The sequence below is a fragment of the Stenella coeruleoalba genome (assembly GCF_951394435.1).
Source record: "Stenella coeruleoalba genome assembly, chromosome: 3".
Classification (NCBI taxonomy): domain Eukaryota; kingdom Metazoa; phylum Chordata; class Mammalia; order Artiodactyla; family Delphinidae; genus Stenella; species Stenella coeruleoalba.
Window position 1 is genome coordinate 171,457,184 of NC_137148.1, and position 115,226 is coordinate 171,572,409.

At 44.9% G+C, this 115,226-nt stretch overlaps 1 long non-coding RNA gene and 1 pseudogene across 2 annotated transcripts; one reads left to right on the plus strand and one right to left on the minus strand.

The window, feature by feature from the left end:
• Positions 1 to 9,263: 9,263 nt before the first annotated feature.
• On the minus strand, positions 9,264 to 67,641 carry LOC307184195. The gene is made up of 4 exons (XR_013827680.1): positions 67,356 to 67,641; positions 66,581 to 66,763; positions 44,038 to 44,163; positions 9,264 to 13,198 (listed from the first exon to the last, which is right to left on the minus strand). It is a non-coding gene; the product is annotated as an uncharacterized lncRNA (long non-coding RNA).
• LOC307184194 (protein KHNYN-like) lies at positions 13,190 to 28,521 on the plus strand (annotated as a pseudogene). The gene is made up of 2 exons (XR_013831741.1): positions 13,190 to 14,940; positions 14,997 to 28,521. The product of XR_013831741.1 is annotated as a protein KHNYN-like (transcript).
• Positions 67,642 to 115,226: the final 47,585 nt, after the last annotated feature.

The following is a 115,226-nucleotide window of genomic DNA, read 5'->3' on the forward strand; positions in this document are numbered from 1 at the left end:
CCTGGGGTAAATCCCACTTGATCATGGTGTGTGATCCTTTTCATGTATTGTTGGATTTGGTTTGCTAGTTATTTATTTATTTATTTATTGCAATGCTGCATGGCTTATGGGGTTTTAGTTCCCTGACCAGAGATTGAACCCAGATCTTCAGCAGTGAGAGCATGGAGTCCTAACCCCTGGACCGCCAGGGAATTCCCACGGTTTGCTAGTATTTTGTTGAGGATTTTTGCGTGTGTGTTCACCAGTGATATTGGACTACAGTTTTCTTTTTGTTGTGGTATCTTTGTCTGGTTTTGGTATCAGAGTGATGGTGGCCTCATAAAATGAGTTTGGGAGTGTTCCTTCCTTTGCAGTGTTTTGGAATAGTTTCAGAAGCATAGGCATTAACGCTTCTCTAAATGTTTGATAGAATTCACCTGTGAAACAGTCTTGTCCTGGACTTTTGTTTGTTGGGAGTTTTTAAATCACAGTTTCAATTTTAATACTTGTGATTTTTCTCTTCATATTTTCTGTTTCTTCCTAGTTCAGTCTTGGGAGATTGTACTTTTCTAAGAATTTGTCCATTTCTTCTAGGTTGTCCATTTTATTGGCATATAGTTGCTTGTAGTAGTCTCTTATGATCCTTGTATTTCTGTGGTGTCTGTTGTAACTTCTCCATTTTCATTTCTAATTTTTTTGATTTGAGCCCTTTCCATTTTTTCCTAGATGAGTCTGGCTAAAGGTTTATCAGTTTTGTTGTTTATCTTTTGAAAGAAGCAGCTTTTACTTTCATTGATCTTTTCTATTCCTTTGTCTTTAATTTTATTCATTTCTGCTCTGATCTTGATGACTTCTTTCCTTCTACTAACTTTGGGTTTTATTTATTCTTCTTTCTCTAGTTGCTTTAGGTGTAAAGTTAGGTTATTTATTTGATACTTGTTTCCTGAGGTACAACTGTATTGCTATAAACTGCCTTCTTAGAACTGTTTTTGCTGCGTCTTGTAGGTTTTGAATCGTGTTTTCGTTTTCATTTGTCTCTAGGTATTTTTGATTTCTGCTTTGATGTCTTCAGTGATCCATTGGTTGTTTAGTAGCATATTGTTTATTTAGCCTATATGTGTTTGTGTTTTTTACAGATTTTTCTTGTTGAATTATACTCTCATAGCATTGTGATCAGAAAAGATGCTTGATATGATTTCAGTTTTATAAATTTACCGAGGCTTGCTTTGTGGCTCAGTATGTGTTCTATTTTGGAGAATGTTCCATGTGCCCTTGAGAAGGATGTGTATTCTGCTGCTTCTGGTTGGAATGCTCTATAAATATCAATTAAGTCCATCTGATCTAGGGACTGCCATGGTGGCACCGTGGTTAAGAATCCGCCTGCCAATGCAGGGGACACAGGATAGAGCCCTGGTCTGGGAAGATCCCACATGCTGCGGAGCAGCTAAGCCCATGCGCCACAATTACTGAGCCTATGCTCTAGAGCCTGTGAGCCAAAACTACTGAGCCCGCGTGCCACAACTACTGAAGGCCCCGCGCCTAGAGCCTGTGCTCCACAACAAGAGAAGCCACTGAAATGAGAATCCTGTGCACCACAATCAACAGTAACCCCTGCTCACCGCAACTAAAGAAAGCCCATGCGCAGCAATAAAGACCCCTCGCAGCCAAAAATAAATAAATAAGTAAGTATTAAAAAGAGTCAATGTGGGGCTTCCCTGGTGGTGCAGTGTTTGGGAGTCCACCTGCCAGTGCAGGGGACACGGGTTCGATCCCTGGCCCTGGAGGATCCCACATGCCACGGAGCAGCTGAGCCCGTGCACCACGGCTGCTGGGCCTGTGCTCTGGAGCCCATGAGCCACAAGTACTGAAGCCAGTACACCACGGCTGCTGAATCCCGCGTGCCTGGAGCCTGTGCTGTGCGGCAGGAGGGGCCACGATAATGAGAAGCCCGCACACCACAGGGAGGAGTGGCCCCGGCTCACCACAGCTGGAGAGGGCCTGCTTCCGGGCTCTGTCCAGCTATTCCTGCCATGCTTTTGTGCAGCCTCGCCAGGGCTGTCTACCCACATGCAGTGAAAGGCCCCTTCAGGGAAACTGCCCCTGCCCTGGCTGGGCAACGAATAGTCCTCAGCCAGGCGGTCAGCAGCTCCACGGAAAGCATCTAAACACAAGGCGTCTGCTGCACGTGGCTCGAGTATTTGGGTATTTTCTGAGTGCCACCTGGGCTGTGGGCCCACGAGACCATCGTCACGTGGGAGGTGCCGGGGCACCGGTTCACCTCTGTCCTGCCAGCGCCAGTTCAGGAAGGAGGCCTCTGCAGGGGTGAGCCTGTGTGGTGCTGCAGGCACAGCCCAAGGCATCAGGGCAGCTGGGGGCCAGCAGCCCAGTCTCAGGACCTGGAGGGCCTCGGCTCCAGCAGGGCCCAGCGCGTGGTCATCGTGGTGCGCCACTGCTCTGTAGCGCTAGGAGGGCTACCAGATGCCTGAGCAGCTAACAGCACATAAATTGCCTGCCGTAAATTGGGCCTGTCGGCCTACAGACCCCTGAACGTATGAGATGGTGTGTTTGTTCCAGTGGATGAACCTACACTGACATGTCGTCATCACCCACAGTCCACAGCTGACTTTGCATGTATGTTCTGTGGGTTTAGACGAAGATGCGTCCACCTTTATAGTGTCCTGCGAAGCATGTTCGCTGCCCTAAAAAATGCCCTGTGCGCCTCCTAGTCACCCCTCCCCCAACCCCAATCGCCAGCAACCACTGATCCTTTTACTACCATCTCCATAGTCTTGCCTTTTCAAATAGATTTAGAAAAATCTTTTGATATGCTGTGATTTTTGTTTAGACTGTTGAAGTGATTTTTTAAAATTATTTTATTTATTTTTATTATTTTTGGCTGTGTTGGGTCTTAGTTGCCGTACGTGGGATCTTTGTTGTGGCATGTGGGATCTTTCGTTGCAGCGCATGGGCTTCTCTCTAGTTGTGGCCCGCGGGCTTTCTAGTTGTGGTGCACGGGCTCCAGAGCACATGGGCTCTGTAGTTTGCAGCATGCTGGCTCCCTAGTTGAGGCGCGCAGGCTCAGTATTTGTGGTGCGTGGGCTTAGTTGCCCTGTGGCATGTGGGATCTTAGTTCCCTCACCAGGGATCAAACCCACGTCCCCTGCATTGGAAGGTGAATTCTTAACTACTGGACCACCAAGGAAGTCCCCTGAAGTGAATTTTGAATGTTGAGCCAGCCTTGCATACCTGGGATAAATACCACTTGGTTATGGTGTATAATTCTTCTATATTATTTGATTCAGTTTGTTAATATTTTTAAAAAATATTTATTTTGACTGCACTGGGTCTTAGTTGTGGCTTGCGGGATCTTCCTTGAGGCATGCGGTCTTCTTAGTTGCGGCATGCAAACTCTTAGTTGCGGCATGTGGGATCTAGTTCCCCGACCAGGGATCAAACCTGGGCCCCCCATGGAGTCTTACCCACTGGACTACCAGGGAAATCCCCAGTTTGTTAATATTTTGTTTGGGATTTTTACATCACTGTTTATGAGAGAGACTGATCTATAGCTTCCTTGTAATGTCTGTCTGGTTTTGTTATTAGGGAAATGCTTACCTCATAGAATGAGTTAGTGCACATTCCCTCTGCTTCTGTCCTCTGAAACTAATTGTAGAGAATTAATTTCTTCCTTAAATGTTTAGTAGAATTCACCAGTGAACCCATCTGGATCTGGTGTTTTCTGTTTTGGAAGGTTAGTAATTATATTATTTTTTACTTTACTTTTTTACTGAAGTATAGTTGATTTACAATAGTGTGTTAGTTTCAGGTGTACAGCACAGCAATTCAGTTTTATACACACACATGCACACATATATTTTTCAGATTCTTTACTCTTACAGGTTGTTATAAAATATTGAGTATAGTTCCCTGTGCTATACTGTAGGTCCTTGTTAGTCATCTATTTTATATATAGTAGTGTGTATATGTTAATCCCAACTTCCTAATATATCCCTCTGTCCACGCCCCTTTCTCCTTTGGTAACCATAAGTTTGTTTCCTATGTCTGAGAGTCTCTTTCTATTTTGGAAATAAGTTCATTTGTATGTTTTATTTTCTTTTACTTATTTTATGTTTTAGGTTCTACATATAAGCGATATATGATATTTGTCTTTCTCTGGTTTACTTCATTTAGTATGACTATCTCTAGGTCCATCCATGTTGCTGCAAATGGCATTATTTCATTCTTTTTTATGGCTGAGTAATATTCCATTGTATGTGTACCACATCTTCTTTATCCAGTCATCTGTTGATAGAAATTTAGGTTGCTTCCATGTCTTGGCTATTGTAAATAGTGCTGCTGTGAACATTGGGATGTATGTATCTTTTTGAGTTACAGTTTTGTCCAGATATATGCCCAGTAGTGGGATTGCTGGATCATATGGTAATTCTGTTTTCAGTTTTTTAAGGACCCTCCGTACTGTTTTCCATAGTGGCTGCACCAATTTACATTGCCACCAACAGTGTAGCAAGGTTCCTGGAAGGTTACTGATTGTTCATTCAGTTTCTTTCATAGACACAGGGCTATTCAGATTATCTATTTCTTCTTCTGTGAGTTCTTGCAGGCTGTGTCTTTCAAGGAATAGGGCCATTCCATCGAGGTTATTAAATTTTGGGGTATAGTTATTCATAGTATTCCATTATTACCCTTTCAACGTCCATAAGACGTGTAATGATATCCCCTAGTTCTTTGCTGATAATAATAATTTCTGTCTTCTCTATTTTTTTCCTAGTTAGCATATGATTTTATTGATCTTTTCATAGAGCCAGCTTTTGGTTTAGTTGATGTTCTCTACCAATTTCCTGTTTTAAATTTTATTGATTTCTGCTCCAAATTTTAGTATTTTTTTCTTCTGATTTAGAATTGTTTTCTACTTTAGATTTAATTTGCCCTTTTTCTAGTTTCTTAAGGTAGAGGTTTAGATTATTGATTTTTGATCTTGCTTCTTTTTTAATATATCCTTTCAGTGCTTTCTCTAAGCATTGCTTTCACTGCATCCCTCGCATTTAAAAAAAATTTATTTTATTTTTGGCTGCATTGGGTATTCATTGCTTCGTGCGGGCTTTTCTCTAGTTGTGGCGAGCACGGGCTTCTCATTGCAGTGGCTTCTCTTGCTGCAGAGCATGGGCTCTAGGCACGCATGCTTCAGTAGTTGTGGCTCATTAGTTGTGGCACATGGGCTTAGTTGCTCCATGGCATCTTCCTGTACCAGGGCTTGAACCCGTGTCCCCTGCATTGCCAGGTGGTTCTTAACCACTGTACCACCAGGGAAGCCCGCCAGGCAGATTCTTTTTTTTTTTTTTTTTTTTTTCCGCCAGGCAGATTCTTAACCACTGGGCAGGTGGTTCTTAACCACTGTGCCGCCAGGGAAGCCCTGCATCCCTCAAATTTTGATAAGTGTTATTTTCGTTTTCATTAAGTTCAAAATATTTTTTATTTCTCCGGAGATTTCTTCTTTGATCCATTTGTTATTTGGAAGTTTGTTGTTTACGAGTACTTGGGGGACTTTCCAGCTACCTTTATGTTATTTCCAATTTAATTCCACTGTGGCCTAAGAGCATCCACTGTGATTTCTATTCTTTTAAGTTCATTAAGGTTTGTTTTATGGCCCAAGATATGGTGTTTGTTGGTGACGGTCCCATGTGCACTTGAGAGGATCTGTGTGCTGCTGTCTTTGGATGACGTCGTCCGTAGTTGTGAATTATATCCAGTTGTGGATGGTACTGTTGAGTTCATTTATCTTACTCACTTTTTGCCTCCAGGATCTGTCATTTCTGATAGAGATATACTGAAGTCTCTAACTTAAATAGTGGATTCATCCATTTTTCGATGCAGTCGTATCAGTTTTTGTCTCTAGCATGTGGACTCTGTTGTTAGGCGCACACGCACTAAGGGTTGTTATGTCTTTTTGGAGAATCGATGCCTTTATCATCATGTCGTGCCTCTCTTTATCTCTGAGAATTTTCCTTCCTCTGAAATCTGCTCTGTGTGAAATACAGCTACTAAGTTTTGTGGGTTTTTTGTTTTTCGGGGTTTTTTTTTGGGGGGGGGCTGCGTTGGGTCTTCGTTGCTGTGTGCAGGCTTTCTCTAGTTGTGGCGAGCGGGGGCTGCTCTTTGTTGTGGAGCACGGGCTCTAGGCGTGTGGGCTTCAGTAGTTGTGGCATGCGGGCTCAGTAGTTGTGGCTCGCGGGCTCTAGAGCACAGGCTCAGTAGTTGTGGTGCACGGGCTTAGCTGCTCCACGGCATGTGGGATCTTCCAGGGCCAGGGCTTGAACCCATGGCCCCTCCAAACACTGCATCACCAGGGAATTCCCTGCTGGGTGGCTTTTAATATTTGATGTTGCTCCTATGCCCCCCAGTCCATTGGTGATTGCCAGTCCCAACAGGACAGGGACAGGATGGCCCTTTCTGTGAGCAGGACAGCTCTAGTGGAAAAGTGTCAGAAGAGTGAAGGGTGCTGGGATCCTAAAAGGAAAAGTATTGTAACCATAGGGGTTATCTCCGTGGATATGCTGCAGACTGGGCAGGGTCCAGTGGGCTTGCTCCTGACTGCTCGAGGCAGGTTCAAAGCAGAATCTGAATGAGGTGTTAATTATCATTTGGGGGCCGTGAGTGTACAGGGTGAGGGGCAGGCTTTGTGCTTGCATACAGTTAGTAGCCTTTAGAAAGTACCACCACGACGGGGGGGGGGGGGGTGGTTATTCTGGTTATCCTGATGCTTACCCTCAGGGTGCCCCATACGGGGTCCTGATTAGGGGTTTGTTTAGCCTGAGTGAGGCTCAAGGTATTTTGGAGGGAATTAGCACACAGCTGATCACTGTGAGGAACTGCAGGTTAGTGACCTGGGGATGTAGGTCTGGCCCTGCGTAAAGACAGACAGCGTTGTTTTGCTTGTAAGGCCGAGGCTGCTGTCAGAGGTTTGCACAAATACATGTGTCCTGGCAGGTTGTGGCCTACTTGGTCGTGGTGTTGGAGGGGATTCTGGCGTATAGCGGGGAGTGGCTTGTGCCTACGATGTGGGTACAAAGGAGGGCAGCAGCTTTGAGTACGGAAGGTGGTGGTGGGAATAACGAGGGAGTCGGATCTGTTGTGGCTGCATCGGGTGGGGAGCAAACGCTGTCATCAGCGCATCAGCCGGCACACACGGTGGCAAGAGGTCCCTGATCACAGGCTCTAGGTAGGTCAAGGTAGGACCGTTGTGAGGAGGTGCCCCCGTGGCCGATGGGGCTTAGAACACACGGCTTGACTTGTCATGAAAGCCAAATGACGTTACTGGTGCCATGCAGTTGGCAGGGGACCTACTGTTTGTTTTTTTGCTTTTTTTTTATTGGGGTAGTTGTTTTACAGTGTTGTTAGTTTCTACTGTACAGCAAAGTGGAGTTCCCTGTGCTATACAGCAGGTTCTTATCAGTTCCCTATTTTATATATGGTAGTGCCTAGTAAGTATTGTGACAGCGGCAAGGAATTAGCCATTTCACAAAAACAGTCTTCTCGAGGGCCCCCAGCGTCCGTCACCTGGAGGCACTGGGGCAGCTCGACCTTGAGGTTGACTGTCACCAGTCTCTTCCCTGCTGATGTGAAGGTGTCCGGGAGGGGAAGGTCCCACCGTCCCACGAGCTTGGGGAGCATGATTTCCCTCGTAATTCTCTTGGGTTGAGACGTCACCCACTGAGACGTTGGTGTGCCTGGGGTGGCCTTCCCAGGTGGAGACCCGTGAAGGGCAGAGTGGCTGAGAGGTGTTAAGTTCCGGGCAGATCTGCTGGAGGCCTGTGCAGGGCACAGCTACAAGCACAGGCTCTGCCGGCGGTTGAGCGGATCAGCGCCATCAGAGCAGCAGGGGTGCATCTTGGGAAGGGCACGGCCGTGTCCAAGACCGAGCCTTGTGGGGACCCCGTCCATGATGCACACAGATTCCGGACACATTGGTGGGCTGATTGTAGGCACACGTTGCGGCCTACAGCTTCAGAATCCGGAGTTCACCCTATGAGACCATGGTAGGATCATGACAGCCCAAAACTGCCAGCCATCTGGGTCTGATTCGGTTAACACTGGGAAGGCCGTTTTTGCCTGGGATGTATAACTTGAGGTTTTGTAAAAGGAGGGAGCAACTTGTTTCAGCATCGTTTCTACCGGCACCATTTAATGTGGAGAGAGGTGAGCTCTGGTTAGAATCTACGCCCAGTCACGTGCCAGCCGAAGCTCTTCTCACAGGGCCTGCCTGCACTGGCACTCAGCCATCCCGTGGTGCAGTCACGCACTTGGCTGACGTGTTCCCGCACAGCTCCTGGGACGGCACTGGGCTCCAGGGGTCCACTAGCAACCCTGCTCTCCGGGCTGTACACACTAAGAGCCACAACCAAGGAGAGTCAGATGTGCACTTGGCTTGCTGGGGCCGCCTTCGAGTTGAGAAGTGTGGATACTGTGTGTAGCTGCTCTGGGGCAAGAGGCTGTTTGTCTCTTTCTCTAAAGTCGGGTAGGGACCTGGCCCATGTCTGCTGATAGTGACACTGGACTCCGGGCTTCCCCTGTGGATTTCATTTCCTAACGACACCAGCATCCACTAGGTGGGGAGCCTCTTGTCTTTTCTCTGAGATCCACGCAAGTTGCGCTAGTGGGTCCTGGAGCTGTAATTTCAATCTCCTGCAAAACTTTTGATGAATATGGTTTAATAAACCAGCTGTTCAAAAAGTGAGGCGAAGCCAGAGGCCTTAAGATTTGCGGCTAGTCCTGGGCCATCATGTGGGCCAATAAAATCTGTGTAATCATGATCTCTAAGCAGTTGGGCAGGGGCTTGTCCCCTTGGGGGCTCTCTGTCTATATCACGTTGCACAACCAGCCCTTGATCGACCTGATTAGGTGCGTGGAAGACGGTGAGATGGTGGGCAAGGGGGGCATTCCTCTGCTGAGCAGATGTGAACGATGCCTGACGTCAGAGGACTGAGGGTTCCCTTTACGTGCTCACAGAGGAGTCCGTGGAGAAGACTGGCAGCTGGTGTGTGTATGGTGGGGTGTGGAGATCTGAGGGCCGGGGGTTAGGCAGTGTTAGAGCTTGTGGTCATGTTTTTTTGTCCATTTTGGGGACCACCTTTGTTTAAAGGCTTTGGGGGCGGGGGCCTGCCTTTGAGTAGACCATGGTATATCTCTAAGTTTAGCCACTTGGGGCTGCTAAGTTAGTTGGAAATTTTACAAGAGTCCATGTGCCAGAGCCCATGACCGAACAGACTGGGCGGTGAAATGGGTACCTTGATCTGAATCCATGATGCCTGGTGGGCCGAAAGGGACGGGCACATACCTGGTCAAGAAGGAGATTACAGCATTTCTGGAGGGAGTGGCCAGCAGAAGTCCAGGGGAGGAATCAATGACAGTGGTTGAATACCCACTACCTCTAGCAGAGGGTGGCAGCAGCCTGATAAAATCTATTTCTCACCAGAAGGTAGGGTCTGTCACCCGGGGTGTATGCATGTGCCTACCTGGGAGGCTTCCAGAATTTTGTTTGAGAGCAGAGGGGGCAACTATCTACCACCACTTAGGCTTCCCCGTGGACCCACTGTGTTAGCAGGTGTGCATCTCTGGAGGAATAGCTGTGTCTGGACCTGTGTCACAGCTCACGTCGGGCTCTGGAACAGGTCTCCTTCTGGTGTTGGCATGTGTACGCAGAGCCACGAGTATCCATCATCAGTGTGTGTGTTGCCATCTCTTTCCAAGTGGAGGTGCCCCAAGGAGGCCATTGTCCAGACCAGACTGTGAGCCCATTGGCTGCTGCTCGGGAGTCAGTGAAAATCTGTGTCCTTGGGGGTCTCGTTTTGATGGCCAGTGGTAGAGCCAGGCACACCACCATCAACTCTGCCAGGCAAGCCCTCCTAGATGGGGGATATGCCACCAGCAGGAAAGCACGGCACAGCTGTCCAGCAGGCGGCCTTGTGTACAGGGGTGGTGCTTCTGTCAGTGAAGAACACCAGCTCTCTTTCCGTGTCAGACAGTTGGTCCCAAGGGGCTTCGCAACTGTTAGGCCGACACTAACTGTATCTTCATGTCAGAGGGCAAGGGGCTGAGCATGGGGGAAGCCACATCCTCCTGTATTCGGGAAAGGCCCTTGACATCAGGTATAGCCCTTTCCTTAAGGTGTAATTTCCATTTCAGCAGTGAGGCCTGCTGACGGAAAATCAAATAACAGTCAAGTTAAGAAAAAAGAAAAGAGAATTTTATTCGAGTCAAACTGAGGATTATAACCCAGGAAACATTCTCAGAAAGTCTGAAAACGGCTCCATTGATCAGGAGTCAGAGATGCAGTTTTATACATTTTTGAGACAAATTATGTCTCATATTGACAGGTTAGCACTGTGTACATAGCTCAATCCACAAGTTGGGGTTTTTTTCCCCTTAATATTGCATGTACAGACAAGCCTTTGGTCAGTGTGACCCCCTGTACCCTTGTATGAGATGAAAAAGAGATATATTAGTCATAGAATTACAATATTGAAATGCTGGCGTCTAAAGAAAGAGTCATGTTTTTCTCAAAGGTTGATTTCATCCTGCTGCTTTGAGGAGAGCCGGTTAATGTATCCTATAGATATGCACATTGAACACTGGGAAAAGCTTGTCACAAAGGGAGCATGTCATTTGTTTTCTTTCTTAGTTTGATTGTCCTGCCATAAAATATTTATGATTTCCCTCATCATCTTCCCCCTTTAGATCATAAATCTTTTGATAGAAAGCATTAGATGATCAACTGTTTGGTCCTTTGGTGCCGAGGTGGTTGCTTACCTGCCTCCGATTCATCATGTCCCTCCATGCTGGGTCTCGAGAGCCCGGTCCTGTTTTTTTCTTTTGGGGGGAGGGGGATGCGCTAGTAGGATGCTTGGCAAGGACTGGTAGCCAATTCTAGGGTGTCCAATAGGACTGAGGCCAGTTGTACTTTATGTGCACTGTGTATGTCCATTACCTTATACAGAATTATAGAAATGATCAGCAGTTTCAATTTGTTTAAGCATCATTATATATTTTATCATAGTAATTTAATGCAGTAATCATAGAAATACACTGATGAAGGCAAGTTTTATAGATTATACATTTGATCAGTCATCTCAGTTTGTTGTACAATCATTGTAGGTGTGCTTTTGGCCGTAGACTTAGAACAAGCAGGGATACATGTCGTGAGTAATTTGATAGCCAGGAAAAGAATGGCAGTGCATAGAATAACAATTGTCTGTAAAGCAAGAGGAAAATGTTGCCTAGTCCTGAGGGTAGCTGACTAAAAAGGTCACTTAAAGCAGGGGTCCCCAACCCTTGGGACGCGGACCACTACCAGTCCTCGGCCTGTTAGGAACCGGGCCGCACAGCAGGAGGTGAGTGGCACCTGCCACCCCCCATTACTTGCATCACTGCCTGAACCATACCTCCCTGCCCCCGCCCCGGTCCATGGAAAAACTGTCTTCCATGAAACCGGTCCCTGGTGCCAAAAAGACTGGGGACCGCTGACTTAAAGGATCACTCTTTCTTACATCTTGTAACCATTTTGCTCTTCGGAAAATTTTACCCGGGCATGTCTCAACCTCTGGAGGTGTTAACCTAAGTGCAACACGTGTGGCCAATAGCACAAACACCTCCCTGTTTGGGCAGTAGGAGATCTAGGGCAATTCCGTTATCTCACACAACTTGGGCTAAGGAATCTAAGCATTTCTGCTGTGCTGCAGTGCTTCTTGGGAGTTTCTTCAACCATCTGACCAATGGTGGATGATAGGTTTCTAAACGCATCCCTGTTCACATATACTCCTGCGCTAGGAACCAAGATTCCGAAAAGACTTTGCCACCAGGTTTCTTTGGTATCCTCCTCTCGTGGATCTCCTGACTCTGTAATGGGGAGAAAAAGGAGGTCCATCTCTCTTTTTGGATAGACAATGGGGTAACATAACGTCCCGCCTTCTACTTGCCAGCTCTTCACACATTTATGTGCATACCCTTGGGAAGGTGGGTCCGTTCCAATACCATATATGAAGACAAAACCTGGGGGAGCACAAGTGACTCCTCCCAGAGGGCTTTTGTTGATGGCTTCGTTAACTGGAAGTTCTCGTAACACAGTATTAAACCGTGGGCCATTTCTTTTGCAGACTTTCCAAAAGCTATCCGTATGATACTGGAGGTGGGGGAGTTGCTGGCATACGTGACTTGTATCTTTCTCTTTAAGACCTCTGTTAATTAAGTACGGGACACGGGGACTTCCCCGGCGGTCCAGTGGCTACGACTCCGTGCTTCCACTGCAGGGGGCTCGGGTCTGATCCCTGGTCGGGGAACTAAGATCCCGCAAGCTGTGCGGCACGGCCAAAAAAAAGTAAGCGACAGAGTGAGGAGGGCCTAGGGTGAGTTGTGTGCCATCTCTAAGAACCGAAGATAGTGTCAGTCAAGGGACGGACATATTAGCGTTTTGGAGAATTTGAACCTGAAAAGTTAGGCCAGAGGGAGGTGTGTCTGAGTAAGTGGTACCATTAGAAACATCTGAAAAGTCAGTGGCAGGAATTACAAGGGGTTTAATCGGCCTTGTACTGACAGATTAATGTGATGACAGCAATCAGTTAACCTCCCCCAGTACCTATACTTTGTGATAGTTTTACTAAAGAGTTTTCCTTCCACCCTAAACACTGGCCTAAGAACACAGCTAGAAACAGAACAGTAACTTTCCATTTCTTTTTCTATTTTTTGGCTGTGCCGCGCGGCATGCGGGATCTTAGTTCCCTGATCAGGGATGGAACCCGTGACCCCTGCAGGGAAGGCGGGGTGTCTTAACCACTGGGCCGCCAGGGAAGTCCCATAACTTTCCATTTTGATGGAGAGAGGCGGTTTCTTACAGGTCTGGTCTGGACTCTTGGGGTGGCTGTCTACCACTGCTGTCGTGTTCCTCTCATCCTGGTCTGATGGAGCCTCTCTTAGTGCAAGTGGGGTGTCACAAATAGGGGCTGCAGTCCATTCAGGAGGGGAGGCCCTTCTGAGGTGAGAGACGTGACTCCAAGAGATTAGTCCTTTAAGTTTTGCCCCCCCAGGGATTTGTTAAGAGTAGCTGGTATGGTCCTTTCCAACGTGGTTGTAGAGAGTCCCTTTTTTGACGTCTTTTCCAATATCTCCAGGCTGTAACCCGTGACCCTTAATAAGGTCGTCGTCTCCCAGGAGCTCACTGTGGAAGGAAATCAGTTACTAATTTTTCATTTTCTTTAAGCACTTTGATGAGTCCCTGACAGTAATGTAGAATGTGACCTTGAAGCAGCGCTGGTTCATACGTACCTTCATCTAAAGGCACAGGTCGCCGCCCAGTAATTATTTCAAAGAGAGACAACTGATGTTTACCAAAGCGGGTAGAGCTAAGGTTGAGGAGTTACCAAGGGAAGAGCTTTTGGCCGTGGAAGATGAAAAGCCTCTGAAAATTTAGCCAATTGTGTTTTAATAGTGCTCTTGGGTCCCTTCTACTACCACTGAGGATTGAGGTGATAGGTGCAGTGAAAATGTTGCATTAGCGGCCGAATCTTACCAGTGGAGTTAATAATCTGTCCAGTAAAATGGGTTCCCTGGTCGCTATGCAACTCAGAAGGAATGCCCCAAAGTGGAATTATTTTTTTCCCAACAGTAATTTGCCTACTGTGAAGGCTACCGGCCTACTGTGAAGGCTACCGGCCTTCTGCAAGGAAATGCCTCCACCCAGTGTGAAAACATGCAGACCGTGACCAGGATGCATTTATAGCCTTCAGAGGAAGGCACGTGGATGGAGTCCAGCTGCCAAACCTACAAGGGCTCCTCAGGGAGGGGGAAGTGGCCTTGCGAGCCATGAAGGGGTTTACCAGGATTACATGTAGGACAGATACAACATAGGTCATAAACCTTCGTAAGAGGCCAAGCGACTCACAGAATAGTGTTGAGTATGATGGGAACTTAAGAGAGAATGAACTGAGTGAGAAACACAGCCAGAGGAGACCCCATGAGAAGTCCTTCAGTAGCTTTGCATAAAGAGGGCAGTCGCCGAAATAGCTCTCATACAGGGTGGGAGCTCTTGGCGACTATAACATCCTGTGGTCACAGTGCCTCTGAGTTGAATACACCCAGGGCGTGTCCTCTGTCTTCAGGCGCAAAGAGGGAAAATGGTAGTTTATAGTTAGGATGGGCCAGAGCTGGAGCCCGGGCTAGTGTAGGTTCCAGGGCATTTATAGCTTTCTCTCCTTCTGTTCATTCATTCAATTGGGTCTGGCTGATCAGTTTTTTTTTTTTTTTTAAGTATTTTTAAAATTAATTGTTTTGGCCATGCCCCGCAGCATGTGGGATCTTAGTTCCCCGACTAGGGATCAAACCCGTGCCCCCTGCAGTGGAAGCGTGGAGTCTTAAGCACCGGACGGCCAGGGAAGTCCCTCTGGCTGATGAGACTTGAGTAACGCATAGAGGTTATTAGGCCACGAGGGAGAAACTCGGTACCCAATTCCTGCAATACCCAGTTAGACCTAGAAATCCTCTCCACTGTTTCTTTCTCTGGGGGAGTGAGAAAGCTAGGATTCCCTTAATCCTTTCAGAATCAATCAACAATCCTTCCTTAGATATTAAATGACCTAATTATCGCACAGTTGGTGAGCAGAATTGTAGTTTGTCTTTGGACACTTTATGCCTCTTGACACTAATTGTTGCAGCAAGTGGATAGTGTCTCTTGGCAATCCTGTCCAGTTCTAGAACACAAAAGTATACGTACTGAATCAGAGCAGAGTCATTAGGAAAGTGTACATCAGCCAAATCGGCCTGAAGTATTTGAGAAAAAGTAGGGCTTTCAGTATAGCCTTGTGGCATAACTGTCCAAGTAGGTTGGCCATCTTCCCATGTAAAGGTGAAGAGGTAGGTATTGACTTTCTTTTCTACTGGAATACTCAAGAATGCGCTCCGTAGGTCAACTACTGGGAAATAACAGGTGTCTGATGGGATGGCTGAGAGCAGTGTGGGAGGATTAGGGACGACAGGGTGGCAGGGAATCACAAGAGTACTTAGAGCTCTGGTCCTGAACCAACCTCCAGGCCTTTCCATTTGGTTTCTTACTGGTAAAATGGGAGTATCGCAGGGACTAGTGCAAGGAATTGTAAGTCTTTTCTTTAGGAATTCCTGAATAATAGGTCTCATTCCTTTTAATGCCTCTGGTCTGCGTGGCTATTGTCGGATATTAGGTAGAGGCTTGGAATTATCCGTAGTTACCTTAACAGGAGTAGCCATTTAAACTTTCCCAATATCTGAGGAAGAAGAGGACCATAATTCCTTAGGCACTTGTAATAGCAAATCATTTTACTTTTTTACTGAAGCATAGTGGATTTACAGTGTTGCGCCAGTCTCTGCTGCACAGCAAAGTGACTCAGTTTTACACGTACATCTTCTTGAAATATTCTTTTCCATTCTGGTTTATCCCAGGAGATTGGATATGGTTCCCTGTGCTCGGTTCCCTGAGCTCTACAGTAGAACCTTGTCGTTTATCCATTCTAAATGTAATAGTTTGCACCTACCAACCCTGAACTCCCGTCCCTCTCCCTTCTCCCCCCACCCTTGGCAACCACAAGTCTGTTCTCTATGTCTGTGAGTGTGTATCTGTTTTGTAGATACGTTCATTTTTGCCATATTTAATTTCCACACTTAAGTGATAGGGTATTTGTCTCTCTCTCTGACTTACTCCACTTAGCATGATAATCTCTAGTTGCATCCATGTTGCTGCAAATGGCATTAACTCGTTCTTTTTTATGGCTAATATTCCATTGTATAAATGTACCCCATCTTCTTTATCCATTCCTCTGTGGACATTTAGGTTGTTTCCATGTCTTGGCTGTTGTGAATAGTGCTGCTGTGAGCGTTAGGGTACATGTATCTTTTTGAATTATAATTTTGTCTGGATATATGCCCAGGACTGGGATTGCTGGATCATATGGTAACTCTAGTTTTCTGAGGAATCTCCATACTGTTCTCCATAGTGGCTGCACCAACTTACATTCCCACCAACAGTGTAGGAGGGTTCCCTCTTGTCCACACCCTCTCCAGCATTTGTTATCTGTAGACTTTAATGATGGCCATTCTGACCTGTGTGAGGTGGTAGCTCACTGTAGTTTTGATTTGCACTTTTCTAATAACTAGTGATGTTGAGCATCTTTTCTCAGGCCTATTGGCCATTTGTGTCTTCTTTGGAGAAACGTCTATTAAGGTCTTCTGCCCATTTTTCGATTGGGTTTTTTTGTTGTTGAGTTGTATGAGCTGTTTGTATTGGGTTGGCCAATAAGATATTATGGAAAAATCCAAACTTTGGCCCACCGAATATATTTTGGAAATTAAGCCCTTGTCAGTCACATCATTTGCAGATATTTTCTCCTATTCCGTAGGTTGTCTTTTAGGTTTTCTTTTGTTTATGGTTTCCTTTGCTGTGCAAAAGCTTGTAAGTTTTCGTTTCTATTGCCTTGGGAGACTGACTTAAGGGAACATTGGTACAGTTTATGTCAGAATGTTTTGCCTATGCTCTTCTAGGAGTTTCATGGTGTCATGTCTTATGTTTAAGTCTTTAAGCCATTGTGAGGTTATTTTTGTGCATGGTGTGAGGGTGTGTTCTAACTCCATTGATTTACATGCAGCTGTCCTGTAACAGCAAATCATTAATTTCCTCTTGATTTCTCTGAATTTTGATTTTCATAACCATTCACTTTTCAGTAATTATGTTCTCAGCATCTACAGCTTCTAAGTCTAAAAGCATTTCACCTACAGGTGAAAAGGCAATCTGGGCATTATATGCCTCTAAAAGGTCTCATCCCATCAGATGAATTGGAGTACATTCACCAAAAGGAATACATGTCCTCCTGTGACAGTTCCTAGCTGAACAATTATTGGTTCTGATTTAAAAACCTGCACAGGAAAGTTTGAAACCCCTACCATGAGAATCGATTGTTTACCCCGAGCGAGAGGGCAGTGAGTAAGGGTCGGGTTAAGGACAGAGAGTGGAGGAGCCCCCGTGTCCACAGGGCCTTAGAAGTTTCCCCTCTGATAGTTATTTCAGTCTCCCCTAAGGTATTTGTGAGGAGGAGGGGGAAAATGCCCTCTCGTAATCCTCAGAGCACCTCTCTTCCTTTTTAATTTTACCTTGTTCCAAGTCTCGCTTGAATTTGTGGCAATCCCTTTTAAAATGTACATGTTTTTTGCAATTTCCAAGCCTGGCTGGAATTTGGGCAGGTGAGTTTTGGACGGCCGCCAAACTGCTGTAGCTGCAGTCATAATCTTGGCTTTTTCCTTCTCTCCTCTCCATAAGGTTTTAGAAAGCTCATCAGCAGTAGTGACAAGGGCATTAGTACGCATAGTAGCCCAATCAAGTTCATGTCTTTTAACCAGGTGTACCTCATCTAATCCTTCTAGAAAACTACCTTCTAGAAAAATAGAATGTAATACTGAATCATTCTGATGGTTTACAAAACTCTCTGGATCCATGCCAGAGTGTTGTTTGAATGTTTTTTCAAATCTTTCAAAATAATCAAATAGTTTCTCTTGGCCTCTGTTTACACTGATGGATCTTTGCCCAATCTGTTTTCTTTTCTTTTTTATTTATTTGGCTGTGTTGGGTCTTCGTTGTGGCATGCAGGATCTTTCAGTTGCTGCACGTGGGATCTAGTTCCCTGACCAGGGGTCGAACCTGGGCCCCCTGCATTGGGAGCGTGGAGTCTTAGCCACTGGACCACCAGGGAAGTCCCATGCTCCATCTGTTTTCTGTGGGAAGATTTTTGGAATAGCCTGATATAAGTTGTGGGCAACTTCTCTACATTTCTGGCGATCTGTAGCCTCACACTTCTGAAAATCCTCCATAGGTGCTTTCCAAATTATGTCTTAGAGCCATTCTGTTGCTTTACTTTCAGAGACTAGTCAATGTACGAGCTGGTACAAGTGTGAATATCCAGGCTTGTAAGTTCTTACTGTAAGATCAAATTCCTTAGCAAAAGCTAAAGGGTCTTTGTAAGGGATCTGGAAAATCCTTAGTCAAGTTCCTAGGTTTTGTCCTAGTCCAGGGGCTGTAGATAGAGCAGGTTCCCCCTCTGCTCAGGGCTTCTCCTTAAACTTGGTGTTGCTTTCATTTTCTATCTCACATTCAATATATTTTTCTTTTGGTGTTGGAGGAGGGAGAACAGGAAGGGCAGGGCAGAGCAGGGCAACTCAGAAAGAAGAGAACATAAAGAAGCTGGAGACGGAGGTTGAGGCTTTCTCTAATTCAGCCACCACCGTTTCTAATCATTTTTGGTTTGTTTCTTACAATGAAGCCATTTTATTATTTCCTCACTTGTGAGGATTCCAGGTCCCAATTAGAATATGCCTCCCTATATACACTACCGAATGTAAAATAGATCGTTAGTGGGAAGCAGCCGCATAGCACAGGGAGATCTGCTTGGTGCAGCTCGGTGCTTTGTGACCACCTAGAGGGGTGGGGTAGGGAGGGTGGGACGGAGACGCAAGGGCGAGGGGATATGGGGACATGTGCATGCATATGGTGGATTCGCTTTGGTGTACAACAGAAACTAACACAGCATCGTGAAGCAATTATATACTCCAATAAAGATGTATGCTTTTTCTAATTAAACGTGCAAATAAACCAATGTAGGTAAATCAAAAGTACCCCATTTTGGCCATTTCAGGGACAAGTTATCTTTGGTCAGGTTTTCCCATTTGGTTAAATACTTGCAAGTATCAGTTCCATGGGCATCATACATAAACTCAGCTGGTGTTAGCACAGGTGGCTGTCTGTCCAGGAGCTATTCAGCTTTCAAGGCACGGTTTCCCACTGTTAATTTTGCTAGCCTGATTCAGATATGAGACATGATCTGAACAGTTTTCTAAGGGCAGTGCGATGGATCAGATGTGTGCGGCTTCTGAGTCTAGCTCGTCAGGGAGTAGCCCTTGGGTCGGTTTGACTCTGTTAAGTGCCTCGGTTTCTCCTCCTGACAGCCTAAAACTGCCGTGGGTGCTCGGGGCATCGGGGGATCAGCCTTTATTATGCCCCCCGTGGTGAGCAGAACTGACCTAATGGTTGCAGCGGGATCCCCTGTGGGACTGGTACACATCATGAGGCTCTATCCTCAGACAACAAAAAATAAAATTAAGAAAAGTGGAAGCAAGTTGAGGTTGTGAGTCTTCTTCAATTATTGGGGCCAAGTAAAACCTGTTGGCGGGATCCTGGACAGCTAAATAGGAGCCTTGAGATGTCAGTATCATGTCTGTAATACTGGGGATGGGAACCTTTGTGGCAGGAGCTGTGCGTCTGTTTCAACAGCACTGGCAGAGCGGGCTGTCACAGGATGACCCCTCTCTGATGATGGGCTGAAGGCCCCCTGCACATCACTCCAGGTGATACAGATACCAATTCATGTTGCTGGTGGCACTGCAGGTGGTGCTTGGCCTGGTTCCCAGTTCCTATTCCCTGAGGTCAGTTGCAAGCATGACTCCATCCATCCTGCAAGCATGACTCCATCCATCCTGTTTGTGATGCCAGTTTTTTCTTTGTTGTTTATTTACTTATTTAATTTTGTGCGTGGGCTTTCTCTAGTTGCGACGAGCGGGGGCCACGCCTCCTTGCGGTGCGCGGGCTTCCCATTGCAGTGGCTTCTCTTCATATTCATAACTTTGAATGTGTTATCCCATTACCTGTAACCTCCCTGATTTCAGCTGAAAAGCCAGCTCATGGTCTTACAGTGGTTCGCTTTTAGGGGACAAGGTGTTTTTCTTGCTGCTTTCAAGCTTTTCTCCTTGTCTTTGACTTTCACCATGTTCACTGTGACGTATCTGTGTGTGGAACACTTGCAGTTTATTCTTCAGAGTCCATTGGACACCTCTATATGTAGTTTGGTGATTTTCAATAACTTTAGCACGTTTTCAGCCAGCACGTCTTTGAGTATTTGTCCTCTTCTTTCTCTCCTGCTGCCATCACCCGGTATTGGTGCACTAAACGCTGCCCCACATTTCTCTGAGGCTCTTCCACCTTCATTCATATTATTCTCTCTGTTCTTCAGATTGTACCATCAGTCAGTGTTCAAGTTCACTAATTCTTTCCTCTGCCAGTTTCAATTGACTGTGAAGCTCCTCTAGTGAATTACTTCTTATCATATTGTGGGGTGTCAGGGGTGTCCAAGACCAGCCCCAGGTCTGGGGATTCACTACAGAGCTCACAGGAGCACCTGTTTCAGAAAAGCAGTTATACACAGTTTATATTACAGGGAAAGGACATGTATTTAAATTAGTGAATTAGTACTTAGGGCAGAATCCAGGAGAAACTAGGCTCAGAGTTTGTTATCCTCAGTGGAGTTGCATGGGCAGAGCTTAATTTGCGACAACAGGTATGAAATATTACTGCTAACAGGAGAGCTCACCCTAACCTTGGAGTTGCGAGCCTGGGTTGTTTTGTTTTCCTTTTTGTTTTTACTATTTTTGGCTGTGTTGGATCTTTGTTGCTGTTCACAGGCTTTCCCTAGTTGCGGTGAGCAGGAGCTACTCTTTGTTGTGCTGCACAGGCTTCTCATCACTGTGGCTTCTCTCGTTGCGGAGCACAGGCTCTAGGCACGCAAGCTTCAGTAGTTGTGGTGCTCAGGCTTAGTTGCTTCAAAGCATGTGGGATGTTCCTGGACCAGGGCTTGAACCCATGTCACCTGCATTGGCAGGCGGATTCTTAACCACTGTGCCAACAGAGAAGTCACCCACTCTCACCACTTTTATTCAACAGTTTTGGAAGTCCTAGCCATGGCAATCAGAGAATAAAAAGAAATAATAGGAATCCAACTTGGAAAAGAAGTAAAACTCACTGCAGATGAGATGATACTATATGTAGAAAATTGTAAAGATGCTACCAGAAAACTACTAGAGCTCATCAATGAATCTGGTAAAGTTGCAGGATACAAAAAATTGAGATACAAATTTGAGAGATCTGTTGCATTTCTGTATGCTAACAACGAAAGATCAGAAAGAGAAATTAAGGAATCTTTACTACCGCATCAAAAAGAATAAACTTACCTAAGGAGGCAAAAGACCCGTACTCCGAAAACTATAAGAAGTCAAAGATGACACAAACAGAAAGGTATACCATGTTTTTGGGTTGAAAGAATCAATATTTTCAAAATGACTATAACTACCCAAGGCAATCTATAGATTCAGTGCAATCCCTATCAAATCACCAATGTCATTCACAGAACTAGAACAAAAAAATTTTAAAATTCGGATGGAGACACAAAAGACCCCAAATAGACAAAGCAATCTTGAGAAAGAATATCAGAGCTGGAGGAATCGGGCTCCCTGACTTCATACTATACTACAAACATGATGAAAACAGTACGGAACTGGCACAAAAGAACAGAAATATAGATCAATGGAACAGGATAGAAAGCCCAGAAGTAAACCCATGCACTATGGCCAAGTAATCTAAGAAAAGGATGCAAGAATATACAATGGCCAGTCTCTTCAACAAGTGGTGCTGGGAAAACTGGACTTCTACACATAACACCATGTACAAAATAAACTCAAAATGGATTAAAGACCTAAACATAGGAAGAACACTCTTTCACATAAATTGCAGCAATATCTTTTTTGATCTGTCTCCTAGAGTAATGGAAATAAAAACAAAAATAAACAAATGGAACCTTAATTAAACTCAAAAGCTTTTGCACAGCAAAGGAAACCATAAAGAAATGAAAAGACAACCCACAGAAGGGGAGAAAATATTTGCAAATGATGCTAGAGACAAGGGATTAATCTCCAAAATCTACAAACAGCCCATGCAACTAAATATCAAAAAAAAAACAAACACCCAATCAAAAAATGGGCAGAAGACCTAAAAAGACATTTCTCCAAAGAAGACACAAATGGCCAACAGGCATATGAAAAGATGCTCAACATCACCAATTATTAGAGAAATGCAAATCAAAACTGCAAAGAGATACCACCTTACACCAGTCAGAATGGCCATCATCAAAAAGTCTACACGTAATGCTGGAGAGGGTGTGGAGAAAAGGGAACCCTCCTACACTGTTGGTGTCAATGTAAATTTGTACAGCCACTATGGAGAACAGTATGGAGGTTCCTTAAAAAACTTAAAATAGAGCTACCAGCAATCCCACTCCTGGGTATATATCTGGAGAAACATGGTTCGAAAGGATACATGCACCCCAATGTTCACTGCAGCACTGTTTCACTGTTTACAATAGCCAAGACATGAAAGGCAACCTAAATGTCTGTCAGAGGAATGGATAAAGAAGATGTGGTGCATATATACAATGGAGTATTACTCGGCCATTAAAAAGAAATAATGCCATTTGCAGCAACATGGATGGACCTGGAGATTATCATACTAAGTGATACTAAGTGAAGTAAGTCAGAGAAAGGCATATCATATGATATCACTTACATGAGGAATCTTTAAATAAAAAAATGATACAAGTGAACTTATTTACAAAACAAATACACAGACTTAGAAAACAAACGTATGGTTACCAAAGGGGAAAGATGTAGGGGGAGGGATATATTGGGAGTTTGGGATTGACATATACACACTACTATATTTAAAATAGGACCTACTGTACTACTGTATAGCACAGGACACTCTGCTCAATATTCTGTAATAACCTAAATGGGAAAATAATTTGAAAAATAGATACATGTATAAGTACACCTGAAAGTAACACAATATTGTTAACCAACTATATATACCCCAATATTTTTTGCAGAAGGAGAAACCCATCATAAAATTCAAATTAGAATCTCAAGGGGTCTTGAAAAGCCGAAACAATATTGATAAAGAAGAATAAAACTGGACAACTCCTATATCCTGATTTCAAAGCTACAGTACTCAAAACAGTGTGGTACTGGTATAAAGACAGATGTATAGACCAAGGGAATAGAGTGAAAAGACCATCCAATGGGGGAGAGGACAGCATTTTCAATTAACTCTGGGGGGCTTGGGCCTGGGCCAAGGCTCTGGCCGCAGGCAGGGAGAAGCCTGCAGCTGGCAGGGGCAGGCGTGCGCTGGGGCTCAGTGTGCAGGCCCAGCCCCGGGAGGGGCCCAGCTTACTCCACCCCTGGCCAGGAAATGACTCAAAAAACTGTTCGTGATGTGGGGAAGAGAGGTCCCCGTTGGGGCTGGGCGGCCAAGGAGCCATGCCTACCTGGGGGGCTGGCTCCCCATCCCATGACCGTTTTGCGGTGTCTGCAGAGGCCGAGGACAAGGTGCAAGAACAGCAACCCCATGTGGAGCGCATCTTCAGGGTGGGGATGAGCGTCCTCCCGAAGGACTGTCCTGAGAACCCTCACATCTGGCTGCAGCTGGAGGGCCCCAAGGAGAACGCCAGCAGAGCCAAGGAGTACCTGAAGGGTCTCTGCAGCCCAGAGCTACAGAATGCAATTCACTACTCACCCAAACTGCACTGCGTCTTTCTGGGAGCCCAGGGCTTCTTCCTTGATTGTCTGACTTGGAGCACATCAGCCCACCTGGTGCCAGGGGCGCCCGGCTCGCTGATGGTCAGCGGCCTGACCAAGGCCTTTGTCATGGTCCTGGAGGAGCTGGTGGAGCAGCTGAGCTGGGACTTTCGGCTGGGGCCATCCCCTGGAGCCTCTCAGTGCGCTGGAGAGCTGAGAGAATTCTCTTCTCTGCTGCAGTCCCGGGGGGATGCCCACACAGAGGCCCTGCTGCAGCTGCCCCTTGCTGTCCAGGAAGAACTGCTGAGCCTGGTTCAAGAGGCATCCCGGGGGCAGGGGCCCCAAGCATTCCCGTCCTAGGAGTGGGGAAGCCCAGGTCTGCTGGGTGCTCAGCACCAGGGAGTCAGGAGTCCCCTGAGTGATGGCAGGGGTGGCAGGAGTCGAGGGGAGAGAGACATGCTATGGGGAAGGAGGGGACAAGCACGGTGGTCCCAGGGAGATGGATTTGGGGTAGAAGGAGTGGCCCGGGGAAGAGGCCTGGGAGAGACAAGTGGCCTTCAGGCCACAGGAGGAGGAGGAGAGGCAGGGCAGGCAGTGCCTCTGAAAGGGAAGGCTCTGGGGAAGGAGGGGGTGCCTCAGGAGAGAGGAAGGTTCTGGGTCCAGGGCGAACCTCCTGGCACCCAGGGCCCCTTCAGAAGGCAGCCCAACCCCAGGGAGCCTCTCTCCTGCAGCAGCTCCATAATGGGGAAGCCTCACCTCCAAGAGTGTGCAGCCCCCCACCAGCGCCTGAACCCCCTTGGCACTGCGGAGATGGAGGGGACACAGGAGACTGGGCAGACAAGCGGCAGGTCGTGGCTCAAGGTAGGTCATGGTTCAAGGTCGGGGGTCTCCGTGGAAACGAGGCACCTGGGGGGGGTAATTTGGTGACTGGCACGCAGCGTTTCCAGGAGGCCCTCCAGGACCCTTTCACCCTGTGCCTTGCCAATGTGCCACACAAGCCAGACCTCCGCCATATTGTCATCGATGGCAGCGTGGCCATGGTGCATGGCCTCCAGCCGGGGCATTGCCATTGCTGTGCAGTACTTCTGGGACCGTGGCCACCGCGACATAACTGTCTTTGTGCCTCAGTGGCATTTCAGTAGGGACTCCAAGGTGTCAGAGAGGGTCACTTCCTGCACAAGCTGTATTCCCTCAGCCTGCTCTCCCTCACTCCCTCCTGGGTCTTGGATGGCAAGAGGATCTCTTCCTATGACGACAGGTTCATGGTGAAGCTGGCTGAAGAGACCAATGGGATCATCGGGACCTGGCAGAGGAGTCTGAGAAGTGGATGGCAATCATTAGAGCGCCTGCTGCCCCTCACCTTCGTGGGAAACCATGGTGCCTGATGACCCACTGAGGCGAAATGGCCCTACACTGGATGAGTTCCTGAAGAAGCCGGTCAGGGCACAGCGGTCTTCTAAGGCGCAGCATTCTGCCAGGGGCTTCACAGAACACAGTCAGCAGCAGCGGGGGAGAAAAGAAGAGGAAAAAGGCAGTGGTGGCATTCGGAAGATGCAGGAGCCAGAGCGGCTCCGGCACCAGCTGCTGGGTGTTTTGGACTTCATCCTGCGGCGGGAGCCGTACTGCCGGGACGTCAACCAGCTCTCTGAGGCCCTGCTCAGTCTCACCTGTCTGAGTGACTGCCACCCCGTCAGCCCCAGCCTCATCCAGCTCAGCTCATTCTGTGAGGGTCCCTCTGCTGCTCAGACCCTGACCCAGTCTCACCGAGTTGGTGCTTTGTGTCAGGGAAGCACCAAGGAAGCGCATTCGTGTGTGGGGAATGCTCTTGCCTGGGGCACTTTGGGGACAGGTCTGGAAGGTGACCTGATCTCATCTTGAGTCAGGACCTCAACCAGCTCTCAGGAGGTTCTGCTCAGCCTTAACTTCTTAACCTTGCTTTATGCAGGGTTTCTGTAGGGAATGAGGGCTGCTGGGAAGGGTGGGTCACGGAGATGGGGACTGTCGGCCTCTCCTCTATGCTGAGCTGGGGATGGAGGCTAGAGTGGGTGGGAGGGGAACGTAGAACCGGTGGCTAGGAAGCTAAGCCTTCCTCCTCCTGGCTGCTGCTCTGACGGCCAGAGGACAGGACGAGTCCCAGGCCTGGCTGGGCTCCTGGGAGCATCAAAGGGAATGCTGGGCCCTGGAAAGGCTAGTGTTATGGGGTCTGGGTCACAGTGGGGCAGCAGGGATCTGCTGGAGAAGGCAGAGGGAGACTGGGCTTCTGGTCTCAGCTATGCCTGCCTGTGACCTTACAAGTCAGGGGTAAAAAAGCCTGTTGGGAGGAGAGATGAGAACGTGGAGGAAAGCTCCTTGGAGGAAAGGTACTTGGACCAAGCCTCAGGTGTGTCTGTCTGTGGTTGCACAGGCTTCCTAACCAAAACCTCACTTTCAGAGAGCTGAGGGTCTTCTGGCCCCAGGACCTGTGTCCTAGATTTTTTAACACTGCATCCTCAGTATAATATGCCCTATAATGGCTGCGTCCCTTTTAGGCAACCCCCCTGCAAATCCACATACAAAACGGTTAATTAGGGTTTGCAGAAAACTCTCAGGGTTCCTTCCTATCAATGGCAGCTCTCCTGTTGCATTCAGGTGTTTGTTTACAGTTGAACGAATGTGTCAGAAAGTCCGAAGTCCCTGGTTAACGCACTTGCTTGAGCGCTGAGCAGTCAAATAGCTCAAGGACCTAAATGTAAGACCTACAACAATAAAACTCTTGGAAGAAGACAGGACAAAAGTTTTGCAACAATGGATTTGGCAATAATTTCCTGGATATGACACCTGGATATGATACCAAAAGCCCAGGTAACAGAACAAAACAGTAAGGATAAATTGGGCTGCCTGAGATTAAAGTTGTGAATCTAAAGACATTCTCATCAGAGTAAAAAGGCAACACATAGAATGTGAGAAAACATTTGCAAATCATGTATCTGATAAGGGATTAATATCCAGAATATATAAAGAACTCCTGGTGGCAGAAAAAAGGTAGACGGGAAATTGTTACGCTGGCTGTGCACACTTTCATACAAACGGGTCCTTCACAAGACCAAAGAGCAGAGGAAGCACCTGAGCGGTTGTTCCCGTGCCAGCCACCAGGAGAAGCAGCAAGAAAACACTTCCTACATCTGCAATTCAAAATGAAATCCTAAAGAAAAAATCCAGGCTTGAGTTGATCACAACCAATGGCGATAGCTCTGGACTCACCAGGCACTGACCACTCTGTCATCTTTGCCCAAAGTTGAAGGCTGATTCTCAATACCAAGCATCTCAGATGAGAGCCAAAATGAACCAGATGGAGAAAACCCACAAAGAAGTTACAGAACAATTGCAGGCCAAAAACCGAGAGCTCCTGAAGCCAAGCAGCTGCCTTGTCCAAGAACAAGAAGTCAGAGAAGTCAGCAGCTATAACCTCTCCATGAGAAACCACGAGAGACCACAAGAGACCACAAGGACGCTCCTGGCAATAGCAACGGATTCCTGGGTTAGGGTGGCAACCTGGCTGTTCTCTGGGAATTGCAAGCTTTCTTAAGAAATCTCTATTTTACTATAGTTACCCTTCTTTGTGCGATTGCAGTGGGCTGAATGGAAACACCTGCTTTGTGCTGTATTATGACTGCATGCTTGAATGATTTGGGGTTTCAGGCTCGCGCTCTCTCATACTCTCCCTCACTCCCCTCTCTCTATCCCGAACCCTTCTCTCAGTACTACTGTCTCTCTCGTTACTTGTGCGTGTGTGTGATGGTCACTGCAGAATGGTTTTTTGTTTTTGGTCCATCACTGCATCCTGCCACACCCGTGAGCAAACAGTTTGGCATTAATTACATCACTGCCACCCTCTGAACTTTGAAAACTGCCACCTTAAGACTTGGTACCGTGGAAGAGACTTTTTCTCTCCAATAAACCTTTTGCTTCAGGGTATATATACTCTTTGGTTTTTTTCCAGGTATATTATGTATGAACTTTATACTACGTATAGCCAGAGTTTTTAAAAAAACAAACTTTTTCTTGATAAAGGAATAATGATAGCCTAGCTCATTCTTCTTGTAAAAGTGATGCCTCTTAAAAAAAAGTCCTACTCTCTAGCGTTTAGTAAAAGAATCAGATCTTTTCTTTGTTACCTTGGAGTCTTAAAAACTGATGGCTAAGGTGAAACAATTCAATATGTAAGTATGGAGTTAAGTATCTTCTTACATGCTCTTCCAAGAAATCCTCCAAAAGGCACTTAAGGGCAGAAAGAAAGGTTGTCCAGGTTGTACTGGACACTTCTCTCCCCTACCGCTTTCTTGACTGTTTTATGTGACTGATTTTAAATTCTCACACTGCCACCTGTTTTTTAAAAAATACCCTTATATCCGTTGTCATACTGGGCCATTTTCAGGTACTTTTTTTTTTTTTTTTACCTGATTCAAAATGGGATAATATTTGGACTACAGAGCATTCTGGAGGTTAGTCTGAGCTGCTCTAGTAGGGACCATAAGTCTGACTGGGGCAGTGACATCACTCCACCTCTTCCCCACTCCTCCCTACCCAGCCCTGCTTTTAATGGAAATGTGTTGAAAACAGGTGCTTCTCTATCAAAAGCAGCTTGGCCCCAGCCTGAATTTTGTCCTGTTTTCCCTTCAGGCCTTTTCCAGGTGAGAGGATAGATTGGCATTTCTAGCCATTGTCTCAGGTCCTCTATATGATGTTTGTGAAAGGAACTAGAGATGTGTATGTAGTGTGCCATGAAACAGGAAAACCAGCTACCTTGGAATCATTAATGCAGGGGGCGGAACTAGAGTTAGAGGTAATCATAAGGGCAGACGACATTTGTACCTCAGTCTACCAAAAGTGTAGCAGTAAGTTTAACTTGCTAGGCGTTTCCGAGGAGCAAATGCTTCTAATCGGTGAGCATTCTCACAAGGCTCAGCTATGGCCTTAGAAAGGCCCTGTCACAGTCCGATAAATTGTAGCTGGGCCTGTGTGTATTTTTGATTGGACTAGCACAACCAACAGGTGTAATTTAATTAATGGTTACAGGACATGGTACTCCATTATTCCCCCCGGGCTCAAAAAACTATCTCATAGGGGTTTAAACCCCCTTACCCCTTACAAAACTGATCGTCTTTAATATTCACCACCCCCCTACAGTGCTTCGTCCCTAGATCTACGCGCACTTTTTTTTTTAATAAATCAATACTAAATCTGACACAAACCCCATAATGAAATTATACAAATAATTTTCTACTCCACGGGTTAATGTAGCTTAAATTTTTATAAAGCAAGACACTGAAAATGTCTAGATGGGCATTACTGCCCCATCAACACAAAGGTTTGGTCCTAGCCTTTCTATTAGTTCTTAGCAGACTTACACATGCAAGCATCCGCATCCCAGTGAGAACGCCCTTCAAATCATTAAGACTAAAAGGAGCGGGTATCAAGCACGCTACGCTAGTAGCTCATAACGCCTTGCTTAGCCACACCCCCACGGGATACAGCAGTGACAAGAATTAGGCTATGAACGGAAGTTTGACCTAGCCATGCTAACTAGGGTTGGTAAATTTCGTGCCAGCCACCGCGGTCATACGATTGGCCCAAATTAATAGACACCCGGCGTAAAGAGTGTCAAGGAGCAATACAAAAATAAAGTCAAGCCTTAATTAAGCTGTAAAAAGCCATAATCAAAATGAAGTTAAACTACGAAAGTAACTTTATCATAAACTGAGTACACGACAACTAAGACCCAAACTGGGATTAGATACCCCACTATGCTTAGTCGTAAACTTAAATAGTCCTAAAACAAGACTATTCGCCAGAGTACTATCGGCAACAGCCCACAACTCAAAGGACTTGGCGGTGCTTCACATCCTTCTAGAGGAGCCTGTTCTGTAAACGATAAACCCCGATCAACCTCACCAATCCTTGCTACTTCAGTCTATATACCGCCATCTTCAGCAAACCCTAAAAAAGGAACGAAAGCAAGCACAACTATTGCACATAAAAACGTCAGGTCAAGGCGTAACCTATGGATTGGGAAGAAATGGGCTACATTTTCTATAATAAGAACACCCCTTATAACCCACACGAAAGTTTTTATGAAACCCAAAAACTAAAGGAGGATTTAGCAGTAAATTAAGAATAGAATGCTTAATTGAATAAGGCCATGAAGCACGCACACACCGCCCGTCACCCTCCTCAAGTACCGTAGCAAAGCCCCAGATCGCTAACCCATGCTAAGCAAGCGTACAAGAGGAGACAAGTCGTAACAAGGTAAGCATACCGGAAGGTGTGCTTGGATAAACAAGATGTAGCTTAAATAAAGCATCTAGTTTACACCTAGAAGATTTCACAACTTGTGCACATCTTGAACTATATCTAGCCCATACCCCTCCCCATTACTACTACTATAAGTTAATCAAATAAAACATTTACCATACATTTAAAGTATAGGAGATAGAAATTTAAATATCAGTGGCGCTATAGAGAAAGTACTGTAAGGGAAAGATGAAAGAATTATTAAAAGTAGAAAAAAGCAAAGCTTACCCCTTGTACCTTTTGCATAATGACTTAACTAGTAATAATTTAGCAAAGAGATCTTAAGTTAAATTACCCAAAACCAGACGAGCTACTTATAAGCAGTAACTAGAACAAACTCATCTATGTGGCAAAATAGTGAGAAGACTTGTAAGTAGAGGTGAAAAGCCTAACGAGCCTGGTGATAGCTGGTCGTCCAAGAAAGGAATTTCAGTTCAACATTAAACAATACTAAAAACCACAGCAAGTTTCAACGTATGTTTAATTGTTAGTCTAAAAAGGTACAGCTTTTTAGAAATGGATACAACCTTTACTAGAGAGTAATATAAAACTTAAACCATAGTTGGCCTAAAAGCAGCCACCAATTAAGAAAGCGTTCAAGCTCAACAACAAAAATAAGTTTTAATTTCAACAATAAGTAAAATAACTCCTAGCCTGACTACTGGACTAATCTATTTAATTATAGAAGAAATACTGTTAACATGAGTAACAAGAAAAATTTTCTCCTCGAACAAGCTTATATCAGTGACTGATAATATACTGATAGTTAACAGCCAATAAATATAACCTAACACTAAACTATTTATTAAACATACTGTTAACCCAACACAGGTGTGCACCAAGGAAAGATTAAAAAAAGTAAAAGGAACTCGGCAAACACAAACCCCGCCTGTTTACCAAAAACATCACCTCTAGCATAACCAGTATTAGAGGCACTGCCTGCCCAGTGACAATCGTTAAACGGCCGCGGTATCCTGACCGTGCAAAGGCAGCATAATCACTTGTTCTCTAAATAAGGACTTGTATGAATGGCAACTGACCTCCCCGTGAAGAGGCGGGGATAACACAATAAGACGAGAAGACCCTATGGAGCTTTAATTAATCAACCCAAAAAGCACAAAATAATACCACCAAGGGATAACAAAGCTTTATATGAGTTGACAATTTCGGTTGGGGTGACCTCGGAGTATAAAAAGCCCTCCGAGTGATTAAAACCTAGGCCTACTAGCCAAAGTATAAATCACTTATTGATCCAAAATTTTGATCAACGGAACAAGTTACCCTAGGGATAACAGCGCAATCCTATTCTAGAGTCCATATCGACAATAGGGTTTACGACCTCGATGTTGGATCAGGACATCCTAATGGTGCAGCAGCTGTTAAGGGTTCGTTTGTTCAACGATTAAAGTCCTACGTGATCTGAGTTCAGACCGGAGTAATCCAGGTCGGTTTCTATCTATTACGCATTTCTCCCAGTACGAAAGGACAAGAGAAGTAAGGCCAACTTTAAAAAAGCGCCTTCAAACAATTAGTGACCCAGTCTCAACCTAATAAACTAGCGCAAACATACTCTGCCCAAGACCAGGGCTTTGTTGAAGTGGCAGAGTACGGCAATTGCATAAAACTTAAGCTTTTATACCCAGAGGTTCAAATCGTCTCTTCAACAAATGTTTATAATTAACATTTTAACACTCATCCTTCCCATTCTTTTAGCTGTAGCATTTCTAACATTAGTAGAACGCAAAATCCTAGGCTATATACAACTCCGACCCATTCTTTTAGCTGTAGCATTTCTAACATTAGTAGAACGCAAAATCCTAGGCTATATACAACTCCGAAAAGGACCCAACATCGTAGGTCCATATGGCTTATTACAACCCTTCGCCGATGCAATCAAACTATTCACCTAAGAACCCTTAGGACCAGCCACATCCTCCACCACCATATTCATCATCGCACCCGTATTCGCACTAACCCTGGCCCGCACAATATGAGCTCCCCTACCCATACCACACCCCCTCATCAACATAAACCTAGGAGTACTCTTCATATCAGCAATATCAAGCCTAGCGGTCTACTCTATTCTATGATCCGGATGAGCTTCTAATTCAAAATACGCCTTAATCGGAGCACTACGAGCAGTAGCACAAACAATCTCACATGAAGTAACATTAGCTATTATTCTTCTATCTGTACTTCTAATAAACGGCTCCTTCACTCTATCCACACTAAACGCTACACAAGAAAAACTATGACTGCTCTTCCCCTCATGACCATTAGCCATAATATGATTTATTTCCACCTCAGCAGAAACTAACCGAGCCCCTTTCGACCTCACAGAAGGAGAATCAGAACTCGTATCTGGCTTTAATGTAGAATAGGCAGCAGGCCCTTTCGCCCTGTGCTTCCCAGCAGAATAGGCTAACATTATCATAATAAACATATTCACAACTATCTTATTTCTAGGAGCATTCCATGACCCCTACACACCAGAACTATGCACAACAAACCTAATCATTAAATCGCTACTATTAACAATATCCTTCCTATGAATCCGAGCATCCTACCCCCGATTCCGATATGACCAATACACCTCCTCTGAAAAAACTTCCTCCCACTGACACTAGCTCTCTGCCTATGACACATCTCACTGCCCATTATAACAGCAGGCATCCCACCCCAAACATAAACTAAGAAATATGTCTTACAAAAGAATTACTTTGATAGAGTAAATAATAGAGGTTTGAGTCCTCTTATTTCTAGAATAATAGGAATCGAACCTACCCTTAAGAATTCAAAATTCTCCGTGCTACCACGCTACACCATAATCTATAGTAAGGTCAGCTAAATAAGCTACCGGGCCCGTACCCCGGAAATGTTGGTTCATATCCTTCCCATACTAATTAACCCATTCGTCTCCATCACCCTATTAACAACCCTCGTCCTAAGCACAATAATTGTAACCATTAGCTCCCATTGACTGTTCGCCTGAATTGGACTAGAAATAAACATGATAGCCATCATTCCTATCATAATAAAAAAACCTAACCCGCGAGCCACAGAGGCCTCAGCCAGATACTTTCTAACACAGGCCACAGCGTCCTCATTACTCATACTAGCCATTATTATTAACCTAATACACGCCAGCCAATGAACGATCATAAAATTATTCGACCCAACAGCATCCGTTCTAATAACAATAGCTTTAGCCATTAAACTAGGATTATCCCCTTTTCACTTCTGAGTACCAGAAGTTACACAAGGTGTTCCCCTAAGCACAGGACTAATTCTACTTACGTGACAAAAACTCGCACCCATCTCAATCCTTTATCAAATCTCACCATCAATCAATCTACACCTAATAATCACTATATCCTTTCTATCGATTCTAATCGGAGGCTGAGGTGGACTAAACCAAACGCAACTCCGAAAAATCATAGCCTATTCATCAATTGCTCACATAGGATGAATAACCGCTATTTTATTATACAATCCAGCCCTCACCCTACTAAATCTATTAATTTACATTGTAATAACCTTCACCATATTTATACTACTCATCCAAAACTCCACTACCACCACACTACTACTATCCCAAACATGAAATACAATACCTGTTATAACAACCTTTACTATGCTCACCCTACTCTCCATAGGAGGACTTCCTCCACTCACAGGCTTTATACCCAAATGAATGATTATTCAAGAACTAACAAAAAATGATACCCTCATCCTACCCACCCTCATAGCCATCACAGCTCTACTCAACCTATATTTCTATATACGCCTTACCTACTCCACAGCATTAACCCTATTCCAACAACATAAAAATAAAATGACAATTCCACTCCACAAAACAAATAACCCTTTTACCAACAGCAATCGTACTATCCACAATACTTCTACCTCTTACACCAGCACTCTTTGTCCTACTATAGGGGTTTAGGTTAAATAAGACCAAGAGCCTTCAAAGCCCTAAGCAAGTATAATTCTACTTAACCCCTGGCCAATAAGGATTGCAAGACCATATCTCACATCAATTGAATGCAAATCAAACACTTTAATTAAGCTAAATCCTCACTAGATTGGAGGGATACATCTCCCACGAACTTTTAGTTAACAGCTAAATACCCTAATAAACTGGCTTCAATCTACTTCTCCCGCCGCGAGAAAAAAAAGGTGCGAGAAGTCCCGGCAGGATTGAAGCTGCTTCTTTGAATTTGCAATTCAAAATGATTACTCACCACAGGACTTGGCAAAAAGAGGGCTTTACCCCTGTCTTTAGATTTACAGTCTAATGCCTACTCGGCCATTTTACCTATGTTCATAAACCGATGACTATTCTCTACCAATCACAAAGACATTGGTACCCTGTATTTACTATTTGGCGCCTGGGCAGGAATAGTGGGTACTGGTCTAAGCTTGCTGATTCGTGCTGAATTAGGCCAGCCTGGCACACTTATCGGAGACGACCAACTTTATAATGTTCTAGTAACAGCCCACGCCTTCGTAATAATTTTCTTTATGGTTATACCTATCATAATTGGGGGATTTGGAAACTGACTAGTTCCCTTGATAATTGGAGCCCCTGACATAGCATTCCCTCGTCTAAACAACATAAGCTTCTGACTACTTCCCCCCCTTCCTTTCTACTACTGACAGCATCTTCAATAACTGAAGCCGGCGCAGGCACAGGCTGAACTGTATATCCTCCTCTAGCCGGAAACCTAGCACACACAGGAGCCTCAGTAGACCTTACTATTTTCTCTCTACATTTAGCCAGTATATCTTCAATCCTGGGGGCTATTAACTTCATTACAACTATTATTAATATAAAACCGCCCGCTATAACCCAATACCAAACACCTCTCTTCGTGTGATCAGTCTTGGTCACAGCAGTTTTACTGTCGCTACCCGTCTTAGCAGCCGGAATTACCATACTATTAACTGATCGAAACCTAAACACAGCCTTTTTCGACCCGGCAGGAGGAGGCGACCCAATCCTGTATCAACACCTGTTCTGATTTTTTGGCCGTCCCGAAGTATATATTCTAGTTCTGCCCGGCTTCGGAGTAATTTCACATATCGTTACCTATTCATTCGGGGAAAAAAGAACCTTTCGGGTATATGGGAATAGTATGAGCTATAGTTTCTATTGGTTTCCTGGGTTTTACTGTATGAGCTCATCATATATTTACAGTTGGAACAGACGTAGATACACGAGCATACTTTACATCAGCCACTATAATTATTGCTATTCCTACAGGAGTAAAAGTCTTCAGCTGACTGGCAACACTTCACGGAAGAAATATTAAATGATCTCCCGCCCTAATATGAGCTTTAGGCTTTATTTTCTTATTCACAGTAGGAGGTCTAACTGGTATTATCCTGGCTAATTCATCCCTAGACATTATTCTCCACGACACCTATTATGTAGTTGCCCATTTTCACTATGTGCTTTCAACAGGAGCTGTCTTCGCCATCATAGGAGGTTTCGTCCACTGATTTCCACTATTTTCAGGCTATACACTTAACCCAACATGAACAAAAATCCAATTCATAATTATATTCGTAGGTGTAAATATGACATTCTTTCCACAGCACTTGCTAGGCCTATCTGGAATACCTCGGCGACACTCCGACTATCCAGATGCCTACACAACATGAAATACCATCTCGTCAATAGGCTCCTTTACCTCACTGACAGCAGTCATACTGATAACCTTCATTATCTGAGAAGCATTCGCATCTAAACGGGAAGTATTGGCAGTAGACCTCACCTCCACAAACCTTGAATGACTAAACGGATGTCCTCCACCATATCACACATTTGAGGAACCAGTATATGTTAACCTAAAATATTCAAGAAAGGAAGGAATCGAACCCCCTCTAATCGGTTTCAAGCCAACATCATAACCATTATGTCTTTCTTTATGAGTGAGATATTAGTAAAGTCTTACGTAACTTTGTCAAAGTTAAATCACAAGTGAAAATCCTGTATATCTCCATGGCATACCTTTTCCAACTAGGCTTACAAGACGCAGCATCACCTGTTATAGAAGAACTCCTACAGTTTCATGACCATGCATTACTGATTGTTTTCCTAATTAGCTCCCTAGTCCTCTATATTATTACCCTAATACTTACAACCAAATTAACACACACTAGTACAACAGACGCTCAAGAAGTAGAAACTATTTGAACTGTCCTCCCTGCCGTTATCTTAATTATAATCGCCTACCTTCTCTACGAATTCTCTACATAATAGACGAAATTAACAATCCCTCCCTTACCGTAAAAACAATAGGACATCAATGATATTGAAGCTATGAATATACTGACTACGAAGACCTAAATTTTGACTCCTACATGATTCCAACCTCGGACCTAAAACCAGGAGAACTATGATTGCTAGAAGTAGATAATCGAATGGTCCTACCCATACAAATAACAATCCGAATACTAGTTTCCTCAGAAGATGTATTACACTCATGAGCTGTTCCTTCCCTGGGTCTAAAAACAGATGCAATTCCTGGACGCCTAAACCAAACAACCCCAATATCAACACGACCTGGCCTGTTCTATGGACAATGTTCAGAAATCTGTGGCTCAAATCACAGCTTTATGCCAATCGTTCTCGAATTAGTACCCTTAGAGAACTTTGAAAAATGATCTGCATCCATATTATAACTTCATTAAGAAGCTGAACTAGCGTTAACCTTTTAAGTTAAAGATTGAGAGCTGTAAACTCCCCTTAATGATATGCCACAACTAGATACATCAACATGGCTCCTTACCATCTTCTCTATGACCTTTACCCTCTTCACATTACTTCAACTAAAAATCTCAAAGCATTTTTATTCTCCTTCCCCCAAACCAATGTGCACTAAATTACAAAAACAACAAACCCCTTGAAACCACACATGAACGAAAATCTATTTGCCCCTTTCATAATCCCGATTATACTAGGTATTCCTATTACTACTCTAATTATTATATTTCCCACCATACTATTCCCAACATCAAATCGATTAATCAACAATCGTATAATCGCTATCCAACAATGACTAACCAAACTCACATCAAAGCAACTGATAGTTACACATAACCACAAAGGACAAACCTGATCTCTAATACTTATCTCACTTTTCCTATTCATCGCTTCCACAAATCTTCTTGGAATACTACCCCACTCATTTACACCCACTACTCAACTCTCTATAAATTTAGGCATAGCTATTCCATTATGAGCTGGCACTGTCTTTATCGGTTTCTGTAACAAGACAAAAATATCCCTAGCCCACCTTCTACCACTAGGCACACCCACTTTCCTGATCCCTATATTAGTAATAATCGAAACTATCAGCCTATTTATTCAGCCTTTAGCTCTAGCAGTACGGCTAACAGCGAACATCACAGCAGGTCACCTATTACTACACCTAATCGGAAGTGCAACTCTTGCATTAATAGATATTAGTCTATTCACAGCCCTCATCACATTCACCATCCTCACCTTATTAATCATCCTCGAATTCGCCGTAGCCCTAATCCAAGCCTACGTATTCACCTTACTAGTGAGCCTATACTTGCAGGACAATACATAATGACCCACCAAACCCACTCATATCATATAGTAAACCCCAGTCCTTGACCACTTACAGGAGCTCTCTCAGCATTTCTTATAACATCAGGCCTAATCATATGATTCCACTTCAACTCAATAATCTTACTGACTTTAAGCTTTTTGACAAATACCCTAACAATATACCAATGATGACGAGATATCGTCCGAGAAAGCACTTTCCAAGGCCACCACACACCAACCGTTGAAAAAGGACTTCGATATGGTATAATCTTATTTATCTTATCAGAAGTCCTATTCTTTACAGGCTTCTTCTGAGCCTTTTACCATTCAAGTCTTGCCCCTACTCCTGAACTAGGAGGCTCCTGACCACCAACGGGTATCCACCCCCTAAATCCACTAGAAGTCCCACTCCTCAATACCTCCGTGCTATTAGCTTCCGGTGTATCTATCACTTGAGCCCATCACAGTCTCATGGAAGGCGACCGCAAACACATACTCCAAGCTCTTCTCATCACAATCACACTCGGCCTCTATTTCACCCTACTTCAAGCATCAGAATACTATGAAGCCCCATTTACGATCTCAGACGGAGTTTATGGATCTACCTTCTTCGTAGCCACAGGCTTCCACGGACTACACGTCATCATCGGATCCACTTTCCTCATCGTCTGCTTCATACGCCAATTAATGTTCCACTTTACATCAAACCACCACTTTGGCTTTGAAGCCGCTGCTTGATACTGACATTTCGTAGACGTTGTATGATTATTCCTCTATGTATTAATCTATTGATGAGGTTCGTAGTCCTTTTAGTATTAACAAGTACAACTGACTTCCAATCAGTTAGTTTCGGTACACCCCGAAAAAGAACAATAAACCTTCTATTAACGTTACTGACGAATACAACCCTAGCCTTACTGCTCATACTTATCGGTTTTTGACTCCCCCAACTAAACGTCTATGCAGAAAAAACCAGCCCTTACGAATGTGGCTTTGACCCAATAGGATCTGCTCGCCTACCTTTTTCCATAAAATTTTTCCTAGTAGCAATTACTTTCCTCCTTCTTCGACCTAGAAATTGCCCTCCTGCTCCCCTTACCTTGAGCAATCCAAACAAATAACTTAACAACAATACTCCTTATGGCCCTATTCCTAATCTCCCTACTAGCAGCTAGCCTAGCCTATGAATGAACCCAAAAAGGCCTAGAATGAGATAAATATGATACTTAGTTTAAAATAAAACAATGTTTTATGCACATAATTGGACAGAGCCATGTTACTTATCTATCACTCTAGTAGAGGATGTAATTTTCCCTTCTAAGCAAGGGAAATGGCAGTGCTAAATAGTTTTGTAACTTTTGAATGAGAAACGTTTAGGTAAAAAACTGTCAGATAATATTTTTCAGATGCATTTACATTGACTATGGGGAAAAGACTGAAAAAAGTCATTTTTTTTTTAATTTTAAAGACTTGAGAAATTCTGTTACATGAAGTGACAATGTAAAACCACATTTAGTTTTATACTAAATCTTTTTTTAAGGTCTTGGCATTTAATATAAAGCAAATCCACACATTTTCTAACTTTCCACAAGTTCTAAAAAGGGAAGGCAGAAACCTCAGTCTTGAAATTTTGGTTTTTAAAAATCATGACACTCTTTTACCATGAAATTGAGTAGCTAACTTTTGGTGACACCTTTTGTTTATTTGTATGTTTGTAATAATGGACCTTTTAAAACACAGGAATGTTTTGATTTGTACAGACTTTGAAAAATGTGTGTTAATAAAAATTCATATTGAATAAAAAAAGAAAAAAAAAGAAACATACGAGTGGCCAATAAGCACATGAAAAGATGCTCAGAATCACTAATCATTAGGGAAATGCAAACCCAAACTACAATAAGGTATCACCTCACACACATTAGGATGGCTATTATCAAAAAAAAAAAAAAAAAAAAAAAACCCAGAAAGCAAGTATGGACAAGGATGTGGAAAAACTGGAATCCTTGTGCACTGCTGGTAGGGATGTAAGATGGAAAGCAGTTGTGGAAACAGTATGGTAGTTCCTCAGAAAACTGAAAGAATTACCATATTCTCCCGCAATTCCACTTCTGGGTATATACCCTTAAAGAACTGAAAGCAGGGTCTCCAAGAGATGCTTGTTTACCCATGTTCATGGCAGCATGATTCACAATCGTTAAAATATGTAAAGCAATGTAAGTGTTCAAAGAGTGAATGGATACACAAAGTGTGGTCCATCCATACACTGGAATAAAAGGAAGGAACTTCTTTACTGCGCTACAACATGCATGAACCTTGAGGGCATTGTGTTCATTGGAATCAGCTAATCACGAGTGACAAATACTGTATGATTCTACTTATAGGAGGTATGGAGTCACATCTCATAAAGACAGTAGAATGGTGGTTGCAGGGGCTGGGGGGGAGGGAGTAGGAGTTACTGTTTCAGTTTTACAAGATGAAGAGTTATGGGCTTGGACTATGATGGTTGCACAACAATGTGAATGTATTTAATACCACTTAAAATGGTTAAGATGGTAAATTTTATGTGTATCTATGATTTTAAAAAATGATTTTTAGAAGGATGTGAAAAGACACAATAAAACTGTATATATCCATTACTTTCCTAAAACACTTTTCAATTTTTGTTTCTACTCCACTCATTTCTCCACATAATTTTGAAGAAACTCTCAGATATACCATTTAATCCATGAATATTTGGGAATATATGTTTTTTTAAAAACATAATCTAAAGTCCATTATCACACCTAAAAATAAACAACCTGCGTTTACCATATTCAAATAACCACGAGCAGCAGTCAGCTTCCCTAATGATCCCTACAGGGATATAACAAGATCCATACATTTCCTTTTGTTCAAATGTCCTTGACCTGATAAGGGTTTAGTACCCGGAATATAAAGAACTCTTTCAGCAAGGCAACCTAGTTTTCAAAAATGGGCAATAGACTTGAACAGACATTTGTCTAATGAAGATACACAGTCAGCAAATACACGAGTAGAAGTTCAACATCATTGGTCACTTAGGCTATCACGGCATACCCACTATGGGGATTATAATGCAAAAAAAAAAAACACAGGTTTTCCCAAAAGATGTGGAGAAATAGGAAACCTTGTACACTGCTGATGGGAATGTAAATGGTGCAGGTGCAGCCACTATGGAAAACAGTTTGGCAGTACCTCAAAAAGTCAAAGAATCACCACATGACCCAGCAACTCCACTCACAGGTATCCGCCTCACAGAGATGAATACTTAGGTGCACACGGAAACTTGTACACGGATGCTCAGAGCAGCAGGGGTTTTCTTCCACGACCAAAAGGTGGAAACAACCCCAATATCTATCAACGTACGAATGGATAGGCAAACTGTGGTGCACACAGACACAGTGGAATCACACGCTGCCATAAAAAGGAAAGAGGTGCTGACACAGGCTGCAACGTGCATGAGCCACAAAAACATTCTGAGTAAACACCAGACCCAAATGATCACATATTGTGTGACTGGGTTGTTTTTTTGGGGGGGTGGCCACACAGCATGGCATGTGGGAACTTGGTTCCCCAACCAGGGGTCCAACCTGCACCCCCTGCAGGGAGAGTCTTAACCACTGGACCCCCAGGGAAGTCCCTGTGTGACTGCTTTTATAAAAAATCACCAGAACGGGCAAATCCATACAGGCAGAGAGTAGACGAGCGCTTGCCGGGAAGGCTGCAGGGGAAATAGGGAGCCACTGCTTAAAGGGCACAGGGTGTCCTGGCGTGAGGAAGAGGCTTTCACATTAGAGATGGTGGTTGCACAACACAGTGAACGGACCAGATTGTATATTATTAAACGGTTAGCTGCAGGTTTGTGAATTTCATCTCGATTTTTTTACAAAGCCGTGCAGATCTTTGCAAAAGACCGTCTAGATTTGGGGATATTTCCATTGACTGTGTTCAGTAACCTAGGACCCTGTCTTCGGGGAAAAAACATTTTTATTTCTAGGAAATTTCTGTGTTACAGTTGCCCTCCTCTCTTTAGAGGTTTAAATGACACTGCAGGGACTTCCCTGGTGGTCCAGTGGTTAAGACTCCCAATGCAGGGGGCCCGAGTTCGATCCCTGGTCAGGGAACTAGATCCCGCATGTGACAACTAAGAGCCCACATGTCACAACTAAAGATCCCGTGTGCCGCAACTAAGACCCAGTGCACCCAAATAAATATTTAAAAAAAATAAATGCAGGGCTTCCCTGGTGGCGCAGTGGTTGAGAGTCCGCCTACCGATGCAGGGGACACGGGTTCGTGCCCCGGTCCGGGAAGATCCCACATGCCGCGGAGCGGCTGGGCCCGTGAGCCATGGCCGCTGAGCCTGCGCATCCGAAGCCTGTGCTCCGCAACGGGAGAGGCCACAACAGCGAGAGGTCCGCGTACCGCAAAACAAATAAATAAATAAATGCAACTGCACAGCCACTGTCGCATCAGAGGATTCATCTGATCATTTTGCATCAAAAAAAAAAAAAAAAAAAAGGCAGGCGAGACTAATCCTATTCCAAGTACAGACATTCTCTGGACAAAATCTGTAATAAAGTTCTACACAGTAGGGTCTTGAAGCTGGACTTCATCTGCTTGTGGACAAAAGAACAGGCTGCCTGACAGCCCAACGGTTGACCTGGCACATACTGCCGGCGCTCACAGAATGGTCGGCGGGTTCTGTTAAACAATCCGTGGGGCATAAAACCACACTACCGCTCTGATGGGGATGGAGAACACCCATAAGGCCACTGCACAGTCATGTCTAAAACCACAAAAAGTATTGCCCAAACCAAAAATAAGACCAGCTCTCAAACCTATTGTATCAATATTTGGAGGACCTTTCTCCACTTTCCCCAATTACAAGTTAGCTCCACGCCATTTTTCCAGCTCTGTAGGTAAGAATTCCTAAAATCCTTTCCATACGCTACCCCATGAGTACGTCCAATCCACAAATCCTGCTTCCTTGCTCCTTCCACAAACCTGGCGGACACGGGGCGAGATCCCCTGATCAGGTCTCTCACCCCGTCCTCCTGAGCGAACACACGGCTCCTCGTGGACTCACTGCAGTCAGTAAGCGGACGCTATTCCACCGTAACTGTGCTGCTGGGTGTGAGGAAGGAATAAAGGTTCTTCCACGTCTCACACTTACAAGGTGAGTGCTTTTATATATCGGGTAATGACGACGAGAGCCTTTCCCGCATTCCTTATATTCCCAAGACTTTATTCCATTATGAGTAGTCACGGGTCTTCTAAGGGCACAGCAATAAGTAAGAACCTTGCCATGTTCTTCCCCTTCATAGGTTTTCTGCTCACTTGTGACCACTGCCATGTCTGAAAAGATGAGTGACGGTAGAGTTCTGCCACATTCCTCACGTGGCATTTACCAGGGAGACGTGTTTCTGAAGAGGAGAGAAAAGGAAAGGCCGTCCCACGTTCCTGACGCGGATAGGTTTTGTCTACAGCGTGAGATCTCCCATCAGCGCTTAGATACGAGACCCGTCTGCCCAGCCTCACACTGAAGGCGGGGGTCTAGACTTGGGTATCCACTGCAGCCCCCCAGCACTCGGTACATTTGTAGGATTCGACTCCAGTAGGGTGTCCTTGCTTCACAGTAAGACTGTAGTCTCGCTTTGGTTTCTCCCCAATGATCATCTACAGCACTGTTGTCCCACATATGGACGAAGTACATTAAGAACTCATAATCGGGCTTCCCTGGTGGCGCAGGGTTTAAGCACCCGCCCGCCAGTGCAGGGGACACGGGTTCCAGCCCTGGTCTGGGAAGAACCCACATGCCGCGGAGCAACTGAGCCCACGTGCCACAACTACCGAGCCTGCGCTCTAGGGCCCACGTGCCACAACTACAGAGCCTGCGCTCTAGAGCCCGTGAGCCACAACTACTGAGCCCGCGAACCACAACTACTGAAGCCCGCGCACCTAGAGCCCACGCTCCGCCACAAAAGAAGCCACTGCAATGAGAAGCCCACGCACCGCAACGAAGATCCAACGCAGCCAAAAATAAATAAATATTTTTAAAAATTCATAATCATTAATGATGTAAGGACTGATAGTTTTTCACGATTATTATAACGACACATTTCCCAATATTTGTGACTATGTTTTTGATGCTGCAGTGTGTTTTAAGCATAGTAATCCTCGGATAAGGGTGCCCCAACCCAAAATTTGAAAACTATGCTCGCTTATCAGTTTAAGGAGCCTCAAGAGAGAAATAAAAAGTCAGCTTAGGGACTTCCTGGCGGTCCAGTGGTTAAGGCTCCACGCTCCCAATGCAGGGGGGGCCCGGGTTCGATCCCTGGTGGGGGAACTAGATAACCGCATGCTGCAAGGAAGATCTCGCACGTGGCAACGAAGATCCCGTGCGCCGCAACTAAGACCCAGGGCAGGCAAATAAATATTTTTTTAAAAAGTCAGCTTCAAACATCTTAAAAGATGTTGAAGCAGATCTTTGTTTTCACAGTAAAGCTGTTCATTAGTCTCAAGACTCCATGAGGCCTCTGACCACATCTGTGTGTCTGCTAACGTGTGCCCGCTTCTCAGCCCAAATCTCGGAACAAGGTCAACAGAGTAAGATAGGTTGTTCTCTAAAAGGACAAGTGAAGGAATGATGCCACCCCTACCTGCTGAGGCCGAGTTCCTGAAGGTTCGAAGCCTCACATCTCTGTGGAGTTCCTCTGAACAGGACTTAGCAAAGCCCACTCTGCCCAGGTGAAGTCCGCAGCCGCATCCTCAGAGAGCACTGAGTCCTGAAACAGAACACATGTGTTAGAGCAACAAACCCACGTCCTCCAGCACAAGCAGGAAGGCTGGTGCAGCTCACAGCCCAGGGGAACTGCACTCAATCATACTACGTTCACCCAAGGCTCTGTCGTCCTCCAGCTTCAAATCTAAGCCTTAGGGGTCAGACCTTTCCACTCTATCCAGAGTCCTCTTGTTCACTGATCTCATCACATCCCATAGATCTAACAGCACCTGTGACAGCTTTTTTTTTTTTTTTCTTTTTTTGCCAAGCCACGGCAGCATGCAAGGTCCTAGTTCCCCGACCACAGACTGAACCCACGCCCCCTCAAGTGGAAGCATGGAGTCTTAAGCACTGGACTGCCAGGGAATTCCCCAAGCACCTCTGACATCCTGAACTTATTTCCCCAGCAGTTACATTGTGATCATTCCTGGTTTATTTTGTCCCCATGTGCACTATGAAGAAATGACAGAAATGCGCTAGAAATGAACCATGTCTGCATCAAGATCACCCATTTCAAATGACAACAACTATTTTATCTCCCTTTTCTTTGCCCAACACAGCTATCGGCACATGAGACAAGCATCAGATCTACAGAGGTGGTTAACAATGAGAAAACACTGAAGGACTGGGGAGCTGGTATTCTTTTTAATGCACCTTCCAAACTGTCAGAAACCCAGACGGAAATTAGAACGGCCACCACCAGTCTTGACTGGCCATCTTTCTGGAAGAACACTAGGCCATTAAGAGAACACAGGCTTACCGTGCACCACAACAAAGAGTAGCCCCCGCTCCCCGCAACTAGAGAAAGCCTGCGCACAGCAACAAAGACTCAACGCAGCCAATAATAAATAAAATAAAAAATAATAAATTAAAAAATAAAAAAGAACACAGGCCTACTTTCCCAATCGGAATGTTATTTTGGAGAATTTTTAGTTTGGACTTAAGTGTGAAGTTTTGTGCAAATTAACTGTGAGGGAGAAGCGCAAAGCTCTTGACACTGAACCCAAGGCCCCAAAGAAGTAAACAGGATTCTCTGAATTCAGATCCATCAAATATTGACAGGAATATGAAAACACCAAACACCCGTCAAGGTAAAGTTCATAATGTCTGGCATCTGATCAAATATAAGGCATTCGAAAAAGTTGAAATGTAGGGACTTCCCTGGCGGTCCAGTGGTTAAGACTCCACGCTTCTACTGCAGGGGGCATGGTTTCCATCCCTGATCGGGGAACTAAGATCTCACGTGCCTCGAGGTGTGGCCAAAAAAGAAATAAAAATTTTTAAAAGGTTGAAATGCAAGACTGATGATGATGAGACACCCCAGCACGGACACCATGTTAAACTTAGAGAAGGAACTTTTATAATTGTCTTCTATATCAGTGATCCCCAACCTTTCTGGCACCAGGGACCGGTTTTGTGGAAGACAATTTTTCCACGGATGGGGGGAGGGGGGAGGGTTCAGGCGCTAATGTGAGCAATGGGGACCGGCAGACGACGCCTCGCTTGCTTGCCCACCACTCACCTCCTGCTGTGCGGCCTGGTTCCTAACAGGCCCAGGTGTTGGGGACCCCTGTTCTATATGACAAAAACCTTATATAGAGAAATGGAGATATTATTTTAAAAGACCCAAATCAAACATCAGGACACGGAAACTACGACATCTCCGATGAAAAATATACTGAATGGAGGGACTTGCCTGGTGGTGCAGTGGTTAAGAATCCGCCTACCAATGCAGGGGACCGGGTTCGAGCCCTGGTCCGGGAAGATCCCACATGCCACGGAGCAGCTAAGCCCGTGCGCCACAACTACTGAGCCTGCACTCTAGAGCCCGCGAGCCACAACTACTGAGCCCGCACGCCTACAGCCTGTGCTCTGCAACAAGAGAGGCCACCGCAATGAGAAGCCCGTGCACCGCAACGAGGAGTAGCCCCCGCTCGCCCGAAGTAGAGAAAGCCCGCATGCAACAACAAAGACCCAACACAGCCTAAAATAACGCAGCCTAAAATAACTAACTAAATTAACACACACACACACTGCATGGCATTAAAAGCAGATAAAATACTGCAGAAAAAAGAGAGGTGAACATAAAAGGATGGGTCTTTACTGCAAAGATGTGAACTCTGCAATAAAGTATCAAAAAACGTAGAGAGTATCTGTGAGCCGTGAAAGGACCCCTAACAACCAACTACACATGTAACTAGATTCCCAAATGAGAGAAGGAAGCTAGAAGAAAGTCTTCTAGCTATAATAATCAAAATTATTGCTGAGAATTTTTCAAAGTGAATGAAAAATATAAAGCCCGTATCTAAGAAGGCTGACAATCAGCAAGCACAGGAAACAAGGAAATCTCCACCACGGCTTGTCATAACTGTATTTCTCAAAGCCAGAGACGAGGGAATGCCCCAGCCGTACGGTGGTTAGCACTCCATGCTTTCACTGCCCAGGGCCTGGGTTCCAACCCTGGCCAGGGAACTAAGATCCCACAAGCCATGCAGTGAGGCAAAATAAAACAAAAACCAGAGATGAAGAGAATATCTTCAAAGCACCCAGAGAAAAACAACACACAATACACAGATGAACAAACATAAGGTTGACACGAGTTCTCACTGGAAATAATGCCAGTGCACATACATTGCTGTAACATACTTAAAATGCTCAGAGCAAAACTGTATGTCACAGAAAATGTCTATACTAAGAGGAAACACCTTTCTACACTACGGCAACTGAGTCAGACACACAAATGCTGAAAGAATCCATTCCCAGCAAACTGGCACTACCAGAAAAGGGAAAGGAAGTCTTTCAGGCAGAAGAGACAGGACGTCAGCTAGAATGGGAGATCTGTACAAAGCTTGGAAGGTTCCTGGATGTGTAGATATATGGACATAGATATAAGATGGAGGACTTCCCCGGTGGTGCACTAGTTAAGAATCTTCCTTCCAATGCAGGGGACACAGGTTTGATCCCTGGTCAGGGAACTAGGATCCTGGATGCCGCAGGGCAACTAAGCCCGTGCACCACAACTACTGAGCCTGAGCTCTAGAGCCCGCGACCCACAACTGCTGAAGCCTGTGCGCCTTGAGCCCATGCTCCGCAACAAGAAGCCACCACAGTGAGAAGCCTGCTCACCGCAACAAAGAGTAGCCCCCACTCGCCACAACTAAAGAAGGCCCACGCGCGGCAATGAAGACCCAACACAGCCAAAAAACAAACAAAAAAAAAGCTTAGATGGTTTTTCATTTTTTTGTCATTTTAGTCTGAGAAATACTTGATTATTTCAATAAAACGCCGATATACTGGAGGGCTAGTACATATGTAGAAGTAAAACACATGACGACAGTTGCAGGAAGACCAAGAGAGTGGAAATGATGTCTTTTCTGTAGCGTTAGGTTTTTTCACTTCCTTTCCCGTTGGCTTACTTCTTTTAAAGTAAGAACCGGTAATATCCTTTTTCCTCGTTTTCTCTACTGCTGTTCATTTGCTGTGAAGCCAGGGTAAGTGGCCCCTCATCTTGAAGAATGTCAACATGGGTGAGGGTCAGTCCTTTGACCCCTGGCTTCTGGCCCCATTCTCAAGGCCAACAGGTAGGAGCACCACATCTCTGCCATGAAGGTCAAGCTCAATTCGGGTGTCGACTCCCCAGGTGGCACTGCCACAGTGTGAAATCCTTGAGGGACCTGTAGATGCATAATCTACAATGCACCGATTTCTCCCCAACGTGAAGAAAATTTCTGATGTATTTGCAGTTAAGGATAAAAACAATTGGGACTTCCCTGGCGGTCCAGTGGTTAAGACTTCACGCTTCCACTGCAGGGGGCCCAGGTTTGATCCCTGATCGGGGGAGTAAGATCCCACAAGCTGCGCAGCACAGCCAAAAAAAAAAAAAGGATAAAAACAAGACTGCAATTGCACTGCTGAACACACACACGCACACACCCCTGAAACAACAGAGGCCCCAAGAGCAAATGGATGAGTTAATCAGATGACTCACAGGTTCAGATACCAGCTTGCGTGAAACAGACGGGGCAAAGACAGAAAACATTTTCAATATGATATCAGTAGTGTATTACTGGGAATACCCATTGATTAAAAGTTCGAAAGAAGCAAAATTACACCAAACACTCTTTGGTGATAAATAGGAGAGGGCAGGGGCTTCCCTGGTGGTGCAGTGGTTAAGAATCCCCCTGCCAATGCAGGGGCCATGGGTTCGCACCCTGGTCCTGGAAGATACCACATGCCGTGGAGCAGCTAAGCCTGTACACCACAACTACTGAGCCTGTGCTCTAGAGCCCGCAAGCCACAACTACTGAGCCTGCGTGCCACAACTACTGAAGCCCACATGCCTGAGTCCATGCTCCGCTACAAGAGAAGCCACCACAGTAAGAAGCCCGTGCACTGCAACGAAGAGCAACCCCCGCTCACCTCAACTAGAGAAAGCCTGCACACAGCAACTAAGACCCAACACAGCCGGAAAAAAAACAAAAAAAAAACGAAAAACGAAAAAAACACAAAACTTGAGTAGCTGTACTTCACATAGAGCAGATTTCAGAGGAAGGAAAATTCTCAGAGATAAAGAGAGGCATGACATGATGATAAAGGCATCGATTCTCCAAGAAGACATAACAACCCTTAGTGCGTGTGCACCTAACAACAGAGTCCACATGCTAGAGACAAAAACTGATATGACTGCATCGAGAAATGGATGAATCCACTATTTAAGTTAGAGACTTCAATATATCTCTATCAGAAATGACAGATCCTGGAGGCAAAAAGTGAGTAAGAAGATAAATGAACTCAACAGTACCATCCACAACTGGATATAATTCACAACTACGGACGACGTCATCCAAAGACAGCAGCACACAGATCCTCTCAAGTGCACACGGGACCATCACCAACAAACACCATATCTTGGGCCATGAAACAAACCTTAATGAATTTAAAAGAAGAAATCACACTGGATGCTCTTAGGCCACAGTGGAATTAAACTGGAAATAACATAAAGGTAGCTGGAAAGTCCTCCAAGTACTTGTAAACAACAAACTTCCAAATAACAAATGGATCAAAGAAGAAATCTCCAGAGAAATAAAAAATATTTTGAACTTAATGAAAACGAAAATAACACTTATCAGAATTTGAGGGATGCAGGGCTTCCCTGGTGGCTCAGTGGTTAAGAACCACCTGCCCAGTGGTTAAGAATCTGCCTGGCGGGCTTCCCTGGTGGCACAGTGGTTGAGAGTCCACCTGCCGACGCAGGGGACACGGGTTCGTGCCCCGGTCTGGGAAGATTCCATATGCCGCGGAGCGGCTGGGCCCGTGAGCCATGGCCGCTGAGCTTGCACGTTCGGAGCCTGTGCTCCGCAATGGGAGAGGCCACAACAGTGAGATGCCTGCATACCACAAAAAAAAATAATAAAAAAAATTTTTTTAAAAATCAATAATCTAAACCTCTACCTTAAGAAACTAGAAAAAGGGCAAATTAAATCTAAAGTAATCAGAAGAAAAAAATACTAAAATTTGGAGCAGAAATCAATAAAATTTAAAACAAGAAATTGGTAGAGAATATCAAGTAAACCAAAAGCTGGCTCTCTGAAAAGATCAATAAAATCATACACTAACTAGGAAAAAAATAGAGAAGACAGAAATTATTACTATCAGCAAAGAACTAGGTGATATCATTACATGTCTTATGGATGTTGAAAGGGTAATAATGGAATACTATTAATAACTATACCCACAAATTTAATAACCTCGATGGAATGGCCCTATTTCTTGAAAGACACAGCCTGCAAGAACTCACACAAGAAGAAACAGATAATCTGAATAGCCCTACATCTATGAAAGAAACTGAATGAACAATCAGTAACCTTCCAGGAACCTTGCTACACTGTTGGTGGCAATGTAAATTGGTGCAGCCACTATGGAAAATAGTACGGAGGGTCCTTAAAAAACTGAAAACAGAATTACCATATGATCCAGCAATCCCACTACTGGGCATATATCTGGACAAAACTGTAATTCAAAAAGATACATACATCCCAATGTTCACAGCAGCACTATTTACAATAGCCAAGACATGGAAGCAACCTAAATTTCTATCAACAGATGACTGGATAAAGAAGATGTGGTACACATACAATGGAATATTACTCAGCCATAAAAAAGAATGAAATAATGCCATTTGCAGCAACATGGATGGACCCAGAGATAGTCATACTAAGTGAAGTAAACCAGAGAAAGACAAATATCATATACCACTTATATGTAGAATCTAAAACAGTAAATAAATAAAAGAAAATAAAATATACAAATGAACTTATTTCCAAAATAGAAAGAGACTCACAGACATAGGAAACAAACTTATGGTTACCAAAGGAGAAAGGGGCATGGACAGAGGGATATATTAGGAAGTTGGGATTAACATATACACACTATTATATATAAAATAGATAACCAACAAGGACCTACTGTATAGCACAGGGAACTATACTCAATATTTTGTAACAACCTGTAAGAGTAAAGAATCTGAAAAAGATGTGTGCGTGTGTGTGTATAAAACTGAATCGCTGTGCTGTACACCTGAAACTAACACACTATTGTAAATCAACTATACTTCAGTAAAAAAGTAAAGTAAAAAATAATATAATTACTAACCTTCCAAAGCAGAAAACACCAGATCCAGATGGGTTCACTGGTGAATTCTACCTAACATTTAAGGACGAAATTAATTCTCTACAATTAGTTTCAGAGGACAGAAGCAGAGGGAATGTGTACTAACTCATTATATGAGGTAAGCATTTCCATAATAACAAAACCAGACAGGGACATGACAAGGAAACTACAGATCAGTCTCTCTCATAAACAGTGATGTAAAAGTCACAAACAAAGTATTAACAAACTGGGGACTTCCCTGGTAGTCCAGTGGGTAAGACTCCACGGGGGGCCCAGGTTTGATCCCTGGTCGAGGAACTAGATCCCACATGCCGCAACTAAGAGTTTGCCCGCCGCAACTAAGAAGACCGCATGCCTCATTGAAGATCCCACAAGCCACAGCTAAGACCCAGTGCAGTCAAAATAAATAAACATTTTTTTAAAATATTAACAAAATTGGGCTTCCCTGGTGGCGCAGTGGTTGAGAGTCTGCCTGCCAATGCAGGGGACACGGGTTCGTGCCCCAGTCCAGGAAGATGCCGCGGAGCAGCTGGGCCCGTGAGCTATGTCTGCTGAGCCTGTGCATCCGGAGCCTGTGCTATGCAACGGGAGAGGCCACAACAGTGAGAGGCCCGCGTACCGGGAAAAATAATAATAATAATAATATTAACAAACTGAAGCCAGTAATATAGAAGAATTATACACCATAAGCAAGTGGTATTTATCCCAGGTATGCAAGGTTGGCTCAACATTCAAGAATCACTTCAGGGGACTTCCTGGATGGACCAGTGGCTAAGAATCCACCTTCCAATGCAGGGGACATGGGTTTGATCCCTGGTGAGGGAACAAGATCCCACATGACACAGGGCAACTAAGCCCAGGCACCACAACTACTGAGCCCGCGTGCCTCAACTAGAGAGCCAGCATGCTGCAAACTACAGAGCCCATGCGCTCTGGATCCTATGCACCACAACTAGAGAGCCCGTGGGCCGCAACTAGAGACAAGCCCATGCGCTGCAACGAACGATCCCACATGCCACAACGAAGATCCCACATACGGCAACTAAGACCCAACACAGCAAAAAATCATAAAAATAAATAATTTTTAAAAATCACTTCAACGGTCTAAAGAAGAAAAATCACAGCATATCAAAAGATTTTTCTAAATCTGTTTGAAAAGACAAGACTGTGGAGATGGCAGTAAAAGGACCAGTGGTTGCCGGGGATCGGGGTTGGGGGAGGGGTGACTAGGAGGCGCACAGGGCATTTTTTAGGGCAGCGAACGTGTTTCGCAGGACACTATAAAGGTGGACGCATCTTCATCTAGACCCACAGAACATACATGCAAAGTCAGCTGTGGACTGTGGGTGGTGACGACATGTCAGTGCAGGTTCATCCACTGGAACAAACACACCACCATCTCACACGTCCAAGGTTCTGTAGGCCGGCAGGCCCAATTTACCATGCGCCGTTAACTGCCCACGGGCATCTGGTAGCCCTCCTAGCAATACAGAGCAGTGGCGCACCACGATGGCCACGCGCTGGGCCCTGCTGGAGCCGAGGCCCTCCAGGCCCTGAGACCGGGCTGCTGGCGCCCAGCTGCCCTGATGCCTTGGGCTGTGCCTGCAGCACCACACAGGCTCACCCCTGCAGAGGCCTCCTTCCTGAACTGGCGCTGGCAGGACAGAGGTGAGCCAGAGCCCCGGCACCTCCCACGTGACGATGGTCTTGTGGGCCCACAGCCCAGGTGGCACTCAGGAAATACCCCAATACTCGAGCCACGTGCAGCAGACGCCTTGTGTTTAGATGCTTTCCGTGGAGCTGCTGGCCGCCTGGCTGAGGACTATTCGTTGCCCAGCCAGGGCAGGGGCAGTTTCCCTGAAGGGGCCTTTCACTGCATGTGGGTAGACAGCCCTGGCGAGGCTGCACAAAAGCATGGCAGGAATAGCTGGACAGAGCCCGGAAGCCCCCAGGGTGTCTCCCGCCCCTCTCCAATGCCCTGGGATTAAGCAGATTCCAACGCTCTTCCGACGTCTGCTGTCTCAACTACATTACACTGCTTGGGCACTAGGCTTCTAAGCTTCACACTCAGACAAGTTCATATTCGATTAGATGAGATGAGGTGTGTCAGTCTTCAACCAAACATCGGAGGTGAATTACAGTAAAGAGGCTGGATCCATTCGTGATGGGATCTGTGGTCTGACTAGGAAGAACTTCCAGAGCCCCACCCTCTTCCCTGCCCGGGCCCGGTCTATGCGAATGGATAAGGAGGCCCACGAGTGCCATGTGTCCTGTGGGTGGGAAGATCAAACCTCATAAACGCCCAGCCACGACGGAGGCCCCACCAGCTCTTCCTCTGGCCACCTGCAAGAGCGTACACCTGCGTCCATCTCCGCAGATTACCAACTATCTTCTGATCCTCTTGGTGCAAATGGCATCATCTTGACAACCAAGCCCATCTTGGGTGGGGGGCAGGGTTGATCCCCGTCCTATAGGGCAACCACAGAACAGAAGAGAAGATGTTTGGGGGCTGAGAAACAGGGGTCTAGTATGGGCAATTTGGAGAAGATGAGGCCGAGACATCCAAGTGTATACGATTTCCAAAGTTTTCAGAAGCACATATCATAGCAGAAAACCCTCGAGGCCACCCAAGTGGCTACTAGCAGTAGAATCAAGAAATGAACAGGGTGCAGCCCCATCACAGGGCCCTACAGACTAGCAAAAGTGACCAGACTGCCATCCCAGGGGCAGCTAACAGCACTGGGTAACGGAAAACTGACAGAATGCCATTTGCACTCCAAAGAAAGCACACAGAATTAAAACACAGTGACCCAGGGAGGCACACACTTGTCACTCACCCGACAGAGGAGGCCTGTCTGGGAGTCATGTTGAGCAGGGGCTGGTGTGAGGGATTCATCCAGGCCTTGGCCTGGCCGTCCTTCTGTGGATGTCCACTTTAGTAGGTTTAGGTGGGTCCCGCAATGGCTTATGCATTTTCTACAGACAGTATATTTGACAATTAAATCCTATGAAGTGGGGGCTTGGAGAGAAGATGGCAGAGTGGAAGGACGTTGAGTTCGCCCCCCTCATGAAAATACCAAAATCACAACTAACTGCTGAAAAACAACTGACCAAAAACTGCAGGAACCAAAAAAGTTACCCTACATCTAAAGACAAAGAAGAAGCCACAAAGAGACAGTAGGAGGGGCACAATCACGATGAAATCAAACTCCATCCCCACCGGCTGGGCAACCCACAAACTAGAAAATATTTACACTGGAAAGGTTCACACACAGGAGTTAAAGTTCTGAGCCCCACATCCGTCTCCCCAGCCAGGGAGTCTGGCATCGGGAGGGTGAGTGCCCAAACCAGCTGGGCTTGAAGGCCACTGGGGTTTGATCAGCAAATTCCACACGACTGGGGGAAACAGAAGCCCTACTCTCGCAGGAGGCACACAAGGTCTCGAGCACACCAGGACCCGGGAGGAAAAGCAGTGACTTCATAAGGGCCTGGGCCAGACCTACCTGCTGATGTTGGAGGATGTCCCGTGGAGGTGGGGGGGTGGGGGTGCGGGCGGCTGTGGCTCACTGTGGGGACAGAGACACTGGCAGTGTAAGTTCTGGGAAGTGCTCATTGGCGTGAGACCACCTGGAGGCCAAGCTTTTCTCACTAAGACCCAGACCCACCCAATAGCCTGTAGGCTCCAGTGCTGGGATGCCTCAGGCCAAAAAACCAACAGGGCGGGAACACAGCCCTGCCCATCGGAAGACAGGCTGCCTAATGTCTTCCTGATCCTACAGCTTCCTACTAAACACACCCCTTGACACGCCCTGCCAACCAGAGGGACAAGACCCAGCTATACCCACCAGTGAGCAGAAACCAGTCCCTCCTACCAGGAAGCCAGCACAAGCCCTTCGCCAGTCTCACCCACCAGGGGGCAGACACCTGAATCAAGAACTACAATCCCGGGCTTCCCTGGTGGCGCAGTGGTTGAGAATCTGCCTGCCAATGCAGGGGACACAGGTTCGAGCCCTGATCCAGGAAGATCTCACATGCCGCAGAGGAACTAAGCCCATGTGCCACAACTACTGAGCCTGCACTCTAGAGCCTGCGCACCTACTGAGACCGAGTGCCACAACTACTGAAGCTCACGCACCTAGAGCCCATGCTCCGCAACAAGAGGAGCCACCGCAATGAGAAGCCCGCGCACAACGAAGAGTAGCCCCTGCTCACCACAACTAGAGAAAGCCCATGTGCAGCAATGAAGACTCAATGCAGCCAAAAATAAAATTAATTAATTAATTTAAAATAGAACTACAATCTTGCAGCCTGTGGAATGGAAACCACAATCACAGAAAGTTAGACAAAATGAAACAGCAGAGGAATATGTCCCAGACGAAGGAACAAGATAAAAGCCCAGAAGAACAACTAAGTAAAGTGGAGATAAGCAATTTACCCAAAAAAGAATCAGAGTAATGACAGTAAAGATGATCCAAGATCTCGGAAAAATAATGGAGGCACAGACCAAGAAAATACAAGAAATGGTTAACAAAGACCTAGAGGATCTAAACAACAAACAGAAATGAACAATACAATAACTGAAATGAAAAATACACTAGAAGGAAACAATAGCAGAATAAGTGAGGCAGAAAAACAGATAAGTGAGCTGGAAGACAGAATAATGGAAATCACTACCCTGGAACAGAATAAAGAAAAAAGAATGAAAAGAAATAATGACAGTCTAAGAGGCCCTCTAGAACAACATTAAACACACCAAAATTTGTTCACATTATAGGGGTCCCAGAAGGATAAGAAAGGACCCGAGGAAATATTCGAAGAAATAATAGCTGAAAACTTCCTTATCACAAGAAAGGAAGCACAGAGAGTCCAGGCAGGATAAACCCAAGGAGGAACAAGCCAAGGCACATATTAATTAAATTTACAAAAACTGGGACTTCCCTGGTGGTCCAGTGGAGAAGACTGCACGCTCCCAATGCAGGGGGCCCAGGTTCCATCCCTCGTCAGGGAACTAGATCCTACATGCCACAACTGAGAGTTCACATGCCGCACTAAGGGTTTGCATGCCACAACTAAGAGTTTGCATGCCACAATAAAAGATGCTGCATGCTGCAACTCAAAATTCCACATGCCACAACAAAGACTGAAGATCCTGCGTGCCACAAATAAGACCCAGCATAGCCAAATACATAAAGATTTTATTAATTTACAAAAATTAAAGACAGAAAGAAAATACTAAAAGTAACAAGGGAAAAGCAACAAATAACATAAAAGGGAATCCCCATAAGGTGATAGGGTGATTTTCCAACAGAAACGCTACAGGCCCAAAGAAAGTGGCACAATATATTTAAAGTTATGAAAGGGAAAAACCTACAACCAACAATACCCTACTCAGCAAGGCTCTCATTCAGATTCAATGGAGAAATAGAAGCTTTGCAAAGAAACAAAAGCTAAGAGAATTCAGCACCACCAAACTAGCTTGACAACAAATGCTAAAGAAACTTCTCTAGGTGGAAAAGAAAAGGCCAAAACTACAAACAAGAAAATTACAAATGGGAAAGCTCACCACTAAAGGCAAACATACAGCAGAGGTAGGAAATCATCCACATACAAATATAATATCAAAACCAGCAATCGTGAGAAGAGGAAAGTACAAATACAGGATACTGGAAATGCATTCGAAATTAAAAGACCAGCAACTGAAAACAATCTTGTATGTATATAGACTGCTATATCATAATTCCATGATAACCTCAAACCGAAAATCTACAATAGATACACACACACAAAAGAATCCAAATACAACACTAAAGTCAGTCATCAAATCACAAGAGAAAAAAATCCTACAAAACCAAATCCAAAACGATTAACAAAATGGCAATAAGAACATACAAATCAATAATTACCTTAAACATAAATGGATTAAATACTCTAACCAAAAGACATAGACTGGCTGAATGGATACAAAAACAAGACTTGTACATATGCTGTCTAAAAAAGACCCACTTCATATCTAGGGACACATACAGACTGAAAGTGAAGGGATGTAAAAAGGTATTCCACACAAATGGAAATCAAATAAAAGCTCAGTAGCAATACTCATATCGGACGGAACAGACATGAAAATAAAAGCTGTTACAAGAGACAAAGAAAGACACTACGTAATGATCAAGGGATCAATCCAAGAAGAAGATATAACAATCGTAAAAATATACGCATACAACAGAGGAGCACCTCAATATATAAGGCAAATGCTAACAGCCATCGAAGGAGAAATTCACAGTAACTCAATAATACTGGGGAAACTTAACACCCCACTTTCATCAATGGACAGATCATCCAGACAGAAAACCAATAAGGAAACATAGGTCTTAAATGACATGTTACACCAGATGGACTTATTTACTTTTTATTTATTTATACATTGAGTCTTTTTAATGCTTATTTATTTATTTTTGGCTGCAATGGTACTTCATTGCTGCATGTGGACTTTCTTTAGTTGCAGCGAGCGGGGGTTACTCTTGATTGTGGTGCACAGGCTTCTCATTGCAGTAGCTTCTCTTGTTGTGAAGCACAGGCTCTAGGCGTGGGGGCTTCAGTAGTTGTGGCACGCAGGCTCAGTAGTTGTGGCTCACAGGCTCTAGAGCACAGGCTCAGTAGTTGTGGCGCATGGGCTTAGTTGCTCTGCAGCATGTGGGATCTTCCCAGACCAGGGCTCAAACCCATGTCCCCTGAATTGGCAGGCGGATTCTTAACCACTGTGCCACCATGGAAGTCCCTAGATCTGATGGACTTAATTGATATTTATAGAGCATTCCAACCAGAAGCAGCAGAATACAGATTCTTCTCAAGTGTACATGGAACATTCTCCAAAATAGAATACATGCTGAGCCACAAAGCAAGTCTCGGTAAATTTATGAAACTGAAATCATATCAAGCATCTTTTCTGATCACAATGCTATGAGATTATAATTCAACAAGAAAAAACTGTAAAAGACACAAACACATACAGGCTAAATATGCTACTGAACAACCAATGGATCACTGAAGAAGTCAAAGCAGAAATCGAAAATACCTAGAGACAAATGAAAACGAAAACATGATTCAAAACCTCCAGGACGCAGCAAAAAGAGTTCTAAGAAGGAAGTTTATAGCAATACAGTTGTGCCTCAGGAAACAAGAAAAATATCAAATAAACAACCTAACCTTACACCTAAAGCAACTAGAGAAAGAAAAACAAACAAAACCCAAACTTAGTAGAAGGAAAGAAATCATCAAGATCAGAGCAGAAATGAATGAAATTAGAGACAAAGTAATAGAAAAGATCAATGAGACGAAAAGCCGGTTCTTTCAAAAGATAAACAACAAAACTGATAAACCTTTAGCCAGACTCATCCAGAAAAAAATGGAGAGGGCTCAAATCAAAAAAATTAGAAATGCAAATGGAGAAGTTAAAACAGACACCACAGAAATACAAAGGATCATAAGAGACTACTACAAGCAACTATATGCCAATAAAATGGATAACCTAGAAGAAATGGACAAATTCTTAGGAAAGTACAATCTCCCAAGACTGAACTAGGAAGAAACAGAAAATATGAAGAGAAAAATCACAAGTACTGAAATTGAAACTGTGATTTAAAAACTCCCAACAAACGGAAGTCCAGGACAAGACTGTTTCACAGGTGAATTCTATCAAACACTTAGAGAAGAGTTAATGCCTATGCTTCTGAAACTATTCCAAAACACTGCAAAGGAAGGAACACTCCCAAACTCATTTTATGAGGCCACCATCACTCTGATACCAAAACCAGACAAAGATACCACAACAAAAAGAAAATTGTAGTCCAATATCACTGGTGAACACACACGCAAAAATCCTCAACAAAATACTAGCAAACCGTGGGAATTCCCTGGCGGTCCAGGGGTTAGGACTCCATGCTCTCACTACTGAGGGTCAGGGTTCGATCTCTGGTCAGGGAACTAAAACCCCATAAGCCATGCAGCATGGCCAAAAAAAAAAAAATACTAGCAAACCAAATCCAACAATACATTAAAAGGATCATACACCATGATCAAGTGGGATTTACCCCAGGGATATAAGGATTCTTCAATATCTGCAGATCGATCACTGTGATACACCACTTTAACCATCTGATCATCTCGATAGAGAAAAGGTTTTTAACAAAATTCAAAACCGATTTATGATAAAAACTCTCCAGAGAGTGGGCATAGAGGGAACATACCTCAACATAATGAAGTCCATATATGACAAATCCACAACTAACATCACACTCAATGGTGAAAAGCTGAAAGCATTTCCTCTAAGATCAGGAACAAGACAAGGATGTCCACTCTCGCCACTTTTACTCAGCATAGTTTTGGAAGTTCTGGCCATGACAATCAGAGAAGAAAATGAAATAAAAGAAAAAGTAAAACTGTCACTCTTTACAGATGACATGATTCTATACATAGAAAACCATAAAGATGCTGCAGAAAACTACTAGAGCTCATCAAGGAATTCAGTAAAGTTGCAGGATACAAAATTAATACACAGAAACCTGTTGCATGCCTATACACTAACAACAAAAGATCAGAAAGAGAAATTAAGGAAACAGTTCCATTTACCATCACATCAAAAAGAATAAAATACCTAGGAATAAACCTACCTAAGGAGGCAAAGACCTGTATTCTGAAAACTATGATATGCTGATGAAAGAAACTGAACATGACACAAACAGATGGAAAAACATACCATTTTCTTGGATTGACAGAATCAATATTGTCAAAATGACTATACTACCCAAGACTATCTACAGATTCAATGCAAGCCCTATCAAATTACCAATGGCATTTTTCACAGAACTAGAACAAAAAATTTTTTAATTTGTATGGAAACACAGAAGACCCCCAAAGAGCCAAAGCAATCTTTGGGTCAACAAAGAACGGAGCTGGAGGAATCAGGCTCCCTAACTTCAGACTATACTACGGAGCTACTGTGATCAAGACAGTGTGTTACTGACGCAAAAACAGAAATATAGATCAATGGAACGGGACAGAAAGCCCAGAGATAAACCCACGCACCTATGGTCAATTAACGTACAATAAAGGAGGCAAGAATATACAATGGAGGAAACAGTCTCTTCGGTAAGTGGTGCTGGGAAAACTGGACAGCTGCATATAAAAGAATGAAATTAGAACAATCTCTAACAACATACACAAAAATAAACTCAAAATGGATTAAAGACCTAAATGTAAGTCCGGACACTATAAAACTCTTAGAGGAAAGCATAGGCAGAACACTCTTTGACATAAATCGCAACCGTATTTTTGATCCATCTCCTACAGTAATGAAAATAAAGACAAAAATAAACATATGGGACCTCATTAAACTCAAAAGCTTTTCCACAGCAAAGGAAACCATAAACAAAAAGACAACCCACAGAATGGGAGAATATATTTAGAAACGATGCAACCAACAAGGGATTAATCGCCAACATTTACGAACAGCTCATACAGCTCAATATCAAAAAAACAAACACCCAATCAAAACATAGGCAGAAAGGGACTTCCCTGGCAGTCCACTGGTTAAGACCTCGCCTTCCAATGTATGGGGTGGGTTCGATCCCTGATCGGGAAGCTAAGAAACCACATGCCTCGTGGCCAAAAAAACCAAGGCATAAAACAGAAGCAATATTGTAACAAATTCAATAAAGACTTTAAAAATGGTTCACATCAAAAAAAAAAAAATCTTTAAAAAAATTGGCAGACCTAAATAGACATTTCTCCAAAGAAGACATACAGATGGCCAGAGGCACATCGCTAATTATTAGAGAAATACAAATCAAAACTACGAGATACCACCTCACACCATTCAGAATAGCCATCATCAAAAAGTCTACAAATAGGGCTTCCCTGGTGGCGCAGTGGTTGAGAGTCCGCCAGCCGATGCAGGGGACACAGGTTTGTGCCCCGGTCTGGGAAGATCCCACATGCCGCAGAGCTGCTAGGCCCGTGAGCCATGGCTGCTGAGCCTGCGCTCCGCAAAAGGAGAGGCCACAACAGTGAGAGGCCCGTGTACTGCCAAAAAAAAAAAAAAAAAAAAAAAAAGTCTACAAATAATAAATGCTGGAGAGGGTGTGGAAAAAAGGGAACCCTCCTACCCTGTTGGTATTAATGTAAACCTGTACAGCCACTATAGAGAACAGCATGGAGGTTCCTTAAAAAACTTAAAATAGAGCTAGCATATGATCCAGCAATCCTACTCTTGGGCATATATCTGTAGAAAACCATGCTTCGAAAGAATACGTCACCACAGTGTTCACTGAAGTACTGTTTACAATGGCCAAGACATGCAAGCAACCTAAATGTCCATCAACAGATGAATGGACAAAGATGTGGTACCTATATACAATGTAATTTTTCAGCCATTAACAAGAATGAAATAATGCCATTTGCAGCAACATGGATGGACCTAGAGATTGTCATACTAAGTGAAGTAAGTCAAACAGAGAAAGACAAATATATGATAACACTCATATGTTGGATCTTATTTGAAAAAAATGATACAAATGAACTTATTTACAAAACAGAAACAAACTCACAGATTTCAAAAGCGAACTTATGGTTACAAAGGGTAAACCTGGGGGGTGGGATAAATTAGGAGCTTGGGATTAACATACACACAGTACTCTAACACAACAATGTAAAGCAACTATAGTCCAATAAAAATTAATTTTAAAAAATACACGCACTACTATATATAAAATAGATAACCAACAAGACCACCGGGAACTCTACTCAATATTCCATAATAGGGCTTCCCTGGTGGCGCAGTGGTTAAGAATCCGCTTGCCAATGCAGGGGACACGGGTTCGAGCCCTGCTCCGGGAAGATCCCACATGCCGTGGAGCAACGAAGACCCAACGCAGCCAAAAATAATAAAATTTAAAAATATATATTCCATAATAAATGGGAAAAGAAACTGAAAAAGAATAGATATATGTATATGTGTAACTGAATCACTTTGCTGTACATCTGAAACTATCATACTGTAAATCAAATACAGTCCAACATGAAATAACTCTAAGTATTACATATGGAAGATCCACAAAGAAGCTGAACCAGAGAATAAGCTTATAATCAGAGTACAGGGGTTTTGGTACGTTTCCAGAAATGCGATACAAAAACAGATCTTGGTGCATTGTGAATCACTAGTAACAGCAGCTAAAAGACATTTTTAGAGGATAACCTAGACCATTAAAACTAACTTTAATGGCACCTTTTCAATTTGTTAGAAATTTTAACTCCTAAACTATGTCTGGGAAATAATACCAAATTTATATAGGGATCCCTACCCCAGTTCCTGGCACAGAGCTCTTAAAACCCTTGTAAATTCCTAAGCGATAAGTGCACCAGGAGCATCTTTCGTTCTGTGGAGGCAACTGGGTGGGCTCCAGGATGGGGCTGGTCAGCAGAAAGGCTGTGCCATGATTGGAAGCTTGGGATTTTTAGCCCCACCCCCCAACCTCCAGAGAGGGGAGAGGGCCTGGAAACAGTGAATAAGTGATCACACCTGTGTGAAGAAGCCTCCTTAAAATCCCAGTTGCAGGGGGTTCTGAGAGCTTCAAGGTGAACACATCCACACCAGGAGGGTGACACACCCCAGGTCCAGGGGCACAGAAGCTCCTGCACTCGGGACGCTCCCAGACCTCGCCCTGTGTATCTCTTCATCTGGACGTCCGTGTGTATCTTTTATCATATCCTTCACTCAACTGGTAAACATAAGCAAATGTTCCCCTGAGGTCTGAGAGCCACTCTAGCAAATTAACTGAACCTGAGAGGGGGTTATGGGAAACTCTGATCTGTAGCCAAGTCAGACAGAAGTTGTGGGCAACGTAGGGACCAACTACCTTCGATTAGCATCTAAGGTGGGGGGACGGTCCTTAGGGACTGAGCCCTTAACCTGTGGGGTCTGACACTGTCTCCAGGTGGACGGTGTCAGAACTGAGTTGGGTTGTAGGACACCTGGTTGGTGTCACAGAATTGCTGGGTCTGGGAAACCCCTATAGCTCTGGTGACCAGAAGTATCAGAAGTGAAATGTTCTGTGTGGAAGTAAAACAGACCGACACAGTGCGGACAGCTGTAGTTTCTTCCAAGGCAATCTCTAATGAAGGACATAAAATGATGTTTTTTTTCTTTTCATCCGCACCACTTGGCTTGCGGGATCTTAGTTCCCCGACGAGAGATCAAACCCGGGCCCCCTGCAATGGAAGCTCGGAATCTTAACCGCTGGACCGCCAGGGAAGTCCCTGAAACGATCATAAAGGGAAAATTATAAAGTGTTACCGAACGACATCAATGTAGAAAGAAAGAGAGAGTACGTGTTCTCGGAAAAGAGACACAATGCCATCACGATAGCAACTCTCCCAAACAGATGCAGAGTGTTAACAAAATTCCATTATATCCAAAACTAGGTCTGGTTTTTTGCTTTATGAAAAACGACTTCTAAAAACTGAAATGAGAGCCAAATGTCTAAAAATAGCCACGTTTCCTACAGAACAAGGTGGAAGAACTTTCCCTAAAACACATCAAAGCATTTAAGTCTGGACAGTAGTTGGGGCCACACAGCATTAGCAGGAGGAGGGACTCACAGACCTGGGGAAACAATGGACATGGGGCAGGAATCTCCTCCAGCGCAGGACAATCGGCTGTCTACGGGAGGTGGGGTAGGAGGGTGGGTAACACTATCAATGTCATGTATAATAATCCATTTAATGCAGATTTTGGGGGGTTTCTTTGGCCGAGGCCCGAGGCATTAGGGATCCTAGTTTCCTGACCAGGGATCGAACCCACACCCCCTGCAGTGGAAGCACAGAGTCTTTACCACTGGACCGCCAGGGAAGTACTTTCAGAAGTTAAAGGCAAGTGTCCCACGACTTCTGTATACAGATTTTTCTTATATAAAGAAAATAAAAAAGAAGCTACAAAGGAGGAGATTGACCTGTTAACCTTGAGTTCACTCACCACAGAATAAAGGGGATGAAAAGATAAACCACACATGGGGAGAAAATATCGGCAGTGCCTGCAAATGAAAGAGGATTCATGCCCAGAGCATCTAAAGAAAACTGAAGAAATCAATAAACATACAAATAAACACATCACACAGAAGATGAACCACCACACCCTCATCCGGTAAGAACCCTACATAACCACAAAGAGACCCCGGCTCCCACTCGAGGTGGACATTTATTGAGGTCACTCAGCGATGGGGACAAGGAAGAAATAAACAGCGGGGCAAGAATACACTCCAGACACGACCAGCATTTTCTGAGTAAATTTAAACTTATCCATAAGCTACGAAGCCACGCTTTTTTCTCTGAAGTGCAGAAACTCAAGTCGCATCTCGCACTTGGAGATAAAAAGAAGAATGACTGTCGCAGCATTGCTAGCTAATCAAAAAATGCACTTGGGGAATTCCCTGGACATCCAGAGGTTAGGGCTCTGCGCTTCTACTGCAGGGGGCCCGGGAACTAAGATCCCACAAGCCATGGTGCAGCCAAAAAAAGAAAAAAAAACACTTGGAAGAACCCAGGCAGCAAAGGCACTGGAACACATGAGTCAATGGGGAGAGCTGAGCCTCAGACACCAGCACGTGTGAAACAGACTGGGGCTGAGAAACCCCAGAGAAACTTCTGTGTGACATTACTGGTGATTTACGAACTAACGTTCACTTATTGGAAACTGAAGGGGCAAAATCAGACGACACACTGCTTGGTGATAAGAGATGGTAAAGGTATGAATAATAACAAAGAATCAGGACAGAGGTCACCTTGGCAACAGGAGGGAGAGAAGATGTGGGAGAAGCACAGGAGATGCGGAGATGCCGACAGGTACCAGGGCCTACCTGTCCACCTGGGGGCTGAGTCCACAGGTGTTTATATTGTTATTATTAATGTTGCAGCAAAACAGAAAGAAGCAAACGGGCTTAGGCACAGACCAGCCAAACGGGCCTGAGATAAGCAACCTTGGTTATCCTGTAGCTGTTACTACTAACAAACACCTGTAGCTAGACTTGTCCTTCCCAAAGCTGATTACTCTAGGAATCCACATGAATCAACACTCTGCACCTGGCACTCTTCTCCCCTACACTCCCTTGTAGCGCTCTTTATTTCACAGGCCTATAACTTCAGGGATACCAGACCCGGCTGCCAGGCTGCCGAACGCCAGCTGTGACCACTTTGAAATAATGCAAGAAATAAATGCAAGACCTTCACAACTTTGATCCTTATCACCCACCCCAGACCAAGAGTCCTGAGTATAAAAAACTTCTCTCTACCCTCTGGAGGGGGCACAGCTCTTGAGGCGCTAGCCTACTGTGTTCCCCCCTTTGCCTGGCAAAGAATCCAGCTATTCTTTCTTTTCCTCAAAACTCTCTCTCCATATTTCTGTTCCGCATCGGTGCACAGAGAGCCAAGATCATTTTGGCATCATTAACTTAATGCAAAAGTCACACGATTTAAGAGCAGCCCCACGGCAAGCACAGCACACCTCAGAGAGGACACACTACCCCCAGCACTACTGGAAGTGGGTCCCCTCCCCTCATGATCATGGCATCGACAGCTCCTCCTGTGGTAGTTCCATGGTCTGGAGGCCACCTGCATGGGGTGAGGGGGCAGCAAGACCCCAGGGCACCTCCCTTCACCTCCCTCGCAGGCTCAGCTTTGCGCTCAGCTTGTCCCCCACCCCAGGTGATGCCCCTGCTTCAAGCTCCGTGGGTCATTTACAGGAGACAAAGCCCCTCCTCCCAGAGTGTGAATGGGAGCCTGCAGGATCCCTGCTTCCACCTGTGCTCACAGATAACATAGAGGGAAATTCTAGGGCACTTTTACGGTTTTAATAAATGGATCCTGCTTATTCCTTTCAGAAGACAGGTATTGAGGCAGGCTGGGACCTGGGACCCTTTGCTGCAGTGCTTGCACCTGGACAGCCATCTCCTCCAGCAACAGATGCAAAGAAACGCTAAGGGACTAAAAATAACTGCACGCATGCGCAGTGGGGGCAAATTAAGAACAAGCTACAAAAAGGCCAAAACCCAATTGCCACTTCCGAGGTACGGGAGCAAAAGCAGAGTCCTGTGCATGATCCCCGCACACTGCACCACCAAGGGGGTGGCCCAGACCATCTAAGCCGCCCCTCCGGCCCCACGCACCCACCTACCCACACCCTCACCCCCTTTAAGGGACCAGCCCGCCCCTCCTCCTGCATCCAGCAAAGGCACCAGTTACTTGTTCTCGCTCCCTCGTGCTGTAGCAGGAACCTCAATAAAGCCTTGCCTGAACTCTTCACCTGGTCTGATCAATTTCTACTGATTAAGGGCTCCAAGAACCCAGGTAACAGTTATCAGCTAATACCCTCATGGTAACACAGTGTTTGTAAATTAACCAGAATTGAACACTAGTTGCTTTTACAGGTCACATTTTACAGAATTTTCATTAATCTGAATGCCACGTGTTAACAGGAAATGGAACAGGACCAGAGCGTCAGGAACTCTGTACATTGTATGGAAGAGTCACTATTATTTTTATAAAGACATGAATCCACCTCTTTGTTGACCTTATTTCAGTGTACTGTCAAGTTTATCAGTGTAATAGCCACTTATCTTACCAGCAAAAGTGAGTTCAGCAATAGAGGGAGTAACCGCAATCTATGACGGACCACCGGCAAACCCAGAGAATAATGAAGGGGCGCTTACTATTATAGGGAAAAGGAGTAGTTTGGAGGGGCTGTATTAACCGAGGAGTCCATTGGAGGAGCTGGGCGTCCAAAATATGGAGGCTTCTCAGTGGCTGGGCTGTCCTGGCCCAGAGAGGTTTTCTTCTTTCTGCTGGGTAGTAAGATGCGCCTTTCCGTTGGAGATGTAGAGGGTGGTCTCTACCTGTTTGGAGTAATTGATGAAGCTTGGGGAGAGGGAGGGGGACGCAGAGAGCTCTCCCTATAGGCCCATTTCCACTCCAACTTTAGCTGAGCGTTCTTCAATTAATTCCACAGAACTTTCTGCATTTTCCCCACAACTGCAGTGGAAGACAGGACATTCCTGAGACCCTTCCCAGAACAACACGAGTCGAAACAACACGCTCCGCGCCAGGAGACCAAGAACAGACCTGAGGAACTTACTACTCTAAGTGGAAAGAGAGGGGGAAAGGAGCCGTTATTTTACCTTTACTGAAAACTGAGGCCAGAGTGAAAGCAGAACCGTCAGGTCCAGGGTGGGTCCCCTGCAGACACCCCAACCGCCCTCCCCAAGTCCTGTCCTCCCTCCGACCCCACCCAGCCAAGGACTCGGGGAGGGGCCCCCGTGTGGGGACGGGACAGGACGCCAAGACCCCACCCCGGGGCGGAGGACTTATTGGGGTGGAGACTAGCAGGGGGAGCGGGGAGGGAGACGCGGGGCCCCGTCAGCTTCCAGCGGGTTCTTTGCCGGTTGGAACCAGCCCCTCCTGGTCTCCGGCCCCAGCTCGGGCACTCACCATCTCCTCCTCGTTCTGAGCTCTCCCCGGCGTCACGCCAGCGGCCCCGAGACTTGGGCAGGTGAGAGCGATGGGGAACGTACACCTAGGATACCGTGGGCCAAGCGCGCAAGAGCTCGGCGTGCTCACGAGCTCAGCGTGCGCACCAGCGCTGCTTAAGTACAAGAGCCACGACAACACGGGCCGAAATTGCGCCCGCCCCAGACCCTAATTGGACGGTGCCCTGGGCCCCGCGCCCTGATTGGACGGAGTTCGGGACTCCAGCCCTGATTGGCGGGTTTCCAAATTCTTCCCTGACACTTGATTGGGCAGTTCTCCAGCCCCTACTTACAGGTGAGAGGTTAGTCCTCCAGGCCCCGCCCCCGCCGTTCCTAATTGAACAGCATCACGGACTCTCTGGGAACCCGAGCAAAAGGCCGGCTGAGGTCACGTGTTGTCTGCCTCAGACGGTACCTACGTGGCCTCCTTCCCGGGACGGGTCTCCGAGGGGAAACCCCTCCCTGCAAGGCGGACTCGCCGTCCGCCCCTTGTCCGGAGCGGGGACTGGAAGGACGAGAATGGGACAGGGCAGGGGGTCCTGTTGTGGTGACCTTCGGGGTCAGGGGTCGGCCCGATGCGAGGTCATCCTAGGCCTGTGCCCTTTAAGAACAAAGACTCAGTGACGTCACCGCGTGCAACGCAGGGTCAGGTTCCGTCCCACAGGTGACCTTTGACACGGGGAGGGCCCGCCTTCCATCCCCTTCCCCATCTCTTGGGCTAGAGGTCAGCAGCCCTCAGCCAGGGACCTTTGCCCCGTGGGAATTCGGACCCCCAGTCCCCAGACTACGTGCAGGACTGGTCTTAGCACAGCCACAGGTGTGAGAGGCCACAGACCTCAGGTGTGCATTTTACACTACAAGGAAATTTATGTCAGATCAGGCTTTAGTCAGTCCATGTGAAATTTGAAACGTTAAAAGCTATTATTTCCTTTTTCAGATTATAGAGTGATGGTTGCACAGGTGAGCGACATACAAAAAACAGTGAGTTTTACACTTAAAAGAGTGAACGGGGCTTCCCTGGTGGCGCAGTCGTTGAGAGTACGCCTGCCAATGCAGGGGACTCGGGTTCGTGCCCTGGTCTGGGAGGATCCGACATGGTGCAGAGCGGCTGGCCCCGTGAGCCATGGCCGCTGAGCCTGCGCGTCCGGAGCCTGTGCTCCGCAACGGGAGAGGCCACAACAGTGAGAGGCCCGCGTACCGCAAAAAAAAAAAAAGTGAACGTTATGGTATGTGAGTTATATCGCCATTGAAAAAGAATTAAAAGCAGTAATAGCCATGATAACTCTACCTCCTACCTCCATTTAGTCACCACTAAAATGTTTTCTGACTCTAGATTTGCCTATTCTGGATCTTATATGTATATATAAATCATACAATATTGGCCTTTTCTGCCTGTTTTTTTTCCTCAGCATGTTTTCAAGGTTCATCCACGTTGCAGCATGTGTCAGAGCTTCCTTCCTTTTTGTGACTATTATTCTCATCTTATGTACAGGTTACACTTTATCCATTCATCCACTGATAGACATTTGGAATGTTTCACCTTTTAGCTATTTTAAATAGTACTGCAACCAGTATTCATGTACACGTATTTGAGCATCTCTTTCAGTAAAGACAGGAGTGGAATAGTTGGGTCATAGGCTAATTCTATGTTTAACTTTCTGAGGAACTACCAACATCTTACCTGTAGTGGCTGCACCATTTTACATTCCCCCCAGCAGTGTACAGGGTTCTAATTTCTCCATATCCTTGACATTTCTTTTCTGACTTTTTAATTCTACCCGTCCTGGTGGTTGCAAAGTGGTTATCTCATTGTGGTTTTGACTTGCATTTCCCTGATGATTAGTGATGAATATTTTCATGTCTTTATTGGCTACTAGTATGTTATCCTTGGATAAATGTCTGTTTACCTCCTTGGCCCGTTTTTTGTGTTTTTGTTTTTTTTGTGTGTGGTACGCGGGCCTCTCACTCTTGTGGCCTCTCCCGTTGCAGAGCACAGCCTCCGGACGCGCAGGCTCAGCGGCCATGGCTCACGGGCCTAGCCGCTCTGCGGCATGTGGGAACCTCCTGGACCGGGGCACGAACCCGTGTCCCCTGCATCGGCAGGCGGACTCTCAACCACTGCGCCACCAGGGAAGCCCTTGGCCCGTTTTTTAATTGAGTTGTTTGCATTTTTGTGATTGACATGTTAGGCTTTTTAATGTTCTCTGGACAATAAAACCTTATCACATTTATGATTTGCAAATATGTTCTTCTATTCTGTAGGGATGTCTTTCCAGTATCCTTTGATGCACAAGAGATTTTAATTTTGATGATGTCCACTTTATTTTTTCTTGTGTTGCTTGTGCCTTTGATGTCATATTAAGAAATCATTATGAAATCCAAGTTCATAGATTTATCCCTGTGTTTCCTTCATTCACTGGGTTACTCAGGATAGCCCGTGGGGTGGGGATGGGATTCTCAGCAGACACTTTCAACTCCTGGAACTGGAAAGAAGCTCCTGGTAAAGCAGGTGTCCCTAGGTAAATTTTTAATGTGAAAGCCAGTGAAGTTTAAGGTATATCACTCTTTTTTTTTTTTTACATCTTTATTGGTGTATAATTGCTTTACAATGGTGTGTTAGTTTCTGCTTTATAACAAAGTGAATCAGTTATACATATACGTATGTTCCCATATCTCTTCCCTCTTGCGTCTCCCTCCCTCCCACCCTCCCTATCCCACCCCTCTAGGTGGTCACAAAGCACCGAGCTGTTCTCCCTGTGTTATGCGGCTGCTTCCCACTAGCTATCTATTTTACGTTTGGTAGTGTATATATGTTCATGCCACTCTCTCACTTTGTCACAGCTTACCCTTCTCCCTCCCCATATCCTCAAGTCTATTCTCTGGTAGGTCTGTGTCTTTATTCCTGTCTTACCCCTGGGTTCTTCATGACATTTTTTTTTCTTAGATTCCATATATATGTGTTAGCATACGGTATTTGTCTTTCTGACTTACTTCACTCTGTATGATGGACTCTAGGTCCATCCACCTCACTAGAAATAACTCAATTTCGTTTCTTTTTATGGCTGAGTAATATTCCATTGTATATATGTGCCACATCTTCTTTATCCATTCATCCATTCATCCGATGATGGACACTTAGGTTGTTTCCATCGCCTAGCTATTGTAAATACAGCTGCAATGAACATTTTGGTACATGACTTTTTGAATTGTAGTTTTCTCAGGGTATATGCCCAATAGTGGGATTGCTGGGTCATATGGTAGTTCTATTTGTAGTTTTTTAAGGAACCTCCATACTGTTCTCCATAGTGGCTGTATCAATTCACATTCCCACCAGCAGGGCAAGAGGGTTCCCTTTTCTCCACACCCTCTCCAGCACTTATTGTTTCTAGATTTTTTGATGATGGCCATTCTGACCAGTGTGAGATGATATCTCATTGTAGTTTTGATTTGCATTTATCTAATGATTAATAATGTTGAGCATTCTTTCATGTGTTTGTTGGCAGTCTGTATATCTTTCTTTGGAGAAATGTCTATTTAGGTCTTCTGCCCATTTTCACTCTTTTAAATGGTAATCATCCATTCCTATGGGAACATACTTTACTTTCATATTTTCATAATTAAGCTACCAATGTAAGTTTTTAATCCTTGATCATTTTAAGCTAACCACCCCCCAACGTTGTTTAGAAAAACACTGCTACTACTAAACATTTGTTCTTATTTGTAAAGCTTAGAAGTGAGATTTGTGAAGTTCTAAGAAACACTAATTGTAGAAAAAAGGGATTTTATGAAGACACTATAGGTATTTGTGAAGAATTGACATCACGGTGATACTGCTCTCTCCTTTCTTAGAACATGCTTTACCTTTCCATTTATTTGGTTTGATGTCATTCAACATAATCCTACATTTTTTACATTAGGTTCAATCTTTCATTAGACTTATTTTGACATGACTGTCATTTCTACTTTTGGACACATTATCTTTTTTTTTTTTTTTTTTTTTTTGCGGTACGCGGGCCTCTCACTGTTGTGGCCTCTCCCGTTGCGGAGTACAGGCTCCGGACGCGCAGGCTCAGCGGCCATGGCTCACGGGTGCAGCCGCTCCGAGGCATGTGGGATCTTCCCGGACCGGGGCACGAACCCGTGCCCCCTGCATCGGCAGGCGTACTCTCAACCACTGCACCCAATGAAGCCCGACACATTATCTTTTAAATTAAATCCTCAACCTCTTTTCCATAGTGATTAGAAATGTAGTGACTTTTTTTTTTTTGTCTGTGTTGGGTCTTTGTTGCTGCACAGGCTTTCTCTAGTTGCGGTGAGCGGGGGCTACTCTTCGTTGTGGTGCGTGGGCTTCTCATTGCGGTGGCTTCTCTTGTTGTAGAGCACGGGCTCTAGGCATGCGGGCTTCAGTAGTTGTGGCACGTGGGCTCAGTAGTTGTGGCTCACATGCTCTAGAGCTCAGGCTCAGTAATTGTGGTACAAGGGCTTAGTTGCTCCACGGCATGTGGTATCTTCCTGGGCCAGGGCTCGAACCCGTGTCTCCTGCATCGGCAGGCGGATTCTTAACCACTGCGCCACCAAGGAAGTCCCAGATGGGGCCCTGTTGATAATTTAAAATTCTCTGGATCACCTGTCTTACTAGTTTACTATGATCCAGGAAATGTTTTCCCCTGTTGCTTTTTCCCATACCTAGAATTACACTATTACAATTGTTCTGTCTAGAGTTATAAATGAGATCTATTTCCTCAAGATGTTTAGCCATCATCAATTTTGTTGGAGGCCTGGTTACATACTGGGTAATGTAAGAGACAACAATCTTATAAAATAGACAGGATATAAGTAATATACCTAGTAACATTAATGAAGTCACAAGTAGGGATTTAAGCTACGAGCTTCCAGAGCAAAACCAGCTTCCCAAAAGTTCACCAAGGCTAGGAAGTAGGTCCTCTAAGGCAGCAATCTGATTTTTCAGGTAGCTTATTAAATGTACTATATTGGAGTATTCATCTGGTATGAAAACACAGGATTCCGTTTGAATTATGGCACAGGTGCCTCCCTGAGATGTTGTAAGGATATCAAGGACCATATGATTTTGTAACACAGCTTTCCTCATCATAGAGACTGTAAGGTCGGATCTTAACAAACGGCACCGCGAAACAAAGGAAAGCTTCATGTGAGCTTTATTAGGGAGCGCTCCCGGGCGAGGTTCACTGGTCTGAAAGAAAGGGGCCAGAGAAGTCGCGTCCAGTACTGGATGAGGGGGATTTTTATTGGGGTAAAAGCAGAAGGCGGCTTGCAAGGGGAGGGGGTGGTTTGCTATACAGGGTAATTCCTTATTTGGTGAGGATACAGCAGGGCCAGGTGTTGGTTGGTCTGTTGTGGGGCGTAAGCCCATTTTCCCTTCCCGTCAGCCCCATTGTTTTCTGGGCAGGAAGTTAGAGTCTCTTGTTGATTCCCAGAACAGGTGAAGTCGTTATGTCTCAATGCCTCTCCTACCTCATACTGGTCGATGTTTTCTCTTACCCCCCGGGCCTCCTTTCACCCGAACCAACGGACCTTACAGAGACCTCAGAATTCAGTAGGCTAATAGCCTGGTTACTATCATTTAAGGCCTTATGGTGAATTCTGTTAAGACTTCACTGTGGGAAATTACATCTTCCAGTCCTACTGAAGGTACAAAATAGCTGTTAAGTGATCCTACCAGTGAGACACAGATCTTTTGGTTCATCGGGCTCATATTGATGGTAAATTTGCTGGGGTTGCGTCTAAGGGAATCCCAAAGTACATCTTCCTATCCATCATGGCAGAAGTCAGGGCCATAGGTTGAACCCACAAAGCCATCGAGTCCCATTAGGTGCAACCCATTATATTCCTGGTCACCTGACCCAAAATGCTCCATACCAATCACTATCCTTTTTTTTTTTTTGGCCACAGCAAACGGCTTGTGGGATCTTAGTTCCCCAACCAGGGATCGAACCCCACTCTCCCAATGCAGGGGGCCCGTGTTTGATCCCTGTTCAGGGAACTAGATCCTGCATGCATGCCACAACCAAGAGTCCGCATACCGCAACTAAAGATCCCACGTGCCTCAACTAAAGATCCCGCTTGCCACAACTGAAGATCCTGAATGCTGCAACTAAGATCCGGCGCAACAAAAATAAATAAATAAAAATAACAAATAAATAAATATTAAAATCAATTTCCCTACTGATTGTGCTGTGGCACATCTACATGGGAATGCCTCAACCCAGTGTGAAAACGTACAAATCATAACAAGAACATATTGATAACCATGGGAAGGAGGAATTTGTATAAAACCAACCTGGTATACTTCAAAAGGACCCACAGGTAATGGAAAATGTCCTTGAGAACAATGGATTGGCTTCCATGGGTTATATTTGGGACAAGGACTGTATCCTGAATAGACTTTTGGAGGTATAGTAAAAGAAGGCTTCCAAAAATATTGTTTACCCCATAACACCATCTTATCTGGGTTCCAACGGGTTAACTCATGAGTATATTGTAAAATAGGATATTGAGCTCCAAACAGAAGGATAGGCTTCCCTTTTGGGCCTATCCACAGCTCTGTATTGGAGTTGAATCTTCCTGCATTCTGTGTCCAGGTGTCTTTTTCTTTGTCTGGTACCATTCTCTGAAACTTGAACAATATGTCAGTAAGGTTACTGGGAGGCTGAAAGGGAAAGGCAGCGGTTAGTTGGTCCTTGTTGGCTTGTAAAGCTTCTGCTTGGGAGTGTTATCCACTAGAGAATTTCCTTTTGCTTCTGCAGTGTCACCCTTAGAATGATCTGATGCCTTAACAATGGCAAGTGCCCTTGGTAGCAGAATTGCATCTAGGGACTTCCCTGGTGGTGCAGTGGTTAAGAATCCGCCTGCCAATGCAGGGGACACAGGTTCGAGCCCTGGTCCGGGAAGATCCCACATGCCGTGGAGCAACTAAGCCCGTGCGCCACTACTGAGCCTGCGCTCTAGAGCCCACAAGCCACAACTACTGAGCCCACGTGCCACAACTACTGAAGCCCACGCACCTAGAGCCCGTGCTCCGCAACAAGAGAAGCCACCGTAATGAGAAGCCTACCCACCGCGACGAAGAGTAGCCCCTGCTCGCCGCAACTAGAGAAAGCCCGAGGGCTGCAACAAAGACTCAAATTTAAATAAATTTAAAAAAAAAAAGAATTGCATCTAGTAACTCCACTACTTATTTCCTATTTTTTTAAATTTAAGTATAGCTGATTTTCAATGTTGTATTACTTTCTACTGTCCAGCAAAGTGATTCAGTTATGCATATATATATATATATATACATTCTTTTTTATACATATATTCTTTTCCAATATGGTTTATCACAGGATATTGAATATGGTTCCCTGTGCTATATAGTAGGACCTTGTTGTCTATCCATTCTATATATAGTAGTTTGCATCTGCTAACCCCAAACTCCCAACCCATCCCTCCTCCACCACCCCCTCTGCCTTGGCATCTACAAGTCTATTCTCTCTCTCTTTTTTTTTTTAAATAAATTTATTTATTTATTTATTATTTATTTTTGGCTGTGTTGGGTCTTTGTTGCTGCACTCCGGCTTTCTCTAGTTGTGGCGAGCGGGGGCCACTCTTCGTTGCGGTGTACAGCTTCTCATTGCTGTGGCTTCTCTTGCTGCGGAGCACAGGCTCTAGGCGCTCAGGCTTCAGTAGTTGTGGCACGCGGGCTCAGTAGTTGTGGCTCGAGGGCTCTAGAGCTCAGGCTCAGTAGTTGTGGCGCGTGGGCTTAGTTGCTCCGCGGCATGTGGGATCTTCCCAGACCAGGGCTCGAACCCGTGTCCCCTGCATTGGCAGGCGGATTCTTAACCACTGCACCACCAGGGAAGTCCCCACAAGTCTATTCTCTATGTCTGTGAGTTTGTCTGTTTTGTAGATAGGTTCATTTGTGTCTGTTTCCCATTTTTGATACACGGTCCTGAGGATGTTAAAAAGTCCTCTTTGGAACTTCCCTGGCTGTCCAGTGGTTAAGACTCTACTTCCAATACAGGTGATATGGGTTCGATCCCTGGTTGGGGCACTAAGATTCCACATGCAGTGAGGCCCCCCAAAAAAAAAAAAGTCCTCTTTGTTTCCAAAGCATACCAAAATCATATGCCACTCCAAAAGCATACTAGTTGTGTAAATATTAACAAATTTTCCTTTTGCCAACAAACAGGCTCTTATTAGTGCTATTAATTCAGCCTGTTGGGTGGAAGAGATATAAGGCAAGGGACCATTTTCAAAGATAGACACTGGAGAAACAATGGCATAGCCAGCCTGGTACCTTCCTGAGGTCCTTGTAGACATGAACCATCAGTGAGTAATATAAAATCAGCATTATCCATTGGGCTTTCTCGAAGGTCAATCCTAGGAGATAAAGGATTGTCAGTTAATAAAAATAGAGTTGCCAGGTAAGCCAGCAATCCCACTCGTGGGCATATATCTAGACAAAACTGTAATTCAAAAAGATACATGCACCCCTATGTTCATAGCAGCACTATTTACAATAGCCAAGGCATGGAAACAACCTAAATGTCTATCGACAGATGACTAGATAAAGAAGATATGGTATATATATACAATGGAATATTACTCAGCCATAAAAAAGAATGAAATAATGCCATTTGCAGCAACATGGATGGCCCCAGAGATTATCATACTAAGTGAAGTAAGCCAGAAAGAGAAAGACAAATACCATAGGATATCATTTATATGTGGAATCTAAAATATGACACAGGGAATTCCCTGGAGCTCCAGTGGTTAGGATTCCATGCTCTCACTGCTGAGGGCCCGGGTTCAATCCCTGGTCAGGGAACTAAGATCCCACAAGCCTCGTGGTGCAGCCAAAAATTAAAAAATAAAGTAAAATACAACACAAATGAACTTATCTACAAAACAGAAACAGACTCACAGACATAGAGAACAGACTTGTGGTTGCCAAGGGAAGGGGGTGGAGGTGGGAAGGTGTGGGAGTTTGGGGTTAGCAGATGCAAACTATTATATATAGGATGCATAAACAAGGTCCTACTGTCTAGCACAGGGAACTATATTCAATATCCTGTGATAAACCATAATGGAAGAGAATATGAAGAAGAGTGTACACTTTGCTGTACAGCAGAAATTAACAACTCTACTTCAATAAAAATAATAATAATAATAAAATAGAGTAGCCAATTCACCATCTATGCCTTCTAAAAAGGCAGAGTTAAGTAGAGGATCATTTTGGTGGTTAGAGAATGAGTCAGGTGTCACGCCTGAATATTGTTTCGAAGTTTTCTCGAAGCCCTCATAGTAATCCGCGATTGATTCCTCTGGTCTTTGTCTACATTGCTGAATCTTTGCCCAGTCTAAGGCTTTGGGGAAAAGCCCTGGGATAAGTCTGAGTAGTTTACCAGCCAACTGCCTGCATTCTGCTCCAGTCTGCGGGCTACGTAGATGGAAATTCTCTGAGGGTGTCTTTCAGCTTGCTTTCTCTATCCACTCCTGTGCTTTACTTTCGGAAACTAACAGCTATATTAATTGATATAGATCTGCAAAGCTGGGCTCATAGGTTCGGATGGTGAACTCAAACTCCTTAGCAAATCCCGGTGGATCTTGACTAGGTTTGGGAAATTCCTTAGCTAAAGCTCTAAGTTCTGCTCTGGTCCAAGGGTGTGCACCTAAGCACCAAGGACAGTTCATCTCTCCCTGTAACAGGTTTCTCCATAAAGGGAGCTGTGATTGCTTCTGATTTTCTGTCTTCCTTTGCTGGGAAAGGGGAAGCAGCAGGAGGCGAGGTTGATGGGGGGGGGGGGGGGAGAGAGAGAGAGAGAGAGAGAGAGAGAGAGAGAGGGGGAGAGAGAGAGAGAGAGAGAGAGGGAGGGAGGGAGGGAGGGAGGGAGGGAGGGAGAGAGAGAGAGAGAGAGAGAGAGCGCGCCTTGGGATCAGGCAATTCAGATAAAAGAGGAAGAGACAGTTAAGGCTAGTGGCTTTTTAAATTCCAAGATACACCTCAGCTATCTGGGGCCAGTATCCTGGGCTTTCTCATCCTGAGTGTCCTCAGGGTGCATCATTGGAGGGTGGGGGGTGGCTGCAGAGGCTGACAGCTTGCTGGGGGACATCCTGTCTCCACCTTGAGTTCCCTCGGGGCTCCCCTTCAGGGGTGGCTGTCCTGTGATGGCTGCAACGTCCTTTGTTTACTGATAGGGAAGGCAGCATTTTAATTTTTTTTATTTTTATTTAGTTTTTGGCTGCCCCGCAGGGCTTTGGGATCTTAGTTCCCCGAAAAGGGACTGAACCCGGGCCCCCCAGCAGTGAAAGCACCGAGTCCTAACCACTGGACCACCAGGGAATTCCCGGCAAGTAGCATTTTTAATTCACAAAGAGTTCAAAACAAGACCTCCTGCCAACCCAGAAAACCTCTCACAAATGTAGAAAAGAAAGAAAACAGATATAGAGTCATAGGTGTAGAAAACAAACTTATGGTTACCAGCGGGGAAAAGGGGGGAGGGATAAATTGGGAGATTGGGATTGACATACACACACTATTATATATAAAACAGATAACTAATAAGGACCTACTGTATAGCACGGGGAACTCTGCTCAATATTCTGTAATGACCTATATGGAAAAAGAATCTAAAAAAGAGTAGATATATGTATAACTTATTCACTTTGCTGTACAGCAGAAACTAACACAGCATTGTGAATCAACTATACTCCAATAAAAATTAAAAAAAAAAACTTTTATTATTGACAGCCAAAATGTGAGGCACATGGCAGGCAATCCGCTAAGAGGTTGCAAAAACAGAAAAACATTTCGTCCCCTTTTGGAGCTAAATGGATGCAACTCATGAATACCTGTTCTCAAGATAAGCCATAACCAGTCCTCAGGTGAGAGACCCCGAGAGCATCGGTCACGCTTAGTTCAAATTCACTCCTCCTGGTAATTGGGTGACCGTCTGTGTTAGTTAACTGACTTTATTCAAAGGCAAAACCCACTTTTACCTTTAGGACAGGAGGGAGTTTTGCACAGAGGGGCACGGGCTCCCCTGACAATTGCATTTCAGGGAGAAGGCTCTCAGGTCCTCCCGAAAGACTCCCGGGTGGTAAAGCTCGCAAGAGCCTTATTTAGTTTTTAAAAAGGTTTATTTACATTTCAAAGGACAGAGAAAGAATTTACCCCACCACACGTTCTCTAAAGAAAATGCTCTACCAAAAGGAGAAGGGATAAATCTCTTTCCTTATTTTCAACAGGGAGAGTTAGGGCTCTTGTTCTCAATTTGATTTGCCCTTACATCTGTAAAAAACAAAAACAAAAACAAAACAATGGTTAAGTTTCAAGGGACCGGAATGAAAGATTTTAGAAGCTCTTCCAAACCAAGATTGGAATCAAAACTGGGAGGGACGGAGCCTGTGCTCCGCAACGGGAGAGGCCACAACAGTGAGAGGCCCGCGTACCGCAAAAAAAAAAAAAAAAAAAAAAAAAAAAAAAAAACTGGGAGGGGGTGACCTAATATGGTGAAGAAAATATTGGAAAACTGGATATTGTTTCATGCTTAAAATCGCGTTTGAAATATTATGGAGAAGTACAATACGTGGCACTCAGAAAAGAATGCACTAAATGTTGTACGCTACATTTAATCATTTTAAGTTAAAAAAATCGTGTTCAGATTGTGAATGAAAAATGTTGCCTGCCACATCAGCAGACAAAGGGTGCTGTGGCCATAAAGCCATCAGCCACTACCAGCCCTACCCTGCCGCCCCCAAGCCCCAACAGTGAGCCAGGAGGGAACTCAGGATGGAGACAAAGGGGCTGCTGCCCGCCAAGTCCTCGGCCACTGCAGCCACCCCCCAAAACGGTGCACACTGGGGGCAGGGGGGTGGGGACTCAGGATTAGAAAGAACAAGATACTGGTCCTAGACAGTCAAGGTGCACAGCAAAGGAATGATGTCAATGAGCCCAGACTCCTGCATCTTCACATACCCAGAAAAGTGCTAAATTCATTAACTTGAGATGTCTGGATTTCTTTTTTTTTTTTTCCTTTTAATTTGTTTTTTTGTATTTTGCCCACACCGAGTGGCATGCGGGATGCTTCCCGGACCAGGGATCGAAACCAGGCCTTTGCAGTGAAAAGTCCAAATCCTAACCACTAGGCCACCAGGGAACTCCCTGGTTTTCTTTAATTAACAGTAATCTTTTTGCTGTTCCAACTACTTGGGTTTTGTTGCAAAACTTCTCTGTACCCTGGTTCCTCCCTTACCTCTTTGGAGCGGTCCCTCAGAGTGATCTGAGAAGCTGTCTTCTGGGCTTGAGTACTCAGAACATCTGCCAAATAAAACATAATTCTCAACATTTAGGTTGTGCTTTTTTTTTTTCTCTCGCTAAGCTTAAGGAATAAATAATAAACGGGCACCATAGACTGGGCACCCACACTTATGAACAGACTGAGGCAACTCCTGGTCTTTTGAGGGTGCCCCACTCTGACTGCTACTCCCCCAGCCCCCAGCGGTCACCACCACCCTGAATTTTGTGGTAATTCTTCATAACTTGTACCATCTATTATTTATTACTAAGCAGGGTTGGGTGTAATTCTGCCGCCTTTGAAATTTCAGAAACTATTCCTGGAATTACCCTGAAAAGCCTTTCCTGTGGTGTGTATGTGTCTATGTGTTCTTACCAGGCTCTGTTCAACCGAGTGTGTGCAGTTTCTTTTCTTTTTTTAAAAATTAATTAATTAATTAATTAATTTTATTTTTGGCTGCGTTGGGTCTTCGTAGCTGCGCCCGGGCTTTCTCTAGTTGCGGCAAGCGGGGGGCTACTCTTCCTTGTGGTGCACAGGCTTCTCATTGCGGTGGCTTCCCTTGTTGTGGAGCACTGGCTGTAGACGCACGGGCTTCAGTAGTTGTGGCGCACGGGCTCAGTAGTTGTGGCACACGGGCTTCAGTAGTTGTGGCGCCCGGGCTTAGCTGCTCCACAGCATGTGGGATCTTCCCGGACCAGGGCTCGAACCCGTGTCCCCTTCATTGGCAGGCAGAGTCTCAACCACCGCGCCACCAGGGAAGTCACTGTGTACAGTTTCTTAAGCTCACCTAGTGTTTCCCTCGGAGAAAACTGCACCCAAACAAATGTGAAGTTCATGTTATGCTCAATTCACTCCCTTATATGCAAGTCATCTTGTAAGCCATCTGTGCTCAAAACGCAGTTGTTCAGGCAGCCCTGACAGTGCCTGTCCTGGACTAAGAATGTTGCCTGCCCCATCAATAAACAAAGGATGTTGGGCCTGGCCAACCAGCAGCCCCTGCAGCCGCCCTCAGCGGTGCACCCTGGGGCGATTCAGGATGGAGAAAAGCAGGATACTGGCCCTAGATGGTTAAGGTGCATAGGAAAGGAATTATTTCAATCAGCCCAGACTAAAACAGAATAGAGGGACTTGCCTGGGTGGTCCAGTGGGTAAGACTCCCCACTCCCAAGGCAGGGGGCCCCGGTTCGATCCCTGGTCGGGGAACTAGATCCCGCGTGCCACAACTAAGAGTTTGCATGCCGCAGTGAAGACCCAGCACAGCCAAAACTAAAACACGCACACACACGCACACACACACACACACACACACACACACACACACACACAAAACAAGTACAGTATTGCAAAACTAGCATAGCGTCTTAAAAGAAAAAAGAATAAAATAACAGGGACCTACTCTATAGCACAGGAACTATGCTAAATATCTTGTAATAACCTATAATGGAAAAGAATCTGAAAAAGAATATAGATATATATGTATAATTGTATCACTTTGCTGTACACCTGAAACTAACACAACACTGTAAATCAGCTATACTTAAATTAATAAAGTTCAAAAAATAAAAATAAGCCCAGACTCCGCATCTTCCCTTACCTAGAAAAGTGCTAAATTCACTAACTTAAAAGATGTCTGGTTTCCTTTAATTAGCTGTTCTGACTACCTGGGGATTTTTTTGTTTTGCAAAAACTCATATGGGACTTCCCTGGTGGTCCAGTGGTTAAGACTCCGCCCTCCCAATGCAGGGGGCCAGGGTTCCATCCCTGGTTGGGGAACTAGATCCCACATGCATGCCACAATTAAGAGTGCCTGCCACAACTAAGGAGCCCGTCTGGTGCAACTAAGACCCAGCGCAACCAGATAAATAAACTACATAAAATTTAAAAAAAAACAAAACTCATATATTCTGGCCCCTCCGTTATCTCTTTGGAGCAGTCCCTTAGACCTATCTGAAAGGCGTAATTCTCAACTTTTAGGTTGTGCATTCCTTCTCAATTGACAGTGCATATTTACTATTTATATCTAAGTCAAAATTGAAGGCAATGTTCACATCCCTAAATACTTCCAATTAGTTTTCCCCAACAAACTAATACATCTAGTAATCAAGACAGTGTTGTATTGCCATAAAGACAGTTGAATTGGGCTTCCCTGGTGGCGCAGTGGTTGGGAAGCCACCTGCCAATGCAGGGGACATGGGTTCGAGCCCTGGTCCCGGAAGATCCCACATGCGTGGAACAACTAAGCCCACGCGCCACAGCTACTGAGCCTGTGCTCTAGAGTCTGCAAGCCACAACTACTGAGCCCGCGTCCCACAACTACTGAAGCTCGTGCATCTAGAGGCTGTGCTCTGCAACAAGAGAAGCCATCGAAATGGGAAGACCACACACCGCAACAAGGAGTAGCCCCCGCTCGCCGCAACTAGAGAAAGTCCAAGCACAGCAACGAAGACCCAATGCAGCCAAAAATAAATAAGTTTATTTAAAATTGTTTTTTAAAAGATAGTTGAATTGATGGATGAAATGGAATTTAAAAATCCAGTGGTAGACCCTACATATATGTTCAATTAATTTTGCCAAAAGGCAATACAAGGTAGAAATTGTTCTGCAACACCTGGAAATCCATATATAAATAAATTCTAATCCCAATTTCACACTATAAACAAAAATTATTTTGAGATGAATTATAGATCAAAATGTAAGTGCTAAAGTACAAAGCTTTTTATTTATTGAAGTATAGTTGGTTTACAATGTTGTGATAGTTTCTGGTGCACAGCAAAGTGATTCAGTTATACATGTATCTGTCTATCTATCTATACATGTATATATTCTTTTTCAGATTCTTTTCCATTATAGAGTATTACAAGATATTAAATATAGTTCCCTGTGCTATACAGTAGGACTTTGTTTTTTATTTATTTTATGTATAGTAGTATCTGTTAATCCCAAACTCCTAATTAATCTCTCCCCACCTTCCCCTCTGATAACCATGTTTGTTTTCTATGTCTGTGAGTCTGTTTCTGTTTTGTAAATAAGTTCATTTCTGGCTTACTTAGTATGATCATCTCTAGGTCCATCCATGTTGCTGCAAATGGCATTATTTCATTTTTTTTATGGCTGAGTAGTATTCCAGTGTGTGTGTGTGTACCACATCTTCTTTATCCATTCATCTGTTGATGGACACGTAGGTTGCTTCCATGTCTTGGCTACTGTAAATAGTGCTGCTATAATGTAAATAGTGCTGCTATGAACATAGGGGTACATGTATCTTTTTATTTTAATACATCTTTACTGGAGTATAATTGCTTCACAATACTGTGTTAGTTTCTGTTGCACAACAAAGCAAATCAGCCATATGCATACACATGTCCCCATATCCCCTCCCTCTTGAGCCTCCCTGCCATCCTCCCTATCCCACCCCTCTAGATCATCGCAAAGCACAGAGCCGATCTCCCTGTGCTATGCTGCTGCTTCCCACTAGCTATTTTACATTCAGTAGTGTACATATGTCGATGCTACTCTCACTTCGCCCCAGCTTTGCCCTCCCACCCCATGTCCTCAAGTCCATTCTCTATGTCTACCTCTTTATTCCTGCCGTGCCACTAGGTACATCAGTACCAATTTTTTTCCCCTAGATTCCATATATATGCGTTAGCATATGGTATTTGTTTTTCTCTTTCTGACTTACTTCACTCTGTATGACAGACTCTAGGTCCATCCACCTCACTACAAATGACTAAATTTCTTTTCTTTTTATGGCTAAGTAATATTCCATTGTATATATGTGCCACATCTTCTTTATCCATGCATCTGTTGATGGACATTTAGGTTGGTTCCATGTCCTGGCTATTGTAAATAGTGCTGCAATGAACATTGTGATACATGCCTCTTTCTGAATTATGGTTTTCTCAGGGTATATGCCCAGTAGTGGGATTGCTGGGTCACATGGTAGTTCTATTTTTAGTTTTTTAAGGAACCTCCATACTGTTCTCCATAGTGGCTGTATCAATTTACATTCCCATCAACAGTGCAAGAGGGTTCCCTTCTCACCACATCCTTTCCAGCATTTACTATTTCGAGATTTTTGGATAATGGTCATTCTGACCAGTGTGAGGTGATAACTCCTCGCAGTTTTGATTTGCATTTCTCTAGTAATAAGTGATGTTGAGCACCTTTTCATGTGCCTCTTGGCCATTTGTACATCTTCCTTGGTGAAATGTCTTAGGTCTTCCGGCTTTTTTTTTTTTTTTTTTTTTTGCGGTACGTGGGCCTCTCACTGTTGTGGCCTCTCCCGTTGCAGAGCACAGGCTCCGGACACACAGGCTCAGCGGCCATGGCTCACGGGACCAGCCGTTCTGCGACATGTGGGATCCTCCTGGGCTGGGGAACGAACCCGTGTCCCCCGCATCGGCAGGCGGACTCTCAACCACTGTGCCACCAGGGAAGCCCCCACCAATTTTTTAACTGGATTGTTTGTTTTTTTGATATTGAGCTCCATGAGCTGTTTGTATATTTTGGAAATTAATCCTTTGTCTGTTATTTCATTTGCAAATATTTTCTCCCATTCTGAGGGTTGTCTTTTTGTCTTGTTTATGGTTTCCTTTGCTGTGCAAAAGGTTTTAAGTCCCATTTGTTTATTTTTGTTTTTATTTCCATTGCTTTAGGAGGTGGGTCAAAAAAGATCTTGCTGTGGTTTATGTCAAAGAGTGTTTTTCCAATATTTTCCTCTAAGAGTTTTATAGTGTCTGGTCTTACATTTAAGTCTTCAATCCATTTGGAGTTTATTTTTGTGTATGGTGTTAGGTAGTGTTCTAATTTCATTCTTTTACATGTAGCTGTCCAGTTTCCCCAGCACCACTTATTGAAGAGGCTGTCTTTTCTCCATTGTATATTCTTGCCTCCTTTGTCATAAATTAGGTGCCCATATGTGCGTGGGTTTATCTCTGGCATTCTATGCTGTACCATTGATCTATATTTCTGTTTTTGTGCCAGTACCATACTGTCTTAATTACTGTAGCCTTGTGGTATAGTTTGAAGTCAGGGAGCCTGATTCCTCCAACTCCATTTTTCTTTCTCAAGATTGCTTTGGCTATTCAGGGTCTTTTGTGTTTCCATACGAATTGTAAGATTTTTGTTCTAATTGTGTGAAGAATGCCATCGGTAGTTTGATAGGGATTGCACTGAATCTGTAGATTGCTTTGGGTACTATAGTCATTTTCACAATATTGATTCTTCCAATCCAAGAACATGGTATATTTCCCCATTTGTTTATGTCATCTTTGATTTCCTTCATCAGTGTATTATAGTTTTCTGAGTATGAGTCTTTCACCTCCTTAGGCAGGTTTATTCCTAGGTATTTTATTCTTTCTCTTGCGATGGTAAATGGGAGTGTTTCCTTAATTTCTCTTCCTGATTTTTCATTGTTGGTGTATAGGAATGCCAGAGATTTCTGTGCATTAATTTTGTATCCTGCAACCTTACCAAATTCATTGATTAGTTCTAGTAGTTTTCTGGTGGCATCTTTATGATTTTCTATGTACACTATCATGTCATCAGCAAACAGTGACAGTTTTTTTTTTTTTTTTTTTTTTTTTTGCTGTATGCGGGCCTCTCACTGTTGTGGCCTCTCCCGTTGTGGAGCACAGGCTCTGGACGCGCAGGCTCAGCGGCCATGGCTCACGGGCCCAGCCGCTCCGCTGCATGTGGGATCTTCCTGGACCAGGGCACAAACCCGTGTCCCCTGCATCGGCAGGCAGACTCTCAACCACTGTGCCACCAGGGAAGCCCAACAGTGACAGTTTTACTTCTTCTTTTCCAATTTGTATTCCTTTTATTTCTTTTTCTTCTCTGATTGCTGTGGCTAGGACTTCCAAAACTATGTTGAATAAGAGTGGCAAGAGTGGATATCCTTGTCTTGTTCCTGATCTTAGTGGAAATGCTTTCAGTTTCTCATCATTGAGTATGATGCTTGCTGTGGGTTTATCATATATGGCCTTTATTATGTTGAGGTAGGTTCCCTCTATGCCCATTTTCTGGAGAGTTTTTATCATAAATGGTGTTGAATTTTGTCAAAAGGTTTTTCTGCATCTATTGAAATGATCATATGGTTTTTATTCCTTAATTTGTTAATGTGATGTATCACATTGATTGATTTCCATATATTGAAGAATCCTTGCATCCCTGGGATAAACCCCAGTTGATCATGGTGTATGATCCTTTTGATGTGCTGTTGGATTCTGTTTGCTAGTATTTTGTTCAGCATTTTTGCATCTATGTTCATCAGTGATACTGGTCTATAATTTTCTTTTTTTGTGATATCTTTTTTTGGTTTTGGTATCAGGGTGATGGTGGCTTCGTAGAATGAATTTGAGAGTGTTTCTCCCTCTCCAAGTTTTTGGAAGAGTTTGAGAAGGATTGGCCTTAGCTCCTCTCTAAATGTTTGATAGAATTTGCCTGTGAAGCCATCTGGCCCTGGACTTTTGTTTGTTGGAAGATTTGTAATTATGGTTTCAATTTCATTACTTGTGATAGGTCTGTTTATATTTTCTAATTCTTCCTGGTTCAGTCTTGGAAAATTGTACATTTCCAAGAATTTGTCCATTTCTTCATGGTTGTCCATTTTATTGGTATATAGTTGTTTGTAATAGTCTTATAATCCTTTGTATTTCTGCAGTGTCAGTTGTGATTTCTCCTTTTTCATTTCTGATTTTATTGATTTGTGTCCTCTCCCTTTTTTTCTTGATGAGTCTAGCTAAGGTTTATCAATTTTGTTTTTCTCAAAGAACCAGCTTTTAGTTTTATTGACCTTTGCTATTGTTTTCTTCGTTTCTATTTCATTTATTTCTGCTCTGATCTTTATGATTGCTTTCCTTCTACTGACTTTGGGTTTTCTTTGTTCTTCTTTCTCTAGTTGTTTTAAGTGTAGGGTTAGATTGTTTGAGATTTTTCTTCTTTCTTGAGGTGAGATTGAATTGCTATAAACTTCCATCTTAGAACTGCTTTTGCTGCATTCCTGTAATTGATTTCCAGTCTCATAGTGTTGTGGTCAGAAAAGATCTTGACATGATTTCAATTTTCTTAAATTTTCCGAGGCTTGATTTGTGACCCAAGATGTGATCTATCCTGGAGAATGTTCTGTGTGCCCTTGAGAAGAAAGTGTATTCTGCCACTTTTGGGTGGAATGTTCTATAAATATCAATTAGACCTACCTGGTCTATTGTGTCATTTAAAGCTTGTGATTCCTTGTTTATTTTCCGTTTGGATGATCTGTCCATTTGTGTAAGTGGGGTGTTAAAGTCCCCTACTATTAATGTGTTACTGTCGATTTCTCCTTTCATGGTTGTTAGCATTTGCCTTATGTATTGAGGGGCTCCTATATTGGGTGCATAAACATTTATAGTTCTTATATCTTCTTCTTGGATTGATCCTTTGATAATTATGTAGTGTCCCTCCTTATCTCTTGTAACAGTCTTTATTTTAAAGTCTACTTTATCTGATATGAGTATTGCTACTCTAGCTTTCTTTTGATTTCCATTTGCATGGAATATCTTTTTCCATCCCTTCACTTTCAGTCTGTATGTGTCCCTAGGTCTGAAGTGGGTCTCTTGTAGACAGCATATATATATATATATATATATATATATATATAGGTCTTGTTTTGTATCCATTCAGCCAGTCTATATTTTTTGTTTGGGGCATTTAATCCATTTACATTCAAGGTTATCATCAATATGTATGTTTCTATTACCAGTTTCTTAATTCTTTTGGGTTTGTTTGTTTAATTTATTTATGTATCTTTGGCTGCACTGGGTCTTCTTTGTTGTGTGCGGGCTTTCTCTAGTTGCAGCAACTTCTTCATCATGGTACACGGGCTTCTCATTGTGGTGGCTTCTCTTGTTGCAGAGCATGGGCTCTAGGCATGCGGACTTTAGTTGTTGTTGTGCACAGGCTCAGTAGTTATGGCACACAGGCTTAGTTGCTCCATGGCATGTGGGATCTTCCCAGACCAGGGCTCAAACCTGTGTCCCCTACATTGGCAGGCAGATTCTTAACCACTGCGCCACCAAGGAAGTCCATTTGGGTGTGTTTTTGTGGGTCTTTTTCTTCTCTTGTGTTTCCTGCTTAGAGAAGTTCCTTTAGCATTTGTTGTAAAGCTGGTTTGGTGGTGCTGAATTCTCTTGGCTTTTGCTTGTCTGAAAAGCTTTTGATTTCCCCATCGAATCTGAATGAGTTCCTTGCTGGGTAGAGTAATCTTGGTTGTAGGTTTTTCTCTTTCATCACTTTAAGTTTATCCTGCCACTCCCTTCTGGCCTGCAGAGTTTCTGCTGAAAAATCAGTTGATAATGTTATGGGGATTCCATTGTATGTTATTTTTTGTTTTTCCCTTGCTGCTTTGAATACTTTTCCTTTGAATTTAATTTTTGTTAGTTTGATTAATATGTGCCTTGGTGTGTTTTTCCTAGGGTTTATCCTGTATGGGACTCTGTGCTTCCTGGACTTGGGTGACTATTTCCTTTCCCATGTTAAGGAGTGTATATATACATTCTTTTTCCTACTCTTTTCTATTATGGTTTATCACAGGACATTGTTACTGCTGTACATTGAATATAGTTCCCTGTGCTGTATAGTAAGACCTGTTGTTTATCCATTTATGTATTATAGTCTGCATCTGCTAATCCCAAACTCCCAGTCCAGCCCTTCCCCATCCCCTCTCCCGCTTGGCAACCACAGGTCTGTTCTCTATGTCTGCGAGTCTGTTTCTGGTTTGTAGGTAAGTACATCTGTGTCCTGTTTTAGATTCAACATATGAGTGACATCATTGGGTATTTGTCTTTCTCTTTCAGACTTACTTCACTTAGTATGAGAATCTCTAGGTCCATCCATGTTGCTGCAAATGGCATTATTTCATTCTTTTTTATGGTCAAGTAGTATTCTATTGTATATGTGTACCACATCTTTATCTGCTCATCTGTCAATGGAAGATGCAGTAATAGTACAGAGACCTCTCGTGTGCTTTTTCCCCAGCTTCCCCCAGCAGTAACATCTTATGTAACTGCAGTGTGGTGTCAAAACCAGGAGACTGGCTTTGGTACAATACAAAGGCCTTATTCAGATTTCGCCATTTTCTCATGCACACATTTGTGTGTGTGTGTGTGTGTGTGTGTGTGTGTGTTTACATGTGTGTGGAGTCCTGTGCCATTTTACCATGTGAGTAGGTTCTTGCACCTGCCAACAAAATCAGGTCACACTGCTGTTTTTTGTTTTTAATTTTTATTTATTTGGTTGCATTGGGTCTTCGTTGCTGCGTGTAGGCTTTCTCTAGTTGCGGTGAGTGGGGTCTCCTCTTTGTTGTGGTTCGTGGGCTTTTCATTGCATTGGCTTCTCTTCTTGCGGAGCTTGGGCTTTAGGCGTGCGGGCTTCAGTAGTTGTGGCTCGTGGGCTCTAGAGCGCAGGCTCAGTAGTTGTGGTGCATGGGCTTAGTTGCTCCATGGCATGTGGGATCTTCCCAGACCAGGGCTCGAACCCATGTCCCCTGCATTGGCAGGTGGATTCTTTTTTTTTTTTTTTTGCGGTACGCGGGCCTCTCACCGCTGTGGCCTTTCCCGTTGTGGAGCACAGGCTCCAGATGCACAGGCTCAGCGGCCATGGCTCATGGGCCCAGCCACTCCATGGCACGTGGGATCTTCCCGGACCAGGGCACGAACCCGTGTCCCCTGCATCGGCAGGCGGACTCTCAACCACTGCGCCACCAGGGAAGCCCCAGCAGGTGGATTCTTAACCACTGTGCAACCAGGGGAGTCCCCACACTGCTGTTTGTCACTACATAGATCCCTCTTTTAAAAAAAAAAAATTATTTATTTATCTATTTCGGCTGAGCCAGGTCTTCATTGAGGCACGTGGGATCTTCGTTGCAGCATGTGTACTCTTAGTTGTGGCATGCGGACTTCTTCACCGTGGCATGTGAACTCTTAGTTGCAGCATGCATGCGGGATCTAGTTCTCCAACCAGGGATCAAACCCGGGCCCCCTGCATTGGGAGCCTGATGTCTTACCCACTGGACCACCAGGGAAGTCCCTATAGATACGTTGTTTTTTTTTTTTTGGAGATGTTGGGGGTAGGAGTTTATTAATTAATTAATTTATTTTTGCTGTGTTGCGTCTTCGTTTCTGTGCGAGGGCTTTCTCTAGTTGTGGCAAGCGGGGGCCACTCTTCATCGCGGTGAGCGGGCCTCTCACTGTTGCGGCCTCTCTTGTTGCAGAGCACAGGCTCCAGACGCACAGGCTCAGTAGTTGTGGCTCACGGGCCTAGTTGCTCCGCGGCATGTGGGATCCTCCCAGACCAGGGCTCAAGCCCGTGTCCCCTGCATTAACAGGCAGATTCTCAACCACTGTGCCATCAGGGAAGCCCTATAGATCCCTCTTGAAGCCATTGTTTTAAGGATGCTTGCAATCCCTGATGCGTCCAATATGTTGTTACTTTAACGTTAACTCTCCATGTGGGTTCGTTATGATTGTGTATTTTCTAATTGTTGGTTTAATAGTTTTATGTAAGTTCATTAGATCAAGCTATGAGAAAACCTGAAAAACAACTGTGTAAACTAATTTTTAACTGCTGGAACTTCCTCTTACTCAGAGAGTTGTGCCTAAATCTCCTTTTTTTTTTTTGTGTGGTACGCGGGCTTCTCACTGTTGTGGCCTCTCCCGTTGCAGAGCACAGGCTCCAGATGCACATGCTCAGCGGCCATGGCTCACGGGCCCAGCCGCTCCGTGGCATGTGGGATCTTCCCGGACCGGGGCACGAACCCGTGTCCCCTGCATCGGCAGGCGGACTCTCAACCACTGCGCCACCAGGGAAGCCGCACAAGGGTTTTATTATTTTATTTTTATTTTTTGCGGTACACGGGCCTCTCACTGTTGTGGCCTCTCCCGTTGCAGAGCACAGGCTCCAGATGCACATGCTCAGCGGCCATGGCTCACGGGCCCAGCCGCTCCACGGCATGTGGGATCTTCCCGGACCAGGGCACGAACCCATGTCCCCTGCATTGGCAGGCAGACTCTCAACCACTGTGCCACGAGGGAAGCCCTAAATCTCCCATTTTGACTGTGAATTTTGCAGTTTCTCCTTTAATTTAATTTAATTTAATTCCTTTAATTCTTTTTTTCCTTACAGTATTTTGAGGCCAAGTTATTAGGTGCATACAGGTTTAGAAATTTTATAGAGCTCCCCAGACCCTTATCTGCAATTCCAAAATCCACAAGTCTTTGAATGTGTAATTTTGGCAACTCATTTTGCAGTAATGTAAGATCATTTCTGCATTAATTTTTGGGAAAATCTGACCTCAACTTTTGTACAGCACTTTGTAGTATTATTTATCCCACTTAGGATGACTCTTTCTACATTTCACTGTAGAATTATTAATATGTTTTGTGTGGGCTGAAGGCTCTGAGCACTGGGCATCCTTGCAGGGCCTCCCCCTGGTGAGTTCTCACACGCTTCCAGAAGGATGACGGACTTCCCAAGTTTCCTGCCGGTGCTTGTGCCACATCTGGGCTCCTCCTGGAGGCTCTTCTGCCCCATAGGGCCTTCCCCAGCACGAGCCCGGCTGTGATCACAGACGCAGAGTCTCTGGTTCTGGGCGAGTGTGAGCAAGTGTGAGAGGTGCCTGGGTCCTGAGTAAGTGTGTGTGAAGCGAGGAGGGTGAATGCATTGCCAGAGACTCCATCACATTTGTGGCTCTCCTGAGGCAGATTACAGGAAGTCAGTTTTGGATCCCTGTTTAATTCTGAATTCTCCTTCAAACACTCACTCCAACTGAGGAACGTCTGTGGAAATGTTTACTTCTGGGAATGTTCCAGAAAAAAAACTTCTGAGTTAGGTTTAGGGTGGGGCCAGCAAACTCTGGCCTGCCGGCCAAATCCAACCCCATGTAAATAAAGGGTTACTGGGAGGGAAAAAGGGGGTTATTGGAACACGGACACGTTCCTTCCTTTATTGCCTGAGGTGCTGTCATAGAAAACCCACGGACCTCAAAACCAAAAACATTTGCCAACTGGCTTTAGGCAGAAAAAGTTTGCATTAGTTTTCTCCTGATTCATACTTTTCAAAGACTTTCCCCAGAGATACAATTTGTCTTGAATAAAAGTCATTTGCCTCACATTTCTCTCCTGACCCCAACTGACTTTACTGAGAGCAAAGGACCAGGATCTATCCCTTCTGAATCTTACCATTTTTATGCCCTCAAATGTGTTTTCTCCAAAAATATCCTGTTTAGAAGTTGACTCCTTGGTTGTAAGCTGAGTCCTCCAGTCTACAATAAAATGGACAAAAAAATTACTAAAGTCTTAGAAAAAGAGAGTGACACTGAACAATAGAAAGAAAAAAAAACAATTAAAAATGGACAAAGGGGCTTCCCTGGTGGCGCAGTGGTTGAGAGTCTGCCTGCCGATGCAGGGGACATAGGTTCGTGCCCTGGTCCGGGAAGATCCCACATGCTGTGGAGCGGCTAGGTCCCTGAGCTATGGCTGCTGAGCCTGCGCATCCGGAGCCTGTGCTCCGCAACGGGAGAGGCCACAACAGTGAGAGGCCTGCGTACCGCAAAAAAAAAAAAAAAAAAATGGACAAAGGATTTTAATACACATTTCTCCAAATAAGACATATAAATGGCCAATAAGCAGATGAAAAGATGTTCAACATCACTACTCAATAGGGAAATGTAAATCAAAACGACAATGAGATACCACTTCACACATAGTAGGATCAAGAAGACTCATACAGGGACTTTCCTGGTGGCTCAGTGGTTAGGAATCTGCCTGCCAATGCAGGGGACACAGGTTTGATCCCTGGTCCAGGAAGATCCCACATGCCGCGGAGCAACTAAGGCTGTGTGCCAAAACTACTGAGCCTGTGCTCTAGAGCCCACGAGCCGCAATTACTGAAGCCCATGCGCCTAGAGCCTGTGCTCAGCAACAACAGAAGCCACCTCAATAAGAAGCCCGAACACCGCAACAAAGAGTAGCCCCCGCTCGCTGCAACCAGAGAAAGCCCACATGCAGCAACAAAGACCCAATGCAGCCAAAACTAAATAAATTAATTAATTTATTAAAAAAAAAAAAGAAGACTCATACAGGGGACTTCCCTGGTGATCCAGTGGTTAAGACTCCATGCTTCCACTGCAGGGGGGGCGGATTTGATTCCATGCTGCACAGCATGGCCGAAAACAAAAACTCATACAAAAGAGTGTTGGCGAAGATGTGGAGAAAGTGGACCTCATGCACTGCTGGTGGGAATGTTAAACTGTGCAGCCACTGTGGAAAAGTTTGGCAGTTCCCCAAGAAGTTAAACATGGAGTTACAAGAGAAATGAAAACAGATGTCCACACAAAAACTTGTACCCAAATGTTCACAGCAGCATGATTCACAACAGCCAAAACGTAGAAACCACCCAAATGTCCATCAATTGATGAAGAGATAAACACTATGTGTGCATCCATACAATGGAATATTACTCAGCCATGAAAAGGAGAGAAGCACTGACACTCACTACAACATGGATGGACCTTGAGAACACGATGCTCGGTGAGAGAAGCCAGACACGAAAGGACACACAGAGTGTGATTCCATTGATGCAAAACATCCAGAACAGACTTCCCTAGTGGCGCAGGGGTTAAGATTCTGCCTGCCAACGCAGGGGACACGGGTTCAATCCCTGGTCCGGGAAGATCCCACATGCCACGGAGCAACTAAGCCCATGCGCCACAACTACTGAGCCCACATGCCACAACTACTGAGGCTGCGTGCTGCAACTACCGAAGCATGTGCGCCTAGAGCCTGTGCGCCACAACAAAAGAATCCACTGCAATGAGCAGCCCGTGCACCACAACGAAGAGTAGCCCCTGCTCGCCACAACTAGGGAAAGCCCATGCACAGCAACGAAGACCCAATGCAACCAAAAATAATAATAATAAAATAAAATAAAAATAATTTTAAAAAATTAAAAAAAAAAAACCCATCCAGAACAGGCAAATCTATAGAGAGTGCACCTGTGGTTGTCAGGGGCTGGGGAAGGAGGGTGGGGACTGACTACTAATGGGCAGGGGGTCTTATTTTGGAAGTGATGAGAATGTTCTGGAACTAGATAGTGGTGATGGCTGCACAACCCTGTGAATATACTATAAACAAGTGAATTGGACCGTTTAAAATGGTGACTTTTATGGTATGTGAATTATATCTCAATTTTAAAATGCTAGAAAGAAAGAAAGAAATGGCTGGACAAAGGTGAGTAAAACCAGGCAAACCCCATAGAGATATCTTAAAACATGGGCCCCAAAATGTGAAGGGAAATGTGGGGAAGCAGCATCCACCACTGGGTAGAGAACAGGGCTGGTGTTGACCTCCGAGGGGTCTGCTGATGTTGGCAACAAAGGGTAGAAATAACAAATACTTTTTTTTTTTTTTTTAGTTTTTTTAATTTAGTTTTTTCTCCAGGTGCCCTGGACAATTTTTCCATCCAGAGTCCCTGACTCTTCTTGGTCCCACTGGGAGATCCTGGGAGGTCTGTGGGGCTTCCTGATCGCACAGGAAGATGCGGGATGGATAGTGTAGGAGGACGCAGCCCCGAACTACAAATCCTTCCCTCAGACTGGAGCCGATACTGCCGTCTCCAGGGCTCCAAGGATTGGCAAATCTGACCCTAGACCTGCCAACGGGGACCCAGACTTCTGTGGACGCAGGTGATGGTTTTCACGGGACCAAATCCCCCAGCCGCCCTCACCCTGCACGCCAAAGGGGATCAGGAAACAGGAGGTCGAGTCACTGCTGGGGAAACGTGGCCGCCTGGGGAGGGCTCTTCACTGAGGGCGGGTCCCGGTGCTGTTGCCACGGCTCCCGAATCCGGGGGAACACTCCAGCAAGAGCAGAAGCCAAATAAACACACCTTGCCTTAAGGTGTGAATCTGCCTGTTCTCACCCAGGTGAGCTTGCCCCTGGACACACGCACATGTCTGGCGACCTCTGGGATTGTTACGACTGGGGGGCTCCCGGCATCGAGGGGGCGGGGCCAGGGATGCCACTCCAAACCCCACAGCGCCCAGGACGGCCCCCATGTCAGCAGTGCCGGGGAGCCCTGGCCCAGGGAACGTGGAGGAGTGGACAGTGTTCCCAAGCAAGGCCAGGTCTCCAGCATCATTTCTCTGTGAACATTCCTTTGGGAAGGATTCGGCAACACCCACCCCTCGGGGTGAAGTCCACGGCCACATCCTCAAACACTCCGGAGTCCTACGCCACCCCACACGCCTACGGGGCTGGCTGAGGAGGGGAACCAGCACACGCAGCGCTGTTCTGAGCCCGCCCTCCAACCTGGCCGGCACTGTGGGCGCCTGGCGGTGATCACCTACCAGCTAGAGGTTGCAGAATCTCTCTGATGCAGGTCTGGAGGCTGAATGTGGCTCTCTGCTGTCAGACGGGCTTGTCCTACCTCACCCAGACCTGTCCCGGGTCCACAGAGGCCCAGGCCCACTGAGGGCACGGAGGGAACATCCAATGAACAAGTCAACATCTCCCCACGGGGACCACGAGTTCTTGGGACGTTGGGGCCTCACAGCTCCTTCTGTGTCCCCACAGGACCTCAGGACATGCAGCAACTAGTCGGCTAAAAAGAGGTGTGAGAGAGACCCGTGTGTCAGGGCAGCCCCTCCAGCCCCTAAGAGGCCCAGGGACTTGAGGGAAACCGGAGCCCGGCCTTGGCTGGCTGCTGACTCCAGGCTGGGAAGGAGAGGTGTCCACCCTTGAGAAAATGGAAAGTCCTGGGACTTCCCTGGAGGTCCAGTGGTTAAGACTGCGCCTTCCAGTGCAGGGGGTGTGGGTTCGATACCTGGTTGGGGAGCTAAGATCCCACATGCCTCGCAGCCAAAAGACCAAAACATAAAAACAGAAGCAATAGTGTAACAAGTTCAATAAAGACTTTAAAAGTGGTCCACGTGAAAAGAATCTTAAAAAAAAAAAGAAAAGGGAAAGTCCTTCTGAAGGAGGAGGGATTTTCCATTCATTCACTTACAACCAAATCATCAGAAGCCCAGCAAACGTCCCATCTTCTACTGAGTCCCCCTCATGGAGAGGACAAGATCCTGAGCAGGCAGGGCTGGAGGGAGTTGGGGAGACAGAGGCCAGGTGACCCCACGCATCCCCAAGTCCTCCAGGCCACCACACTCCTACCCCCAGAGACCTGTGGCCGCATCACACCCAGGGCCCACCCGCACAGCCCACGGAAGGGGTGACAATATCCCCGGTGTGCACGGGAGGAGACCAGCTCAGAGAGATTGGCTGTTTAAGGGGGCAAATGAACTTTTGAGTGGGGTTCTGGAGTTGCACCCTCAGAAAATGCCCTGCCCAACTCAGACATCAGCCAGCTGGGCGCCTGGGCCTCCATCTGGCCAGCCTCTGGCAGGACCATGCAGCATCCCCACTGAGGGAAGGTGCCCACACCAAGACCAGGGATTCACCTCACTCGGGGTGCCAGTCAGCAGCTGCCGTCTGGTGAGAACATCCGTACCACTGTTGCTGGGCTCAGCAGCAGCAATGCCAGAATGCTCCCCTTCATGGCCCTGTGGCCTCTCAGGGAATGGTTTCTGGGTCCTGTCTGAGCCATCAGTCACTAATGCCAGCCCCGAACAGGTCCCCATCCCGGAGGAAGAGGCTTAACATGAAAACCACCCCAAGTTTAAGATAGGGAACAGTCTTATTAATAATAAAAGACGCCACCCCTGAGCAATGATGACACACCAGATGGGCTGGGAACTCGGCACAGGTGAGTTCAGTAAATTTCATAATAATTCAGTGCCTGCTCAGGCTGCCATAACAGAATCCACAGACTGGGCACTAATCCCATCATGGGGCCCCACTCTCATGACTAATGACCTCCCAAAGGCCCCATCTCCCAACACCATCCCACGGAAGGGAGGGAGTAGGAGTCAGCATGAACTTGGGGGGACACATTCAGTCTACAGCAGATACTAAGCGTGGATATAAAAGGATGATAAAAGCAACAGAGTTCAAGGTGACCAAATACCGCACTGAAGTGTCACAGAGTATAATGAACTTTATCAGGACCATGCAAGGGAACTATGCAGTGGTGCAAACAGGTGAGACTCCATATGGACATGGAAATTTGGCCATGTGGGAGAACAAAGGGAAGAGAGGGGGTGAACGTTCCCAGAACTGAAAGAACTCTGGACAGAGTGCTCCCTTGGGCCCCCCTCCTGGCTGCCACTGCACAGCCTCTTCTGTCTTAGGTCCTAAGTCTCTCTTTGCAATCAGGACAATGACTGGTACTGCTGGTGAGCAGGACAGTTTGTCCATTCCCAAAGGCTCTTCCGCCTATTTCTGCTACCCACACTCCCCCAGGTCATCCTCTCCCCATTGCCATCACCAACTTCCTCTCCGGTCTCTGTCACATCCTCCTCCCCTGATCACTCCCCTTCTCCCTCTGGTGCTACCTAGCACCCTCGGAGCTGCATCATTCAGGGTCCCAAAGTCCCCAACAAGGACACTCCCAGTGCTCTGTCCTCCACACCCTGGACTCCTCACTGCCTAACCCGCCCCCCAACTCCCATGGCGTCTGCTCCTGCCTTGTCATCACCCGCCAGGGTCCCCCCTCTGCTGGTCAAGTTGTGTCCTCCAAAAAGATATGTTCAAAGCCCAACCCCTGGCACCTGAGAAGTGGGCTTTAATTGGAAACAAGTCATGGCAGATTTCATTAGTTGAGATGAAGTCATACTGGAGTAGGGTGGGCCTTTATCTAATGACTGGTGACCTTATAAGAGGGAAACCCGACACAGACACACAAGGAAACGGCCATATGAAGGGACTTCCCAGGTGGTCCAATGGATAAGACTCTGCGCTCCCAATGCAGGGGGCCCGGCTTTGATCCCTGGTCAGGAACTAGATCCCACATGCCACAACTAAGACCTGGTGCAGCCTAAATAAAAAAATAAATATTAAAAAAAAAAGGCCACATGAAGATGCTGGCAGAGACTGGCGTGATGGTCTACAAGCCAAGGAGCACCAAGGGATTGCCGGCCACCAGAAGCTGGAGGAGACAGGAAGCATCCTCTTTCAGAGCCTTCAGACACCTGCCAACACCTTAATAAGCTCCCCCTGTTTGATGCCATCTGAGTTGGTGGTCCTTTGTTACGGCAGCACCAGCCCAGGGGCCCTTCCCCTCAGCGCTCACTCACGCTCAGATCATTTTGATCTCAAACCAAAACTTTCAGCTGACTCCCTCTTTCCTCCTGCTATGTCTCTCTTCCAGCACCCACAGGCCACCTGAAAGGCCCTGGCGCCAGCCAAGCTCTCCCAGATGTGATCTGAGACACAGCACTTCCACCTGCAACCTCAACACCCCCACGATCCATGAAAGAAAGGATTGATAGGGACTTCTCTGGTGGCGTGGTGGTTAAGACTCCACGCTCCCAATGCAGGGGTTCAATCTCTGGTCAGGGAACTAGATCCCACATGCATGTCGCAACTAATAGCTCACATGCCACAACTAAGGAGCTGGCAAGCCGCAACTAAGGAGCCCACTTGCCACAACTAAGACCCAGTGCAACAAAATAAATACATAAACATTTTTTTTTTAAAAGTTTGACAAGCTGGACTTCCTGCCCTGTGACAGGTGCTGCTAAGAGAATGAGAAGACAAGCCACAGACTGGGAGAAAAAAAATCTGCAAAACACACATCTGATACAGGACTTGTGTTGAAAATATACAAAGCATGCTTCAAATTCAACAATAAGGAAACAAATGACCCAATCTAAAAATGGGCAGAAGACCTAAACAGACACCTCAGCAAAGAAGATACCAATGAGCATATGAAAAGATGCTCTACATCCTGTGTCATCAGGGAAATGCAAATTAAAATGAGAAACCACTACACATCTATGAGCATGGCCAAAATCCAGAACACTGACACCACCAAGTGCTGACAAGGATGTGGAGCTACAGGAACTCTCATCCATTGCTGGTGGGAATGCAAAGTGGTCCAGCCACTCTGGAAGGTTGGCGATTTCACAGGTTGGTGATTTCTTACAAAACTAAACATACTCTCACCATACGATCCAGCAATAGCACTCCCTGGTATTTATCCAAAGGAGTTGAAAACTTATATCCACACAAAAATTTGCACATGGATGTTTACAGCAGCCTTATTTGTAACTGACCAAAACTGGGAGCAACCAAGATATCCTTCAGTAGGTAAATGGATAAAGTATGGTACATTCAGACAGTGGAATGTTATTCAGTGATAAAGAGAAATGAGCCATCAAGCCACAAAAAGACACAGAGAAACCTCAAATGCATATTACTAAGTTAAAGAAGCCAATCTCAAAAGGCTACACACTATGATTCCAACTCTAGGACATTCTGAAAAAGGCAAAACTATGGAGACAATAAAAAGATAAGTGGCTGGACTTCCCTGGTGGCGCAGTGGTTAAGAATCCACCTGCCAGTGCAGGGGACATGGGTTCAAGCCCTGGTCCAGGAAGATTCCACATGCCGCAGAGCAACTAAGCCCATGCGCCACAACTACGGAGCCTTGCTCTAGAACCTGTGAGCCATAACTACTGAGCCCACGTGCCACAACTACTGAAGCCCACATGACTAGAGCCCGTGCTCAGCAAAAAGAGAAGCCACCTCAATGAGAAGCCTGCACACTGCAATGAAGAGTAGCCCCCGCTCGCCACAACTAGAGAAAGCCCATGCGCAGCATCGAAGACCCAATGCAGCCAAAAATAAAAAAAATAAAAAACTTAAAAAAGAAAATCAGTGGTTGCCAGGGGTTGGGGGAGGGAGGGATGAAGAGGTGGAGCACAGGGGATTTTTAGGGCAGTGACCCTATTCTGTATAATACAATAATGATGGACACATGCCATTATACATGTGTCGAAAACCACTGAACTGTACAAAGCCAAGGGTGAAACCTAATGTCAGCTAAGAACTTTAGTTAATAATAATGTATCTGGATAAACAAGGTCCTACTGTATAGTACAGGCAACTATATTCAATATCCTGTGATAAAACATAATGGAAAAGAATATTAAAAGAAAGGATGTCTATACGTGTATAACTGAGCCACTTTACTGTACAGCAGAGACTGGCACAACATTGTAAATCAACTATACTTCAATAAAAAATGTTAAAAATAATAATGAATCAATATCAGCTCATCAATTGTAACAAATGTACTACATGAATGCAAGGCAGGGAAACTCTCTGTGTGTGTGTGTGTGTGTGTGGGTGTGTGTGTGTGTGGTGGGCAAAGCGTAGGTGGGAACTTTCTGTACCCTCTGCTCAAATTTTCTACAAACCTAAAACTGCTCTAAAAGATAAGGTTTATTAATTTAAAAAAAATTTAACCAATTAAGATTTTATATATATATATATATATATATATATATATATATATATATATATCACAAAAAAAGAAAACTACAGGCCAGTATCATTGATGAAAAATAGATGTAAGAATCCTCAACAAAATACTAGCAAACCAACTCCAACAATACATCAAAAGGATCATACACCATGATCAAGTAGGATTTATCCCAGGGATGCAAAGATTCTTCAATATCCACAAATCAATCAATGTGATATACCACATTAACAAACTGAAGAATAAAAACCATATGATCACCTCAAGAGGTGTAGAAAAAGCTCTTCATAAAATTCAACATCCATTTATGATAAAAACTCTCAAAAAAGTGGGCATAGAGGGACTATATCTCAATATAATCAAGGCCATATATGACAAACCCATAGCTAACATCATACTCAATGGTGAAAAGCTGAAAGCATTTCCTCTAAATCAGGAACAAGACAAGGATGCCCACTCTCACCACTTTTATTCGACACAGCTTTGGAATTCCTAGCCACAGCAATCAGAGAAGACAAAGTAATAAAAGTAGTGCAAATAAGAAAAGAAGAAGTAGAAGTAAAACTGTCACTGTTTTGCAGACGACACGATACTATATGTACAAAATCCGAAAGATGCCAGAGAATTACTAGAACTCATTAATGAATTAGGTAAAGTTGTGGGATACAAAATTGATATACAGAAATTGCATTTCTATACACTAACAATGAAATAGCAGAAAGAGAAATTAAGGAAACAACCCCATTTACCACTGCATCGAAAAGAATAAAATACCTAGGAATAAACCTACCTAAGGGAGCAAAAGACTTGTACTCTGAAAACTATAAGATACTGATGAAAGAAATCAAAGAGGACAGAAACAGATGGAGAGATGTACCATGTTCTTGGATTGGAAGAATCAATATTGTTAAAATGACCATACTACCCAAGGCAATCTATAGATTCAATGCAATCCCTATCAAATTACCAATGGCATTTTTCACAGAACTAGAACAAAAATTTAAAAATTTGTATGGAAACACAAAAGATCCCAAAAAGCCAAAGCAATCTTGAGAAAGAAAAACAGAGCTGGAGGAATCAGGTTCCCTGACTTCAGACCATACTACAAAGCTACAGTCATCAAAACAGTATGGTAGGGCTTCCCTGGTGGCGCCGTGGTTGAGAGTCCGCCTGCTGATGCAGGGGACACGGGTTTGTGCCCCGGTCTGGGTAGATCCCACATGCTGCGGTGCGGCTGGGCCCATGAGCCATGGCTGCTGAGCCTGTGCGTCCAGAGCCTGTGCTCCGCAACAGGAGAGGCCACAACAGTGAGATGCCTGCGTACTGCAAAAAACAAACAAACAAAAAACAAACAAAAAAACAGTATGGTAAGGGCACAAAGACAGAAACATTAAATCAATGGAACAGGATAGAAAGCCCAGAAATAAACCCATGCACTTATGGTCAATTAATCTACGACAAAGGAGGCAAGAATATACAATGGAGAAAAGACAGTCCCTTCAACAAGTGGTGCTGGGAAAACTGGACATCTACACATAAAAGAATCGAATTAGAACATTCTCTAACACCATGTACAAAATAAACTCAAAATGGATTAAAGACCTAAATGTAAGACCGGATACTATAAAACTCCTAGAGGACAACAGGCAGAACACTCTTTGACATAAATCGCAACAATATTTTTTTGGATCTCTGTCCTAGAGTGATAGAAATAAAAATAAACAAATGGGACCTAATTAAACTCAAAAGCTTTTGCTCAGCAAAGGAAATCATGAACAAAATGAAAAGACAACCTACAGAATAGGAGAAAATATTTGCAAATGATGTGACCCAGAAGGGATTAATTTCCAAAATATCCAAATGGCTCATACAGCTCTATATATAAAAAAAATAAAAATAAAACAATGGGCAGAAGATCTAAATAGACATATCTCCAAAGAAGATGTACAGATGGCCAAAAAGTGCATGAAAATATGCTCAATATCACTAATTATTAGAGAAATGCAAATCAAAACTACAATGAGATATCACTTCACACCAGTCAGAATGGCCATCATCAAAAAGTCTACCAATAATAAATGCTAGAGAGGATGTGGAGAAAAGGGAACCCTCCTATGTTGTTGGTACGAATATAAATTGGTGCAGCCACTATGTAAAACAGTATGGAGAGTCCTTTAAAAAGTAAAAATAGAGTTACCATATGATCCAGTAATCCTGCTCCTGGGTATATATCCAGACAAAACCATAATTTGAAAAGATACACATACCCCAATGTTCATAGCAGCACTATTTACAATAGCCAAGACATGGAAGCAACCTAAGTGTCCCTCTACACATGAATGGATAAAGATGATGCAGTACATATATGCAATGGAATACTACTCAGCCATAAAAATGAATGAAATATTGGCATTTGCAGCAACATGGATGGACCTAGAGATTATCATGCTAACTGAAGGAAGTCAGACAGAGAAAGACAAATATCATATGATATTGCTTACATGTGGAATCTAAAAAAAAAAAAAAGAGATACAAATGAACTTACTTACAAAACAGAAACAGACTCACAGACATAGAAAACAAACTTATGGTTACCAAAGGGGAAAGTGGGGAGGGATAAATTAGGAGTTTGTGATTAAAATATATATACTACTGTATATAAAATAGATAACCAATTAAGGTCCTACTGTAGAGCACAGGGAACTATACTCAATATCTTGTAATAATCTATAATGGAAAATAATCTTTAAAAGAATAGATATATATGTATAACTGAGTCACTTTGCCGTATACCTCAAACTACACATTGTAAATCAACTATATTTCAACAAAAATTTTAAAAAATTATATTATACATACTGCTTTGTAACATTTTCATTTAATAATATATATTGAACACTTTCCTCTGTCATCAGATAATTTAAATACAATTTTAATGACTGTTTCATAGTCTTTCAAAGATAGCTATGTGGGGCTTCCCTGGTGGCGCAGTGGTTGAGAGTCCGCCTGCCGATGCAGGGGACACAGGTTCGTGTCCCGGTCCGGGAATATCCCACATGCTGCGGAGAGGCTAGGCCCATGAGCCATGGACGCTGAGCCTGTGCGTCCGGAGCCTGTTGCTCCGCAACGGGAGAGGCCACAACAGTGAGAGGCCCGCGTACCGCAAAAAAAAAAAAAAAAAAAAGATAGCTATGTGAAATACAATAAATACCATTTACATTTATGTAAACTTTCCAAAGCCAGAGAAGAATTCCACACACTGCTCAAGGATGCTCACTCAGGTAGTAAAAGTGTAACAACATAAACAGAAAGACTCACAGACGCTAAACCCTGCTTACCTCTGGGGAGAGTGGAAGGGGCTTCAAAGGGAGCTTCAAATACATGTTTTATATTTTTATGCAGCCAAAATGCCACACTGTTCAATTTTATTAAACCTGGGTGGCAAATATGCGAGGGATTTGTTTTATTGGTCTCTGAACTTTCCTTTGTTTGAACTATTTCACACTCAACAAGAAATAAAATGCAGATGGAAGGAAATGGTTTAAATGCCCGAACACAAGATTCAAGAATTGGCTTCTGAAAGTAATTTGCGATGAAATTGAATAGTAATGAGGATGTCCCGTTTGTCAGAAATTGGTCTGCACCCTTTTGCACGTGCGATGGATGATGATAAAAATCTCAGCTGCACTAATACAATACTTGCCAGGTGCCGACACTGCTGGAAATGCTTCTGTGTTAGCCCATCAGGGCCTCCCCAGGCAAAGACCACCAGGCACATGCCTGTGGTTGAACAGAGTGGGTTTATCACTCCCTGCAGCCAGGAAGAACACATAGCATAAGGAATCATGGGGTTGCTCTAAGAGGGTGCTAGAAAAGACTTACAGTGATTTGGCTTAGGTGCGATGATACTGAGGGAATTCCCTGGCGGCCAGTGGTTAGGACTTGGTGCTTTCACTGCTGGGGGCACAGGTTCCATCCCTGGTTGGGGAACTAAGATCCCGCAAGCGGAGGTGGGGGCAAAAAAAAAAAAAAAAGAAAGAAAAAGAAAGAAGGAAACTAGGTTTGGTAATATTGAGGAAGGCTTAAAGAGAGCCGGGCTTGGGCTTCCCTGGTGGCACGGTAGTTAAGAATCCGCCTGCCAATGCAGGGCACACGAGTTCGAGCCCTGGTCCGAGAAGATCCCACATACCATGGAGCAACTAAGCCCGTGCGCCACAACTACTGAGCCTGCGTTCTAGAGCCCGCGAGCCACAACTACTGAGCCTGTATGCCGCAACTACTGAAGTCCACGCGCCTAGAGCCCGTGTCCAGCAACAAAGAGAAGCCACGGCAATGAGAAGCCCGCGCACCACAATGAAGAGTAGCCCACGCTCACCGCAACTAGAGAAAGCCCGCGTGCAACAATGAAAACCCAACGCAGCCAAAACTCAAATAAATAAATAAATAAATAGAGAATCTGAGGCAGTGGGAGGGGGCGCAACTCGCCCACCATGGCAGTGGCGCCGGCAGAGGAGTCTGGCGGCGGGACCATCGGGGGTCCCGGACTCCCGGGGTGAAAACGTCGGGAGCCCCTACCTAGGTCCCCGAGGTCCACCGGCCTTGGGAGCTACCTCCACGGGGCAGGAGACGTGTCAAAACGACCCTACCCGCTGCCCGTAGAGCTCCGCCCTGGCCTGTGACCACCCCACCCCTCGCTGAGCCCCGCTGGCCTCGGAGAACTGGGGCCGCAGCCAGCGGTGGCGGAAGCTACCACCACCACTCCGAGGCCGGAAGAGATGGGACGTTCTGGGAATTGGCGGAACCTCTGGGGTGGGAGGGGCGAGCAGCATCCGCTGATCATGGGCGGAAGCACTGGAGTTCCCGCCCACTGCAACGCGATTGGGCTCTAAGACAGAATCCGTGCATCTAGGGCGTGTTTTGAGGCTGAGACCGCCCCATGGGCGTAGCTGTATCTGTCCCCGCCCTTCTGGGGGCGTACCTAACAGATGCCGCTTCCTCGGGGGTGTGGTTTCTATTTGTCTCCACCTCTGCGTCGTAGTTTTTGTCCCCCACACCCACCCCGTCCCCCACACCCACCCCGTGCTCGAGGACAATATGCCCATATTCAGGATTTTCTCTTAATTTTTTTAGAAAAATGGGATCGTTTCATACACATTTCTATGCAACTAGTTTAAAAAAAAAACAACTAAATAATACAATGATAATCTGCCCAAACCAAAGCATAGGGTCTCTTTGAAGGATAAGGATTTTTTGTGGCAATCCATTATCAATCAAAAGATCCTCTCAGTCCCAACACCCTGTCCCCCAGCGCTCTCCCCAAAGACACTGTCACCAGCGTAACGTTTCAAAGACTTTCTGTGTGTGCACAAACAAAAATGCGGCTGATTCCTCTAATAAATACTCATTAAACATCTCCTATGTCCCGAACCGGTCTCTGCACTGGACAATATGGTGGTAAATGACCGCAAAAATCCCTTACCCTTCTTAGATTCCAGTGAGGAGGGACAAGAAATAACCATATTGGGAATTCCCTGGCCGTCCAGTGGTTAGGACTCCATGCTTCCACTGCCAGGGGACCGGGTTCAATCTTTGGTGGGGGAACTAAGATCGCACAAGCCTCTGGGCAAGGCCAAAAAAATAAACAATGGATGCAACTAGAGATTATCATACTAAGTGAAGTAAGTTAGAAAGAGAAAGACAAATACCAAATAATATCACTTATATGTGGAATCTAAAATATGGCATAAGTGAACCCATCTACAAAACAGAAACAGACTCACAGACACAGAGATCAGACTTGTGGTTACCAAGGGGGAGGGGGCTGGGGGGAGAGATGGACTGGGATTTTGGGGTTGATAGATGCAAACTATTACATTTAGAATGGATAAGCAACAAGGTCCTAATGTATAGCACAGGGAACTATATTCAATATCCTGATAAACCATAATGGAAAAGAATTATAAAAAAATAATGTACATATATGTGTACATATTTGTATAACTGAGTCACTCTGCTATACAGCAGAGACTGGCACAATATTGTAAATCAACTATACTTCAATTTAAAATAAAGAAATAACCGTGCTTCCCTGGTGGCGCAGTTGTTGAGAGTCCACCTGCCGATGCAGGGGACACAGGTTCGTGCCCCGGTCCGGGAAGATCCCACATGCCGCAGAGCTGCTAGGCCCGTGAGCCATGGCTGCTGAGCCTGCGCGTTCGGAGCCTGTGCTCCACAACGGGAGAGGCCACAACAGCGAGAGGCCCGCGTACCGCAAAAAAAAAAAAAAAAAAAAAAAAGAAAGAATTAACCATATTAAGAGCATATATAATAAATATAATATATCGCAGTATGGGGGCACATGTTAAGGGCATAGTACACAGGTAAGGAATAGGGGAGTGTCTGTGAGCACCTGTCCTCTGCTGCCTCTCCCAGGCCCAGCACAGCTGTTTGATTCCCATCACACACAGGGAAGCCTCTGCTCTGCCGACCCCCACCTCACCCACACCCCACCTCCCCAGAGAGCCAGCCCCAACCTTTTCCAGGTTCTAGAAGGAATGCTTCTGGTGCTGGAGGGCTCACCCAGGGTGACTGAACAGGGGTTGGGGCAAGACTGGGGATGTGTTTACGTGATCTAGAAAGTGAAAAGCCAATCCACAGAATAGGAGGAAATAATTGGAAATCATAAATCTGATAAGGGAATTGTATCTAGAATAGATTTTTAAACACTCCTACAACTCAAGAATAAAAAGATAACTTATCCAATAAAAGTGGGCAAAGGAGCTAAAGAGACATTTCTCCAAGAAAGGTACACAGGGAGCCAATAAACACATGAAAAGATGCTCAACACCATGAGCCACCAGGGAAGTGCAAACCCAAACCACGATGAGGTAACACTCACACCCACTAAGGCAGTTGGAGTCAAAAAGTCAAATAACAACGAGTCTTGGTGACATGTGGAGAAATCAGAATCCTCATTCACTGCTAGTGGGAATGTAAAATGGTGTAGCTGCTGTGGAAAAAGGTCTGGCAGTTCCTCAAATGAGTAAACATACAGTTACCACATGACCCAGCAATTCCACTCCCAGGGACCTAGCAAAAGAGTTGAGAACAGCTTCAAACACATACTTGTACACAAATGTGCACAACAGCCAAAAGGTGTTAGCCACCCAAGTGTCCATCAGCAGATGAATGGATAAACATGGGGTCCATCCTTACACAGGAATATTATTCAGCCTTAAAAAGGAAATTCTGACATATGCTACAACATGGATGAACCATGAAAACATTATAAATGAAGCCAATCACAAAAGACCACATATTGTATGATTCTATTTATATGAAATATCCCAAAGAGGGAAATCTCATAAGACAGAAGTAGATTGGTGGTTGCTTAGGGCTGGGGTAGGGGTTGGGGAGATAGGGGGCGACAGGTAAAGGGTACAGGGTTTCTTTTTGAGGTAGTGAAGATATTCTTAAAATGACTGCGACAGGAGTTCCCTGGTGGTGCAGTGGTTAAGAATCCGCCTACCAATGCAGGGGACACGGGTTCGATCCCTGGTCCGGGAAGATCCCACATGCCACGGAGCAACTAAGCCAGTGCGCCACAACTACTGAGCCTGCGAGCCACAACTACTGAGTCCACATGCCACAACTACTGAGCCCGCGCACCTAGAGCTCGTGTTCTGCAACGAGAAGCCACCATAATGAGAAGCCCGAGCTCGCCACAACTAGAGAAGGCCCACACCCAGCAACGAAGACCCAATGCAGCTAAAAATAAATATAAATAAATTTATTTTAAAAAATGACTGTGATGATGGTTGTACAACTCTGTGAATAGGAAAAGCCATTAAAGTGTACACTTCAAATGGTGAATGGTATGGTACGTGAGTTATATTTCAATGAAGCTTTTTGAAAAAAAAATACACACTAAGCTGTTTAAATAAAAACAAGATTTGTGGCTACTGGCTATCATACTGGTCAGCACATGCCTCCGTGAAAGAAAAACACCAGAAAAATCAGAGCTTGCAGGACACTGAAAACTGCAAGTATTCACTCTGAGAAATCAGACATGGTAGAAAAAAAAAAAACTGTGGACTAAAATTGACAGAAGAATCAAATCTTCTTAGCAAAAGTGAGCTCTGCAAAACCTGGCCAGGGAATCTTGCCATAGAAGGAAACTTCAAAAAGATGCAAAGCTAGCTTAGGTGAGTAAGGTGAACCCAGCCACACAAGTGAGAGCTGACTCAACCCTTCCACCTCACCATGAACTTGAGAGCTGTGTGCTTTCAAGTACTGGCCAGAATTCGGGGGGGGGGGGGGGGGAAGCTCGTTTCACACCCCGGGGAGCCACTCTGAGGACAATGTGGCATTTTCTATTACAATCGAAAATGTATCCATCAGTTGTCTTCTTGGGCTTAAAGAACACGCGTTGGTACATGCAGAGATCTAAAAACTCACAAAAGCAACTGGAAATTTTGATGGCTTTCAAGGAGCTCAACCAAATGACATGAGGACTGGCATGGGAGACCTCTTTTTCACAGTATACCATTTGGTGCCATACGTTGCCCAGTTTTTAACAAGGAGAATTTGTTCACTTAACTACACAAATTGAGGTAGGCTGGGACCTGGGACCCTTTGCTGCAGTGCTTGCACCTGGACAAACATCTCCTGGAGCACCAGAATCTCCGCAACAGAATACAGAGAAACTATAAGGGACTAAAAATAACTGCATCCAAGCATAGTTGTGGCGAATTCTGAACAAGATATAAAATGACCAAAAACCCAGTTGCTACTTCTGAGGTGCTGGGGGAAAAGCAGTGTACTGTGCATGATACCTGCACACAGCACCACCAAGGGCGTGAGGCCACCTACGCCACCCCTCTGGGGGGACCCATGGACCTGCCCCCCCATCCCATTTAAAGAACCAGCTCCCCCACCTCAGGGAGCGAGCAAGGGCCCCCGATCCTTGTTTTCTCTCCTTCACAGCACGAGTCCCAGTAAAGCCCTGCCTGAATTCCTCATCTGGCTTCCTATCAATTTCTATTGATTAAAGAGTCCAAGGAGCCAAGTGGGTAACAAAAGTAAAACACTGAGAAAAAAAATACCACATACAAAGGAGATGTCTGGAACTAATTACATCTTAACATATATACTGGTTCCCTACCAGGGGCAATTTTGCCCCCTGGTGGGACCTTGGCAGTGTCTGGAGACAGTTTTGAACGTCACGACTGATTGGGGAGGGGCTGTCACTGGCATCTGGTGAGTGGAGGCCAGGGATGCTGCTCAACACCCTACAGTGCACAGAACGGCCCCCCAAAAAAGAACTATCTGGTACTGAATGTCAACAGTGCTAAGTTTGAGAAACCCTGGGGTATAAAAACTAAATCCCAAAAATAATGTTGGAGGGGGGCAAAAAAAAAAAAACGCAGGCGATGACTACACACAGTAGTATTCCGTTAGGGCAGTTTTTAAACACACACACACACACACACACACACACACACACACACACACACACACACACACACACACACACACACACACACACACCCCCAATCAAACAAACAAACAGGGCTTTCCTGGTGGCGCAGTGGCTGAGAATCTGCCTGCTAATGCAGGGGACACGGGTTCGAGCCCTGGTCTGGGAGGATACCACATGCCGCGGAGCAACTAAGCCCGTGAGCCACAAAACTACTGAGCTTGTGCGTCTGGAGCCTGTACTCCGCAACAAGAGGGGCCGCGATAGTGAGAGGCCCGTGCACCGCGATGAAGAGTGGCCCCCGCTTGCCACAACTAAAGAAAGCCCTCGCACAGAAATGAAGAACCAACACAGGAAAAATAAACTGCTACCCCCAACATCTTCTAAAAAACAAACAAACAAAAAGCCTACATACACAGACTAGAAAGTGATATGTCAAATTACAGATGGCTACCTCTGGGGAGGGAGGGGGACAAATATCTGTACTGTTTTACCAGTGTGTGCAGCAAATATGGCTAAATGTTAAAATTGGTGTATTACTTCTGTACATTTCTTTGAATTATTTCATTAAAAAGCAAATATGGAACTGGTGTTTCGTTGAGATTAAGGAATTACTTTGGATCTGGAAGAAAATCATTTCTCTGTGAAAACTCACCAATAATAGAATAATAACGATATCATGGTAGTTAATGAATGTCTACTCCACATCATGCATCACTCACTCTAGACAGGGTATCTCCGTATCTGCATTATTAAGCATTGGGGGATAATTCTTAGTTGTAAGTGCAGCCCCATTCAGGGCAGGGTGTTGAGAAGTATCCCTGGCTTCCACTCACTAGATGCCAGTAGTACCCCACCTCCACCCGCCAGGTGGTACAAAAATGTCTCCAGATATTGTCAAGTGTCCCTGGGGGTAAAATTATCCCAGGGTTGAAAAATCACTGCTCTAGACCGTTCATTTGATACTAGAGTCTTTTCTCCCAAGTCCAAGGTCGTAAGTGCTGTCATTCTGCCGCCTGCATTTCAGGGGTCTAAGACTTTAATATGAGGAGGACGACCACAATGATGAGCTGACACTAAAAATAATCAACACCTTTTTTTTTTTTTTTTTTTAGGCCAAACCGCTTAGCATGCGGGATCTTAGTTCCCCGACCAGGTACTGAACCCGGGTCCTCGTCGGTGAAAGCTCAGAGTCCTAACCACTGGACCGCCAGGGAATTCAAATAATAGTCCACACTTTACATCCCACACATTACTTGCTAAATGCACGTACCGTTATGTACGTTCGATTTACAGGCTGGAAATAGGCTCTGAGGCTTAGCAACTTGTCTACTACCACCAGAGAGTTGATTAAGGCTTGGGGCCACGACTGGCGCCCAGCTGAGCAGAAGGTCTGACGGGACACGAGATAGCAAAAATCAACTGAGAAAGTACCTGCCCTGTCATTCATCATGCTGGGAGGACGGATAAAGCCAGATGCAAAATTATCGGGAAACGTATCCTCCAAGAACACGCTACAGCTGTAAAGTGCCAAAACAACTCCCTTTTGAGCCATTCCCGTCTACCTCGCTGAATACTCTGTCCATTAAAAGCACAGCTTCTGACCGAAGTCCAATCAGAAGGAAGACAACGTCCCTCTCCTGCCTGTCAGGCCTGATTCTCTTAGGTACCAAGAATCCGTCTCCATCTCCACCCAGGTGCAGGGCTCAGATAAGAGGTTTCCGGACATACAATCCACAGGCATCTTATCTTCTTGGTTCCCAAGGACACAGGGCCTGGGTCCACTCGCCGTCCAGACCCAACGCTGACCCCTCTGCATGGAGCTCAGTTTTGCTCTGAGCCAATGGAAACCAGGATGCATTTACATCTCACCTACACCCACCCTTCCCCAAAATCCTACAGTGAGTCCGACCCAGGTCCTAAGGCCCAGGGGGTCAGAAGGTCCCACGCTAACCAAAACCTCCGGGGCTCAGTCCAGTCCCACCGACCTCCACCCGGGCGGGACCCGGGAATTCAAGCTTTTAAAGACCCCGCCCCCTACTCTTGGAACTGCGCCCCGCCCTCTGACTCATTCCCACCGCCGCCCGCCACTCCTCCAGCCTCGGCCGACGAGCAGACGCGGGGCCAGGACCTGCGGTGGACACAGGAAAAACCTCCCTCTGGAGAAGCAGGCTGGGCCGTGAAGGCAACCGCAACGCCCGACGCCCACTCTCCGACCGCCGCTCCCGCTTCCGGCTCCAGGGCTGCTGGGAGCGGAAAAGGGGGCAAGCCTTCGGCTTGGGACTGGTGGAGCCCCGAGGATGGGAGGGCCAACGGCATCCTCCAATCACCGAGCAGAGAAAGGCGATTTCCCCCGCCCCCCCCCCCCCCGCGGGACGCGGTTGGGCCCAATGTCCGGCCTCTCCCCGCTAGGTCATTCCTGAAACCAAAATTAAGTTGTGGGCGCGGTTAAGGAGGGATCCGCCTAGTGGGCGTGGTTATCGCCTAACGAGGCCCGGGGATACTGCTGGGGGCGTGGCCTCCCACTAATCTCTGAGCGCCCAGGTTACTCTGATAAGCAATGGCCGCTCGCATAAGCAATAAATGCTTATTTCTCCGAACATGTTCCTCATGCTAACACACCCGTATAAAAAGACATTCCCATTGTTGGAATGTTTCTCCCCTGAAAGTCTTTTATTTCTTGGGGAAATGGGGTCATATTTTATTCATTTCTCTACGTGTTGCTTTTGTTACTAATATATGCCTTGTGATATCCTATAGTGGCCACTGGATGGCGACCTAGCTCGTGTTTTCACTTTTGTACCTATATATGTATTTGTATTGGGTGATGGAAAAATGCATGGGGACTCCTAAAAAAAAATGCTCTTTAAGCATCTCTGTATTCCAGACTCTATTGTCTGCACGGGGGAAGACAGCAGTAAACGAACACAAAAATCGTTGCCCTCCTCCTTCTTAGATTCCAGTGGGGAGGGACAAAAATTAACCATATAAAGAGCATATATAATATAATGTATCCCAATGTGGACAGGAGAGTGGCTCTGAGCACCTGCTGCTTCTGCTGCCTCCCCAGGGCCCTGCACAGATGTTTGTTCCAATCGCACACAGAGAAGCCTCTACTCTGCCCTAACCGCCCCCTCTCCCCTTTTAGGGACCCATCCCCAGCCTTTTTCCAGGTTCTAGGCAGGATGCTTCTGGTACAGGGAGGGCTGCCAGGGTGACTGAGGGCAGGTGAGGCTGGGACAGGCCTGGGGACTCTGCGAGCAGTTCCTGGCTGTGAACTGTCATCTCAGGCGTTTGGAGAAGTTCAGATGTGCAGTGGATGGTGTCCAGGATGGGCTGCAGCTGGTTTATTTGCATTAAATTAACAGGCTCAATTTGGGGAGAATTGAAAATTCGTATAGGTATCCTTTTTTAAGGGCATGTCTGTCGATTCAGAAACGATAACTTCATCATAATATAGTGTACACAAGTCAGTTCAGAGTGAATTATGGAACTGAATGTAAGAGATAAAACACTAAAACATCCGGAAGAAACACAGGAGAAAAATCTTGGGACTTCCGTGGTGGCGCAGTGGTTGGGACTCCACGCTCCCAATGCAGGGCCCAGGTTCCATCCCTAGCCAGGGAACTAGATCCCACATGCATGCCACAACTAAGAGTTCACATGCCACAACTAAGGAGCCCACCTGCCGCAACTAAGGAGCCCATCCGCAACGAAGACCCAGCGCAACCAAATAAATAAATAAATAAATATTAAAAAAAAAATCTTTGTGACCTTGGGTTAGGCAAAGAATTTTCAGCTAGGATACAAAATGTGGCAAATACACACAATGAAAAGATCAAGTTGGTCATTAAACTTTTAAACATTTGCTCATTGAAAGTCACTATGAAGAAAGCAAGCAGGCAAGCCACAACAAGGAGAAGATATTTGTGAAATAGACACAGACAAAGTAATTGTAACCACAATATACAAAGAAAACGTTCGGTGGAGAAAAATAGTGACCACAAGAGGGCGCCCTTTCACTAGCAAAACCTCCTAGTTGGCTGCTTCGAAACAGCCACTGAAGTATTTCAGGATAAAGGAGATGTTACTGAACCAAACTGGGTGTGCTCACCTGCGGGCAGTAAAGCCAGTTTACTGACCCGGGTTGTGGTGAAGGAAAGGGCAGTGTTTATCGCAGGCGCCAAGCCAGAAGTCCAGGAAGCTAGTGCTCAAAAGCCCCAGACTCACTCCCCAATAGTTTTCAGGGAAAGGGTTTTGAAGACGGGGTGAGGGAGGGGGTGGTGTGTGTGCGTGATCAGCTGGTGGTCGTTCTTCTGATTGGTTGGTGGTGAGGTAATCAGGCGTCAACATCATAAACCTGGTTCCAATTGGTCTGGGGTCTACGTGCTTGTGGGCATCATGCAGTTTACTTCATCCACCTAGTGGTTTTTTCAGTATCTCCAAAACAGCTCAAAGGACACGGCTCAGAATATGATCTATAGCCCTTGAGGAGATACGGAAGGTCCTTGACTTTAATGGCTAAATCATTGCTAGTTCGTCTTGCTTGGCTGTTTTACTTTCTTTCTGCATTTTCTCCCTTCTCTGATTGAATTTATTCTTCGGAACTCGAGGAAGGCCTAGTAGGCTAAAGGTTTTTTTACAGACAAGAGGAAGGTGGAGGACATGGTGGGTGGGTTTGTCCTGCAAAGGCCCCATAGGGTCCTGCTTGGTTACAGGGGCACAGAATGCAGTTTACAGAGTTAAGGGGGGAAGTATGAATAATTTACATATACGTATGTATAGATACACAGAGAGAAGATGAAAAAGAAAAAGGGACAAGATATTAACATTGGGGAAAGTGGATGAATGGTATGTTCAGGAGTTCTTGGTCTGATCTTGCAACTTTTCTGTAAGCTTGAAATTATATCAAAATAAAAAGTTATCCCCAAATAATGTCCTAGTTTGTACTAGAAAGCATATAGATAGCCAACCAGTGATAAAAGAACATGAGTAATCTATTTTAATTGTCCGCGACCATTTGCTTTCATTCTTTTTCCTGGTTTTATTGCTGTGTTTTCCAAGAATATAACTGGTAAGATCATCCCTTTAAGGAATTTTATAATAGCTTATGTGTGGTTGAAAACAGTGGGTCCCAAATGAAGCTACTTCCCTCAGTCACGTGGAAGCTTTTTCTTTTTGGTTTTTCATGCCGAATTTTATTCTCACATGTATTTCCTTAAATAATAAACTAGACACACAGATTGGGACAGTAACAGGAGAAATTCTCCATCATCACGTGGAATCATCATGTCCAGCACTGCAAATCCAGGGAGAGCACAGGTTCTCACACTGGGATGGCCAGACCAACGGCATCAGCTACCCACTCCCCCCACCCCCGGCCTGGCTAGAAATGCAAATTCTCAAGCTCCCCCCGCCCACCAGTAGGGATTCTTATTCACACACAAGTTTAAGAACCATTGACTCAAAAATATGAAGGTAAATAACCTAAGAAAAGTAACAAACAGCAGACTCCAAGGAACCCCACCGAGGACACGCAGGGGATGCTCATTTGTCATTTGAGATCTTTGGGTTCCATTTGCTTCACTTTATTTTGTGTTTATATTTTTTAAATTGAAATCTA